Below are 126283 nucleotides of genomic sequence, written 5' to 3'. Positions count from 1 at the left end.
AATTTCAGTGCAGTGGAAAGGAACTATGTAGCCATTTTGGTTATTATCTGTAGAAATATAGCAATGTAAAAAGGCATAAAAATACCACTTAAGAAAATGGATAAGGAAAATAAAAAGAAAAGGTTAGAGTAGAAAGATGTCACCACCCATGGATCCAGTGCTGGGACTTGACTGTTGCAATTTATGTCCATTGGTCAAAGTGATGGTTGTAGTCTTGATCCATTGTGGGTGAGAGAAGCCCCTGCAACACGAAGATCAATGGGTTAATGTATGTTCAGGTTGAGGTGGGAATGCTCAGGTACCTCCCCTCGGGGGAGTGGGAGGAGAGGGAGTTTTACAGTCTGACGTACCACTGTGGATCATGTGCAGTCCTCTAGTGAGAGGCCTCTGAAATTAGTCTGAGGGTGCTTCAGAGGTCTTCTAAGACATGACAGATGCTTCTCACGTGACAGCTGCCTCTCAAGTTAGCCTAGTTGAGTGAATTATCCCTAACAGAAGGGATACCTGTGAATGTCCTAGTACTTTCTCTCCCAAAGGGGAGTTTTTGTGCCTGAGCCAGTTGTGTAAGGGGGGACATTGGCATGGTAAAAAGCACTATCCCACCTCACCACATCTGCTTCTTACTGGCCTTTTCCTTGCTTGTGGGCATAGAGAGAGGAACGGTTCTGCAGGAGGCAGGCTGGGGCAGTGCCTTCAATTGGGACATTGATCAGCCATACCCAGGGTTGGAGAAGCTTCATGGATCTGTGCAAGGCTGCAGCTGTGGGCTCGACAGGGAGGTGATCGTCTCTTTCCACTCTGCTCTTGGGAAACCCCATTTGGAGTACTGCATCCCAGCACAAGAAAGACTTGATCCTCTCAGAGTCGGTCCAGAGGAAGGCCATGAAAACGGTCAGAGGGTTAGAATACCTGTGCTGGGGAAAAAGGCTGAGAGAGCTGGGGCTGTTCAGCCTATAGAAGAGGCTATGAGGAGATCTTTCAATAAATAATGGGGGCTTATAAGAAACACACTTTTTACCAGGGAATGTAATGACAGGACAAGGGGTAACAGTTTTAAAATGAAAGAGGATTTAGATTGGATACAAGAGAAAAAAAATTTGTACTGACACTGGGGAGACACTGGAACAAGTTGCCCAGTAATGCTGCCTGTAATTTTGTAATAGAAGATCCCTGCACCCATCCCTGAAAGTGTTCAAGGCCAGGTTGGATGTGGCTTTGAGCAATCTGATCTACTGGAAGGTGTCCTTGCTTGATGCAGAGAAGTTGAACTGGGTGATATTCAAAAGGGCCCTTCAGACCAAAACCATTCCCTCATGCCTTTTACTTTCATTTTTATTGGGAGGCCTCACATGTTTTTCGGTGCAGAATATGATAAAGGATGCTTCACTGAATTCGTGGGGAAGGCCTTAAGACAGAGGAGTACAGGTACTGGATTTTTTTATGTATTTATCTTAACATCTCCTCAGGCTAGAGAGGCATGTTTATTTTACATGTGTCTTTATGTGCCAAACCTGGGTTTGGAGTTTGCTAATGTTAGAAGTCTGGAAGTGAGACCCACAATGCACTGCTGTATACTGAAACATCCTTAGGATGGTTTTAGAGCATCCTCAGGAACAGTACAGACACAGGGTGATGATCTAAGCTTTATCATTCTGTCTTCCTAGGGTCAAAGAATTTACTTGCTCCATTTCGTCCTCTATTCCAGACAGAAGTTCACAGCTTCAGAGCAGAGGGAGAGGTGACAAAAATAATAACCAGACACACAGTGGTTTATCAAGCTGCTTGAGCAATTACAACAAAGTACAGAATTACAAGATAAAACTTATTGCTAGAGTCATAACTAACCTTGTCTTGCATCAGAGAAAGAGGATCTAGAACTGAAATAAAGAATTGAAACAAAGGCAGCAAGAGAATAGCAAAGAGAGAAGTTAGTATTGCAAGACAGAATGGGTGTTAAGCTACAGTTTCTTCAGAGCTGGGCTAATACTTCCACTAAAATGTTGCGTAAGATAATGAAGCCTACTTAGACATTATTAATCCCAAGATAGATATTAAAAAACAGACAAGTGTAATTTGTTAAAAAGCAGCCTTGAACTGGGAGCAGGGGCACTAGTATTTTATCCATGGGAATTGCCATGACTGGAATAAAGAATATTTGCAGCCCAGACTGAGCTCAAGTGTAAGGGAATCCCTGGCTATTCCTAGAGAAAGACACATCACTATGACCAAAAACACGTAAAATGATTTTTACATGTGTTTTTTATAACAGATGAAGACACAATTCCAGTGACAGTTCTAAGCATTGCTCCTATATGGGATCAGGCCTATGGGGCTAGAAGGAAAGACTGAGAAGAATTAGCACAGCACACAAAATTTTGCCAAAATAAAACCCCACAACAGTAATGCTTTAAGAGAAAACTGATGGACTTCACTTGAAGATCATTAGTTTGTTTACAAGTCGCAGTTTCATAGAATTTACTGAATAAAATAAAATTCAGGGATGGTTTGAAACAGTTTGGCTGGAAGGAAGTAAATACATTTCATCTTCCTTATAGGCTATGAATTCAGTCCACAGCATATTATGTAGAAGTATGGTATGATACTCAAGTATTGTACTTGAGTTGCAGAAGGATTTATTTGATCATTTTGCTATACACAACAAATCACACAAGTATAACTGGAATTCGTTCTAAAAGAAGATTTAATATATAACCAATATTCATATTGTACAAGTGTGTGCTTAAATATGTAACTCATTCACCTACAAAGTTTCTGTAAATAAAGTTTTCCTCCTTACTAATCCTTTTGAAAATTCCAGTGGTCATGGGCTTTATTTTCATGCACCACCAATAAGCAGATTTTATGTCCTTGATTAACAGTCACTGTGAATAGCAACATTAAAATGATATTAAATTAACATTTGTTAACCACCAGCATGTCTTAACAAGTTTGGGCATTTTTAGGGTTCTGGGGCTGAAGACATCTGGATGCCATACATAAATCTAATTAATTGTAAATAAAAATAATCACCAACAAAACTGTCTTCTAAGTACAAAAGTAATCAAAGGTAATTAAGCTGACTTGCTTTCCTTCCCAGTATATTTTTGCACTATATAAGATACACATTCATCAACGATAGTACTTCTGATCAACTTCCAAGTAGAAGCCAACATCACTCTTTTGTACAGCAATTGCCAGGTAACTGAAATGAGGTCATGCACCAACAGAACACTGTGCATAATGGGATGAGCCTATTAAACTCTCCAATTATATCCGAATACCCAGCTAAATAAACTGTAATATAGATGATGGCATACCAACAGCAGCTTCCAAACAAAAGGAAAAGCTTAAAATATTCACACAATCAGTGGTAAGTCCTTTTCAATGTATTTATGGGAATGAAGCAGGGAGGGGATTAATCATGACATCTGAAATGCTCAAAAATACAGAGACAGCAGAAGGCACGGTCTGTAATAGTAGCTCAACTCTTTCTTGACTCTACTCATCAGTGATAATAGAAAGCCTCTTGTCTACAAAGATAATCACTAATTAATGTCACTGGCATGTATTCCTACAGAATATGCAGTAGGCAAATGTGCTATAATAACAGTTATGCAAATTTTTTAATGAATTATCTGAGACTATATATAAGCAGCAGCTGGAGATAAAATGTCATTGGATAAGAATGTAGTACTTTGTCCAGAGCTCACTAAGACAAAGCACTGTAAAACAGTTAGTAGCATACCCTTAATAATGTACTAAAAGGATTTACATGAAAGAAGTCACAAAAAAAGAGTTAGACTGTTTTATACAATAACAATAGAAAATCATCATTATGGGCAATACAGAGGGAAAAGCACAGAGGCTTACAACGCAACTGAGGCAGAATATAAGTGCCTGCATTCAAATGCACAATCCAAAAACATTACTGCTCAGCTGCTGCCCAAATATGGAGCAACTTGAATTCTGAAAGCATCTTGGGTGGAAACTTCCTGTTTGCCTCATGGTACTACAAAGGGTACAGCACCAGATTCTGCCCTCACTCATGGCCTGGCACATTCAGCCTAAATTTGTATTGATCTACAATGCTACCCCATCTAAGTGCACCAAGTGAGGAGATAGTTCTGCTCCTTAGTTTTGCTCCACAAAAGAAGCTTCACTACCCACATGTGCTCACAGAGTGCCTCTTAGAAGCCTGTATATTCAGATTATGTAAAAAGGCAGTGGTGGGGTTTTCTTGGCATTTTTTTTAGAATGTGGTTGGACAAAGAGAAAATGGGTAAACCGGTGTTATTTTTGCATCATGTTTGCAGGATGTGGAAAGCACAGCTTGATTTTCCTCCTCAATCTGAGGAAGTTTGTTTTGTTTTATCCCTACTTAAGTAACAGTTTCATCAGGAAGCAGAGAAGAAATGCTGCCCAATGTAGCCTGAAAACTGATGATTAGGTAACTTTCATTGGAGGCAGGCTAAACATTCTGAAGCTGATTTCTTTCCCAGTATCAAAGAGGAGAAAGAAGAAAGTAGTTCTAATTATGATGCTCTAGCATTGACTTCTGTTGTTCAAGGATTTTCCAAGACACAAAAAACAGTCTTAGATCCTTATCTGTTTCATTGCATTTTTCTGAAAGGCAACAGTGAAGCAGTTAAAAAAGTCTTCCTAAGATCATCGGTTGGGGAATGTGTGATTCTCGGCTGAAGTGCCAGAACTGTCTGTGTGGAAATTGCAGTTCACGTTCTGCTAGAGCATGGTTACCAGAGGCATGTGATGCTCAGTCAGGCTCAAAATGAGAAAAAGAACATACTTGTCTCAGGTACTGATATTGGGTGATAACTGGAGTAAGAGCATTTTCCTTAGCTGTGATGGTTTAAATACTAAGGCACTGTGAGCAAGGAGATGGCATTCCTCTTCCCAAGGACTGCAAAGATGTCACTGTAAAACAGGAGGTACTCATTGCCATGTCTGAAGAAGCAGCAGCAATGATGACCTGAGCACAGACAGCGAACAAGCACTGACTGAACTGTGATCCTATGGAAGTACATACACCCAGATGCCAAAGGCCAGGGAGACACAATGCGCTTTGCATCTACTTGTATATCTACACTTTGAAAGTAGGGGATGTGCGTGGATACCAAAATCTGACTTGTTTTTCATAGTCTGGGGCAACATTATGCTTGCATTTAACAGCTGGACTGTTCCCCTCACAGCAACAGAGCAGATTTCTTTTAGAAAGCTCTGATTCTGCAAATGTGCACAGGCTTAAGAGTAAGTAAAGCAGTGGTCTTACTGCCAAGACTTGAAATTAATTGAGGGCAAAAGTGGTTTGCATGACGGGGATGTAGCCTGCCTTAATCATCTCCACTTACAGAGGAGTATAATTAAGTCTCCAGATCCATTCATGCCTTATCCTCTCTATCAACTGGCAGACCAACTAATACCAACTCTTACAATGATTTTATACATATGCAAGTGTGACTGCTTTCAGGAAGTCGCCAAGGTGACAGAGGTGAGCCCACAGAAGGCTGCCCTGCGGCCAGGGCTGGGCGCACACCGAGTGGGGACTTGGCCGCTTCAGGGCTCGGGAGCCGGGCTGGCTCCAGGTTTGGGAGCGAGCTTCTCTCGCCACTTCAGCTGACCTTGCCGTCCGCCCGGGCTCACCGCCGCAAGGCGACAACGACACAGTTCCCGCGGGAGACTTGAGGCTGTGCCAGACACACGGGGCAGCGCCGGCGAAATGCCCTCCGAGAGGGACTTGACGGGCCAGGGGAGGTGGCTTCAGCTGCCCGCTGTCGCGACACGGGGGCCCGCCTGTCGCCGGCTGCCCGCCGTGTCTGGCGGGCGCCCGTGCCGTCCGTGCCCCGGGCCGGGACCCGCCGCCTGTTGCTATTTTCGTCCGAGCTGGAGGGCTCGGGCAGGCAGGCGGCGAGCGGCCCGGCCGGGTGTGAGTTGCGGGTCCCTCCTCCTCCCGGCCCGCCGGCAGGTAGGGCAGGGTGGGCAGCGGGCTGAGGCGGCAGTGGCGGCGGCGGGCTGAGGCAGCCCCGGCCCGGCCCGGAGCCCGTTAGCGGCCCCGCCCGCCTGCCCGCGCGGGACGTGCCCGGCAGCGCCTGCCAGCCCGCGGCCGCTGCCCGCCGAGGGCACTTCCCTTCGGCGAGCGTATCCTGCGGCGGTAAGCGGCGCCCGGGCAGCCCCGGCCCCGGCTCCAGGCCTGCCAGGGGGCGGCGGTGGGGACCGCCGTGCCCCCGCTGCGGGCCGGCTCGGGGGAGCGGCGCTGGTGGGGCCGAGCAGCGTTTTGGAGGAGTGGGAGGAAGGAGGAAGAGCAGCTCTTGGCGCAGAGGAAGTGGAAGAGTTGTGGCGAGGAGTGCGGCGCCCGGCGCAGGGCGGCCCGTGCCTGCACCCGCTCTGAGGGGCAGGAGTCTCCGGCGCCGGGCGGTCCGGCCGGGCCCGCTCCGTGCCCGGGCCCTGCAGGCAGGGCAGGGTCGCGCCGTCGGTGCTGACGGGGCTCCCGGCGAAGCCGCAGCTCTGGCTGTGGGAGCAGTGTTGCTGCGGGACGGGGCGGCCGGGCGGGAGCGCAGCGGGGAAGGGGCGCCGGTGCCGATGTTCTCGGCTGAGGGGCTTCTGGGAGAGCCGGCTCCTCGCCAGAGTAACCAAAAGACCTTCTTGAATGTAACCTGTCAGTGACCTGAGGTGCCTTTAGTTCTCTCTTGCCTGCCGTTTCCTCGCCCATCAGTGCAAAGTCGGTGGGTATAGCTCCTCCCAGAGCCCGCTCCGTCCCCGAGCAGCACAGGGCTCTTCCCTGGGGTAAAAGCGATCTTTCCTACCGCAGCACAGCCTAGTGTAACTTTCGGTCTCTCCACAGCGGCGCACTGTTCTTATGGCCCTTTAAATTCGCCAGCTAAGTCAACGAGGGAATGATCTCTTGAAACTGCGTTCACGAGAGGTATGTAACGAATGTGGTTATTTATAGCGCAGTTTGAAAAGATTGAGGCCTTTGTGTGCTGTGTTTTATTTGGGAGAGAGGCTAACGCGGCAGATCTGCTGTAGGAACCTTTAGGAGTGCAGATGGTGGGATTTGTGTCTGCGTTAAGCCCAGAGATTGAATGGAACATCGTGGGTCAAAATTAATAAATTTTACATTTTCTGATTTGCGAATACCTCTGAGCTGATGCATATGATTATACTTTTAACACTTCCAAGTACTGAAATAGAAATTTGTCATGAGTTGTTATGTAGGAATGCTGAAAGTCATTGGTAATACACAAAAGTAGGAATGCTTGCAGGTGAGAACAAACGACAGGATGGAAGGAATGTGAAATACATTCAGTGAAGTGTGGATGACTTGACACTTTTTTCACTTTAATTTGGTAAACTGAAAAGTTGAATGCAGGGATTTTGGCTGTAGATATGCAATTTTAAAAAAGGAGAATGGCATTCATAATGTAATTTACCTAGCAGGCTTTCTTTTACAAATATTTGGGGGTTTTTGGTGGGTTTTTTTTGGTTTTTTTCGTTCATTACAGTGGTAAAACAGCTCAGTGTATTGTTAAGGTCTGTATGAGGCTGAATCAGAAGACTTCAATCATCAGCATATTAATTTCCATGGACCTGATTAAGGAAATTGCAACAGGTGTCAAGGGCAGGAACAGTCAGCTATTTTCTTCATTTGATAGTTGATTATAAATGTGTTTGTTAGTAATCAAGAACATACTACCATTTTGTTGCAATGTTTTAATTAATGGTCTATATTTTAACCTATTTGAGGACTGCACATGCTGTTGCTCACAACAAGCCATAGGTTCAGAAGGAAACAGCAGATAATAAGTAGCTATAAGATAAAAAGAACATCCTTGCAACAAGAGGGGTGTGTCATGCTTCCAAGTGCCAGTTTTAGTTAAATTAAAATTATTTGAAAACTGTTCTCAGCAGTGACCGTGTCATGACATACTTTATATATATTCTCATTAGTGTTTTTCTATATATCCTACCGGGTGGATAGAGAAATCTGTCAGCTTGAGCAAAGACAATGTAAATTTCAGTTAGGGATCACGAAGAGAGGGAGACAAGTGGTATTTAGTTCTGGCTAGTGTTCCAGAGTTCTGGCTTCAGGCCAGGGCTCCTCATAATCCTTAAGTAGTATGATATTTCTGCTAAAATAATCAGTGGTGAAGTGCAGTCTGTACCACTGCCTCTGGTTCCATTTGTCATCAGGGTTCACTGCTAATGCCATGCAGAGGAGAGCTGAACAAATTTGTGCTCTTTAAGACCAGCTGTTTTTCACAAGACCTTGCTGTATGGTTGGAATTTTTGCTTAGCTTCTTGAAGGAGTGAAAAACTGACTTACAGGAACTTACATAAACTAAAGCTGCTGTCAGGTCCTGAGCCTGATGTGTAGTAACTGCACAGTCGTCTCTCAGAAGAACTGCAAAGGTTGAGGAAGATGTCATCTTTCTGTTCAACATCTCCCGGGTCAAACTCCTCATTTATTCATTGCTGTGTGAAAGCTCTGTCTGCTTCCTTGCTTGACGCATCTTCTAAACTCATCAGTTCTGCTATGAGTCCCAGCATTCCAACTGCTACCAAAGCAGGGAAGGAGCTGGAGGAGGGTGAAGGGCTGCTTAGGTCTGTCATTACCAATGTTCTGAACAATAGTTTAAAACTTTTGGCTACATGTCTGTATTGAATTTAGTCCAGTTGAGAAGAGAGGACAAAAGAAGGATAACACTTCAGCACTGTCAAAGTTTCTGCCCTTTTTTTTTTTTTTTTTTGGGTGTGTGTGTATGTTCTTTTTGTTTAGAACAGTCTCTCTCCTCTCTTTGCCTTTTTTCTGTGTTAGTGCCTCACCTTCCCAGGTTAATAACATGATAACCCAATAAGATTGTCCTTCTGAACCTCAAAGTTTACCTGACCCCATCTAACCAGCTGGCACTTGGAGCCATTACCTTGTCCTCTTGATATAGTCTTTGCTCTCTTGAGAGAAGGTGAGTTTTGAGGAATGCTGTCCTACGTGATGCAATGCTGCTTAGACATGTTCCTGCACACGGGGAAAACCTGGGGTCCAGAATGGCAGCAGTAATAATTTTTGTAGCTCTCCCTTTCATGCTGTCCTGCCATCAGCCTGGCTTCTCTCTGAAGGTGTCTCTTTTAACTTGGTCACTTAACAATGTGAGAATGCAACTTAATTTTGGAAAGTAAGAGTCTAATATATATATTTTTTTAAATTACATTAGGGTTTTAAAAAACACAGTATCAGATTTTGCTACAACAGGACTGTCAGCATAGTGTTGCATGTTTTCTAAGTCTGCTCCCCAATTGTGAGAAGTGGCTGGGTTGATCAGAGCAAAAGAGAAGCTGAGAACCAAGGGCACACATATCTTCCCATGTGTATCTTCCATATTAATGAGTCAGTCTGGTGTCTTTTGGTATAGAAGGCAGAGTTAGATATATTAATGTGGTTTGTGTAAATATCTGTTACAGTTTGACTGTTTTTATGCTGATGGAGCAAATACAGCTGAATAAAAGTAGGCAAAACAGTAGCTATAATAAGGTTCATATTCTCTAAACCATACCTTTCTCAGCAGCAAAACTGTCAGCTGAGGAGTGCCACTCAAGCTGCTCTCAGTTTGAGTGCGAGGGCAACCAAGATCTTTCAAAAGATACCAGTGGAGAGGAGAAAGAGGAACTATCCCAGTTATGTCTGTGAGCACTGGGAGAGCAACTGCAGACATCCAGTGTGCTAAGCAAAGCCCAGAGTAAGGAAGCTGAATGGCACTTAAAGCTGCCAAAGGAACATCAAAGTTGAGGTGGAAGGAAACAAGTGCAGAATTTTATTTTTATGACTTTTCTATTCTCTCTTGGGTTAGAGATGGAGTAAGCATTTAATAAGCATGAGTTAATCAGACACTTGGGACAAAGAGGAAACTTGTTCAATCCTGCTGTAATAATATGTGTGGTAAACTCCTATGACACCTGCAGAGCCAAATTTCAGAGGGCATGAACTGAATGGTGCGAACCAGAGATGGATAAAGGTGCTAAAATTCCAAGCAGTGGAGTCAGGGCCATCATGGATGGGCTGAGAGCATGGCTGCTCTTTGGCTGTAAAGTGTGCTTAATTTTATGGCAGGGAATAGGCTTATTGACAAGAACAAAACTATTTTTAGGTCTAAATTAAGCATGTACATAAATACTTCATGGTCTTGAAGTAAAACCTAGTCAGTCCTTGGTGTAAACTTGAAGGACATTAACACCAGCAGCATGAAATTGGCATAATTTCTGGTGGGATTTGTTATGATAAGTGACAGGAGGAGGAAACAAAGCAAAAATGGCTGGGAAAGGGAGATGGAACATACAGAATTGTAATATACAGAATGATACAGGTTAGATAAGGAGACTTTATGACACTGCTACATTTGTGCTCTGGGAAACTGCACTTTCAGCATCTCTTAATATTAGGGAAAAAAACTAGCCTTTTGACTTCTATTTAACTGGTTTGATTTAGTAGCAATTTTTTTTTCTTTGGAAATAACAAAAGAAGACATTGGAGTATTTATGCTGTTGACTTTGCAAGGTGTTATTTTTTTTTAAAAAGAGACGAATGCCATGAAGCTTTGCATTTATATTAAATACATTCCAACAGTACAATGTTTGTTTAAGTATGACAGAGTATAAACCTTGGGTTTTTTATATACTGTTCAGTCCTTACAGTTAGCATGCAAAATAATGTATTATATTGTGATATTCATTTCTATTTGAGGCTGCATTGCCTCATAGGTCTGGGATAAAAGAGCGTGGTAGATGGTGGTAATCAAAAAGAAACTTCTCTTTCTTGAAAAGTTGATTGAAATGAGGGTGACTTTGTTGTAATTTTACATGCCTTTAATTACATTTTTTTAAGACAGGTTCTCAGAGAACACAAATAAGAGATGGCTACAAAAAGTGTGTGGCTAATACGTCATCATCTGTGTGGTAGCACAGTTCTGTTTTCAGATAAGAATAAAGCTTTTTAGGCCTTCTTATCCTGAAATTATTATGTATGCCACTAAGTGATCAGAACACTAAAAGCTACAAACTTGATTTTTGTGTAGTTTGGACTACACACCATGGCTGTTCTGAATGAAGCCAATCTTCCCTGCAGTTGCTGAACTATTTTACATTGTTGCATTTAAGGAGAAAAAAATTGTAATAGTTTGACAAAGAGACCATTTTGATTCCTGGCAGATGCAAAATTATAATGATAATTGTGTTTAGCAGTCTGTGTTGATAAGGTGTAAAAATGCTTCCTAAAGCAGCTGTGCCATTTAGAATCACAGAATCATTGATATTGGAAAAGACCTCCAAGATCATCATGTCCAACATTTGATCACCAAGATCATAGATCATAGCACCAAGTACCACATCCAGTTGTTTCTTGAACACTTCCAGGGATGGTGACTCCACCACTTCCCTGGGCAGCCTGTTCCAATCCTTACCACCCCTTTCTGTGAAGAAATTCTTCCTGACGTCCAACCTGAACCTCCCCTGGCACAGCTTGACACCATTTCCTTTATGATGCAATGCATTTATAATAATCTAAAAGATACTTATTTTCTTGCTTGTTTGTAAAATAAACAAGCAAAACCCTCAGTTGTAGTATATTTGAAATCAGGTGTACAAATTCTGGATTTTCATGGTCCTTTTTCCCACACCTCCCATGCACAGATACACACACAGAGGTTTATGGAAAGACTTAAAAAATTGAACTGCACATCTAGAATGCTATTGAATATTAATTCATTGAATAGTATCTTTAAAACTTGCACGCTTGCTAAATTTGTTATCTGTGGAGCTGGTAGTTTTGCCACAGAGTTCATTTGTCAAAAGATGAAAACATTTCACAAATGCAAATGTACTCAGAGATGATTTCTGCAGTTCTCTTGTTTTTACAGTTTGCCAGTTACTGCAGAAACATTTTTCCCCACTGGGACATTTAAAGATTGGTTGCATTTTAAACAGTTCAAAATTAATTTCCATATTAATTTTTTTTTAAGTTTTGGGTCTTTTTTTAATCCTGAAATTTCCTTTCATTTTCAATAAGGTGAAAGACTGTTAGAAGCTCAGTCTGAAAATATTATTGCAAGAGTGAATAAATGACAAAGTTTAATAAAAACTCATGAGAAAAGTAGTGCTAGTTTTCATCCTATTTGTAGGTGAACAAAGACAAGAAATACTGTTGCCACTTGTTCAAATGTAATTAAAATGTTTTGTAAGGATATCTTGGTACTATTTATGTTGTTTTTAATAGGTCTTATAATGGGAAATTCTCGTAAGACTGCTGGTACACTAGTGCCTGGTATTTAAACACAGGCAATTATAGACCTGTCAACTTCTTGTCAGTCTCACACAATATAATGTAACAGCTGAAACTAAGCTCAATTAAAGAGAAGTTAAAACAGAGTAGTACAAGAAATACCAATCTATGTGTTCTCATAGACTGCATTTTGCAAAATGAAACAAATAAATGCATTTATTTGATTTAATTACTGGAAGTACTAATATGTAATAACAGTAGTGGTAGTAGATGTTGGGTATAACAGGGTTACAACAGGGTTGTGTGTAACTTGGTATATTCCCTCTGATATTTTAAGAAATGAAAATGATACAATGTCAGTCTGGCTAACATTTAAGTGTTCCTGTGTGGCTGACCAGCGTTAAAATGCAACCACGAGCTGTGATCGTCATCTGGTTCTTCCCAGAATGCTGTAAGGATGGTTGCTCGTGACTGCTATCTGACAGGTTTTTCAGCGATCACTCAGTTGACTGCTGCCAGCATTTTTAGATGATAGTGATTTCTAGGGTATTATTTATTGAAAACATCTCTTTGCTTACAGCCAGTAATCACTTGGCAAACAATACCCATGGAAGCAGCTCCATGCTAGTAGCCAAATTTGAAGTCATCCACCTATGAACAAGAAAGTTGTCAAGTTGGTATTTTTCTTTTTTTCAAATGTAAAGGTGTCTTAGGAAGCACTTACTCAGCTGTCATGAAGGTCAGAATAGCTCAGCTGAGTTCTTCCTGTGATAATAGGATTGAAATAGGCCAGTGTGATCTACGTGTGATCTGCCCATGAAACAGACACAGGTTAGAAAGAATGTGCATTGTAATTTAGTTACTCATTAGATAGTTGAACTAAGGTCATAAAACAGCTTTTAAATCAGGACTGAGTCTTTTCTGAGCAATGTATTTATTACAATTATGTTTGTTGGACCTGAAATGGTAAGGCCCAATGTAGAGAGGTGGAACTTGGTAGATAGGTCATGGTAGATCTCTTCTGATGTTAAGCTATTAATTACTGTGTAGTTGAGAGTTGGTTTTTAACAGAGTTCCAGCACCTTCATAACTGTTTCTTTTCCTTTCAGAACTCTTCTGTTCCTTAATCAAAGAAGCCATCCAGATAATGTTGTTCCATGGAACTGAAATATTGGTGAATTAGTCCAGGTTCCCTAAAGGACTGTAAAATGGAGCCAATAACATTCAAAGTTAAAAAGTGTCACACACCTAGTGATTTCTCAGCAAGTTTCAGTCTCCAGCTCGTGGGTTCTCTCCCAGTGCATTCCCTGACCACTATGTCAATGCTGCCTTGGATTGTGGCAGAGATCCGGTTGCGCAGTACGAAGTCTTCCAAAGAAGAACCCAGCGTCAGCCAAATACGACTTTGTGTTTCCCCAGCAAGTTTGCGATGTGAACCAGACATAGGGGAAACCCAGCAGTGGGATCCTTTAAATTGTTCAAGTTTGTTTGAATACAAGCCACAGCAGGTCCACAAACTCATTCACAACAGCCATGATCCGAGCTACTTTGCTTGTCTGATAAAGGATGAAGCAGCAAATCAGCAAAGTATCTGCTATGTATTTAAAGCTGATGATCAGACAAAAGTAAGTAAAAAGAAAAGAACCAAAGCAAGCATCCCTGGAGCTGCTTTTGTGCTGTTTGAATCTTCTCACTACATTGTAAGATCTTAAGGTTGTACTTAAACTAGATCTCACTAAAATTTACTTACTTTATTTTATTTTAATGGCTCAATTGAATTTGAATTGCTCAGAAGTGAAAGTTGTGTATATCTCCTACAGGATAAGGGCCTGAACTTCATCAGCTTCAAAAACATTTTAGTTTGGGATATGGGTTGAAATCTTGGCCCTCAAGTCAGTGAGAGTTTTTCTGTTGATGTCACTAGGGCTAGGATTTCACTCTTGAGTCACTGTGAACTTTATCTAATCCTGCACTCAGACCTCTCAAATTTCTGTTTTCATGAGTTGAGACCTGTGTGACTGGGAAACAGAGATACCTTGTTTCTCCGAAAGAGAAGAGAGTAGTGTGGAATCTCCATATATATCATATCTCTAACAGCAGAACACTGTGGAAACATCTTGGTAGGTCTATAATTCACAAAGCCTGGCAGGCAGGGTTGGAGAGTGGGAGAAAGGCATGGTATCTGCACCTCTGTGATATGCAGGCTTGCTGCTCCATGGTGTGAGACAGGAGCTGGGTGTCCGTGTCTGGCAGTGGGTGAGATTTGGCTTAGTCTGCATTTCCTAAGAGCTAGTTGTGTCTTTGCTGAAAAAGTGGAAGTATTAAAATTGTCAGTCTCTTCTGTTTGAGGGTAATGTGAGACACTAAATTCTCATGAATGAGTAAAATTAGTAGGATTTAACAAAAAGCTATTGTGAAATACTGGGAAAAAAATGATGACATATCCTTTACCTCCTGAGTATTGACTCTAGTTATAATGTTGGAAAGCAGCATGATCACTTGACCCATAGGAGATGTCCTGCTGAAGCACCCTGGAGGTATTATGTGAATATACACCATACATGGGATTTATGCCAACCTGCCCAATAGCAAAATGTTGTACAGTTCCAAATCTGTGGTCTCAAGCTTACAGCTCAAAACATATGGAAACAGCTTTAGTTAAATCCCCCAGATAAAACGGCAGTTCCAGTAAATTAAAAGCCAAATGCATTGTAAATCATAAGCATTCAAGTGAGAAATCCTGTCAAGTTAAATGTAGAATACCACGTTTATGTATGTAAGAGCAGAAATAAGAAATAGATGTTTCAATACTTGGCATTGGATAGCAGCTGGTGAATGTGTTTTTCAGTTTGCTTATGCACTTTCTTGTGTTTGTGATTTTCCAGGATTATGGTGTGAACACATCACTGATCACCACCAGCACATTTTCTTAGGCATTTTCTTTTGCAACAAAAAGATTCAAGTACTTTTTCTTCATGTTTGATCAAATTCCTGGACATGTTGGAAATTATCAAGAGCAAAATAAATCAACTGTGTCTACATGTTTTTGCAGAGAACACCCAAAATCTTTAGATGCCTGTTTTAACTACTTAGCTCCAGATTCACACATATATCTATCCTTTCAGAAACTACCTTCCACCTGGTCTCTAACTTGCCTTGAATGCAAGGGTTGTTTCTCTTGACTTCTTTGCAGTCTAGATAGATGTCTAATCAGCATTTGTGGACCTATATTTTAACAAAAGGGTAATGGAAATGTGGAGTGTTCTTACCAGCTAAAGTGAAGCCCTGCCTCTTTTACTTAAATTTTGTGCAATTTCCACATTTTAAGTAAGTTCCTTGTGCTTTATAGGGTGTTGCTACTTTACCCTGAATATTGCCATATAATGCCTCTTAGCTAATTGATGTTTGTGTATTTATCAGGAGGAGTGAACTGATGTTACCTGTTTTGCAGATACCCAACTTGAAATCATAGGGAGTATACATTTACTTTCATTACTAATTGAAGGAGCTGTTTGTGAAAAGCCAGTGAGATGGGATGAAGATTTAGCACTATGTTACTGCAGTTTATGTTCAACTTCAGAAGAAACAAATTTTAGGAATTGGTCTATTGCAGCCTGTGCAACTCAGCAGACTCCTGTGCTGGCACCCTTGTTTGTGAGGAGTCTTTTTTTTCTATTTGCTTCGGGTCTGTAAAAGAATTGCAGCAGTCCAGATACATTTAGTCACAGAATTTGCATGTTCACAACAGTCTTTATTCAGCAATCTTGGACATCCAGACTTTTCTGATACTTACTAACTACAATAATATTGTGAACTTCAAGAGCCACAATTCTTTGTATCTGCGTATATAAATCTGCAGTAGAGTTATATTTGACAAGGAGTTCTTGGATTAAGGTGGGTCTGGCTGAGGATTTGAAGCAGAAGGTACTTTGTGGCTTTGCAAACACGTTCTGAGTATATCTTCATCTTAAGCAGAATAAAAGGGGGCAGAAGTATGTCTGTGGGAGAAGTACAGTAGGTAGATTAGGGTGTTAAGACAAAGGCAGGTGAGTAGAAGACTAAACCATTAAGACCTTTGTAAGAGGGGGACAAGAAACTTGAATGTCATGCAGACAGAGGCATACCACTGGAGGTGGTAGAAAGTAGTTAAATCCGGGAATGGTCAGGCTTTCAGTGTTAGCGTTGCAGATAGACTGCAGTCCATTAACTGTAGTTGTACTCCTTTATATATACAAATTGAGCAAGAACATACATCTGATTAGTGAGGGATTATTTTACTGTTTGAGAGTTTTTTTAATGGGAGACGATTTTCTGCTGGGTAATATTTAGCTCAGCTCTAGAGTTGATGGAGTGTGGGAATGCATACAATGTGTTTCCTGGATATGAATACAAGGCTCTTGGGTTTGTTGTTGCTGTGTCACCAGCATATCCACTTTCGAGAAGAAATCACTAGACAGGTAATTAATACTAAGTAATGTCAGGATTCTTTGCAAGGACTTCTTTGTTCTGCTGCTGTTTAGCAGTGAAAGAAAAGGCATAGCCCCATTGTGGTCTTTGTCTTCCCTCTGTAGGATCTTCTATAATTATTTCCATTGTAGCATCGTGGCAATATGTGGCTCACTTCCCCTGCTGGATAGCAGTAAGTTGGGAAGGATGAGATGACATTACTGGAAAACAAGCATGTGAATATAGAGATCATTTCACTCCATGCTTAAAGGACAGGTTTACACTGCCTAGAGTGAGCTTCACTTATGGATTAGAGTCTCCTTTCTAAGCAGATTTGTCAGATATGGGATCTAGAGTATTCCTTCCTTCATGCATAACCTCAGTAACTTTCCACTATTTACAGATAGTGGACTTTCTTATCCTTATACCCTCATTCTGCAGAGGTTCTCATGTGACCTGATGATAGAGTAATTTCTGCCTGAGAATGGGGCTGAAGCATTAATGCATATTTGGTGTAGGTGCTCAGGAATGGAGCTGGATTCAATTATATTGCCTGCAGGGAGCTTATGAAGGCTACATAGAGCATAGATGGGGCTTGTATATACTGTGGTGAGTAATGGTGGGGGAATCTTGGGGAAAAATTAAATCTCCACTAAATCTGTTTGCAGAATAGTCCCTTCAGCATAAGAATACAGCCTCGCTGAACACCTTCGTGAGAGTGCTTGGGTACTGTAGGAGCATGATGGTGAAAGCATACATGCTCCAGCCTCAGTATCCTCAGTGGCCTCTGGTCTGACATTTGTGTGCTACAGAAGTGTAAGGCTATTGACATCACTGTTGTTGAAAACTGTGTACTTCAAAAATTATTGGCATTTTAGTCGTACGTTTGAGATGTGGTAGTTCTAAACTGTTTGGAACTGCAGGTGAGGTGTGCCATTTCCTTCATGAGCTCATTCTCCCCAAACACAGCACTGCCTTCCTTCTGTGGGATGCTTTGCTTTAGCACATCATACACCTGAAGAAATGAAACAGAAATAATGTGAGGCTAATGGCATACTGTAGCAGGGTATCCCCCTCCAGCAGATGCAAAGTAGCCAAAACATTACAGAGGATGAATAATTTCTGTTCTTATATTCAGTTTGGAAAAGTAATTCCAGATGTCATTATGTTGATCTTTCTTTGGTGTATTGAATTACTTGTTTTGCTTAGGTTTGTTTAATCTTACTTGATGGATGTTTCAGCTGGCAACTGGAACATGGGTCACCAGTTTATCTGACTAATGCCCTGAGCTAGTTTAGATTTAAAGCAAGTTAAGGTTGTACTTTCCTTTACAATCTTTGATATTTATTGTAAATGAAGACTAACAGTTCTAAATTTAATAGTTTCACAGAAGTCTGAGTCAAAGAGAACATGCAGTATCTTAGTCTTTTCCATGTCCTGTGCTCCACTCAGCAGCAGGCCCATATTTTTCCAAGTCTGTCTTTTGTCACCTACGTAGCTAGAAAGACTTTTTTGTTGCCTTTGACAACCATTGCTAGATTCAATTCCTGGTGGACTTTGGCTTTCCTAATCATGTCTCTGTCTTGGGTTGGCTATTGTTCTTATCGAGGCTCTCAGAAAACTTGCTGGATTGACTATGCCATGTTGTGTTTTTCCTACAGCAGATATTTGGGTGGCTGAAGTCTCTCATCAGGACCAGGGTTTGCTAATGTGGGGCTACTCTGATCTGTCTAGAGCATACGTCATCCACCTGTTCTTCCTGATCACAGGGTACAAGAAATTCCTGTATGCACAGTAGAAGTCAGCAGAGAGCATTGTCATTTTTTAATTTTTTTTTTTTTAGTGGAGCAGATGCCTGGGATGCTTGACAGTTTCCCATTTTTTATTCTGTGATATGAATGAGAGGTTTAGAGAATTTGAGGGAAAGCCTAGAAACTTGAGCCTGATGTCTTGTAAGGAAAATATTTCTGTGACATTACCAATGCAGAACTAAAGTACAAAGAAATGTAAAAAGTTCAGTTCAAAGTTAAAGGGTTTAAAGGGTTACATTTTGTTCAGGTATTTTTGTTTGAGTTGGTTTGCTTTTGCTCTTGAGTCTGGACACAAGTTGTCATAACAGCCTGTAATATATGCTTGTGTTTACCACCAGCAGTTAATGCTGTGATGGCAAAACACTGAGTAGAACTGTTTTCTTCTGCTTAATAGAAAAATATTGCCTGTGATTTAAACAAGATCACAGCTGCACAAGACATGCACAAGTCTGTGTGGTGCTTGTGAATCTTCTCTCTGTATTGTCATCTATCAAGGACAGCTTTTGGCCCAGGCATCTCTAGGAGTGTTACCAGGAGAGCTGCAGTGTCCATATGGTTGCAGCAGACTGGGGCAGCTGCTGGAGACCTGAGCCTGCTGATTGACTTTGCCTGTGTCAGTTCTGCCCTGCAGCAGACACAGATATGACCCATCTCCTTACACTGAGGCACTTCCTGAAATGTAGCACTTGCCCTCTTGTTGATCTGTTTGGTTACAACTGTGATGTCTTCTGTTGTCAGATGTCCTCAGGCTTTTTTGTTCACCAATTCCTTTAACTGTTACTATGCTTTTGAACAACCTTCACCTACTTTCATGAGTCAAAATAGCTTATGCACTTAAGTAGATCACGCTGTATTACCTGGAATGCAGCACTCTGTTACATGTTGTTTATGATCTGATTATGTGCTGAAGAAGCTGGTTTCAGATAATCAACACTTAGCTCTCTGTGAGGCTGCACAGAGCTGATCTTGTGAGTGAACTTCACATTATTCATCTATAAAAGGAATGGCAGAGGCCCAGTGAACTCCAAAGCAGTTGTGAGGCTTGGCTTCATGACTGTCGATTCTTACACAACTTGTTTTTACTTCAGAGTCTAAGATATGGCCTCACTAAGTAGCTCATTTTTAATAGCACATTTCCCTTTCCTAAAGAATTTAGGGAAGATAATTTTAAAGATAGAGGTGATCTTTTTCTTCTGTATTTTACTGGCTGATGAGTCTTAAGGAGATTAAAACATGTTTCTTTTTTTACAAAAGTCATTGAACACTGAAACAAAATTAAGTAACTGGACTAATGTCAGTGCAAGTGAGAGCCTAATTTGGCTGTTTTCTGCCTCTTAATGCACCTTTGGTTTTTCTGATTAAATCTGTGTAATTGCAAATTGCTAGCACTACTTTTTGGTTAAGGACAAATACTAAAAGGAAAAATTAATTATGTCTCCCAAATACTAAAAGGAAAAATTAATCTAAAATACAAAAGGAAAAAAAATAAGTAGAACAAATGAAAAATCAAATATGTAGTTGAACTGTGCACATACACAGTCCAGTATATAAAGCAGGTCAAAGTTTAGCTGTGTAAATCCTAACAGAGTATCCTATATAATGCAAACAACCAGCTGTGCTTTGGATACTCTCACAATTAATCAAGCTTTATGGGCTTCTTGAGCCTTGAGTGTGAGTGTGATGACACCAGTTCTATCCCGGGATCTGTTCAAATGATTCATGTATGTGAGCTCTTCTGTCAGGGAACTTTAGTGGCCAGTGACCCTGTCCCCAGCAGCATTATTCCAAGCCTTTATGGGGCTCTTGTCAAACCCTAGACTTTGTGACATCCTGCAGCAGCTAAGTACTTGTGTGTTTGCTCTCATTTTATAAAAAATATTGTGTGATTTCCCTAAACCTTGTGTGATTGCCACATGGAAGAAGTAATTTGTGTAATGCCAGTGCTGTTTTCTGACTTAATAATGTCTGATGAATGACAGGGTTTGTAAAAGTTGCCTATTCCCACTCGTACAGCAGCAACAACATAAAAATTATATATTCTTGTGATTTCTTATCTTACCGTACTAGTGAACTCTGTATGGTATAATAAACTGTATCAGATGACATTGTTTGTGTATTTCTCAATTTAAGTAATACTGAATAGCTGTGTGTTACTTGTGATGTTACATGCACTTTATTTTAGGGTCAGAGTTCATGCCAAGGCTATTTATTGTTCCTTCACTTTTTCTGTTGGGAATTGTTGCAGAAATACAAAACAGTAGAACTAGGCTAAAACATAATTAGTAGATTTGTGATGGCTTCTCAACTGACTACTAACCATTCCTTTTGTCTTACAAGATCTGAAACTTGTGGCCTATGATGTCCATCACAGGTAATTGGAGTCATGAATATCTAAGCATCCTCCAGAACTATAGTAGAATTTTTTAAGAAACAGCTCCTGTTCACAACAGAGAAGAGCTTCCTTGCACACCTTGTAAGAGAAGCTCACTCTTAACATCTTAACCTACTTTGAGTCAGCTTTTGGTGGCCTGGTGTTCCCTTGTTTGCAAATTTGCACATTCCCACCTTTCCCCTGTTCTTTATGCTGTGATATCACTCAGGTGTTTCAGAGCAAATTTGAATATTCAAAAGGAAAAATTATAAAGTTTCAATGAAATCAGCATCCTAACATGATCACCGAATGGTTTCATGTGCACCTGTGTGAGTTAGGGCAACACCACCTAGAGCAGAGAGAAGGCTGGGCCTCAGATCCCCAGTTCATTCAGTCCTAAAATGCTGTGGGGTTTTAGTTCAAGTGTAATCTGTGATGGTAGACTGAGGGGGTTTAATAGCTGTCCTCTGTCAAAAGAGGCAGTTCCGATATTGTTTTCTCTTCTGATCCATCCCTTGATGTACTTTCTTGGTGTTTTCCCTTGTGCTGGCACTGATGTTTGTGCAGCTCTGTGTTGAGCTGCTTTGGGGGCTAAGGTAAAAGAAATTGATTTCTTTCTACTCCAGAACAGACTTGGTGCACCTTACTAGATTACCATAGATGTTTTTTATCAAATTTCAAGTTGATATAGATTTGGAAACTAAAGTGAACATAAAGTAATTTGGGACAAAGTTTTCTTGGTGCTTTCATGAGCAAGTGGTGAAAGTAGAGTGCCACACCAGGAGCATGCCAAAGGGATTGGGCTGAGCAGCAGGAAACCTGTAGTTCTTTTGTTGTATGATGACATAGATCTTAAAAGACTATGAGGAGGGAGGTGCACAGGAAGACTTGCGAGCTTCCTTGTCCTCTGTACACAGAGCCACAGTGGTTGGAGCATGGTGCTCATAAGGCCAAGGTTGTGGATTAAATCCCCTTATGGGCCATTCACTGAAAAGCTCGCCTTGATGATGCTTGTGGGTCCCTCCCAACTCAGAATGTTCTGTGAAAGTGTCACCAACCTTGAAATCTGTCCTTATAGTAATGGGTGAGAAGAAATCACTGCACACCTGCCCCATGAGTCCAAAGTAGCCTTTTTCTAAAAGACATAAACATCATGGAAACAACCTGTGTGCTGGTAAATATCCTCTGACTGTCGTATCTGCTGTTGTCACAGTGATGAGAATAGAAGGCTTTTAGTACGTTTCCATGATTCACACCAATTGTCTTAAAAATACTGGTGAACCTGCTCCTAGGGGTTGAATGTGTTGTGAAATACTGTCATGTGACAATTTCTCAATTTTTGTGGCTTCAACCTCACTCTGGCACTAACTCTCTGGTATTCATCCTGTGCTTTATTTATTTTATTTTTTCAGCTGGAATAACTTCTTTCAGCTCTACAGAGCAATACCCTCAGCAAAAAGTAAATCAACCCTCTGTAGCTAACTTAAACTTTGCAGGAGTTTGGTGGTGCTGTATTCTTCAAATTTGATTAAAAACCTTGAAAATAACATAGCGGGAAAGATGAATGTGGAAATTTGAGAACTTGGTGAATCCACACGGTTCTCAAAGTGCAGTGTGGGTCTTCAGTTGAGAGACTGTTTATCCACATGTTACCTGAGCACTAATCAAATCAAATTCCCCAGTTTCACAGCTTGTAACAATAACAAAATAGGTAACAACAAAGTTACCCTGCTCACCTTACTGTCGTGAAGTCTGATTTCTGTGTTGAATGCAAGGGACACAAACTGAGTGGGTCTCCTCATTGCCTTGCAGCCTTATCAGTTCTACAGCTTCAAACAAGTATGCAGTGCTGAAAGTGCCAGGCAAATAAAAGAACCCAAACCAAACTGAAAGAGTTGTGCCCATGGAAAATTCAGGGTGAGAAACAGAAAGAGTTTGGAAATATAAGTTGCATATACAGAATTAAGAGCTCAGAAAATACTGTTTGATTTATAGCAACATTGAGTCTAAGTTGAATGCACACTACCATAAAGAGAAATACTTAATGATGAAGGAACTCCAATGTATTTTCTGGAGCTACCCACAGCTGTGGCTTGCTGAAGTTGGTTTAAGACTAGAGGAAGTTTGGAAGTTTAAATGCTGCCTTATTGAAATCCAAACTCAAGTCTGAAGGTGTAATCTAGATTCAATATATAGTTTTTATTTTTTGTTTAATTATTTAACACTCGTAAGTAATATGAAGTATGCACAGCTATGAAATTTTAAAATTAATTTTGTGGATACTTGGTGCAATGATAGTTGTATGCAATTTAAAGCCAGAAAGTATATTTGAGAGGGGAAAAAACCTGCTTTGAAAAAGAACAGTTTTTATTAAAAAATTCATCTTACCAAAAACTGTTAGTTTTTGTGGCACACAGTACAATAGCATGATAGTGTGAGATAGTGTGATGGGAGAGTGTGATTTAGTTAGCGAATGTGAGAAGATATTTTTGTCAAATTCATGAATAAACAAAGGCTGTATCTGTCATGTGGGTTAGTGCAATCTCTACAGACACTCAAGAGTGGTTCTGGCACCTATCAGATTGTAGGACTACATCAGTCATCTTTCCTCAAGACTAGTAAAACCAAAACTTTTCTATTTTCTGTGCTTTTCAAGTTTCTGTAGGAAGCTTGGGCTTTAGCTCACTTGGACCTACTTAAACATGGACATTCATGTTCAGGCAGTTGTATATTCTTCTTTTCAGATTTTAAAATGGCCCTAAAGGACAAATGCAAGCCATCCATGTTAAAATACAAAGATGCCAATTCATAAATTATGATACTGAGTAAATCACCTTCCTGAAATAGCTCCTTATGTTTCCATGAAGTTGACTTCTTTTAGAGTTTTGCCCTTCCTGGGCTGGCATTTATGCTGTGCCCCCAAGGTCATCAGATGGAGGCTCTTTGGCTGTAGTGGAGCAGAAAACCAAAGCAGAGGAGGCATATATAACTGCTGTATTTACTTTAGCAGCACAATCTCCCATCCTGTTAATGTCAAAGTGAATAATGGTAGAAAATCATTGTCGTAAAATCAGTGCTTTCCCTTGCCTGGTGTAGACACAGTTGTTCTGTATTTCTGTTTTTTTTACCCTCTCTGTGGACATCAAGTTATGGGAAGGGCTGTGGGAAATATTTTCCTAAAGAATGATTTGTGTGACTGGACAAATACAGGCTTAAATGGATATGTGTGTCTGCCCTAAAGGTTGATCATCGAGGATCTGATACAAGGATTGAGTGGATAATGCCAGTTCATACTTGGTTTGTCCTTTGTATGAAACGACTGGTTGATGTGGACTTCTCCTTTCTTTCCCACCCTCCCCCCACTTTTCCCAGGGTGACAGTAATTGAGATCTATTGCTAGTCGTAAAAACAGCTTCACTGATGATGCTTCCTCTTGCATTGGGTTAAGCTGGGTCCTTCTGCATAACTGACTGAATGCTTTTCATTTGCAAACTTCTTGTTTCAGCCTTTTAAAAAAACCCATAAAACTAGCTTCACACAGGCAGAATGTGCTTCAAAATTGTATTTTTAGTAATTTTGATGTGCTGTGGTGTGCTGAGTTGCTTTGTTACTTACATGCTGTACTACTTATTATAATGTAAAGAACTTGCACAGGTAGAGGAAATAAAAGCTGAATTTTGTAACTCCTTATTTGAGATTCTTAGAGGCCACCTTCAGCACAAAGGTGTAAAATAGAGCTTGCAGGTAGTATCTGGTTATTTGCATCTAAACCTGTGGCTAACTGAATTGGAGGTGTTTTTTTGTAAATCAGAAAGCAAATTACACGTAACTTATTTCTGAGTCTTCGATGCTGAAAATCTGTTGCACTTTAAGTTCAGGCTACTTCCTTTGAAGACAACAGACATAACTTGCAATAATGACTTTAAACATGCTTCCAGGTACTTGCTTGGTTAGCACCTATAATACCTAGTTATTTTTCTGCTTGGTTTTATCCTCAGTTCTTTTCAATGACAGTTACGTTGTTCATGTAGGAAAAAATAGTTTCCCATACCTCTGATGAATTAATTTAGAAAGATTTTTAAAGAAACGGAAGCAGACGACACAAAAAATTACAATTCAAATACATTGATATATTCAGGATGATTAATATAGTTGATTCAACACCACTATTACAAAAATTAAGTTTCTTTCCTTGTTTAAATATGCCATAGAAGTATGCCATATGTCTATGAAGCAATAATGTACTGAAGTCTTAAAAAAAGCAAACCCCCATTCAGCACTTTTAATTTTCTGCATGAAAACCATGTTCTGTTGTGCATCTCCAAGTGCAAATAGTGTTGGTACCTTCAGAGGTCTCTCGTTGAAGCTGAATTCAGAGGCATTTCTGGAAGTTCTGTTATGATGTTAGGACTGTCTTTGTTGGACCAGCTGTCCAGCAGCAATGAGGTACTTAAATTTTCCCGATTTAAGTGCTTATTTCAAAGTGACACAGTAGTGAGTAATGACACGCTGGAACGAGGCACTCTGATTCCCAAATCAGGACTGGGATTTAGGAGAGAAAACAGTTTCTTCTGTAGAGCTCTCTGCAGTATTTCTGCTGCTGTGGAGCACTGTACAGCATTCCTGACAGTAGCATTTGTAGCCAGGCTATTATGAAGTTTTTCTAATTGCAGGAAGAGAGAACTTCGTTGTTCTTAAAAGAGATTACTGCCCAGCGTGCATAACTAACTCCTTTTGTCCCCCCAGTCCCTTCACAAGTTCGCAGGTTCACCAGGCTTTAAGATGAGGTGTTTAAGTGCCACTTAGTGGCTGTCTGGAGCAAATGTAAGATACTGCAATTGCAAAGTGACAGTTTTCACCTCTTCTGCTGCTGCTTTCCACCAGCAGGAGAATTACCTTATCGTGAAGATATTGAAGGTTTAATCTAAAACTGGTTGACATCAATTAAAAGACACTGGCGGGCTTTCAATACGAATTTCACTACTGTCATTCCCATTTCACTTTTTTTCCCGAATTGTCCCACTACAATTCTGTTTGGGTTCTCCTTGTGGTTTTTTGGGTTTGTTTTGTTTTGATTTTTTTTTTTCCAATATTTTTGCAATAAATGCTTCTAAAATATTGGAATGAGCTTATATTTTAATATGCAACAAGAAGTAAGTACTAATTCAGCAGTGAGTGAAATCTGTAGAGCTGAATTACTACTGTTTCTAGAGTTTATTCTTGTGTGTTAAATTTCACGAAACACGACATGCTTAGCACTGGTTAGTGTTTGACATCAGCCACTGTTCTGGGATGTTTCAGTTCTGCTCAACAGTATATCTGAGAGATGTGAAAACATTATCTCAGTAATGTTAGAAGCTTGCTATAATAAGCTTGTATGTATGTGAAGCTGAAAGCTTGTCTTCTAGAAACTTGCAGGACTTCTGAATATTCTTTACATGTATGTTATTAACTCTGTGCTGAACTAGGTAACATCCTTAAGATGCATAAGCATATAGTAGCAACTTAGTCTGTGATTCTAGTGGCGGCAATTCTCAAATGAATAGCTTTTACATCTCAGGGTGCATGCATTGCATCTTCCTCTTTACTGGGAGGAGGTTTTCAGTGGGCTTTCTGCAGGGAGTTCATGTACTGCAGAAGGCATGATTTAAGTTTTTCTTTAGAATGGAGTTGTCTTTCTTTTCCTTCTATTTTAGTTTTTGTGTTTAATAGACTATACAAAAGCCTGCTAGGTTTGGATGAGTCAGAAAAGTTCCCAGGAACCTGAAACGAAACAGATTTATTATTACATTTCTAGTTAATGTTACAGAACACAAACTGTCAAGGTTTCAGGATAAATCCCTTTGCACATGTTGGGACAATGTACTTCCAACAGGCCATATAAAACATAGATGTGTGACAAGTTTTCTTTAGCCAGATAACCCACAGTGACCTGACTTTAAGTGCACATGCTTGCTCAGGCACATCAGCCTGTACTGGAAGTCTTGATGCAAGCTTGAAACATCAGCTGAATTGGACTTCCAGGTCTTTGTCTTAACTGGAGTTGTGAGTGAAGTCAAAGTTTGTATGGGGGATGACATTGTGGATCTACAATGCGAGAATGTAAAAATACTTGCTTCTTATTTTTTCAAGTTCTTGTTTTGTGACTGTATATTACAGCTTTTTGCATGCTAAGAGAAAAAGCTGGGAAAATTGCATGTCCAGGGAAGGGCAGTGGAGCTAGTGAAGGGTCTGGAGCACAAGTCCTTTGAGGAGCAGCTGAGGGAGCTGGGGGTGTTTGGCCTGGAGAAGAGAAGGCTCAGGGGAGATCTTACCGCTCTTTGCAACTACCTGAAAGGAAGTTTGGCATTGGATCAGGCATTGGATTAGGCTGCTCAGGGATGTGGTAAAATCACCATCCCTAGAAGCATTCAGAAAATGTGTGTGACACTTGAAGACATGGTTTAGTGGTGAACATAGCAGTGCTGGGTTGGTAGTTGGACTTGATGATCTTGCAGGCCTTTTCCAACCTAAATTGATTCTATGATTCTAAAAGACCTGCTTAGCTGACTTCTGAGGTTCACTTGTTCATTTTGGTCTTTGCACCTGTGAATGCGTTCAAGTATGTGCGTTAAAACTTGCAAATTATTCAAATAGATGAGCTCAGTCTCTTGCAAGTTGCAGTGATATCTGAACTTACCAGATTGCTTCAGTGAAGAGTTCAACTGTCCAGCCCATCCATCCAGCTTCGTGAAGGTTTCTCCTGGAATGCCAGAGTTCCCATTCTTGGTACTAAGAATACCCAGAAAGAAGGAAATGGCAGAATTGACCCATGATTATTTTGTTGTGGCTTTATTTATGTATTTCAGTAGCATACTGCACATCAAATAATGTTTTAGACTTTATTCCTGAAAATATACACACTTTTCCAGATTTTACCGACTCTATGAGTCTTACACAAAATGATGCAGCAATCTCACATTCTTGGTGATAAGACATGGTTAACAAAACCTGTGTTGAGGGGCTGCATTCAGTCTGCATGGATCCATGTTTGTGGATAGCTGACTCAGCACGCCAAGGCTCCCATTGTTCTGGCAGAGGAGCGGAAGCGCAGTCAGCACATGTGGCTGAAATGTGCAGTGGTGACTTACAGTAGTATATCCTGAGCCCTTTGAAGCGATGCAGCTTTATCAAAACCACAAAAGAGCCATAAGGATAAATCCCATTGCTGTATTTTAAAAGCCTTCTATTGTGTGTTGTATTTCACAAATGTGTTTCACTGTGTTTTTTAGGAGTCAAAACAGAATTGTCTTAAAATAACAAAATGTGGAATGTTGTTTGTAATGAAACCTAAAACTGTAAATTTCTGAGTGGAAAGCCAACTGAATCATGGGGAAGGAGTTTTTTTCAGATTGGTAGGGACAGTGTTCGAATCTTGGTTTTAAAGATGGTTTATTGCCATTTTGTGGCTTTCACTGTAATTGAAAAACAGTATGACTTAGCCAAAAATACAAAAGCAAAAGAGCCCACATCACTGGCAAAGAGACACTCAAAGGGTTAATAAGCACACAGAAGGTAGGAAGGGGAGAGATAAGAAGCAGTTAAGTTAAAAGTCTGTGCAAGGGAACATTGCTGATAAAGTTTTCCACTTTTGATTCAGCTGAGAAGGAATACAATCAACAGCACAACACAGCAAAATAAAAATCACAGATAATTTAATAAAAAGGTAGATTTATATGCACCGTACAAAATTTCTGTACATGCAAATTATGATGTTAGTAGGTTCCAGTGGTATTCTCAATTTCACATTTCACTGGAAATATCTAGCGAAGGACTGTGCTGCAGCTTGTAATCAAATGGAAGGCTGGTAATGAGAAGTGATGCAGAGCAAGGGCTGGGCAGGCAGCTGAATGCACTTCTTAATCGACTGCAAGGGGTTGCTGTAGTTCTCAGCTGGCTGCTGCAGTTCTCCCACCAGGGTTTTGTCCAAGAGCACTGGAGCAGGGAGGCTTATGATATGAGGGCAACGTTACAGAAATTAAAATTTCTTCAGCTTGGTTCTGGAAAAGAGCAGGACAACATGGTATTTCCTCTTTTTGTTATCTATGCTTAAGATGCATAGGGATATAGTAGCAACTTGGTCTGTGTTTTTGGAGGGGGGGTGCAATTTTCAAATGAATAGCTTTTACACTCAGATGCTCATCATATGTGAACTACAATATAGCTCCATTGACTGTAGGTGAGTTCTGGACCCTACATCACTAGAGATAAACCTGAACTGATAGTTTTTATTGTTATGCAATTCTCAGGAACACCAAGAATATTTTGGTTTGCAGGTAGAATAGTTAACACTTAAAGTTTTATTTTAACTGTTGTGTTCTTTTCTGCTTACTGAAATGGGGGTTGCTTTAGAGTATGTGAACTACAGTATAAGCCCGTTAGAATCTCTGTACTGTCTTACGGGGATTGTGGCTGAATTAAATTATGAGAAATCAATGCTGTTAGAAACAGATTTATTAAGTTATTAAGCAAGTTGTGGAGAACTGAGAAGACTGGCTACTTTTCATGGCTCTCCATACTGTGGAACTCAATTTACTTCCCTAGTCTCCTACTGTTGCAACTGAAGTACACAAAATAATATGCTTAGGGCAGTGGGACTATTTTTGTATCTACAGTGAATTATGTGAACAAAGAGCTAGGCTATGACTCTGTAAAATTATGCATACATGATTGCTTATTTTATATTACTCATTACTAGAGTGTTCTAGAGGGCTAAAGTAAATATGGACTAACTAAACTAACATGAAGTCCCATGTAATGGAAATAGGCATTAATGATATACATGTCTCCTATGGTATATGGGGAATTGATAAAATTAGAATTGTATTTTGATTTAACTAGTCAAATGAGAGTTGTCATATTCTGTTCACAGGTTTTCCTCAATACTTTTAAGACTTTTTTACTCTGTAATTTATCTATTATTGGAAGTGCTTAGTAGTTTGGGGCTTTTTTTCCACTGTGAGGTAGCGCTTCATTACAAAGGAAATGAGACCTATCTTCAAATGAATTGGCTTTTTTCCCGCCTGACTTGAGTTAATCATATAAACTTCAAGATCAACAAACACTTTTAAGCATAACTTTTAATTAATTGCACTTTGAAAATGTTTCTTAAGCTTTAAGCGTTTTTTTTTCTCCTGAAACTTGTGAGTGCTTGTCACAAGGAAGAAGCAGGAGACTGATGGAAAAGGGTGCAAAGTCCTTCCAGGGCCATGTATATAGTGCCAGAGGACATTAATGGTCATCTGATTTTGACATCTTTTGTATTGCAGTGCCAGGAGATTTTTAAAACAAGCAATCTTGCATAATTAATATTTTATAGTCTATCCAGTTGTGTCAGGGTGTGTGTACAGGTGTGTGTCATCCCTGTGACATCTGCTGCTCTCTCCCCGAAGCCACCTCAGCATTCTGGGGAGCTCAGCTAAGTTATCCCTCAGCTTGATGCCACTGAGAAGACCAAAAGCCACTGCCCTAAAAGGAGGAAAAACAGGATGTTTCCAGCTGTTTCAGCTACAGTCAAGACTTAGCTGATGACCTCAAGGGCTTGACCTGTGCATTTGTCATTGCATACTGGGAGAACCCCCATTTGTTTTGAGCTCTGTGATTTGCTTCTGCAGTTCCCTAGTTTGCTCTGCCTGTTTTCTGCTCTTCCTGCTTGTTTCACAGCTGCCAGAAAACCCTAATTACTAAACAGAAAAAATGCATGGAACCTCTGATGTCTCTTTGTGGCAATTTCCTACTGTGCTCTGAGTTTCCCCTGTTGCTCATTTGCCACATCGTCCTTGCGGTTTTTTTGCATCCAACTATACAGATCAAAGTGATCTCTTCACAAAAGCTCTTAATAAGTTTTGCTTTGGACTTAGCTGTAAATTCAGGCTGTGTTTTTTCACTCATTTGTAGAGATCTGATAATTTGATCACAATTAGATCACTCAATAGTGCAAATTTCATCTTGGTCAAATGCAGACATATGATTATGCTTGAGTGAAATTAGTCAGAACCCATGGCAAAGTTCCTGACAGCTTTAAGCTTTATTCTGCTGTCTGGGGGAATACAATATTCCATCCAGCATAAAGCTTGCCAATCCAAAGTTTGCTCATCAATGTTTTTGGAAGTGTTTGAAGTGGCACGATATTTTCAATCCAGATGAGCTTTTTGCATCAGATGACCCTAACATTTATGAATGGGCACTAATGGACTCAAAAGCTAGACTGTGTTACTGTTACATTGATTAGGTGTAGCCTTGGTTGCCTTTGCAGGATGATGGGTTCCACATGCTGTGAGTAGTATTTTCTCCAGTCCCTTATTTGATTAAGGATTTCACCAAAACCCTTCTCCTCTGAACTTTCTGGAGGTAATACTAAGAAATTATCTGTTCCATTCAAGATAACTGGCTGATCATCCCAGCATCTGCTATCACCCACAACTGCCTTCCAACAGGGCATAAGAAAACCACAAACTGTTTTCTCTACATAGGACTTTTCAAATGAAGAAAAGAACACCTAAACACTTCTTTGTCCAAAATAGACCCATGGGGAAGAATCTGAAGATAATGGTAGCCAGCTAGGAAAGCTACTTCAACCTTATAAGGTGTTCTATTGTCTAGTACTCTCATGACCTCACTCAGTTAATCTAGCCCTCCCTCTAGAATAGTACTTGCCCTGGGAGGACTTCATTCCACTGTCTGCTGAGCAACATGTCCTGTGTGCTCGTATGCTTCTTTCCTGTAGAAAGGTGTAGAATCACCTTTCCCTTCTCAGATCGTGCTTTTCCTCAGTCCTCTTACTGAGGTGCAGGATCCCAAATGAGCCTCAGCACATGGGAACCCTCTTATGCTCAGACACTTTTGGAGAGAGGAAGGATACTGGTGGTAGGGAAGAGGACAGATAGCCCAACACCAACACCATTTTTCATTGCTGAACAGGAAATTCTAGTATCACTTGAATCAAAGCATTTTAGCAGTTACAAATTTTATGGTGGAAAAGACAAATTATATATAAGCTAAACCAACAGGAGAGGTTGGAAAGGACTCTGCTGCTAAGTCAGTGCCCAGCAGTCTGATGAGGAACTGTTCTTTTCTGTCTGCCACACAGGGAGTGAATTGCATGTTATCTCAGGACGCTGGCCCAGTGTCAGCATTTTTCACACTTGCTACTGGTTAGCAAATAGCTAGAACACTCCCTAACAGTATAAAGAAGATTATCCAAGTCATTGTCATTTCTGTTTCCACTGAGTGTCTAGAAACCACCAAGAAAGTCATCCCAGGTGCTTTTGCGAAAGCTGGATTTCATATTTAGCATGGGCAGTGAGCTCCTATGTACTTTGAATTAAAGGAACAGCCACTGCTGGTGTCTGTGGTTAGGTGTCAGGTCTTACTGTTGACTTTGATCAGGGGGCTGGTGCAGATCCAGTTTGGTGAAGTTATTTGGTTTTGTGTTTATTATTTTATTTTGTATTGAGAAAAAAGTTTGCTTATAATTTAGCCAAAAGCAGTAACAAAGCTGACTCTTCACCACAGTAACTATCCAGAAGTTACACAGTCAGGCTTGATTGTATCTTTGGATAGGATGAAATCCAGAGGATTCATTACTCTGTTCCTTTGCTGGATTCATACTTTTTTGCATCTTGAGTCATACGAAGGTGCCATAAAAGTCTGGTGTTTCCTTAGACACCTTTGTTTTGGTATGTTTTATTACAGCTGTATCTAAGACCCAAAACATTATTATATTTTGAATTCACATCACAAAGAGTACTCTCACAGTAGTTACTTTCTTCTTGCTTTTGTCCTCCAATAAAGTAGAAACCATCATTCCTGGAATGAGAAAAGATGAGACAATACTTAGGGAAATCCTAATGAATGGTGAGAAATAAGTGATAAAGGATAAAATTTCTGGGTGTTTTTAAACAAAGACCAAATATTGGAAAGTGATAATTAATGGCAAGCTTTTTTTTTTCTTACATTTTTTTCACCTGAATTTATCAAGACCTTCTTGTGTACAGGGAGGAAGGAGATAAATGAAACTTGTAACTGAATGTGCACAGAGGGGATAATTCACGAGAGTAACTGCCAAAACATGTTTAAGTACAATTCAGAAGAAAAAGCTTTAAATGGGAATGGGATCAACTTAAAATGGGAATGGGATCTGCTTTTAAACCACCACTAGTGTTAACACAAAAGCAACAGGAGAGCCTAAGGTACCACAGTTGTGGCTTTACCCTTAATGCAAGTTCTTGTGAGACATCATTCAGTGATGACATACTGTGAAGACTCACAAAAATATTTACAGTCATTAAACCTAGAGAAAGCTGAAATCAGAGGAAAGTGAGTCAGAAATACTCCTCTTTTGAGTTAAAAGGTCAACTGCACCCTCCTTTCTTCTTAATATTTCCTTATGTCTCCCTTCTCTTTTAATATCTCTCTCATTCTCCAAATGGCTTCTTTTAATGGAGAAAACTTGGTTGGGAAAAAATAATGTGGGTATTTGTGTGTGTGTAAATTTATGTAGGACGTCCATAAAACAGAAAGATCACCTTTCTGACGATGTAAGCTTTAAATCATGGCTATGAAGTATTTTAATTGTTGCTATTTTTAAAACAGCCACGAATATCTTGTTAATATTTTCCATGATAACATGGAACAGCTCATGGGACTTAGGGGTTTGTTTTGATTTTTAAAAGATCGTACAGTTAGATAAGATGGTGTCAAGTGCTACTTACAGTTTATGCAATACAGATGTTATTCCTTGGCCCTGAATTTTTCCATTTCCCAAAAATGGGTATGTAGTATTTTTGGAGAGACAGGTATCTACACAAGCCAAGCTTAAAATACGAAAACACAGAGGTTTTGCTTTTACAAAATTGAACATCCTGAAAAATGAATGCAGTTATTTTTCCCACTACATTACTAAATACGTATTTTTTGGAAGGTAAGCAACACAGTGACCTTTTCATTTACAGTGAAGGATTTCATGCATTACTAAATGTTTTTATAGCTGAACACTTAAGCCTCACTTCCAGCTGTTTCCCAAATGCCAAAGTGTACCCACTTCTCCTTTCTTCAAGGCTGGCATCTATCATCTTTAAGAGATGAACTAAAGCAGAAAGAGCAGTTACGTAGCACGTCTGAAAGTTGTGTTAACAGTGGAAGCTGGAATTCGTTCATTGTTACTCTATCTCCTAAATCAGTGTCTTCACCACAAGACCACTCTTCTTCCCAATCCTATAGAAGCATGTAGAAGTCTTCAGAGTGCATTTAAAAACATACAAACAGCACTATAACAACTACGTGCAACAGGCTTAGAAGTTAAGTAGTGTGAAGTGACGCACTAGAGATCCCTCTTTGGGCCAGTTGCAGACAGGGCGAGAAGCCAGATATCCTGACTGACATCAGTGTTTAGTGTGGGCTCAGGGGCATATGTGTGTATTGTTAGCTTAAAATTGTGTAAAGATGCCAGTAAGGAAGGGGGAGCTGGAAAAACTCCCAAGCTGGCAGTACCTCCTCAGAGAAAGGGGAAGAAATAATTATTTAGAAGTAATATTGTTCACACTTAGCATTAGAGAAATGAGACTCTTGAGACCCTCATGCTACCATCAAATATAGTGGTTATACTGTACAACTATGAGCAGCACATAATGAGGAGCATTCTGCCTTGCTCTTGCCCTCAGTTGCTTTATGAAATAAGAGCAGACCCAGTTCTGTACTTCAGATGGTAATACTTCTAGTGTTCTTGTCACGTTCTGAGTTTAAGGCCCTGAGAACAGATGTCTTTTTTTCATGTATGTGCTCTGTACATCATGAACAGTAGCAGCAGTGAAAATTTCTCTCTCTAGCATGTCACTAAGCCTTTAAAGACTGCTACCAGAAGGGGTGTCAGTCATATGTAGTCATTTATTTGGTTTATGGTTAAGAACATCTGTACAATCAAAATGTCCATGGCCACTATCATAATGCCAGAGAGAGCCATTGGCCATCCTCGTGAATTATCTATACTTCAATCTGTAGAACTATTAGAAAATGAAACTCTGTTCTCCTTTTATGAAAAACTGAAAGGTATTTGTTCAGGTTTTAATTTCAGAAACTGTAGCTTAGGTACAGCCTGAGAAGTGCTTTTATGTTGCCCCCTCATCCCTCTGCTGCCCATTAAACATAAGAGTAGTGCTAGGGCACTCACCAGCACAGCATTAGGGGTGATAGAGCTCTCAGGCAGCTCACTGCCTTGTTTGCTTTGCATGAACCGCTTGCAGGGCTGCAGGATCATGCAGTCTAGGGCAGGGGCCAAAACTGCCCCTGTTCTGCCTCGGTGAGCTGTGAGATTGGCTCTGCTTCTTCCCAGCCCATGTGTGTGGGTGTCACTCTTTCCCTCCCGTTTTCATTTAATAACTCAAACAAGTGAAGCACTCTCAGCTCTCACCTGGAGATCTTTCCATTTGCGCTAAGTGTGCAAGTGCAAGCAGATGCAGGGCACTCTCCCAGTGGAGTAGCTGTCTCGGTGAGAATGTCTTTGGGAAAAATGAAGAGCTGAATTTGGCACTTCGTCATCTAACTTTGACCAGTTGAATTTTATTGGGAAGAAGTGCAGAACAGACCCCTATGCTTTCCTGTTACAATTGGTGCAGATCTAGTTCTTCATGTTGTTTCTGTGAGGTGGTGGAAAATAAAGGGCTTTTTGTTTTAGGTCCAGTGGATTATTTACTGTGAACTCCAAGCCTTGTTTCCTTTCCTGGTTCTGTGCCCTTTCACGAAACTCAGGAAAATTAGTTGTTTTCACGCAGCCCTACGGCCACTGAGTAGGGGAGGGGGATCTTCACAGCTGGCTCAGCCGGAGCAACGACAGGAATGAGCAGCATTCCTGGCTGATTGGCAAGAAACATCCTCGGACCTGCCGGAAACATGTACACTACTGTCTTCCCTTCTACGACAGTCTGATTTCTGGAAGTTGAGCTGCTAGTGTGTGATGTCGAATGCCATTAGCTAACACGAATGGCAAGCCCGACTGGAAGCGTAGCATTTCACAGTGGTTTCAAACAGATTATTTTTTCGCTCGATCCTTTAATGTTAGGAATGACTTCGATGCCAGGATGTTCCCAGAAAATTTTAGTTACGAATCCTGTCGTCAGCGCTGAATTACGTGGCCGGGCAGCGCGAGGCGGCTGTCTGCGTTCCCGGGCGCGCAGCCGGAGGGCGAGCCCGCTCCCTTCCCGCCCGCCGGCACCGGGCGGCCGCAGCCCGGCGCGGGGAGCCCCGCCGGAGGCGGAGCGCGGCGGGGGCGGGACGCGGCCGCGGCCCTTCCTTTCCCTTCCCGCCCCGCAGCCCCGCGGCCGCAGCCGGCGCCGCCACGGGCAGCGTCCCCGGCGCGGAGAGCTCGCGGTGCCGCCGCTGGTGCTCGGCGGCGGGGACCCTGCGGGAGCCCGCCCGGGCCGCTCCCTTCCCGCCCGGCGCATGAGGCGCGGGCAGCGGCGGGCGGAGAGGCGCGGAGGAGCGGCCGGAGCCGGGGATCGCCGCCGGCCGCCGCGCCGGAGCCCCGAGGATGTCACCATTGTTCAGCTGGGTGGCCAAGGTAGGCGGCGCGGCGCCCGCCGCCCTCCGCGCTCGGGAAGTGAAGTCTTAGGGCTTGCAGAGGTTCGCGTGTAATTTCAAGGCAAGTCAGTTATCTCTGGGAAGGGAGCAGAGCCTTGCTGTATTGTTCAGCCAGGGAAAGGGAGGAGCACTCAAAGTTACCAGTGAAGTCAACCTGCTGTCAGACGTGACTTGGGTTTAGGGGTTAAAAGCGAAGCTGCAGGTCTGGCCGACTTGTTCTGCGTTGCTGAGGGTCTGTAAAACGGGAGAACTGTAATTAAAACTGCTCGGAAGGCCTGATCTTAGTGCCTGTTGAAGTCTAACGCTACTCGTGTACTCTGGGGAATGTGTAACAGCGCTCCCACTGTTTGTTTTGGACTCTTTTTTCCCCTCGTTTTTGTCATGCTCTGAATTTATTAAGAACAAGTTGGATTTTAGCCGGATACTTTCATGTTTAACTATGACAATGCATGTATCGTGCTGACTTTTTCATCTCTGTGTCTAGGGCTTCAGCATGATTTTCTACTGTACCTGTGAAATTACATATGGATGCAAAGCAGTAAAAATGGGTAAAGATGCCTAGAATATAGTTTGAGCTGATGTTTAAAAACAGTTCTGAAGTAACAGTCATTCTGTATTTAAAATGAGCTGCAAATGGTATTCTGTCTCGAGACCCAGTTTAACGTATAGAAGAGGACAAGCGTGTGAAACAGCTGTATGACAGTCAAGAATTGTGGGTTCCTTGAATGAATTAGTTGGGAAAAAAAACTTTATCTTCAAATTTAACAGGCAGTGTAGGCTACTAAGCAGACCGCATAAAACCTGGTTCTCCCTTCTGTGTTGTCAGGTATAAATGTTCAGTTGCTTAATTACTTCTACATCACTGTTCCTGTAGATTTAACAGGTGAAATACCAACCCTGGGAGGATAGTAAGCGGGAAGTGCTTGATATGTGACTGTTTCCTTTGTTCAGATTCTCAGACAGAAGGATTTGCTCTATTCTGGCTTGGAAGGAGCCTTCTGAATTTTAGACATACCCTGAAAAATCAAAATGTATTCTCTCTTTCCACTTGCCTTTTTTTCTCTGAGTGAAGAGCTGTTAAGTGGAGCACATGTGGTTGCCTCTCCTGTCATGCCTCAGGCTCTGTCTCATGCATAACGTAAGGCAAATCCTGAGTTGCCGTGTTATCTGAGGGAATGATACCGGCTGATGTCCGTGCCGACTCTTGTAAATGTGCCGCTCTCCTATCCAGGTGGCTGCTGTCAAAGATGGGTGATGCCATTGAGTACATACTGCAAGGATGCCCCCGAGGGATGGCCCATTTCCTTCTCTCATTGTTCACTTGGACAGGAGTTGGTCTTGGAGGTCAGAACTTGTAGCACACAGAGTTCACTGTGTTTTTGGAGAAGCAAGCTCTTGCAAAAACCCACTTCTAACTGCATTTAGGAGTGCTCTCTGGGTTTTCAAAACTAATTATTTCAATGCTGGTTCCTCACAACTGCTTAGTTTTATTCTTTTGATGCCCATTAATTGTCAGCACTAATTTGGGGGGGAAAGCAAAGTAGTGTACTTGGAAATATAAAATGAGGCTTGTTAATAGAGAAAGGTTTCCTGCCTGCCAAAATCTGATCAGTAAAAATGTAGGACCTATTGCTGTGGGCTTTCAAGACAAATGCAAGCATTTCCAATTATAAGATGATGGCCCGTTATGGAACAGGGAAGGACTGTGGGATTGGGGGAGGAGGAAACTGCCCTCCTCGAAGCAAAATTGTGCCCTGGCATTTATTTCTTAAAAAATAAGTGACCCCCCACTTAAGTAGCCTAAGTGTTTAGTCTCATTATGCAAGTCCCCGGGCCTGCAGATAGTTACACATGAAGTAATTTACTCCCATGTGCTACAAAATTGGTTTCTCTGGTGTTTGTATAAGCATTACCTTTTAATATCTCCTTTACAGGTTTTTACATGCAGTTTTACCCAGCTTGTCTCTTCCCTACACACAGGCTCCTCAGGGCTAAGTTTTGCGGTGCTGCCAGGCTCGGCCAAGGGGCCCATTCTGGGCTGAAGAATAAAGCTCTACTTGAGTTTTATGTGGATTGGTGTTGTCCCCATTAGCCACAAGGATGCTGGCTAAACCCCTGAGTGATGGTTCTGTGGATAATGAATTCTAAAGTACTGACTTGTTTTAGTCTCCTAAAATTATTTAAATAAAAAAGAATAGTTATACCTGTTTTTCCTGCATGGTTTGATACAAAGTTAGACAAGTGACTTAAAGGGAAACCTTTGACTAAGCACCTAAAAGCATAGTCTCTTGAAAGTGTGAACTATGTTTGCTCCGTTGTGAGTAGAAAATACAGTCACTTTTGTAGATACACAAAGACTATTCATATTCAGTTTAGATCACTGAATTAACTGTTACTAAAGTAATCATTGTGGAGTTCAAAAATGTCAAAGCTTTCAATCTCAAAAAGAAAAAAAGACGTGCCGATTTTTGATGGTGAACATCCACATTATTAATTCATTAGTAAGAGGTAATAATACAGTCATAAGTGTTAAGAGTAATTTTATTTCTGTTCCAATAATATTTAATACAGCTTTAGCTTAAAACAAAGATTAGTCTTAGTTCTTTACAAATTACTTAATGTTATAATGCAAGTTTCTATTCAGAAGCAGCTTGTCAGAAACTAGAATTAAAGAACTGATTGATGAAGAAATAGAAACATTCTTAGTGCAATGAATTGTATAAACAGAGAATTTTGAGTAAATGTGTCCTCAGATTCTCAGCTAGTTATGAAATTTATACATAATTTGTCTTTCTAGTCACAAAAAAGGTACTGCATATAATTTAATAGCTGTGTTAACTTCAGCTTACTTTGTCTGAAGGATTATAAACCAACAAGTAATCAAAATAACTAAGATAAAATGCAAAGCAAAGTTACATAATTTAATTGAAGGTTTCTTCTATAATGATTTTGCTGGTAGGGATCAATCCACCCTGTGTAGCTGCCTGCAACCTGCAGGACAGCAGGTGGGAAAGGTATGCTCCCAGTTCCCTTCTGAGGGGAACTGAGAGCAACAGAGTGTGTTGCTGAAGCCCCAGGAACCTCCACTTACATGCCACCAGCACTGGCAGAGCAGGGTGGGTTTACAGCATAGCTGTCCCCAACTGGGTTGGCTAATCTTGGACCTTGAGCTGAGAAGCTGATTGCTTGGATTCCTTCTGCTATGAAAATCAAATTTGAGGGTGTATTCATAATTGATGCTCTGAAATTCCTAATAACAGAACAAGAAGTAAATTCTAGTTTGGTTCAGGTTTTTTCCAAGGATTGCTGAGTCAGAATGGCCTGTGAGCTTTCCTCAGTTTTGGAAGCTCTCAAGCCATCAACACAGAAACTTTCTATCCTATTCAGTGCAGCAAGGCTTGGTTACTTGGCTTGTGGAATGAAACATTACTGAAGAAGTAATCATAATAATATTGGAAATGCCACTTATATTTCTTGTAATCCTAATATAACTTCATATGCTGTATTAGAATTAATCTTGCTGATGTTCTGATGTCATTCCTGCTATTTTCTTTATAATAGTGACTAGTAGACCTCTGGAGGACCATGCATGGGAGTAACAATATACTTCTTAGTTTAGGTCAGAAACCACAAATGAAATTAACTTGTCTTCTGCAAAGGAATGAAGACGAATGAGAGACTGAAAATCAGGATGGCCAAGAAATCCCCTCCTGGTTTTTTTTCCTTTTTAAGAGTGTTCTGAAGGGATGATCTTGTCTTTTTAGCTATTCTGTTCTAGGGTATATCACACTCACTTATGAGGATGTTTTGCTCCAAATTAACTGATGTGCCACTTTCTTTTATGTCTCACAGCTTACAGCAAAGTTGAGCACCTTTGGACATCTTTAATCCCTCAGTGAATGATTTACATTTTAGCCAAACAAATCAAGTTTTGCTCTCTTCAGGAGCCCTCATAACTAGGCATTTTAACACTGTCTTAAGCCAAAAAACTTACAAGTTTGTTAAACCTGTCTTACTTTTAAGCCCATCTTATGACAAATTATTTGGGTAGGTGAGTAAATGATGGTGGTATTCTGTGGGGTGCAGCCCTTGTGTATGCTAGTGCATTTACCCCGATAACCCTTCTTGTAAAGGAATTTGAGTACTTGCATTCTGTATCAAGAATCAAGTAGTTAATAGAGAAGAAGTGCCAGGGAAGAATTGGGAATCACTGAGGAGGGAATGCTCAAAAGCCATAATTTTGCTTGTGGAAGAATCTCGTTGAAGCTATTGATGCTGTGGGTAGGGCTGAAGGGACAGACCCTCGCTTGTCTCCCAGGCTGGATGCCAGCAACCCAGCAAAGTGCAGATTTCTGCCAGAGCTATGTTTTGGTGCCCAAGTTTGCACAATGCCCTTGTCACAGAACACTATATTTCTGCTCAGTGTGATTCTCCAGGTCAGTTTATTTTGGGGTAAAATGTTGTTACCAATTGACAGCTTTCAGATAAATGCAGATTATCACAAAATACCAAGCAGTTCAAATGCACTGTTTTCTGTATGCCAGTCACTCCCCGCCTTCCCCTGCGGGGGCCTGGGTGATGACTGAGGAATATGCACTCAGCATTTGAAATTAAGTCAGTACTGTGGTGAAACCCCTCAGTTACTCAGCAGTTAAGTTCCCTTTGGAGCTGTTTGCTTTTATTCTTCATCCTTCCATTTCTTTTTCTGCATGCCAGGCTCAAATTGCACCTGCTCCCCTTAGATGTCCCCAGTTTGATGGGAGATGGCCGGAATACAGTCACTCACACGGCTTTTATGTGGCTGGGCGGGTGTAGTAGAGCAGTGTCCTCTGCATTTGTAAGGTACATTAGAGGTGCTTAGTAAGGAGTAGAGCTTTCCACAGTGAAATTCCTGGCCATGTAGATTGCAGTTTAGCAAGATTTTTCTCTTGAATGATTTATACCTTTCTGAATTAATTTCTCATGAGTATCTTCTTTCAGGTTCATGTTGACCTTCAGATTTAACAAGCCAAGCCTGACAAGGTAGCTGAGCTTGCTCTTTTATACAGGTTCTGTCCTCTGCAATTCAAAACAGAACTTTTAGCCTCTAGTCAAAAACCTGTCACTGCTGAAAAGCTTTCTGGAAATTGGTGCTAGCTGTCTTCATGTGGTTAGCATGTTCTGAGCCAACCAGTAGCAAAATTAGTAGTTAATCCTGCAGGATCAGGGAAAACCCCAGGTCCTATCAGAGATGGTTCACACAACTAAGGGTTTGCTTGGAATTTTTGCCATATATACATATATCTGCAGCACTGCAGTTCAACTTTATTTGCCTTACATTTCATGATTTAAAATACTGTTTCATATCATAGCCTTTTTTGAAAGGCTACTGTAATGAAGCAGTGTTTTATATGTTCTAGAGGTGTTTCTGAGAACACCAAAGCAGCAGTTTGGCTCTGGGTCCCATAAACAGAAATATCCTAAGGGAAAAGTCAGGTAAAAAACCTCTTTACGGTTTGTAATTTCCCATCATCCTGAATGTAGGAGCTGCAGCATTTCTAAAAAACCTCTGCTTTAAGGGGTTGTTGGAATTTTTTTTACTGTGCCATCTAGTAAAAGCTTTAAATACTTTAAGAAGTCTTTTGAACTGTTTTATTTTAAATATGAAGGAGCTGAGGTTGTGTATGGTGTATAGAGGTTGACTAATAACTTAACAAGTAAATCCTCAATGGAATTATTCAATTATTATTCAATTAATGGAATTACAGCTTGGCTATTTTTTTATTCATTAGACGCCTTTACGGCTCAACTGTTCAAGCTGTGAAATACTTGTAGATGGCACTGACTGAGAGGAAAAAAATTCTCAGCCTCTGTTTTGGTAGTATTTTACATATCGTTAAGATAAGAAAAATATGTCAAGAGATGCATACTAATTTGTATGGAGAGGTGAGGCAGTAGAACTGGGAAGAGCAGCTGGAATTCAAAGAGCAGAAGCTGAGACAAGGGAATGACTTTAGCTACTGTGTATTGGTTTTATCACTGGGTTAACTGTACTGAATTTTATCTGAATTGTTTTCAGCTATTCTTGTGTTTTAACCGAGTCACAATAACAAATCCTGAGATGCATTAATGCATAAATATAAAATGTTAACAGGATAATTTTCACAGAATCACAGAATAAGCTGTGTTGGAAGAGACCCACAAGGATGAAGTCCCAACTTCTGGCCCTGCACAAGATATCCCCAAGAGTCACACCACGTGCCTGAGAGCATCCAAACAGCTTCTTGAACTCTGTCAGGTTTGATGCTGTGACCGCTTCCCTGGGGAGCTGCTCCAGTGCCCAGCCACCTTCTGGGTGAAGAACCTTTATCTAATATCCAACCTAAACCTCCCTTGACAGAACTTCAGGCCATTCCCTCAGGTCCTGCCACAGAAAAGAGATCACTATCTGCCCCTCCGCTTCCCCTCATGAAGAAGTCGAGCTGGCCCAAATTTGGTGCTGTCAACCAAATGCCTGTTTGCAGTGAAATGTGTCACAAAATGAATGTTTAATTCTGTTTAAATGGCTGACAGTTCTGGTGTTTTGAGACACCTCCACAATGTAGTCCGTTACACAAAAAGTGGAATGGGAGAATCCACTCTCAAACACATTCCAGGTCCAAAATAAAACAGTGAAGTAGTCACACCGGATTATGCTAGAGAATCTAGCTAGAGAAGCTGGACAAACAGCGTACGCATGGCTTTGGCTGTGTGGACACACGGGGGCACTGTGGATGGTCCTGATAGAGGAAATAGGGGCCCATCAGAGAATTTTTGTTTTATTGGGATGTTAGCCTTTTGGCTAGCGCTTAATGAGGATTTCAGGCCTGAAGAGGTTATCTGGAATTTCTGTGCCCTAAACTTCTGTCTGTGACTAACTGAAGCAGTGTGAAGAGAGCACAAAAATGTTTATTGTCTTCCATTCTCAGGGCACGGTGTATGTAAGCACACGCGTTGATGGTCACATTTTAAAACCAAACCAAAACTTATTCATGGCTGAAGTATCTAGAAGCTTCTTCCCAATGTAAAAGTTGCTGGCTTTGGCCATGTGAATGTTTCTCTTTACACCTTTCCAGCATTGTCACTATAATCAAAAGCATGGGGTTTTATTCCAGAGGAAACCTTTGATATGTAGCTACCAAACAGGATTTTCAGGTACAGATATTCTGTGAAGTTGTAGGTTTGGGGAAAAGAGGTTGCTAATGCATAGTTGCACAGGCACACTCCCTGCTACTGAAAATGGCAAAGCTGAGGTAAATTGAATAGCTCCTTTCTTTTTCAATTAAACATTTTGGCAGGGGGTTATGTGGTTATTTCAAGGAGCTCTGTTGCCAAATATCTTACTTTTACCAGATCATAATAGTTGCCTCTCTACATTTACTGAACTATTGGTCTGCTGCTGTAGTACCAATGAGGTGAGCTCACTGAAGCTGTTGTCGTGGAAATTTGGATGGTTGGCACTAAATGTTTCATGCTGGTTTCGTTTCTGTGGAATTTTTTATAGCTTCCAATCTCCTCAAATGCAAGTCATGGAAAAGTAAATTTGTAGAAGTGCTTTGGAGTTTCAGACAATTATATACAAGAGGCTTGTCTTTAAAACTAGTGCTACTTACCCAGAACCTGAACCAGTAATATGTGCTGGAATTTTAGATTTGGGTGTATCCCATTGGAATATAACCTACAGAATTCATCATTTTGTGAAAGCAACATTTCTTCCTGACATGCAGTCATTGAAGCCTGACCTTTTTAGATTTAAGTGTATTTTTTATATGCAAATGCAGTTCATAAAGCTGATGCTGTTTTGTTTATGAAGCACGGAATCATATAAAAATTATTTATTGTTGGTTGTTACTATTCAGTCAGCATTTTTTTTTTCTGTTTTACAACAGAGAAGGACAAAAACTGGTGAAGTAACTGCTTTTATAAGGGAAAGAGTAGTTTTCATGGGATGTTTAGTCATTACTTTCCCATCCTGTTCTCCTGTGAGTTGACCTGAGGCAGCTGAAATCTATTACTATATGACAAAGCAGCAAATGTGCTCATCCACAAGAAAACCAGGATTTTATTCCAGTCAGGCAGAATGCTGGAAAAAGCTGATCAGCTTCTTCAGTCTGGTTCCCTTGGGGCCTTTATAAGTTTAATGTTTGAGTAAGATTCTTCCCATTAAAAACATCATCTGTCCCCATGCTTCCCACCAGTAGCTCTAGTAAGAAAGGCCATGGGGCTGTCTGTGTCCTCAGGAAGTCTGTCAACTCAGTTGTCAGAGAGCTAGTGTTTTACTCTACTGCAGCTAAAGCTTACACATCACATCAATTGAAAGCATTCATAGGTTGACTTCTCCCCACTAACTTCCTCAGTGAAAACTTCAAAATAAATTTTGAGGGGAGGGGGATTTTGGCATGCATTTGGGTCAGCTGTCAAGAATGTTATATCAGAAACAACCTTAGTTGTAATGAGGATACACATCACAAATGCAGTTTTCCTCCCTTCTCATTTGAAGTTGGATATTGATAAAAAGGACAGAATAATTTCAGGCATTTTTTAGTCTTCAAAGAAACTGTAGTCATTTCTGTCTGTTTTGCTCACTGCTATTTTGCCAGTTATACCAATTTTGGTAACTGCCAGAAGCCTGAGAGCAAAGGAGACCAGGAAAGAGCCTGTATCCTATTGTACAAATGAAATTTAATCTGATTAATAATTTAAAAAAAAAATGCAAACCGAAAAGAGCTCTTTGTCCTGAAAGCTTTAAAATGCCATTGCTGTCTTTCTCCATTTATAGCTATCTAAGAATAGGCTTTGTTCTCTTCCCCCCGCCATAGCCTCTAGCAGAGTCCCAGGCCTGTCTCAACCCTGTGAAGGGAGGTGCTAGCAATTCCATCTTGCACCTCTCCCAAAAAAAGTATTTATTCTCTGTTGATAATGAACAAGCACAGATATTTCTAGTTATTGTTTTACAACAGGCATTGCCTCCTTGTTCAATAGTCACCATGTAAAATGTGAACCAGGAATCCTGTAGGGGTGACCAGCAACTACTTTTATGTCTTGAAGTGCAGTTTTCATTTGTGAAATTGTGTGAAAAGAAACCTTTGAAAAAAAATATGGAGAAGATAACACTATGAAATTGTTAATGCGTTATTTGAAATATCTTTTGATTTATTCCACTGTTGTACCTTATAAGTTTATGGAACTGAATGGAGGAGCTGATAAAGCAGTACAAAATGAAAAGAAATAGTTTCTATTGTAAGGACAGAAAGGACTGCGCAAATAGGAATTAGTGAACACCATGTAATAGCCCACCAAATATATGGTATACTTACATTCTTCCCAAAAGTAGATTTTGTAGGAATACTCCCCTTCAGAGCCAGTCAGGTGCTGTTGCATTTGGAGGTATTCTGAAAGCCCATGGAGAGTTTGCCAGCTGCAGTTTGCTTTTGGATCATGCATTTTCATTGGGGGGGGTCCAAAAGTAAGAAGCAGTCTGGGATATGGCAGTTTAATTATGGAGAGTAGCCAGGTTTTGTTGTATTTCAGGCTTCAAGTAAGGTTTGTCATGAGACCATGTGTAAGAAACCCTTAAAGTGTACCAGCAGCATGATGCATCTTTCCTGGGGAGGAAGTACCACCACAAAGCAGAGCAGTCCAACTCCACTAGAACACCGAGTACAATTATGTTCTATTTCTGAGCTTGTTTACAATACTCTGTGAACAGATTCTGCAAATACTGGTTTGGGTTATTTTCAAAAGGAAAGAAAACCTTTTTGTGCATCTCTAAATTACATGGAGTGCTCTTGAACTCACATGATTTTGCAAAGAGTGTACTCTTTTCTATCTGGCTGAGGAATCATGAGGAATGTTCTTGAGCTGAGTTTTGTCTGCAATATTAAAGGAATGTGATACTGTGAAAGTGGCATGCTGTACTCATGACATCAGTCTGCAGTACTTAACAGTCTTCTGGAGGTAGCTCTTGATGTGTGTGGGAAGTCTAGTCCCCTTTACAGCTTTATATGGTAATGTGTAAACTGTAAGAGTATGTGTTGGCTACATGGAGCTCCACTCTTGGTGCTTACTGTGTCAGAGTCACCTCAGTCAATGCTAGTGCCACTCATCCAGGTCAAAAAGAGATAGATTTAAACAGATTATTCCCTTCTGCCTCACACAGAATATGCTTTGAATTTACTGTACTCAGGTTCATCAGAGTCTTACATGCATCCCTGCAAAATTTGAGTCTTAGCCTTATCACTCTCATTTATCCTTTTCTCTTTTCTCCATTCAAACCTTACTAAGAAAGCCATGCCCACAAGTAGGCATGTATATGATTGTTCGTCCTTTCCTGGGCCCATGGCGATATTGAACTGTTGAACAGCTGGTGAACTCTCCCTTATTAGGGCTGAAACAACACCTCTGTCTTGCTTTTGCAGGTTTCACAGCCCTTCCTAAGCAGCACACCTGCACTGTGGTTAGTCCTGCTTGGCTGCTGCCCTGGCTACCCCTCACAGCGCTCTAGTTGGGCTCCAACTTGTTCTCCTTTTCAAAAGACATTTCAAAAGACTGGTAAAGTGAGACACCCAGAGCATCTTATGTACTATAGAGAGAAATATGCTAGACCAACAAGTGTGGATGGTGAAGCTGCTGAGAGTGGCACAGCTCAGAGTTGTTTTACGAGCAGTGAGCATACAGCAGCAAAATTTTGAATCATTACGTCTTGAGGAGGGAACTCATGGAGTAAAGGTGAATTGTCTCTCTGTGAAGCAATCAATCTTAAGTACCTAGGGAGCTGTTGGTAAGAATGTCGCTTTGGTTCTACCCCTGGTGCATTTGCTATGCACAGAAAAACTGACAGGAGCTTGCAAAGATGGTCATCAGCCAGGGACTGGAAGAGCTATGAACTTTGTTCTTCTCTGAATTAAAACTGGGTTCGAAAGTAGCTTTGTGAGAGGAATAAAAGCCAACAAATAGCAAATGAAGAAAAGTAATAATTAAAGTAGAACTGTTTATTAAGGGTCAATGGGTAAAAATTTTTAAGACAAGAATTGAAGTTAATGACTGAAAAAATTCAGCGAGGTGTAGGAGACTGTAGACCAGTCTCCAAGCAAGAGAGTAGAAGAAAAAAAGGCCTGTGAAGACACTTGAGATAACATCTGAATATAAAAGGCCTTTTAGTGAAATAGAAATTAACTGCAGAAGTTTATAACTCTTTTCTGTCTTGAATTTCTGTAATGCCAGAGAATAAGGAAGTTCTGTCTTGGAATTCATACGTGGAACTTAGCTGGATATGACTCCCGGCATCTCATCAAAGTTTGAAGTTGTATCTAACTCGGAAGTTTGCCTTGCTTTATGTGGGAGACTGCACCATCAGAGGTCACTTCCAAATTAAATTATTCCGTGATTTTGAAAGGAGAAATTGTGCAACGTCTCAATTTAAAAGAAAAAGAGTACCTGTAAAATGTATTAATTAAAATTATTTAGGTTTAAAAATGCCAAACTTTAAATCCTGAGTGGAGAAAAGTGTTCAAGAAGTCAGTTGACCACTACTGTGCATTAAGGAATGATAAGGACAGGAAATGCTGATCTGTGCTGAATTCTGCATATCTATTTTGCTACCAATTTGCTTAAAACAGACCAACTGCTTTTTATTACATATCAAATTACTGAAATAAAAAATTTTATGTGGCCTGCTAGAAAATGCAAGTAAATACTATGCTGTATTATCTTTTGTATGTGTTGTATACATTTCAAAAATTATTTTAATTTCTTCATTCTACTACTTTTAGAAAATATTCTATGATTGTAAATACCCCATTTACGATATTGCTGTCTGTCCTGATACAACTCGATAGCTTCTCCCAAGATTAAATAGCTGTGTACCTTGTCCTTTCTGTAGCAGTACTGTCTACTAAAACAAAGAAGCAAAGATATTAACAGCAAACAGTATTAGACTTGACATATTTTATTGAGCCTGCTCTCTTGGTTAGAAAAAAAGGCAAGTAAAAGCACTTAAAAATAATTCAGATGTCTTCTCACATTTGAGTAAGCCAGCAAAATGCAATCAAAACATTTACTTTTTTTTCAAGAGCTTTTGAAAGATTTTTAAGTCTTTTTCTAGCTGGGGTATTGTGAGACCTTCTGAGGTTCAGCCTAACAATCTGACCCTAATGTTTTTCTGTCTCCAGCAATTTCTGGAGTCTGTTGCATAAGACCAGTTCCTGTCAGCACAGGTCTGTCTTACAATAAACAAAACCACCTATGTCCTTGAAATATCTAAGCCAATGCTTGAGCCCTTCACTGACCTGAAGCCTTATGCAGAGACTGGTAGGTATGAACTGGTAGATTTATACTGCAGGTATAAACACTGCATTACATCTAGAACAATAAATTATCCCACTTTTTTTTTTTTAAGTCTTCCCAGCTGATGTGTTAGCAGGTTTTTTTCTGTGACATATTTTGCTTTCTTTCCTACTATATATAAAAGAAACTAGGAATCTTTTTTTTAGCTTGGTCTTACTTACCAAAAGTCAGCTGTTGCATTCAGCTGTTACTGGGCTCTTTTCATTAAAACAGTTTCTAACTCTTTCTGAAATCTATTGACAGGATAAAGACCTTGACCTCTTACATGCTTGTATGTAAACTTACAGGGTGGCTGCAAGTTTCAAGGGGTAAAAATGCAGCTGCAATTTATGTGAGGGGAAAGAGCTGTTCTTTGTCCTTCAGATGCAGCAAACCCACTCTTGCTTAAAAATTACTGCTTTCTGTCATGATTTAGTGCATGGCATAGAAGCTGTAGCTATTTGTCTTGTAACTGAGTAACATGCACTAGGAAGTCCTAGGTGTTGGTTTGTATTTTGCTTGAATACCCACGAGTCAAGTCACAAGAATACTCAGCATTTCAGTTCCCTGCTTTGTCTCTGCAAAGTAAACATTCTCATTATACCAGAAATAATGTGGTACGCTTTTAAAAAAACCACAAGTCCAGTGTTAGTTTTAATAAGCAATCTTTTTCTGTATCTAATTCAGACACTCTAAGCATGAAACCTTTTCCTAGTACATTTCAGTTGTGTCCTCTGGTCAGCAGGCTTGTTTGGCCTGAGGTGATAAGAAGGTAGTGCTCTGTGTTTGGTAAAGTTTCCGTGTTGATACACTGATGTTCTATACTTAGTTTTGTGGGTTTAGGGTAGTAATTTTAGGTCAGCAGCGGTGGTTTTTCTGATTACAGAAATAATCTTTATCCACTAATTACATATTTATATTGAAAAACAAGTCAGAAAACACTTAAGAATAGAAGTATGCAAGAAAAGAGAATTTGCATGGCTGGAAGTCATGCCTGTGTGCAACAGTCTCCCCCACTGTCTTAGCAAGTTCCGATTAGTAGGCACAGTTAACAACAGGTGTGTATAAAAGCAATAGGCATCTATATTGCCAAGGTGGCATAGGGTGGCACTTCAGGAAGTCATCTAGTTCAGCCCCCTGCTCAAAGCAGGGTCACCTAGAGCAGGCTGCCCAGCCTATGTCCAGTCAGAGTTTGCATATCTACAAGGATGGAGACTCTGCAACCTCTCTGGGCAACCTTTGCCAGCTTGTGGCCACCCTTGTATTAAAAAAAAAGATTTTTTTCTTATGTTCAGAAAGAGCCCACAGCCTTTAAAAAACTCCAAGCAACATTAAGTTAATTCAGGAGCAGCTTCATCCTTGCTGCATTTCAATACAAATTGAAGAGCCATAAAACCTGATTGTGTTTATGTCTTAATTAATTTTTGGAGGTTTGCAAGAGATATGCTTACTGATCACCCAGTGGCATGCTGCTTAATCTGGAAATGTTCCAGCTGTTGTTAATAAACATTTGTCAGGATAGAGCCTACATCTTTATTCTAATGACCTGAAATAATTACAATATATATTTTTAACTACTGTTTACTTCATGTTTATGTACTCAGCATCCAGGTCTGTTTACTGGGAGAGCTGGTTTTAGAGGATACAGAGGGCAAGTGGATTGTTAATTTTCAATACTTGCATTAAAAGTCTGGAGTGGTACCGGTAGCTAAAAAGGGCACAAATCTTGATCGGGCAAAGAACAGTTCCAGGGAAATAAGTATTTTGGGTTTTTTTTCTCATTCATCATAGATCTTGTCTTTACTAATGAAAATCTATAAATGTTTAACATATGTAAGGGTCACAAGAAAGTGAGGTGGTGATTTTCTGCTGCTGCTGCTGAATCAATTGCCTAATCAGAAGTAGTAAAATTATATTAGCAGGCTGCGAATTTTTTTAGGTCTGTAAGCAGGAACAGAGGAGCCAGTGTTTTTCAGTAAGTGCAGCACAGAAGCCAGCTGTTACTTATCAATGACATGATTCAAGCCTTAGCATGTGTGAAAATAAATAAATAAATACTCCCCTTGATTTTTCATCAACAGGCCTGCTGGGTCTCCTCAGACACAAAGTTTATTAACTACTGCAAAGTCCTTCTGTGTGATGTAGTGTCTTTCCCTAACCACTGTCTGTATAATAAAGTATAGCCACTGTTGAATGGCTATTTTGTCAATGTCCAAGGCATTTGATAACTAAAAACATTGAAGAAGGTAAATTCAGTAACTGCATATATGTACTGGATCCCTAATGCCTTGTCAGGGCTTTAACTCAGCTGTAACCTTTGCAGCACCTGCAGTGCTGGAAACTCTCCTTTATAGTCATTGACATGTGTGTTGCTGGTGGAGCTTAACCATGCTTGAGACAGAGGCCCTCTTTGCCTGGGTGAGAGCTGATGCTCCTGGCTTTACCAAAGTAAGTAGAGTTCAGAAAATGCCTCAGTCCTTTGCTGTTGCCTCTGCAGCCTCAGCAAAAGCAGAGGTGGGATTGCTGGTCTCTGTGTGGATCCTGGGCAACTCAGTAATAAAATTGCCTATGGCTGGTAAGTCCAGACATTCCCACAAGAGTAAAACATGTTTATTAAAAATTGCTAAAGCAGTTGCAGCTTCAAATGTGGGTAGAATGAAGTTTTGTGTTTTATTGTCATCTTGATACGTTATGCCACTAAAAATTGTTTCTTTAAAGGAATATTGGGTAAATAAAACTGAGGTAGACCTTAAGCTCACTGTAAAGCAAATGCATATTGTTTAAGGTTCTAGAGATTTGTTATACTCTTAATGTTCTTGTGTATGATTAAGAAATTGGGCACAAAGCTGCCTGAGCCTAAGACTTTCCAACTGGTTTGTGATATATCAGAGAATGGACTTAAGAATTCCTTACCCTGCTTTTCTTGCCCATTCTTCCCTATTGTCTTTGCTGAATTATTAGCTGATGATTCATGCCTTGCGCTGAAGGGTGAAGTAATGCTTCCTGAGTTCCTCATTTATTTTGTAAAGTGTTACTTACTGTTTTAAATCCACTATCTCTATCTGTGTGCACATCTGTGTCTGTCTGTCTATCTATCTACCTACCTACCCATATATTTATCTTTGTTTCCTTGTCTATAAAAGGAATTCTATTGAGGTCTTTATGAGCACCCAGAATATTTGTTCAGTTTTCACTGTTCAGTTTTTTTCCCCCTCTGAGTCCTTTGTTGTTTCCTTGCTTGGTTTATGTACATTACTGCATTATGATTAATCAATAGATAACCATAAAAATGTCAGAAAAAAGCCAGCGGCCATGTCTCCAAAATATTCTTTAAGTTTAGGGATGCCTTTTCTTGTAGAGGAGATGGTTCTTGGGCTGCTATTTTAGTCTGCTGCTCCTGCACTTCCTTCTGTACTATCTGCAACCAAATACTTGTAAGTAAAGCAAGCTTCAGTTGATGCTTGACAGAGGAAATTTGTTTTGTCGGGAAATTAGCACACTTTGCATGGATTTTTCTCAAAGTAATTTTGGTAAATAAAAAAGCTGGCAGAATTAGCAGTTGTAATCATAGGTGGTGGCTTCACATTTTTCATTACAGCAGGAGCAGCACAGACTGCAGAAGAACCTTAATCTTCTAGGTCAGTCAAAGCAGTGTGATGTAACCAAGCATGGGCCTCGCAGCAGCTTAGCAGAGAGCATATGCATATCAGTACCTTCTAACCATATCAGCAATGAGACTGAGACCGTTTACTGTCACTAAAAGTGTGTCACATGGCAGTTTGGGTTCTAATTACAACATCTGTGACCTGTAGCAGACTGCTGTCTCACACAGATGTCCTGCAAGTCATACTGTATGTGAGGTAATATTATTTAAGAGTGTCATCTAGGATAGTAGAACAAAAATGCACATCTAAAATAATGAATATATTTATTAAAAATACAGCTATTTACATTAAAACAAAACAAAACAAAACAACACCAAACTGCCATAACAATGTAATATGCTATTAGGAAAGGGAAAGCAAATTTGCAGGACACTGATTAACCTACATGACATGAGTATTTGAGTAAGAGAAGGGAGTGAAAAATAACAGAGATTAAATAACTTCACCATTTAATTAGTCCGTGGCTTCTCATATGCTTTCTGGAGTACTTTTGACTTCCATTTTGATTTGGAACTTGTCATGTTAAACAGGTTGCTTCAGAGGCAAAAGTTTTACTGAAGATGAAGAGCATTGCAAGGGACAAAGCTGTTTTGACAAAGTGATGATGATGGTGAACTCCTGGCAAGGAGACAAATGAGAAATTCCTCCTCTCAGTATTTAACTGCTATAAAGTGTCTCTTGAACAAATACAAGATCACTTCAAATGGTTTTTTCTATTTGAAACAAATCAAAGTATCCATTCCAGGAAAATCACGCAGGGAGCCTCTTAATTTTGCAATTTGTTTGTCATAAAGCACTGGATGCTAATGTGTATTTTTCTCCCCTCCTGTAGGTGCCTGAGATTATAAGTTCTATTCGACAAGCTGGAAAAATTGCCCGTCAAGAAGAGTTTCAGAATAATCTCTCAGATGTTGAAGACCCTTTTGCCAAAAAGTTTGAGGTGCTGTTCTGTGGACGGGTAACAGTAGCACATAAAAATGCACCTCCAGCACTCATAGATGAATGCATTGAGAAATTTAATCGTGCAAGTTGTACAAAAAATTCAGATTTCAACTCATCATCCCAACAACATGAAACTGCCAATAACTTCGGAGGCTTCTCTTTCAGCAGCAAATTTCGATCTGTCTTCCAGCCCTTGGTCAGTGAAGAAGAGGCAAAAAGGCCAATTAGGAAGTCTTTTTCTCAGCCTGGACTTCGTTCCTTTGCTTTTAAGAAGGATTTCCAAGAGGGAAGCCTTAGGAGTAACAGCTTTGTCAGGTCTTTCGAAGAAGATGCAATTTCACTGAACCTAAAAAGTCAACACATCTATGGACACAGTGTTGTGCAGCCAACTGACATTGCAGAAAACCGGACTATGTTGTTTACGGTAAAGCAAGATTTGCAGCTTCTGCTGGCCTTTTCACATCTTGGAGTTTGGAGTGGCAAACACCAAAGCAGATGTTGTGACAGATGGCAGTTACTTCTTTGATAACTTAATTGCGATTACCAAAGCTTAATTTAAACTTGCCTATTTCTCTGGAGAGCATTACTCATTAGTGCAAATTGGTTTGCATATTCAAAATAAGTTTATATTAAATAGTTTAAAACAGTACCACCTGAAGCATTGGTCTTCTAAAGAAAGCTTTTAGAAAGCTACTGTACGTTAGTAGGTAGTTATGCAATTTTGAAATAGAATGTACACTTACACTAACTAGTAACAGCAGAAATAAACTTCCGGGTGAATAAATTACCTGTAACTAGAGCAGAAGGACCAAACCATGGCTGAGAGCTAGTAGACTTTGTCCCATGATAAGCAGTGTAATTGGTGAAGGTGCTCCTGCTGCCAAGATGTTTGTGTAATGATGGGGTAGTAGTGTAATAGCTTCCTATGCTACTTCTCATGTGCCTTCACTCCTTCCCTGCTTTGGTGTGGCTAGCAATGCGCTTGCCTTGATAGGTGAGCAGTAAAACTATTTTCCAAGACCTGAGAAGCAAGTAAGGAGTGTGGTATTTGCTCCTCTTACAATCCTCACAATAGATAAGTTATGTATTTTACGTAGCTTGTGTCTTCTGAGGATAATGCAAACCTGGAGCTGATATTGCAAAGACTGGCTCTCCTAAGGCAATCTTGGATCTGTCAGCTACTGTTGGGACTGGGCATTTTTAAGGACTGCAATGGAGTGGAATGTGTGCAATTATAGCAGGGCTTTTGAAGCAGGGAAAGAGAATCCTTAAGAAGGATTGCCATCCTGTTATGTCTGTAAAAAATAGCATGCAGAAAACGTTGTAGTTGGCTATACCTGAATTTAAGTTTCTTTGTGGTTGTGGCAGGCTGGCATCAGACAGGGAAGTGGAAGAAGATGGAGAAATGTTTCTTCCCTAGTAAAAAAAAAAAAGTCATGTTTACCTTCTTCCCCTGAGCATGTATTTAATATAGAAAATATAGGTACCCTTTGTAATAATAATGCCTCATTCTAAATAAATCATGACTCCATTATTAATTCATGGCACATATTTTAGAAATAGAGAGATTATAGGTGGGCTGGGTAGGTTCAGATCCTCTTACTCCAGTGAGTGCATTTTTAATTTATATTAAATAGGTGCAACAGCTCTCAAAGACACCTGCAGCCTCAGCCTGAATAAAATGTCAGTCACCTGCTGGCAGGCACATTGCCAGATTGTGTGGCTTTGCTGATCTGGCTTTCTGTCTTGGGTTGCTTTTTTCCTGGGAAAATACTGTTTAGTATGCACAGCTTTTCCTATTCAGCCAGTCTAAATTCAGCTGAATATAAGGAAGTGAAGTAACTCTAGTTTGTGCTTTCAGTATCCACAAGTAGCAGCTCATAGCAGAGCTGAATTTGTTGGTTACCTGTCCCCGACGTTCAGCAGGTTCTGAGTAAGGGAATGCAGGCAGCATGCAGAGATCTCATCAGTTTGTGTGTGGCTACATAAGAAATGCTTACAAGTAACTGAGTATCCAGAGGGAAGAAAGATGGTTGGTATGTTCTCAGTTAGTTACTTGGATTTTCTCTAGGACTGAAGCAAAGGTTGGTGGATGCATGAGGTGTGAAAAATATGCAGATTAGTTATCTGCTGGCTCTCCTCACCTGATTCAAACAGTCCTGATTTTCATATATCTTCCTGAAGAACTGCTTTCTTAGCCAGTTTCTTAGGAGTGGGGGGAGAGAGGGCATATTTTTAGGTTTCTCTCCTGACTCTATGTTGGGGGGGTGAGGGGCGGGGGTAAGAGATTCATTGGTTTGGGTTTTTTCCCCTTGTTCAGTTGATTTCAAATGATCATTACTACCCAGAGACCAGGTGTGAAAGAGCTATGTGGGACTGAGCTATAAGAAGGAGCCTCTTGCTGCAGGGAGGGGAAGACAGCAGCAAGCAGGTGGCTGCTGGGTAGGTGTTGGAAGGAAAAGCCCCATGAAGACATACGAGGTCAGCCCCAGGGACAATACAAGGAAACCGTCAGGCATCTGGGGAAAACCATTATGTATGGTTGAAGTGAAGGAAAAGGTGGAAGTTGAATGCACAGGACCAGTTTTAGACATACAGAGGTGGTAACTCTGACTTGTTCTATTCAGACACAAGATTCATCCCTTCCCCTTTCTTAAGAAAGTACAGTTATATTCATCTGCTGATGTTCTTGTATGCATCTTTTGGGATTTGATAGTGATTGAAGCAAGTTTATCTAAGTCATGCTCATGAGTGGATCCAAATTCCCCATGCCTTCCTAAAATCTGATATGAGACTTGTTTGTAGTCTCTCTGATGTGCTAGAAAATATAAAGAATTAAAATTTTTCTGTTGCTGTCTTACAAAGATGTTGCCAGAAGTTGAAAAAATGATAATAGGTTCCGCTTAAAAATGCCCTTTGTCCATCAAAACTTAGCATCATCTTTCGGGTTACTGCTGTACAAATGGCCTACAGATTAAATTACATTAGAGAATATACTCCAGTAAACTCATTTATATAGTTTTTGAGTTAAAGGCTTTAAATTATATGTTATATGTGCCTTAAAGAAATAAATTAGTAAATAAAACTCAAAAAATAATTAGGTGGCATACAGGAAGAGGCACACACTTGGAGTTAAATTTTAGGACAATCTCTTAAGTAGCTTCTGTGAATGTGGTACATTCCATGGCTGCAGAAAATAAGAAAAGGGAGTGTGAGTATATTTCTCTCAGTGCAGAGTAGGTTACTCGTAATGCAGCAGTGCTCTCATCTGTTTAAACATTCTTTTTGGTCTCCCGTCTCACTAAACCTCAGTGCAGAGTTCACAGTGCCAAATCAGTGTTGCTTCAGTATTCTGTCTGGTAGTAATACACTAATTGGTATAAATATACTGGTAGAAGAAAAATTTGAGATCTACATTCAGGAAACATTTTTATAGTGGGACAAAATGAAGTGTAATGTTACTTGTTAGCACCTTGCAATTTATTTTGCTCTTTTTAGATTGGCCAGTCTGAAGTTTACCTAATCAGTCCTGACACAAAAAAAGTTGCAATCGAGAAAAGCTTTAAAGAAATATCCTTTTGTTCTCAGGTAAGACAGTAGTGTATTCTTTCTCTCTTTTTTAATTGTTTAATTATGTTCGATTTGTGAATGCTCATGTACTTCTCTCTTCTAGCACTCGAAATGGATTCTCTCAACAGCAGTTTCAGTGATTGCTGTTGAAAAATGGATAAATAATCAGTAATTTTATAAAACCATTGTTCTTCTTTCATGCTTTGCATTGTGATTTCTGAGATAAAGACTCACTTCTGTGTGCAATTGATGAATAACATGATCTAGAAGAACACTCTGGCTTGGGACACACTCTTGTTTGAGATTGCAGTGAGCATGATGTAGCTGTAACAGAGATAATTGACCTATATGTAATGCTATTGGGCCTTTTGTTCTTTTCTTCCTAAAAAGAAAAACAGGTACAAAACATTAAAAGTAGATATGACTGCTTCATTGCTGTTGTTTCTTTGCTAAGGAATTTAGGTATGGCTGCTTCATTGGTGTTTTTCCTTTGTTAGGGAATTAGACATGTGGATCACTTTGGGTTCATCTGCAGAGAGTCTTCAGAAAATGGAGGCTTCCACTTTGTTTGCTACGTGTTTCAGTGTACAGATGAAGCACTGGTAAGTGAAAGAAAGAAATGGAATATTAGGCCCTAAAAGTCTTCTATGGCTCCATGCTCTGTATTTTGCTGAATGTCTTCAAATCCTGTTCCACTCAGAAATACAAGTATTTCATATATATAACTAACAAAGCAGTCTGCAAAAGGCCTTTTCATTTGTTTTGAGGGCAGAAGTTAAAATCCCCTTTAAAATCCAAAAAATCTTCCTTTCATTGCACGAAATAAGTTGGACCTTGCACCTCTTTTTGGGGGAGAGTTTTCTCATAGGGCACCTGTTCTGAAAATCAGGACTACACTCCTGTGCTCTAAGTAAGACCAGTGTGTCACAACTTCAGTAAGCTTTTTTACCATAGACAAGAAAGGGCTTTGAGATAGAGGGCAGTATCTTTTATTAGACCACAGTAATAAAATTGGGTATCCTGGAAGAGACATGGTCTCATGATGAGTTTTATCTTACTTGTCTGTGCACAGAAACGACATTGAAACAGCATCTTTTTAATCATGAACACATTCCCAAGCAAGGGCAGTATCAGTCTAAAAGACTGTTGTGTTTGTGTTAAGGAAAGCAGAAGCTCAGTGGAAGACTGAAATTCTGTTCTTTTGCATGCCATTCTTTTCAGGTTGATGAAATCATGATGACATTGAAACAGGCTTTTACTGTGGCTGCTGTGCAACAGACTTCCAAGGCACAACCCCAGCTCTGTGAAGGGTGCCCTATGCAAAGTTTGCATAAACTCTGTGAAAAGATAGAAGGTGAGGTTTAAAAAACTTTCTGGTTGAATTTTTTTTTTCCTGACAATTTCACTGGGGGACAGTCTTATATGTAAAAACCCAAAGAAATTAATGCTTCAAAGGAGCTTGGGACTCGGGGTGGAAAGTTGAAAGCCAGTACTTTTATTTAGAGGACTGTAATGTCAGGTTTTCTCTAAAGTAACAAGAATTTTCTAACAAAAGTTAAGCTCCTTTATTGTGTTTTAGTTGAATTCTTGAAAACTATTTACAAGTGTAAATATTAGCGAGTCTCAGCCTGTTTGGCTCTATTAGCCCTTTAAATGCAGAAGTTTGTAGATAAGGAACCTCTGAAGGATAGATGCTACAATAGCTGTGACATGTTGTCCTATTGAATCCACTTAGAAACTGGCATTATGCTATCAGTAAGCATGAACTGAACAGCATGCTTTTAATATGTGTGTTTGTAGTGTTGATCTGTGCTCCTTCATGAAAATGCAGAAATTAGAGTTGTAGTTGTCACTCAGAACAGAAGTTCAAGACATAAAAAACTCTTTAAATTTCAGCAAATTTCACAGATTTTGTTCATGTAAGTGATGTTTGGGGTAATTAAAGGGCAAAGCAGCTTGTCAGATCACGTGACAGTGGCCTAAAACCTGTTTAGTATTAATTTGATGAAACTGGAGAACTTCCAAAACTACTTTCACTCTATTTTGGTTTTCAGCTAGCTGTGATTTTTGGAAAGTTTCTTGAAGGCAAATGATCCTTAATGCCTTCAATCATGCCATGTGGTTAATCGTATTGTCTGCTTCTGAAGGAGATACTCCATGATCAGAAACTGAAGTGCACAATACTGTTGACTGTTTTTCCACAGAAAATAGAGGAAAGGAAATAATCCAGGATGAGAACAGAAAAAGTAATCTGAATGAAAGGGTAGTCTGCTTTAGACTGTCAATAAATGTTTTCATCAAGAGGCAAAGTAAGAACTTCACTAACATGCAATAAATGTACTCTTTTTCAGAAGAGACCATGGCATAGAAATTGGAGAAAATGAGAGGGAATTATATTTTTACCATAAACAATATCCAAGCAGCACTGCATAAAATACCAACAAAACAGTCTGCTAAAATACAGTAGATTGTGGGTTTATTTATCTTGTGTGATAATGGAATCTTCAGCTAAGAGTATAATCCTTGTCTGTGGTCAGTAAATCTCTTCATTGCAGAGTTCATGTCCCTCATTTTAAAGACATGAGTTTAGTAGTAGCTTTAAATTAACCTAAAGTTCTTTCTAATGCCCTGTTATGAAATCATAGAATGGGTCAACTCAAATAATTGACAAGCTTTGTCTTAAATTGTGAGCATATTTATGTAATTGATTAGTTCTGAAAAACTTGACCCTTTCATTTGTTCTTTTTTGTTCCTCTTGGTAGGGTTGCATCCTTCTAAGACTAAACTAGAACTGCAAAAGCATCTAACCACACTGAATAACCAGGAACAGGCCTCTGTTTTTGAGGAAGTTCAGGTAAGCTTTGTTTCCTACAAGGCTTTAAAGCAATTCTGTGTGAAGCACAGAAGTTATTTTCATTTTTTTGTGAATCATTCATTATTTTTATTTAACAGACTGTTACCCAGCTTGTGCTTTAATTTCAATAGCATTATTTTTCTAGAGCTGTTAAAAACGTCTTTTGATGAAAATGACCGTTGTACACATTTTTCTTCCCCTAATACTCCTTGCTTTCCATGAAGGTGTTGTCTTCTCAGTGAATAAAACTGGACACAGTTTTTGTGGGTGAAGGCAGTAACTTGCCCTGTGAGGGCATTCAAACTGTTGACCAAAACAAATTACTGCAACATTCACAGATCAGAAAATTTCTTGCCTAAAATTTATCCTCGATCTTCATTCTTGTCAAACTAACTAAAGAAGTTAAACTTTCTATCTGCCTAATTAAATCTATTTTAGGATAGAGGAAAGCATAGCTGGATTGAAAACATGATGTGCATTGTAGGAAATGTCACTTGGGATTGACACATTGTTGAAGATTAGGAAATTTCAGACTTTTTAAAAAATAACATTTCCTTCCTCTCTTGAGTAATTTCAGTCTCTTTGTGTGTTTCCATGTGGCAATTTATCACTCAATACCAAATTTGGAAGTTACTATGTGGGACCAATCGCATGAGCTAAGTAATTTCTTAGCATACATCAGCTAGCAGCACTGGTGCCTTTTAGTATTCTGCACACAGTTTAAAGCTTCTAGTAGTCACAGGAAACTTATTTGCTTCTGGTGAGGGTCTGCAAACTATTAACTTGGTAAAACTGAGGGTAAAGTACAAATCACCTGCCCATCTTTCTCAGCTAACTTTTTCAGTCGGACAGCCTGGAACATTGCATTCTTGCAAATCCATGTATTGTTACCATGCTTTGCATTTTTAGGTAACTGTCTTCCTGTGGTATTTTTATTAATCTAATGTGCTACCTTGGCATTAACAGATACATACTGTATCCTCTCTGTTATATCAATAGGCTTAAAACAGCACATGTTTTTCAAAAGTTAGGTTTCTGAGATGAAATTCTTGAATAAATTGTTTTAAAATATTCACTCACAATAATTCAGATCTAAGTAAAATGCAGCCCAGGTAAATATGTTCACCTTGTGCAATAATTTTTAAAATATCTATGTCATTTCCCAAAAGCTAAATGTCCAGTGTGAAGGATTTCTAGAAGAGTTGTGAATCCTCTCTCCAGGACAGCACTCCATGTGTGCTACAAACGCAGAACTACAGGAGTTCAGTTTTCTTTATATCGAAAGAAAGTGGCAGAAATATTTTTAAAGCCTTTATTTCCTTGTGGCAGTTTGGTATCTCTACAGTTGTCCTTTGTCTTTCGTGTAGATTCAGTCATGTATGAAGTGAGGTCAAGTGTTTCTCTGGCTCTGTTGGTGCTTTGCCTGGGACACTGGTGTCCTCTGGTGGACTGGAGTAGTAGCATTAGCAAACTAGTTCCTACATTGAGGATTTATTACAGTGACAAATGAAAAGAGTAAATACTTGCTAACTGTTATACAAATGCCTAATTACTGGGCTGGTGGTGTTTTTAATTACAGAAATTAAGACCACGAAATGAACAAAAGGAGAATGAGCTGATTATCTCTGTTTTGAGAAACATGTATGAAGAAAAACAGAGGGACCATGTTCATGTTGGAGAAGGAAAACAGGTAAGTAATCATTCCATTTTAGTTAATGTAAGGAGGAGCCAGGAAAAAAATTTCCATTCCATTTTTGTATCCTTCCAAGGGCAAATCTCTGTCACTGGCAATTTGAAACTTTCATGTGTAAGCAGTGCTGAATACTGGGTTTGCTTATCATTTGTAGACTGTTGTCATGTGCCAAAACAGCTATCTGAGATTTTGAGGTCCCTGGTACAGTCTGATTTCAGGCTTAGGAGACAGAGATGCAAACAAAGTATACTACTAATTTGTTTATTTGTTCTTACTGCAATGAAAATTCAATATATGTGAGAGAATGCATAATGAATTTATGATTGCTCTCAGCTGCTCTGTGGCATTTGCCATATCGCTGTCAGTGTTGAGTCAATGTAATGACAATACATTGGATGTGATCATTGATAAAGCCCATTACATTTGCTCAAGACTGGAAGTTATTTCTTGTGTGCAGACGACCATCTGAAGTGGCCTTAAGATGAGGAGGATTGCTGCAGAAACAGCAGCAGAGATTCTCATCCATGTCCAAAGAGATGAGCTCTCACAAAAGAACCTTTTATTCTCTGTCAGGTTCCATCAATGCTGTTTAACTGGCTATTTATACACACACACACACACACACACACACACACACAGAGTTGAGATTTTTCCAAAGGGATTAGTGATTTTGGATGCCTTGGTTTGTGACTAGCTACCTTGAGACAACTCAGGGAGGTTAATATTTTTAAAAGGGTTCCACCCATTCTCTGGAAACTTTCAGTTCCAATTATTTAGACTGTTTCAAAAGTCTTGACTATCCCTCTACTGCTGGTTGGTAGTTCCATTGTAATGACTGCTGTCAGCCATTTGTGAAATAAACCAGCAAATGAATACATGGAGAGTATTTAGACCTGTGAAGGAATTGGAAAAGTAGCCGCAAATCTTCATTTAGTGTATTTTTCCTTTGTTAATCTCTTCTCCTTTTATGGCTTACTAGCCATATTCATCTCTGTGAGTAAACAGAAAGAAAATTGCATATTTCATTCTCTGATTTATTGGCTTAGGCATGTCACCAGACATAAGCTTCTAAGGAAAAAGCATTTCCGTTGTGGCATAAAAGGAAGAAACATTGCCTGAGGTCCTCTATCATCATACCTGAAATATTTTTATTTGGTCTAATGCTGGCTGATGATTAAATAGTTGGCAGTTAAAAACAGCTTGGAAATAGGGATATACAAAGCAAGATAAGATCTTAGTATGTCTTCAGCGTGATTTGAAAATTTATAAGGTCTGCTGCAGTGTTTGCTCAGTTCCTGAAACCAAATTGGTTAATCTGACACTTGCAAAGATGCCAGCACTCTAAGAACAGAGTTGACTTGCCCTCAGTCTATCATTTTTCTCTGTGTAACATTTTATATTTGTTCTGAAATTTATCTCCAGACCTGTGTAATAGCAGATACCTTTGAACACTTACTTGTCTCAGCAATCATTAACCCATGACTCCCTGATGTCCCTGTTCTTTTCTGTTCTGCATATTCACTTTCATGCTTTTCATTGTCTTTTTTTTTAATATATTTAAATCAGTGGAGAAAAAATTATGAAATGTGATATTAGTACATGGATCTTTTTTAGCAAAAACACTTAAAAATAAGTGTCTTTTCATAAGAATGTAATAGCAAGCAGCATCTGATTTACACTTGGCGAATAAGATGAGGGAAGGTGTTGTGGTTTAGGAATGGTACTCCCCCATTTAGTGTCCCTCCCAAGACTCTCCAAGCCAGGCAGCTGCTGCAGTGGGATGGAGAGGACAATTGGAAGCACAAAAGGCAAAGATCACAGGTTAAGATCAGAACAGCTTACTGGAAACAGCAGTGAGGTAAGAAAATGACCAGTAATAGCAACAATACTAGTCACAGAGGGTACAAGAAAAGAAACTACTCACACAGAACACACACCACCACCCCTACCCCAATAATAGACAGTACTGGAAGGCTCCTTCCTGCCACATTTTTTTGACTGGAAGGAGCCCCTTCTCTCTGGAAGAGAGACCCTTTCCCCTACCTCCAGCAATAAAATACCCTCCAGGTCCTGGCCGTGTCCCCTCTCAGCTACTGCAAAAATTAACCTTGTCCTGGTGCAACTGGGACAAAAGGTAAAAAGAAAATACTGGAGCCTGTGACTTTGTCATACTGGAAATAGGATGCTTTAAAATTATATCTCGGCAGGACTATTTGGTGATGGTGATAATATGCCATTCAGCTGCCCATGTACTAGTAATTGCACAGATCAAACATTCAGATTTCTGAAATTAGGAACAAGTAGAAAAGGCTATTTTGCCTGTCATTTTCAAGATGAGCCCCCCAAAACAGCATTGAAAACTGAGTTCTGGTTTCTACTGCAGATGTTGGGTTTGGATGGTAATATGTGCATCAAAATATCATTTTTCTGTTAGCTACATTTGTCTTCACCAGCACTAAAAGCAGATTTAAATATTTAAGAAGTAAAACTCTCCATTGACTGTTAGCTTTAAGGTGGAAATGTTTCTACTGGTGAAATAGCTAGAAGAGTTAGGTTGTTACACATCTTCCTGTCCCCTAGAAAGACCCATTTTAATATAATGGAGAAACTTGGGAATTCCTGTTAATTATGAGATTTTGATTAATTTTCTGGTTGAAGAAAAAGAAATTCATCAGAAATCTCTAATCTGTTATGCTTAAACATTTAGAATTGGTACAATTATACATTCTAAAGAAAATTTGTCAACAGAGCCATAAATCCCTATCAAAATGGCAATTCTTCTGAAGTATGCTAGTTCACTCAACACATTTCCTTTGAGAAATTTCTTGTTCTTATGTTAGGATAGATTGTTAAACCAGTACAATTATCAGTAGAGAAAAAGGCGTGACAAGCTGAGGACACCAGGAAAAAGTATTGGTTCAGGTTACAGAAGTCTTCTGAAGGTTCACTGAGATTTTCTCCATGCTGTTGAGTATTTTGAATTTCTGTTTTTAAACACTTGCAGGCTTCACAACCTCTTGCTGAGAATGCTGTAAATGAAGCGTCCAGCAGTGCTCCAAGATTCAGATTAGACATGTTAAAGAACAAAGCAAAAAGATCTCTTACAGAATCTTTTGAAAGTATTTTATCTCGTGTAAGTATCTTCATGTTTATTGTCTTTGAACATAATGTCATTGCTTTGTTTATTTAAGTGATAGGGAAATCTTATTTGTTATTGTTCTAGGCTGTTGCCCAAAGGTTATTAAAGTCACAGTGACAAAAATATTTGAGTGTACATTTTAGAAGACAAATAAAGCAGGGCTTTGGTAGAGAGAATGCCAAGTCCTGAATGAAGTGAACTAATTCCTAGATAAGAAAGTGTGTATATAGGCATTTCAAAAAATTAATATGAAGTTGAACATGGACTTATGAAAAGCAACTATTGTTTTATTTCTCTTTTCGATTTAGAAAATTAAATCAGTAATTATAATTGTTCACTTCTCTTTATATACAAGGAAACTATTAAGGAACTGACTAAGCATTTTTAATGAGATGTGTTTCTTAGTGACACAGAACTGATGAATAGTGGGATATCAGAACTTTTAAATGCTGTAGATTATTTGAAGGTGAGGAATGTAAAGAATGGCACTAAGAACATGGAGGCATTTATGCAATATTATACCAAGTAAAATTCCTTGTCAGTGTCTGGAAATACTGATTAGTGGAAAAAACTTGAGCTTCCTGTGATGTGATAGTGATTCTTTTCCAACCTAGTTAATTCTGTGATTCTGTGAAAACATTTATTGTGAACAGATCACTGAAATTACCTGCTTGAAAGTGAACAGCAGCAGTTTGAAATTGAGTCAGATGTCAAGTTTAAGCACTATTTAAACCTACAGAGTGTCTTCTCATTCAAATATACTTCATTTTGCACCTCATGAGAAAAGTTTGAGAAAATTAGTAGGAGACTTGGAAAGACAAAGGATTAAAAAAAATCATACCTTCTCCCTTAAAACAAGAGAGTTGTGGCATGCCAAACAAGAAATATTTAGGAACAGAAATTGGACATTCTCATTTGCAGTCAGCAAAAAGTTACATTGAAGCAATATCTACTACAATTTATTGGTTTGTAGACAAGCAATTTGTAGTGGCAAAACTAGGTTTTCTAAGCTTGTTTCAGGCACCATATCTAACCCATTCTCCTAAGACAAATAATAGCAAAAGCATGGTCTTCCTGTTATATTATACATCTAGAGATGATTTTTAGTTTAGTATCTCCCCTAATTACTTCCCAGACAGCATTCCTAGAATTCACCCCTATAAAATCCTCCTTCAGGATATGAAACATAATGTTAGTGTTGTTACATTAATTATAGTACTGTTCTAATTTTTTCCGTTTTGTGCTGACTGGTATAAGCTACCTTCACATAAGTACAGCTGTATATTGGTTGCATTTTTACTGTTACTGCTTTTTTGATGGAAATTCTTGATTTTGATCATATCTGAAGCCAGAAGTTTTGGCTGAACTTCGAAGAGAGATAGTCACTGTTGTGAATAAGGATAACATTTTATATTTTACCTGGAATAAAACTTCAAAGAGAGCATGAGCTTTAACTTCAGAACATTAAAAAATTATACCATTTAAGGTTAGGAAGATACAAGTTCCAGAATTGTGTTAGCACATAAGAATCCATCAGTAGGTTTCTTGAATAACTTTTTTTTTTGTTGTTTCATAAAAACATCACTCAAACAAATGATACAAAAATATTATTGACAGATTATACAGAAATATTTATGCTTTCGGATTTGTAGGCACTGAAATGATAATACCAGAAATTATGTTTTGCTGTGTACTAAATTTATATGGATTCAGTTCTTTATTACAGACATCCTTTTCATATTTCTGTATCTTCGTAAGTACCTTATACAGAAGGTATTCTAACAGTAGTTATTGTATGTGTGAAATATGTATTCATGTACATATTCATGTACATGTAAATATTCATGTACATGGGATGCACATCATTGCCCAGGAGCATTCCATAATTCTACAGGGTCCTTTAAATTGTCAGAGACTGTCCTGAATGAATCTTCTTTTCCATAAGGAAAAAGGGTATTTTTAGTCATTTCAGGAAATTTAATTTAATGCTCTCTTTGAAAATTACAGACCCCAACTGTGCTACCCAAATCTCTTTGGAATGTCACATATATCATAGTCTTAACTGCTGATGTGCTTTATCTCTACAGGGCAGTAAAGCCAGAGGTCCACTGGACAGTTCTGGTTCTGTGGATTTGGACAGCTCTGTGTCCAGTACCTTAAGCAGCACAAGTAAAGTAAGTAAAGCCTGGGCTAATAGTACATATTTAGACACTTCAAAAAGTACTCCCTGAAACAACTAATCTAGTGTGAAATATGGTCAGATGTAAAATGTTTCAAGTTGCTTTCAGACCTTTCATTCTGTTCCCTGTGTTAAAAATCAGTGAAGTGCTACTGAATTAGAAGTGCCTTGTACTGTATATAACGTATATTTTGTATGAATGTGTGAGTCTGTATATGTGCAATAAAATATTATATTACATCATCTGCATTATACAACAGTTTGCAGCGTAACAAATGCTATAATGACCATGCTGCCTCTCCTAATCAGGTTGGTTTTAGCCCTGAAAGTTCCTATCACGAATGCAGGATTGTATTCATAAGAAACATAAAACAAGAAGTAGAGTCACTTCCCAGTTTGTGTGATTGGAAAGCTTTTCATCTGTATAAAACAATACAAACAAACAGCATAGAAGAAGCTAGTCTTCTTCCCTGGAGGCAGCATAGCACTCTGCAGGCTTGGATATATAGCTATTGATTCTGCTGTAATGCCTGCTCACCTGCAGACTCCTGACTTCATGTAATCAAGGGTCTGTTCTTTCTGCTTATGTTTCTGAAAGAATGGCTGATTCTGTAGGAAACATACAAGGTTAGGAATAAAAAAAATGCACGGATTGGGATTGAAACAGGCATCTAGTCATAGGCTTAAATTCTTGGCACGAATCTGCAGGTAGACAAGAGGAATATCATATAGTAAGATGAGGTTCTAAATATACAGTACTCTTCAATGCCACCCTTTTCACTGTTAGCCAAATCTGACCCTTTTGTTCTGACCCTATTTCTTCTGAGTTGTATTCAACATACTAAAAAAATACAGTTACTCTCAAAATTACTCAAAATTTTCTCTGCAAAATAAAGACTCTACTTTGTTGGCCTAAGTGATGAATAACAAAGACATAAAACATCAAATATGTTTCTTTGAGCTAGCTTGGTGAAAATGTGCATGTTTGAAGCAGGTCTCTGTGGGATGTGAATAATGACATGGTACTGCAATCTCTAAGATGTATTCCAAAGCCACATATTGATAACCTTATTTCTTGCACTGCTAGGAACCACCATTGTGTGAAAAGGAGAAAGACAGACTTCCTACACTTCCTGCAGAAAACACTGTCAAGAGCAGTGGATCAGTGGGTGATCTCTGCAGTGGCGTGGAGGATTCATCCTCTCTTGAGCAGTCTGCTCCATTGCCTCAGCAGAGCTTTCGGAGGCGAGCGAACACACTCAGTCATTTACCAACAGAGAGCCAGGAATCTCTGGGACCTGTCGAAACATCGCCATCTGTTCCTCAGAGGAAACTTATGAGGTATCACTCAGTGAGCACAGAGACTCCTCACAAAAGAAAGTAAGACTTATTGAAAGCAGGCTATGATTTTGTTTGTTGAGGGCATATTTGGGGATGATAATTGCATACCAGGTATGTCCTCTTAATGGATAAGAGATGTGTCGCAGCAGTGTCACTCACTCCTTGGAGGTTTGTAGGTATTCTCTCTAAAAACACCTTTAGCCCTGTGTGCTCCCCAGGGAAGAGGAGACATAAGATGTGTAGTTCCACAGTATATGTCACAAAACTACTTGTAAGAACGACATAGGATTCCTCCTAAGGGATTCAGTTATATTTGCCCAAGCAATAATTTTGGTTGTTTTGATCTGTAAGCAGTATAAATAAATGCTACTTCTTGTTTTCTGTTTACAGAGAAAAATCCAATAGCCTCTGTGATCCTGAAAACCTTACTACTTGGTGAATTCATATGTGACTTTGAAATAGCACACAAAAGTGACATAAAGTGCCTAACTATTGGTAGAGATGGGGCTCCTGTCTAGCTTTTCAATGAGCCTGTCTAGATTTTACTCACAAAAACAAACTGCTACTTGCCTTAATAAGAATATTCTTCAAGCTGTCCTCCTTCGAAGGTCTGCATATCTAGTCCCCTCTTAACTTTATGGCAGTCTTCTCTCATCCCTCTCTCTGGCTTTTTCCAATTACTATGGAAACACTTCTGTCCATAGGCTTCTGTTTTACTGCCCAAACTGCTCATTTACACAGAATGGTAGGAAACCTCATTGTGTTCCAGCTCATTTTGTCCTGCAGGAGGCAGAGCAGTAAACAAACATGCCTGAAATGGATGATGATAGTGAAAAAATAGATAATTATAATATTTGAAAGGAAACATAACCTGGGTTGACTTTTTGTCCCTTTTCTTGAACCTTTTTAATTCTAAAGTCCTACAATGTTTTTGTAGTGCAGTTTTGGACTTGTTGATGGTCTGTTATCTTCACAAGAGCTTGTAACTTCTTGCTCAATCAGTTATTATCTTACTATAGGAATGCAGATAGAAATTAAGTGTATTTTTTATTTCCTTAGTATTTTCTATTTGGATTCGGTCATGTAATTTTTAGTAAGACCCAAGTGTGCCTGCTGCCTCACATAACTCAAACCTAAAAGGAATTCCTGTTGCTTCCATTTCATAGTAAACATACAGAAACAGAGGAAATGGAAAACTTCTGAGACAAGTATACTTAAAGTTCTCAAAAATCACAGGAATTACAGACTGTTTAACAAGTCCTGTTTTATGAGTGGTTTTGAGCAGCTTACCTCAAGTCAAAAATCGTTTTCAAAGCAGAGCTAAATTCAGTTCATCCTGTTGCATTTCACTTCTCATTCATTAGAACTCTTGATCATATGCCTGACTTTATCATAGAAATCAAGGGGAACCACGTGCAAGGAAAAAGAAGTGGGGGTATTAGTGCCATTTTTTGGTGAGTTTTAATTTAGTCATATTCTGAAATGCCTTGCTGAAGCCTGTGAATGTGTATTTGGGACTTTGCTGATTGTGTTTAAAACAAGTTCATGTTCTTAGAGTTACTGCTTTAACTGTGAAAAACATAGGAAATGTCTCATTTGCAAATTCCAGCTCCGATTCAAAGATTAGAGAAGGGATTTCATTTTTTTTCCTTCCTTTTCTTTCTTTCTGTTTCGTGCTCTGTGCTACTTGAACTCCATCGTTCTGGTTGGAATCCCCACTATATGGTTTGAATGAATCTGTCGGCGTATCTAAAAGTTCTTCTGGTCAACTTGCACGTTCTCCTACTCTAGCTCGTCTTAATCCCTCGGCCTCTTCACCCAACTTTTTAAAATATCTAAGGCATAATTCAAGTGGAGAACAAAGTGGGCATTTTGCACAAAAAAGGTGAGCTAGCACCTGCAAATAGTTTGGGGTAGGGTTTTTTTTCCTATGTCATAAATATAAAGTTCTATTGTGTAAATAATTAAAATAATTTAATATAGACCAGTGGGAGAGGGAACTCGTTAACTGCTCCACTACTGAACGTAGAGCTGCTACTTAGATAATTTATTTATTTAATCAATAAAATTCTTTCAGACACTGGCTCTTTCTTTAGAGCCAGTTATTCCAAAGTAATTTGTTGTTATGCAGCAGACAGCAGCACTCCTTAAATTGTGTGAGGGATAAGTTGGCAAGAACCTGTGAGCTCACTCTGTCCTTCCTGAAGCATTTGGTTCTGTCCTTTGTTCATGGTAACACAAGAACGTACTACTTTTCTTCTGTGCTTGATATTAAAGGCAAATTTACCAAGTTAACTAAATGGGGCAAGAACTAGCAGGACTATGGAGAGCCAATAGATAAAAACCACCACATACAACTCCACCACCATCACCACTCCTCACAAAACAAAAACCCAAGAACAAGCAAAAACCCCAATGCATCAACCCATCATTTGTCATGGTTACTTGCAGCAGTATCAAATTATACTTTTCAATGCCTCCTTTCTTAGAATTAAAATACATGTAGAGAGCACTGAGAAAAGTACATGAACACTTTGTTTCCCTGAGAACCTGAAACTAAGTAGCTCCCTAAAAATCTAAAACTGTGAAACCCTTTCTTAACCCACTGAGCTAAAACTGCTTATTTTAGCTCAAAAGGCTAATGAGACCAAATGTCCTTGGAAGCACTGTCAACAGTCACTGGCCATTGGCAAGCAATTTTTGTTGCTGTTGCTGCTTATTGTTTGTTTTTGTTCTCTCATGGGAAAGTTTCCTGTTTCCCCAAGGTGCTGATTTTTCTACACCTGAGAAAATACTCAACTGAGGATGCTGTTTCACCAGTTTCTTCAGTTGTATTTGCTGAGTACTAAATAGTATCTCTTAATTCAGCTTTACCTCAGAAATATGACATAGCTCAGGGCAGGAACTTGAGTGTATAGTATCCTCTTCACTCTTCAATTTTTTAGGACTTGTGGAATCCTGAAGGTCAAGTTCTCAAAAGCAAATTTTTCCAAGTGGATTTGGTAATGATTTTATACACACAGTTGCAACTTCTCTTTCCCTTTCCCTATCATTAAGAATATACCATGTTGAACATCTAAGCAACAAGACTGAAAATGGAAATTGATAGGGATGTCAGATGGGTTAATGAGTTTAAATCAATACAGTCAAGCTTCCCAATTCTCTAAGTGGAATTACCATGTAATTGTGATGGATTTACAAAGTGATTGTAAGTGAACCCTGTTTACAGGGCACACCATGCTTAAAGCCTTATCTTCTTTATCTCAATACCAGCTACTAAAGAACCTGCTTCGCTTCATGCTACTGATTATCCCAGAGTGTTCTGCCCCCCCATCCCATTCACATCTTCAGGAAACAGCACTAAGTGCCATCCAGATATATCATTACAGTTTATCAGAAATAGTTATTTCTTAGAGTTACTTTTTGAGGAGTACGTTCTCCTACTCGTGGTTTGGTGTACTCTTCTGAGAAACGTCTTCTAGTATCATCAGACAAGTAGTTTTCTATATTTACACTCGGTGAAAAACTTTCTATTGTCTGAGTTGTTTTCACTTCCTTCTATTAACCTTCTTCTGAGTATGTTTCAGACTTGTTATTTCAAAAGACAAGCAGAATTATATTGGCCAGAAGGCTGTTGATGAAATTTGATTAGCGCTCCTGTCTGTTGCATAAATAGAGCTACAATCCTGAATGATCAGTCAGAAGGCTCAGCTTTTAAATTAAATGTTCCAAGTTTCCCTGTTAATGCTTTACAAAATGGTTTTTGCCAAAGTCTTACTTTTCATTTTCCAGCACAATGATTATCAGTGTGCTGATTATCATTTTCCTAACCTTTTCCCCCAAACTTAGTCAGTCATTGAAACTGATACTTAAGAAAATGTGATAAAGTTGGCATTGGTTCTTATTGGATTAAAAGAATTTATTTGAAACATGCACTAAAAATCTTGGAATATAGCAAAGAATAATAACTTCACTGGAAATACATTTATATACATTGGAACATTTTAGTTTACCCAAACAAATACGTATTTCAAAGTAGGACTTTGTTAGCAGTTTTAGTTTTGACTTTGGTTTCCTTGATATTCAGACCTTCAGGATTTAGCTGCTTTTTGTTTGAAACTTAGGAATGTGTATTATTTTTATTCTGTGGGTTTATACTTCTTTGTTCTAAACTATACTTTTCCCAACTGCACTCTCAGCATCTCCTACCGTACTGCCTTAAGGAAAAAGCTTCATTCTTCCTCTTCTGTGCCAAATTTCTTAAAATTTCTGGCTCCTGTAGATGAAAATAACACCTCTGACTTTAGGAGCACAACAAGGTAGGGCTCTCTCTTAAAGCCTGGAGGTAAAACTGTATTTTCATAGATTTCTTTGTCTGAAATATTTCAAATGCTTCTTGCACTTGCAAAACCTGATTTGTGCAACAGTTCACTTGCGTGTATTCTGCATGTAATTGCTGTCAAAATGATGAAGGTATCCCAGACTACTCTCCCATAAGATTGCAGACCTTAGCCGTTTTTGATGTTGCAAAGGTCATGCAACTTCCATCCGTGTTCTTCTGTGATTATTCCTGACAAAGGAGAATTTTCAGTTAAGAGAATATATGATTCATCCTAAGCAATGTCAGTGTCCTCAAATTGGAAGGAGTGGATGATGTGTAAAATGCTCCTCCCTGTTGCTGCCAGAGCTATATGAATTTCATTTATCCCTTGCAGCTTCTACAAATATTCATGTAACCATTTAGCCAATGGCTGGAATAAAGCAATGAATTGTTGAGAGTTCTAAGAGGGGAAAGTTATTAGTGGGATTTTTAATAGAAAAACAGCATTGTTCTTCACTCATTTTGTATTCTGAATAAAAACCTCTGTATGGTGTGTAGATAACATCAAAGGAATAATATCCAAGGTTTCTGGATACTGTTCCCAAGTTTATTGCATATTTCAGAGGTAGACTTGCTAACACAAAGGTTAAAAGTTTTTCTCCCAGTCTGTGTTGGTGGGAATATATTGCATACCCAGTGCACAGAAGGTTGGAAGTTTAGTTGGTGTTTATAAAGCTCCTTGGTGTGTACTGATAAAAGGCATCAGCAAGTCTTGTGTCTCCTGTGAATAATTGCTAGGTTTTGTGGGTGGCATGTCAATAGTGTAATGGTAACACTACATTATTGTGTATGTGTCTTTAATATGTTATGATTAATGCACTGCTGAAAAGAAAACTGAAAATTAATAAAACTAGAGAGAGTAGACTGCACAGAGCTGCCAGCTCCTGTTTGTGAACCTCAGTGCTATTTGCAGCCATGTATAAGCAAAGCAAGTTTCACCTTCTAACACTGAGAGCTTGGCCCAGCATGTGCACAGCACACTGCACTCCCCGTGTGATGGCTCATGTATTCACTGAAGACTGTGTCACTGTTTCTGGCAGGTCCAGGTAACTTCCTCACAAACTGTTTTGTGTTCTGCAATTTTAGTGACTACGAGTCCAAGCACAGCCAGCAGGCCCTTGATGCGGAGAGCCCTGTAAGGACTCGAAGGCATTCGTGGAGGCAACAGATATTCCTGCGAGTGGCAACCCCTCAGAAAGCATGTGACTCTCCCAGCAGATACGATGGTAACGTCTGGGTTTGTTGACTTCCATGAGCTTATTAGTGTATATAGTGTGTGAAGTGTGAATCATTGTGTCAACCAAGGGGACATATTTGCCTGCTGTTCTGTTTGTACTGTCACTGCAGTGTACCACCTACTTTTTGGTCATACCAAGCTCATTAGCTGCTGAGTTTTTACTCTTCAGCTTTGTATGTAACATTGTTCCTATTGTGTCACGTTAACTAGCCACAGAAAAGATTATTTTTTTGCATGCTATTTTAATGTGTTTTGGGGAAAAAATGCATCCTAAGTTATTGTGCTGAAGATGATGCTTCTATTTCACCGTTCTATGTTGGAGTATAGAACTACAGACTAGAAAAATCCAGGTGTAGCAGTAGGAATTATATTTCTTTTATGATCTCAGTTGACTTCTGTAGTGCATACTTGGTCCTCATGTATGCTGCTCCAGTCTGTGACATTTGCCACTTGAGTCATAATTATCCACTGTTCCCATAATTATTTTGTGAAAATTTGTAGAGCTAAAGAACCACAGACTAGAAGAAAATCACTGCGCATAAGCATGCAGGTGCATCATTTTGTGCGTGCACTTTATGTAAGCTGTAAGATAGTACAGCACATGCTGGGGCCAAGAGTGCCTGGGAAAGTCCTCTAGGTAAGGGTCTCTGGCTCACGAGAGTTTGAATTTCACAGCATGAGCTTTGTAAGCTCTGACTTACGACTTATCTCTAAGGCCAATGCATAAGAAGTAAGAAAAAGGGCAAGGAAACAAAGGAACAGTACGTTGTAGTAAATGTAGTAAAAAGTAACCATCCTAATGTCACTGAGATGTTTTTCTTGCATCTTAAAAGTTAGACCTTGATTAACTGGAGTGGGCACATAACAGAAGGGTTTCTGTCATTAATGCACTGCTTGCAACGTAATTTGACTGACAGTGAAGTAAGCTGCATATGGGCACAGATATCTCTCAAATTTAGTATACTTCAAAGTGAAATTATCTCAGGAGCATGTTGTGTAAACATACATGTGGAATACAATGTTGTACTTAAAGGCATGTGAAGGGCTGTTTTGAGAAACTACTGTTTTTACAGGTTTGATGCATCTCTTTGTGACTGGAAATAGTCTTACTTGTTTTTGAAAGCCACAAAACCTTCCCATATTAAATAGGAAAATAAAATCAACCTAAATTGCCTACCCAAGCATTTCCTCTGAGACATAATAGCTGCAAGATACAATCTTAACAACCTACAGCTGGGTAAGCAGAATAGTTGGAGAAACAAGTGTGGCCAACATGGAAAACAGGATGTGCTATTAATAGGAGTAGCAATTCAAAATATTTGGCCTTTTTTCTTCATTCATTTTCTGGTTTTTGTTTCAGTGTATATGCTCAGTTTATGAACAGAGGAAAACTCAGAGTCAGGGGGTTTTTTTTATTATTTAGGACAAATACTGGGCTTTTCTGTCTGGACTTTTATGCATCTCCTGGAACACTTCTGGCAGTGAAGGATACTCACTTGTTATCCAGTCCCTGTAGCCTTAAAGAAAGCTGCTGTACAGCTGGTCTTACATTGGACTCACCACCACAGTTAACTAAGTAACCTCTCTAATTCCAAAGTAAATGTAACTACCTATCATTCATCATCTTGTTTTTCTTTCATGTTCTTTCTGTCCCTTTTTTGTTGTTGTTTGTTGTCTTTCTTACTCTTATTAGACTGATTTCCTTTAATTTGTACAAACAGCTGATGTATCACCAAAAGATCAATTTCAGCCAAATTGGACAGAGGGCAAGGAAAGTTCTAAAGATAACATGGTTTGTCATGTTCTGCAAAAGTAAACATGAAGTGAGGGAAATAAGGGAACATCTGTGATTTATGTTTCCCTTCACAGACTCTGACTCTGCTGACCAATTTTTCCCTTCAGGTGCCATGGCCAACGCTCTACTCCAGGGTACTCTACAGGCGGGGAATAAGGAAAAAAGCTGGGGAAGGGGTGTGTTTAAAAGCCAGAAAACTGGTAGATAGCTTTTGCAGAAATTTTGATCTCACTTTTTCAAGGTACTGGACTTGGTAAAAGTCTAATATGCTGAGTTGCCACATAAAGCTTGAACAGCTTAAGCAGCACTGGGTCCCACTGTCTTGCACTTCTGGATCCTTTAATTCTTTTGGAAGTGCTCATAAATAGAGCTAAAACCTTTTTTTCTGCAGCTCAAGTGGAGCAAAATGTTTACTGGCTATACTTTGGGGGTTGCATCATGAATTACCAGGCAGGGAGCACATTGTTTTGCAGATACCATTGTTTAAAAGGAAGAATTTACTGTACACGAAGGAGGGTGTTCAGTCCTGCATCTTTCTACAGAAGAAAAATACTGCAAACAGATATGCTGGGAAACCATTTCTTCTTGTCAGTTGAGATTCCTGCCTTCCCTGATGATTGGACTGATGTAGCCATGTTCAGCAAGGCAAGCATGCCTGAGACAACACAAAGCTTGTACAGAGACCATTACTTCTGGTTGGTGTGGGAGCAATGTCCCATGTCCAGGCCCTTTTCCAGCCACCTCCTTCTTGCCGCGTCCCCCTTACCCTGCTATTTTCCCCTGCTTCTATACATAACTTCACAATGAAGCACATCAGAGAGCTATTATGCAATTTGCTGCCTGGCAGGAGAGCCAGGTGATCCCCGGTAAGCGTGAAGATGAAGCTGATCTCCAGTTTGAGTGTCTAGAAAGAATTTTCTGCATGGGTAAAATAATCTGCAGAGACTTTTAATACTTTAGAGCTGGTAGCTGGAGGATGGAGTGTTGAATTATGTTAGTTCTCTTGTAGCAAGCTACAGTTCAAATTATCCAGCCTCAACTCCTGCTGTTAGCTGCTTCCCCTGGAATGGTTGTGATGCTGCAAGCGGTGGGGAGCACCAGGGGGCAGCGTTTCTCTCACTGCCACCTCCAGACACGCGGTGACGTCTTCAGATATTTTTTTTTAATTTATTTCTGGGAGTGTAATGAGTGTTGAATCCTGCAAAGTGGAGAGATGAAAAAAGGGAATCAGAGGCTGCTTGCAAAATGGATCACTCTTTGATCTGTTATAATACTATATTTATTTTGAAAGAAGGTTTTCATTATTCTCTTTTTCTAAAGCTCTGTCTCTTCTACTTGCTGTCTTAAGCATTCTAAGTAATAAATGTGTTTTTTCAGTTATTTGATTTTGACCTTTGTACCTACCCACCCTACTTGCAGCCAGATGTTCCTACTTCTGTAGCATCACTCAAGAGCCACATTTTTTAAATTATGCAAATGGTCTCTTTAGTTCTCTGTTCACTGGTAAAAAGGTGAAGCTAACAACAACACAGTGACCATTTTAAACCAGATGAAGTATGGACACACCCAAAGGCCCTAATTTTCAGTTGGATCAGTTTTCTAGTCCCACTCACAGTATTACACAAGCAATAGAGCAGGCAGGGACAGGTGTCTGGAAGGTAGGGTGGGTGCCTTTACCCTGCTCAGGAGCAGGATGTACTTAAATCAGGGTACACTGATCATGAAACTTCATCGTGCACATACATTTATTCAGCATCTACAAATCTCTGTGTGACAATTTTAGCTACACTTTTCACGTATGGACGGTTCAGTATTGGTCGTAGTAGGAGAACTGTTTTGCAGACTGACAGAAACTCCAAGCACAGTCAAGCCAGTTGCTAGATTTAAGGGGGATGTGAATAGTTTTTGAAGGAAATGGTGGGAAAGTAGTGGTGCTTGTTGGAGCTTTCTTACTGAGGGAGGTGTGTTGGAAGTAGTCAACAAGATTTTAGTAACAACTGTATCAGTTTTAGGTTGGAGAATAGGTGTTTTAAGGTGGGCATGTGATGTTTTAAGGTGGGCATGTGATGAAGTTACCTATTCAACAGTGAAAGAAATTGAAATTCAAAGGAATGAGATGCTTCATGTCACTTAGCAATACTCAGCAAATAAATGCAGATTAAAAAATCAACTACATTTTATTTTAGAGCTTGACTTGCAGAAAATAATTGGTTTAGAAAGTACAAGTATCTCTGTACAGAAAAATGAACTTGATTCATTGATCAAAATTAATTTGGTTTCAGTCTCTGTCAGATACAAGTGGCAAACTGTTAAATCCTAAGTGCTGAAGAAAAGTTTGAATTTGCAGAACTGTTATTCTTGAAACCAGCTGTAGTTAACACCTACCTATCTGTTTATGTGCTTTGTGGGTGTGGGCTATATTGATTATTTAAGCAAATTTTTAAAAATAATTTTGTAGTAGCATTGCAAATACTATAAATTGCTGCTTTAGCATTTTGTGCTTCGAATGTTTATAGGGTGTAAATTATTTGTAATGTGTTTACCAATGCTATTTTAGCAACACAATTATTATTAATTAAAGCCAGTTGGTTATAATTGATTACTCAGTTCTGCCCCTTTCAGAGCAAATATGTGCTCTCAATCTTGATTTGTGGCAGAGGAGTTTGGCTATAACCAGTAAGTGCACAACTAATGTTTGATGGCTTCTGTGCCCATTGAAATATCAGGGCATTCCTTTCTCAGGGATTGATAATATTAGTAAATGAGATTAATCTGGAGCTAGTGAGTACTTCTTAAGAAGTTCTTGGCTTTAAAAGAAAAAGTCCAAAGCATCTTTCAGAGATGATTTTAACTGACAGTGTTGAAATACACGATTTTTCAAGAATTCCTCATTCAGCCATTGCTTTAAGTTGTGTGTCAGGTTAGAAGAACTTGTTGCTTCTTGTGATTCTGTATCTGAAGGTTTCTGGTTACAGAAGGTTCCTGGTCACATTACCACATCTGATTATGAAATTAAATATTCTGGGCATCTTTATAAAGTAATAGGAATATTATATCCTTGGTTACAGAAGTTTGCATTCCTCTTTATTTCTGTACCATGTATGAAGGAAGGTGTTGCACTACCTGAATGGAAAACCTGAAGAGAACTAAGGATGTTGTTAATGTCTTTTCTTTTGGCGACTGAATCTTAAGTGACTGGGAAATTATCTTGTTTGTTTGCCAAGCTGAATTTTGTAAAGTTTAAAATGCAACAAAGAAAAAGAACGTAATACAGTAAATAAAAGGCTCAATGGATTCTTCTGTCCACATTCTTACCATATCTTGTCTGAGTCTTTAACCCCGGAGAGCGGATGTGACTGGTAAACACTGCATGTAGAGAGCCATGTGTAAACAATTCCACAGTGAGGATGGTGGTGATGCATTATTATTGAGCCTCCTCCCTATCAGCCCTTCCTTTCTACTTGAAGTGTTGCAGTTTCTAGTCAAAGATGAATCTTGTTTTCTTGGTTTTCATAGTTGAGGTTGGTTAGACTAAGTGTGTCTAAAAGAATGTTGTTTAAATTTAGGCTTTTAGGTGGATTTGTCATTTCTGTTGGTGTTTTACTCTGTGTGTGTCATTTCTCTTAGTGAGTTCCCTTTTTTTCTTCTTGTTTTTGGAAAACCTTGTTTAATACTAAGGTGGATTGATTAAGAAAATATTTGATAAACTGATATTTTCTTAGTCATTTACAAATGAAATATCCTTGTTCATATCACTACTGGTCAGATATTGTCTGCTTGAATTACTATGGCAGTCATCCACTAGCTTTACATGTACAGACTTTCTTTAGTGTGGTCCCTGGTAGTGATATATCATGATATTTCCTTCTTTATACTTTGGTTTTTGTGTCATCTTTCCACATAAGAGTTTTAAACAAAACTCTTAAATTTGGAGTGAGGGAATACTCTGCACCTCTAGTGTTGAAGCACTGCCATGTGAGGCCAACAGCTGAGTGTAAGTGAGTGGATCAGCTGTACAAATTCCATCTCAGTCCATTGTTCCTACTGGCCTTGTCCTTTGGTGGTGGAAGCATAAGAGGAGTGTTTTTGAGGTACATATGGATACACAAGAACATTTGTGCAACATTTCCAGCTGGTTCATGAGCCGTGTCATCTGCAATTCCATACTTGTAGAAGTTCTCACAAGCCCCAGAGAGATGATGTTTTCCCAAATGAAGTGCACTGTTTCTCAGGGAATGCTTGGTTTTGACCCACATTGTAAAATTGCATTATGCAGAAAAGTAGTTCTGAAGTGTAGTCCAAGTATGAACCTCAAATGGAAAATTACCATAAAATTACCATTGATAAAGTATACTAATACTTATTGAGTCAATTCACCAAATCCTGAACCTTAGAGAGCAGAAGGGTGGTAGGCTTGTAGGAGTAATGGGTATGGAGGTAGAATTTTATATGGAAGCTGCAGGAAAGGAAGAAAGGTATTTGAAAGGAGTTTAGGGTCATGTCAAACATGGAATAGGAGTCAACAAAAGCTGACTAGGTTGGCAGATGAACAGGGAAACAGTCTTTCAGTGTGTGCTGAAGCGTTCAGATCCTGTTTGGTAAGTGCACTTACTAATCTCATAAAAGTTCTGAAGGCTGCACATTGCTTGGGTTTTAGCACATGGCAGTTTGCTTCAGTGGAATGTCAGCTCCCAGTTGCAGTTACATGCAGTTGAACTGCTCTACTCTTTATCTTTGCTTTCTCTGCTGTCCTCCAGATCACTTGTGCATAACAATGCAATACTCAGTTCCTTGTTACAGTATTTCTGCTCTTGTCTGTTCTGGATCTGGAAGCTGGGTGGCATGTCTATCCATCACCGTGTATGTTCACGGACATGGGTTAGTGCTGACTTACCAAATGTCTGAGTTTTCTACTTTGCTTTGAGGAATTACCTTCACTTTCCACCTTCCTCCCTCCTTTACCAGCTGAACAGCTGATGCAACTCTGCAGACTCCCGACAGGCCACCTGAGCAGTTAGACAGGTTCATTTTGCTTTCTGTAACTCCTGCCTCATGCCAGTGTGCAGACAGGAAGGAAGGCAGCTTTTGAATGTGTTGCACTTTATCAGAGTAGACTTTAGACTTTCTGTTAAATGTCCACAAGTGATAAGAAGCGGAAGAAAAGATAGAAAAGGAGCTGCTGTTTGGAAGGCAGAATCAATCCTAGGACTCTTCACAGAAGCATTAGAGGTAGGGTTGATTATCATAAATGGTCAGCTTATAGAATTTTGTAGCATTTTGGCTTTCTTTTATAGCCTTAGGCATTATTTCTTTTAATGAATACTAGTTTTATGAGATCAGTCAGCAACAAATGGGAAATTTTCAGCCTAAATGGAAGCAGGACCATGGTCTTCAGTACTTAATGCTTTGCAATGCTTTTCAGGTGTTGCCACAGTTTGATCACTGAAGGACAAGTGAGTAATGTCTCTGATAAATTTGTGAATTTGGTACTTGAAGACCAATCCATAAAATTTGACTTGAGGACGTGAGATGTGTACATTAAAGACAGGAAGATTTCAGGAGTTGAATGTGTTCATTCTTGCTTTAGAAATGCAATGTGTTTAGTCCATTTCCTTGCATGTGTTTTGCCAGCCTAGTTTTTGGGGGGGTTAGGGGTTTTTTTGCAAGTAGGTAGCCATAAACTGGATCTGGACATAGACTATTATTTTCTAACACATTAGTGCATATATACACACGTAAAACCAAAATACACATCCTACTCTGCAAGAGATACGTAAACTCTTAGGAGGATGTGTAGAAGAGACTTGTTTTCCCCAAGAACTACATGCATTCTATATTGGATGCCATGAGAGTGAAATGTGAACGTAAGATGTGAATAGACACAGACAGTGTACAGTAGATAAGGGTTATTCTATATAGATCACTTTTACTTTTTTGCAGTGGTGTATGATAACCACTTCTGTTGATTCCTCTTTCTTATGGTATTATTCTTGTGTGCAGCCTTAGATAAAATGAACAACTTTCCTTGAAGATTGTCTTTTTATTTCTTTCTTATTTTATTCAACAATTTAAGTTAATTCCACCAGCATTATCCTGAAGAGCATTTCCCTTTAAATATTTTTTAATATGCACTAAGGAAAATTGGGATCAAAGCTCCTATATTTTGAAATTCTACATAAAAGTGTACAGAACATTGTTGATAGTATAGCAATTGCATCAAAACCAGCTATCAAATAATTTTCCTTTCATGGTCAATACAAGTTGAGAATTATCGAGTGTGTGTACCTTCTCTACCTGCTGACATTTGCCTGTATCTCTTTTATAACTGCAGATCTTAGTCCACAGAAGTCTTTCCATTTACTTGTAAAGAAAAAAATTAATATTTCCCAGTTTCTTTTAATGGATATAATACAGTCTCTTCATTGTATTAATATTTTTCATAATTAGCTGTATTTCTGTGCACCTGTCAGTTTTCCTACTTTCTTTGCAACACGTGGTGATTGCCATTAAAGTGTCAAATATTTGACCGTTGCCTAATTCTCATTCCAGTGTTGTTCGTTGTTCTTTGAAATGCTGTAGATACCAGAAGTATAGGTACCAGAAGTATAGGTATCCACACCGGTATCCAGATTAAAAGGTTGTAAAGGTTTAAATTGTTCTGCTAGCTAAAAATGTTACACTTATTTTTTGTACGTATAATTTTGCCCTAGACTTCAACTGTGGTGGTAAGCAAATAAATGTTGTGTAAGGAAATAGGTGCTATTTGGACCCACTCTACTTCTCTCTAAAAATATTATCTCCCTTCCCCTAAAAATAAATTATTTTTCAATTTGCCTGAGATTTATTTAATGTTCACTTTCTTTCGTAATGTTTTCAGTCTTAGAATTACTTTGCATGCTTGACAAAACGATATATTTTGTGGTAGCCAGCTGAAGCCAAAAGAAAAAGTACAAAAGGTTATGGTATGGTTAAAAATGAGAAGTGAAAACAAACATGTCTTAAATGCCTGTCTCTCTTTCCGCCTATTTACTTTAAGACCTGGTAATCATCCCATTGTATGGCCTTAGGTGGTGGTGTGTTTGTGCAGCTAAGGGCGTGTGTTTTCTTTGTTAAACACGCTTTAGAGATTATTCTTCCAATTATGTGGGTGCTATATTTGATTTTATCTGCTCTTTGAGTCATGCCACATTTCAGCTGTAGGTTATGTTTTTGTAAATTCTCAAACTTGCCTTTTCCTTTCAGTTCTTTGTGTGTAAAGTTGTAATTAGCAAGACATGGTCTTGGTGTGTGGTACAATGTTTTTACCAGGCTATAGAAAAAGTTATTCTAGGCTTTAGCCCATATGATTCTTGTTCTGAAGCAGCTTGTAGGTTTGCTTGTAACTGTCATTTGGGAAACCTTGCTTACCTCTTATCTATCTATATAAAAATAAGTATATGAGTTGGTGTATATATGTAGATGAGTGTGTGTGTATATATATGTGTGTGCAATCTTTCAAATTGTGTCCCTTCATTCGCCTGTACATGACATCCAAGTAGTTAACAACAGCTTCTCTTTTTTAAAGATTACTGTGAATTGGGGGATCTTCCACCCAGATCCCCATTGGAACCAGTGTGTGAAGATGGCCCCTTTGGACCAGTGAAAGAAGAAAGGAAACGGACACCCCATGAGCTTCGTGAACTGTGGAAGAAAGCCATTATTCAGCAGATACTGCTCCTCAGAATGGAGAAAGAAAACCAGAAATTACAAGGTTGGTGAAGTTCGTGGGTACTGCACCTTACAGCAATACAAGTTCACCTTTTGGTTTTCTCTGTGGCCTTGGCAGTGGCCTGCACCAAGCCTTACTGAAGTATTTTAGGAACATCCAGATAAATCAGATTGGCAACATCTCCCTCAGTACTTACTAGTGTAGGTGACAATGGACCCTTATTTTTTTAATACTTCACCTTATTATTTGTTAACTTGATCTTAAGTGACACTCTCTTAGGTTTACCATGGCTGGGGCTTTTTAGACTGGTATCTAGAAGATCTCAAAAGGAATTCAGCCCAAGCACTATCATGAACTGAATTCTTCCCTACATGCACACCCACAGGTCCTTGTCTAAGTACTGGTCATTGCAGCTTTGTGTTTAGCCAGTCTTGAGGCTCAGTGGAAGTTCTTAAAGAAGTGGTTGTGGACTTGAAACTGTGGGTTCCTTCAGTAGTACCCACACTGTGCAGGCAAGGTTTCTGTGGAGCACTAATGACTTAGATCAGTCAAAAGGTGATGAGAAGGAACTTGAGAAACTGTAATTTGCAGTTGTTCTTAACCACAATTTTTCTGTGAATGACTTAGCTGCAACAAATCCATTTTGGTGGCAATTTTTACACATAAAGAACAGCTATATGCAGAATCACAAGTGATTGCATTTGAGAGCTGTTCCTTTGAAGATATGAATGATGAGGACAGAAGTGTTTATCTGGGTGGTTTTAGATGTTCAGGAAGGGCGTAGGCACCTGAAACCTCTAAAGGGGAGGTACCTGGCATGAAAAGGGCAATTCTTCTTTGCCTTGTAAACTTGAGGAAGGATTGACTTCTGAGAAGCATGTAGAGAGAAGGCCCAGCTGTGTGAAAAGGTCAGTACACCAAACATGAAATCCTTCTTTAAACTCAGGCTAAGACACGTGGCTGGAAAGACAAAACACCTCTCAGACATTGGATATGGCCTCCCAAAGCACTTGGCCCACCTGTAGCCTCTTTGCTCCCAGCAGTATAGCTCTCCTGTTTCAACCCTGCTATCTGAAGAACACCTGATACCCAAGTTTCCTAACAGCCCCACAGGTGACAGGCATGTTACCAGCAATGTACTAGCTAATCCTCTAAAATAAAATATGGCAATGGATACCAAATATACAGTGTCCTTGGCCAGAGGCTGAGACCTTCTGGAGAAGAGGTACTGAGAAAAATGATTTGTACAATCTCTTCAGCTTAGAACAGTGCTGTTGTAAGTGAGCTTCTTAAATTTTTTTATGGCTCTGTTTTGTGTATTTATACTCCTGATTGTTTTTAAATTTCTCTTGTATTTATGTTATCTGAATCTACAGCCTGCAGTCAAATTTTTGGCAATTGCAGGTCATTAATATCCATACACATTTTATCAAGTTTAACTAGATGCTCAAATTTTGTCTGCCTAAAAAAAAAATTTCAAAACCATCACGATGAATTAAGATGAGTACGTCTGAAAAGCTAGTTAGTGAATAAACAAAGTGGCTGTGGCAGAACTGAAGGCACAGGCTGTTCTGTATGCCCTGTGGAGTGAGGAAGTTGTCCTAGGAAGCTGTTGCATGAAGACCTGAGATGGTGAGACAGTACTTGAAAACAGCAGATGACTGCTGCAGCAAGCACAGCATCTTTCCTGGTAGTGTTTATGTGTGCTACTGGGAATTGGGTAGTGTCAGTATCTGAATAAGCTTGTTGATAAAGGTTTATTCTCACCTCAGTCCTCATGTCACATTTTTGCACACAGCATAAGAAGACTGAATAAAGCAGTAAAGTCTGAAGAGTTGCCAAGCACCAGAAAACAGTTGTTTGCAAAAAATGAAACATTAGAAGATTTCTCCGAGTTCGTTTTCATATGAGCTTAAATTTAAATGCCATTTTTTAAAGTTATATTCATACAATACCATCTGTGTTTTATGGTTTTTTTAATATTCTGATTTATAAATATGTTGGTTTTGACCCAACAAAAATGTGAAGAAGTTGACAAATAGTTTAGATAGATTGAATCACTTCCAGTGTGGACACACAGCTATAATAAAACTATGAGTGCTTGTATTTTGTGGATCTGTATTTAATCACTGAATTAAAAATTAAATACTCTGAGGTCTGAGTTTTGCAAACACTTAGGTAACCTCATAACTCACATGAATAACCTCATTGAATGAAGTCATTCAGATGTGAAACCAGCTACAGGAATAGGAGGTACACTTCCTTGATATAAAGTCTTTTCTTTCTCAGGTTTTAAAATCTAGAAGCTTGTGTTGTCAGTGGGAAGACAGGACAAGATAACCCTTTGTGACTCTCAGAATTCAGTAATCTAAAAAACCTTAATTGCAGATACAGATCACAGAACAAGCTGAGTGTGTTGATAGTGTCATTATGTAATGTAAATTTCAGGCAATTTTAAACTGTAAATTTATATAAAGGAGTTGAATATACAAATAATAGAGAGTTAAATTAGCAAAAGATAACATAATAACATTTTAAAATATATTGTCTCATGACTGAAATAGATAGGAGTGATTCTGTGAGTTCATACTGTGAAATCATCAAAAGTAACAGCAGGCTTATGATATGTGGCAGAATGTCTTCAAAATAAGAGTGTCGTATTACCATTACAGAAATGCACCCTCACAGCAAAGAAGTATTGTAAATACATCATGGCAAATTAATTGAAAAACATGGTCACTTCATGATACACTATTTCATAAACATAGTTTCAAATTGTGTTATTTGTAGGAGAATTACTTTTTAATTTTTGGTTAATGCTGTAGAGCCTTTTCAGACTTTTATGTATCTTGAACTTTTGCTCTGCTTGTTTTTGAAAGTAGAGAGCTGTTCTTGTCCTGGAACTAGATGCATCGAGTACTCAGCAAGATTGCAGCCTACTTAAAAAACTGAAACCTATTTTGTTAATTTCTCCATAAATTTCCCACTGTTTATGTCACTCCTTAGTGCTCTCTTTATAGCTTCGTCTTGGTTTCCTTATATAGCATTTTCTTTCAGCATTTCATCCTTTCAGAAATAGATGATTGACATATTTGTGTCTCATCTGAACTACACCTCTTTTTCTCCTCTTCTGTTTTTTATTACCTAAACAAATTCATCCATTGTCACAAAACATGTTTTATTATTTAGTTTAGATTATTACCATTAATAAAGTCTTTCTTCCAGGCACATTAGAGTATCAAAATGCCCCTGCAGGAACAAAACTTAAAAGCTTTACCAAGATTCCCTTTGAAATTCTCACTACACTTCTAAACTTTGGAATTACACTCAGCTACAGAATAATTTTCATTTCTGCCATGTTTTGTTTATGCTTTCCCAGCTATTGTTTAATTTTTTTAAATCCCTTATAGATAACACATGAAGATACAGTGCAATATTATTATAAATTTTAATGTAGGAAAATCACCTGTAGTACAGTGGATCTCTGCTTCAGGAGCTCTGATGATCTAAACTGTCATACTTAAGATTGAGTTATCCATTGTCCTTTTCTCTGATTAGTTGTTTGGAGACTTCAGGAGAGTCTCATGGATATATAGTGCTTATAGTTCTATTTGTGTTCAGGGCTCTGTAATTTTCTATACTTGAACTTTCCTTTTTATGTAATCTGTAAATCTGTGAATTATCACCTTTAAAGTTTTTTACTTTCTCATTACTCTTATGGAGCTGTATGCATAAAAAATAGAGGACTAAATTGGGTTTGTATTTTTATTTGCTGATGGTTTTCTACACTGATTGTTTTTTTCAAGAGCTGGGAAAATGAAAATTCCTGTTATGAAAAATCTTGTTTATTTCATTAGTAATCATCTCTCATGTTTCTTCATATTTAGAAGTTGACTAGCGGTAGGGAATTTAATTTAACTGGCCAAACACTATTAATATTGCGTATAATATTTTCAAAAAAACCAAACAAACCGACCCCACTCCATAATCATGAAAATTTAGATATGTAATGTTTCAGGTGGATTGCACGATGAAGTGGTAAGTTAAATTAATCCATTTTACAAACAGTAAACAATATTAATTGCTACATTCATTATATCACTTTTTAGCATCTGAAAACAATTTGCAGAATAGACGTCTGAAACTTGACTACGAAGAAATCACACCATGCTTAAAAGATGTAACTTTGATTTGGGAAAAAATGCTCAGTACACCGGGAAGGTCAAAGATTAAATTTGATGTGGAAAAAATACACTCTGCTGTTGGACAAGGTAAACACAGCTTGGTTTTTTTTAAATTGTTGAAATGCATGTATGTTATATCAGGAGTAGTTTACCACTCTTTATAACCAGATTCTCTCTAGTGCTGTTCCTCAGGCTGCTGACTAAAAAAGGAGCAGCTTTTGGTACCATCATGATTATGCAAATGCAAGTACCAGTCCCTTTCAGTGGTGGCTGCAGTTGTATCACTGGAGCTATAGCATAATGTTTGGAATTACATCTGCCCTTGCAGGAGAGTTGTACACTACCTCAGTGTATCACAATCACTGCAATCTGATTTTGTAAATTAAAAGTTGCAATTAAAGAAAAAAATAGCTGGATAATGCTAGATAAATGACTGTGTAAATAACTGAAGAAGCCCTCTGCACTCTTTTCTGGAAATTCTCTGTTCCAGCCTGGCTACTGTGTCTGTACAAAAACAGTAGACATGGGTATCTCTGCGGAACTGCCTTTTCTGAGTTCAAGAATGGATTGTCCTTGCAAACACCACTTACAGCCTTCCTCACAACTGCAGGGCTGAGCAACCACCCCTATCTCCAGTGCATCAAAAGTAATACAACCTAAGGATGTTTTTTAAATGTTCTAAGAAATTGGGCTGTTACTCAGTGTTACATTTGCTATGGTTGGACCCAAAGGCTTTAGTCTGAGTGCTGTATGTAGCCAACAGTGAAGACAGCTACTCCAAGGAGCTTTTTATAATTCTATACAAAGCTTTCCAGGAGGCATAAAGGATTTAATGGATTTAAAGGATTTAATGTAAAGGAGGCGTCAAGATTTAACCACTGTCAGAAGTGTAATATTTTGGTGTTACACCTGACTGTGTGCAATTATACAAGCAAGCTAATACAAATTGCCCATTTAAAATTACTTGGTAAGTCGAGATTTCTAACAATAGCAAATTGTAATATGTTTTGTTGTCTTTCTATGTAAGTTGTATGCTTGAGTAAGTTTTGATTTCTCCTACAGTGATTGTCCTCCCTACGTTACATTTATACAGAAAAAAAGAGTCAGTCATATAAACTTCAAGCCATAAGTTACTTTAAAGTATAATATCTGGTACCATTGCATCATGGATTAGACAGAATACTTTCCCAAGAGAAAGTGCATTGATTTCTTGTGTAGATGATTCAATAGTGAATGCCAGTCTAGTGCTGAATTAATTATACTCTGAGGTTTACATACAGTTTAAAAATGAAGGCTATCATTACTTATGTGAAATAGTTAAGTAGCATCATCCCTTTTAAAAGAGAAATAAATTCAAGATTTAAAACATTTTTATGTGCACCAGTCATTGAGCAAGCCAATAGGAAAACTAGAAATACAATAATTGCTATCTGATTATCTGCCTTGTGCTGTAGTCTCTAGATCACATCTCATTTGTTCCTGTTTATATTTTTGGTATGTGTGCATCCCACCTTCCTAAAACATTCTCCTAACAGCAGGGTCAGTGCTGTGCTAGTGAAAAGTGTGAATTAGTTCTATTGCAGTGCTTTATTGTGTACTTTACATGGAAAAATGGGAGATAAGCATATAACTTTTCTTGATGCTACTTCTAGTGTTTCTCAGACTGGATGTGTTAACCGTAGGCAGCTCATAGGGTTTCTTTCTGCCTTAAATCTCTCCTGTAATGGTGCTGGTGTCTTGGAACCACTGGTTGAGGAAGTACAAGCACTGTAGTTTCATCTACTTCTATGGTCCACTGGATGTAATAAATAGAGATCTGCCTGCCTATCTAGCAGATATGGATCTTCAGTTCCTCAATCCTGTTAGTTCAACTATAGCAGAACCTTCAGTAGGAGTACAAATTACTGATTTAATTGCTTTCCCCTCAGTAGGAGTACAAATTACTGGTTTAGTTGCTTTCTCTGCTCAGGAGTACCACGTCACCACCGTGGGGAGATATGGAAGTTTCTAGCAGAGCAATACCACCTTAAACATCAGTTTCCAAGTAAACAACAACCAAAGGACACACCTTATAAAGAACTGCTAAAACAACTAACTTCTCAACAGCATGCAATTCTTATTGACCTGGGTAAGTACAGTAGTGGTCTGAAACTAAAACAAGGGGATGATCTCTGGAAGATAATTAGAGAGGGTAACACACAAAAAGCCTTTCACCATTTAAAAATAGGTTGTTGGTAAGAACTGCTTTTAATCTGGTGTCAGAAACCAGGAGCTGATGTTTTTTCAAGAGGATCACAGCTCTTGTGTGTGGGATTACCCCACATTGAACTCAGTATTCATTGTGCTCTTCCCTAATAAAGGCAAAAAATCAATAATGTCTTCCAGAGCATATAATTGTTTGCAGTTTGGTTCTGAGGAGCTGTGTGAGGCAATTTAAGAAGTCCATTATCACCACGTTTGATTAAATTAATTTGCAATTAAAAACTCCATCAAAGGAAGTTATGCACTGCAAGTAACCAAATACCATGTGAAAGAATGATAAAAAGTTATGGGAAAAGCTGTACTTGGACTGATCTGAATGATTAATACCCATTGCATTATTTTGTCTTACATCTTTTCTGTAAAGCAGTAGTACAGAATTGTCCCATCATAATTCTGCTCAGTATAACTACTCAAACAGTATTTAAGCATTTTTTGCTGCAAATTACTCTACCCCTTTTCTTGCCTGATGAGGAGGGATCACCTATACCCAGAGCTGTCTGGGAGCACCCTTTTATAATTTTATTAAAAACTCAGTGTGCAGGCTGTCCTCAGTGGGTACTAAACTGTGAGATTTATCAAGTTTAGATGGTGACTTAAGCTTTAGATGATATTTTCTCCTTTTTTTGCAACACTTGGTAAAGTGAGTCAAAACACCAAGGCAGTGCATAGAAAACAGTCAGGAATGTGAAGGCGTGTTTCTGCAGAAAGTGGCATGACTGGAGGTGGGAAAGGGTGGTGGTGAATGTCACCTTCACTTTCCCCTACTTGGCAGACCTCCCTGGTTTCCACTTAGCACGGGGAAAGTAACAGTCCGAGGAGCCTTAATGCCAGCTGGGAATACGCAGTGGCAATGTTTGTAAATTGTTTCCATTCAGACTTTTCACTCAAAATCTAGGAATTCTCCTGGACTGAGCAGTGCTAGACAACTATCTTTTGTGTTCGAGAAACATTTTCATGCAGCCAGAGATCATTTGCTGGCAAATACCTTTTTTTACCTGGTAGCCCTGGCAGTGGCTTTCATTTTTTACCTTGATAGCCCTGGCAGTGAAGGGTGGGACACTGATATGGTTCAGTAAGAGGTGAACAGCTTTGTGCTCAGTTAATTAATTGAACACCTTCAGCAGAGGGATGGTGCTGGGATGACTCCTGGACAGTAGGGAGCACAATCAGTCTGAGATTGGTTGTCTCACAAAGTAGACTGGGGCTGACTGGCTCGGCAAGCTGTTCAGATTTTCTGCCTGGTTCTGCACACAAATACTTTCTCATCTTAGCCATGTGGTCTTCTTGTAGAAACAAATGACTGCATGTGTTGGCAAATTGGTAACTTCATGGTGGTTTTCATGCAAGGTGTTGTTTTTGCCAGGGTGCTGTTTGCCAGCCCACTAGCTGAGGGAGGGATTGAGCCCTGTCATAACCGTAAAATGAAATTAGGAAGCTGAAGGCTTCCTAGTGATTCACATTGAAATAGAGCTGTGCTGCATGGTACAAGACAGCATATCTGGATAGGCAGCTAGGAGGAATTTGCAAGTTCTGACTTGTGTTCCTTCAGGCTATCAGAAGCGTTTTCTCTCAAATCTTTAAGAATCCGTCTGAAAGCATGCGCTTATACCTTGAAAGAAAAACTTGAAAGAAAAAATTATGTTCTCGCAACATGTGGTTGTAATACTTAAAAAACTTTCCCAAATTAGGCTAAATAGATCTTGTTAACACAGTATGAGCCAAAGCTGTAATAGTATTGCTCACACTTAGTGGAATTGATGCATCCTCAGATGTAAACAGTGCTTCCTGAAAATGAGGCCAGCAGTGTGCATGTGGATGCAGAGCTAAGGAATAGCAGCTGCTTTGCTGGCCCAGCATCACAGTGCAATCAGTGTAGAAAACCATCCATCACTGGGCACTTGCTGAACACGGGAGAAAATTATATTTTGTTTTATTACATTTTACTAAATAAAGTAGTGGGTACTTACTTCCCCATTCTGGGCCTCTAGAGGTGTCACAGTTCATGTAGAGTCTCTTTTCAGCAAGTCCAGAGGTCTTTGCTCCAAAATAAAGGCTAAAATTCTTAGTTAAGTCAACCTGAGAGCACTCAGAAACACATCAGCTTGTAAGTTTAGCAGGTCTCCTCCATTTACTGGTTTTTAGAACTTCTTTGTGTTTTTATTCTTGCTGAACTTGTGACTCTTTTTCATTACTTATATGAAAGAGCTTTTGCTGCCTGAGTGAGGCAGTGTGGGTCTGCCTTTAGACTGTGCTGTAGTAACTTGTTCTTCAAGCAAAGGAATGCAAGCTCCTTCTCCTTTGAAAGCTAGAAATCCTTCTTCTGTAACATTCAACTCTGACACCCTGGTCAGGGAGACTTACTCAGAACTGAATGCCATGTCCCCTGCGACAGGCTAGGGCAGCTACCAGATGGCAGAAGGACTCTGCCCTGGGCTTTGTCTTGAAACAGGAGTTCTGATGTTATCTGGCAGCAACAGCAGCATTCCAGGAGCTAAAGGGTGGGGTGGTATTTAACAAGTGGGCAACCAGAAAACAAGCTTCACTTAATACTAGAACAAAAGAGGTATTCAAATTCCTTCTGTGTTGAGGTATTTCACAGAGGATGTTTGATAGGTGGAGGGGTTTTTTCATAAAAATGAAAAATTCGTCTTCAGAATTTATTTTTTAAAATCTGTAAAGGTTGACTTTAATGTCTTTGTTCACAGAATCACAGAGTGGTTGAAATTGGAAGGGAGCTCTTGAGATCGTCTAGTCCAAATCTCCCTTGCTCAAAGCAAGGTCTGCCTAGGCTGCCTATGATTATGTTTTCTCAGACTTTGAATATGTCCACAGATGGAGATTTCACAACCTCTTTGCACAGCTTTGTGCCAGTGTCTATCCACCCTTACAATTGAAAAAAAAAAGGGTTTTCTTAATGATAGATGGAATTTCCTGTATTTCAATTTGTGCCCATTGCCTCTTGTTCTGTCAGTGAGCACTACTGGGAAGAGCCTGGTTCCTTCTTCTTCATTCCCTTCCACTGGGTGTTTGTGCACATCCATCCCCCAATGGTTTCTAAATTAACTTTGCAATGAAAGTAATAAAACAGTGGTGCGGTGTAAGAGTCAATTGTTTTGTGTTAACTTTCTTACAGTCTTCCTGTGAGTAGGCTCAAAATCCACTTCTCAAAAGAGTCTGCATTTTTGAAAGACTGTTTTATTTGACAGCATGACAAGGTTTTGGGGGGTTTGTTGTTTATTTTTTAGTTTAAGTTGCTAACTTCAGCTATTTTCACAGGGCGCACATTTCCAACACATCCATACTTCTCAGCACAGCTGGGAGCTGGGCAGCTATCACTCTACAATATTTTGAAGGCCTATTCACTTCTGGACCAGGAAGTAGGATATTGTCAGGGCCTTAGTTTTGTAGCAGGAGTTTTGCTGCTTCATATGAGTGAAGAAGATGCTTTTAAAATGCTGAAGTTTCTCATGTTTGACATGGGCCTGAGAAAACAATATCGTCCCGACATGACAATTTTACAGGTATGATTTCAGTTTTTTTAAGTAAAGGATCCTAATGTTAAATTAGTAATAGTGCAATACAGATAACATTGTCAAAACCTGAACTTGAATTTAAACTGAGTTCTCAAAAATAGGGAAGGATACATCAATAGGAAAAGAATACATCATCTTCAATGCACCATTTTCAAATAAAAATATTTCTGGGGAAACAGTGGAAACCATAAGTAGAAAGACTTCTGTTGTGTTGCATGAGGTTCAAATGACCCTGCAAATGAGCCTGCTGTAGACTCGCAGGTGACCCATCCTGTGTCTTTTAGGTGGCTTCTGAGTATTTCTTGTTTACACACAATTTTATCCAAACATCAATTGACAAATATCTTTCTCCAATTCTGATAAGTATGAAGCAAGGACTTTGCTACTGTGAGTGTTAAAACATGTTGGTCTTTAGTCTCTTGTTCTTATTCCATGCAGATCCAGATGTACCAGTTGTCTCGACTTCTTCATGACTACCATCGAGATCTCTATAACCACCTAGAGGAACATGAGATTGGCCCCAGCCTCTATGCTGCTCCCTGGTTTCTCACCATGTTTGCCTCCCAGTTTCCCCTCGGATTTGTATCCAGAGTGTTTGGTAATTCTTCATAAAACTTCTCTCTGTTCTTTCTGAAGTCTTATATTGGGCATCTTGTTATTAGGAACAGCATTTTATCCAACCTGTTTCAGACACCCAGGAGAAATATTTTGCTTACTGTGAACAGAAGAAAAACAACAGAGGTCATCCTATGAAGTGTGCAGTATTTCATTAAAACTGGAAGAGAGAGGAGGAAAGTAAACAACAGTCCCTAATGTCTTTCCATCCCTAGTGTTATCTTTTCCCACCCGGTAACCACTTGTGGAGAGGATGTAAAATTTGATGCCATGAAGGCAGGCATTGTTATGACAATGACACTTCAATACCAACAATTAGTTATTTTCAAGCTAAAAAGAGATATAACAGAGGCACCATCTGAGAAATATATCCATGTAGTCCATTATCATCGTGTCCAGCAGTGTCAGCACAAAATTAGCTGAGGGTTATGTCTTAAAAGACACACAGAGATGGCCCTTGCAGTGTAATCATGGATTTACTCTGCAGAAATACAAAACGCTTAATCTAGCGTTTAATAAAATGCTTCTTACCCTGACCATTTTAGTTACAAAAATGTTTGGAATCATCTGGGGTTAGTTTCTGAAGTCACTTCTGTTGCCTGTTTTAGAATCTACAGAAGCTCTCTTTTTTAATTAAATGCCACTTAAGAATTTACCTTGATGCTGTATTCTGCATATATATTTCATAGATTATTTGCTGTTTGAGAAGATCCTTTGTTTCCTTTTCAGCTGTTTGTTCTTCAGTTTCATTATGTGGTACTGGATTGCCCATGATGAGCAGGGTGTTTTTCCCCAGTTCTTCTGTTCTAAGGAGAAGCTAGTTTCATTTTCCTTAGTCTCATTTAAGAGATGCAATGAAGAAATTATTTATTTGTATATTATTGACACTTTTCTGACTTGAAAACAATGTGCTCCTATCTACCACAAATATTAATATAGAGCTCAAGAAGAACCAACAAGAATCCTGTCTGGTTTGTTTAAGGGCATACTAAAAGTAGTGCTAGAAAATTCACAGTGAAAAGGATAGTGTGTGGCTAAGTAGAACTATATGTCCTATGATTAGCATACAAACTCCAGGTAAAACAGCTTTTTTTTTCCCCTGGCTGAGTTAAAAGAAGGTTAATGTACATCAAAAAATATGTAGCTGACAGTAATAATCTGCAGGAATCAAATGAAGTTCTGTATGTGAATGTCATATACTGGGTTTATAATCAGTTCATCTTTCAGTTAATCTTTTGTAGTATTGTACATGGTAAGAAGCATCTTTGAATGGGACAATTGACTGCAGTGAGGTTGAAAAAAGTGCCTTTTGTATCCAGTGTGTTTGGATTTCTGCCTTAATACACAGATTAGTATTTTATCTGTCATTGGAGGATTGTAGGGCTTTAGAAAACAAAGACTTTGCATTAGAATAGAAAGGCACAGATGCATGATCTTCACACATCTGATTTTAGGTGGAGAAAAGCATGTGTGACAGAAACTGTTGCTTTTTAAAAATCTCTGATATTTTTTAAAGAGAAAGTTCAACGTGACTAACACTTGCAGTTTTTAATATTTCAAAGTATTTAGTAGTTTGCTTAAAACAGTGTTTACTGGAGCTATGTAGGTTGAGAACATTGGACTTTCTCTTACATTGGAAAGTAAAATCTCATCCTCACCCATACGAAAGACTCTGAAACACAACTGTGGACATAAAAAGCCTAGAGCTGTCACTCTGCTAACAGCTGTCCTTAGCAGCATGGCAAGTTAGGATCCGTTCATTTTTGACCTATGTCTTCACACACTTTTTCAGAGCATACATATATAGATTTTCATTGCTCACTTATTAGAACCCTTGGGAGGAAAGAATGCTGATGCTGAAGTAACTGATTTATAGGTTACTAAGACTGTGAGATTGCACTGCCATTTTCTAACGTTATCTCTGAACCCTTGGTATTTGAAGCTAGCCCACTCCTATTTATATAATTGTTACAACACCATTCCTTTGGACTTCCATAGAGTGTGCTTTTTGCAGGCATATTACAGGCAATATGTAAAAGAAGTGGGTTAGACTGTTTTATGAATCAAACAGCAATACTGCTTTTAAGTTTTTTTTATCTGTCCAAACTTTCAACACTCCTACTGAGAAGGAACTGATGAAAGTACAGTGTTAAGAAATGTGTATTCTTTTGTATCCCTGCTTACTTATTAATAGAGGAAATTTGATAATATAGTGATTATTTTGTTTTAAGATTGTAGATAAAACTTAATTTTTTTTAATCCTGTAGGCTGCCAGTCATGCTGACATTAATTTAGGTACCTTCACTGTATTGTTGTTGGCTGGGAGCCCACTTAATGTGAAGCCTGGGGAGTGGGTAACAAACAGGTCTTTGTGAAGTAGTTTCTGTTTTAAATGAGAGAAGGATTTCTGCTGTATATTACCAGCTCAGTCATACAGACATTCATTAACAACTTTTAGGTCACCTTGAGTTAATCTGCATGTCATTATGGGGCAGGTGCTGAATCATAAAAACACATAATTTTCTGTTCTACTTTTTTCATTTTGTGTTTCCTAGCTGTTCTTCAGTATTTCCTGTCCTAATACAGAGCTTTCCCTAGGAATCATTTTCCCATAGTTTTGAGTTGCAATAGAGAATGGAGGCAGATGCCTGCTCTCTTACCACTTTTTAATGATTTCTGCCATTGGAGTTCACATTAACTTCAACACAGGGCTGAAAAATGTTACACCCCTTTTGGGACAAACAGTGACACAGTGCAAGATTTATGGTTAGTTTTCACTTGTGCTTTTCTTTCTTGGAGTGAGTGAAATGAATTATGGCTTCAACATTGCAAACTAAAGAGTGCAAGAGGGGAATTCCATTATGATACAAATTTGGAAAGAGTTTGGTTTTACTAAGAAAGGCAGTTAGACAATGTTTTCATAGGTTTGTCACTACATCACAGATACCTGTAGTTTTGCCAGTAGTTGTTTCCCTTGCAGCATGATGGCTTTTTTTCTCTCTTCTTTACTCTTTTTTTTTAAGTATCAATTTTTTTCTTGTGTCACTGTGCCACTTTGTATGTGATTGGTTGTGGCTGCATTCAGAGGTTCAAATACCAATCAGGAAAAGAACAAGAGAGAAGCTCTTTCAAAATAAATTTATGTTTAAGAAATGTGATAAAACCCCACAGTATCTTTTGTTCCTTTTTCACCTCCGTCAGTATTGTTTCATAGGTTAGATGCTTCTGTCTGTAGCAAGGCGAGTCACTCAGTGAAACCAGGAGCAGATTCTGAGTTACAGTAGCAGGAAAGGCAAATGCAGGGCAATGCTGTTTATACAGATGGAGTTTCTTGTCTGATGCCTTTATTGGAGACTTATACGTCTTTACTCTCTACATACTTAAGTGGGAAAAGGAAGGGAAGGGAAGGGAAGGGAAGGGAAGGGAAGGGAAGGGAAGGGAAGGGAAGGGAAGGGAAGGGAAGGGAAGGGAAGGGAAGGGAAGGGAAGGGAAGGACATTGCATTGGAAGGTCACTATATACTGTGGTTTCAGTGTGCTTGGTATGCCAGGTGCTGTCATTGCAGGGCCACCTGCAATATTTACACTTAAGCTGTATTACTAAGATTTCAGGGTACTTATTAATGTAGTTATTAGCATATTAAGAGAAGTGGTTGAGACACATACTAAAAATAAGCACATGCACTTGAAACTTGAGGCTACTGGAAAGCGTGCTTTTAGCCTCATGTGCTCCATGTTATATTGTGGTTTTGTGGCTTTCTCCACCAGATGAGAGAAGAGCAGAATTTCAGATCTTCAGTTGTGTCTTCAGATGTAGGTTTTGTCTGTTGTATTAGGGTTTTTAAAGGGCAATGGGATTAGATTTCTATTCAAATTCATATTCCTATGAACATGAAAACAGCCCACTAAGCAATTAAACGATTACATGCACAAAAAGCAGCAACGCTGATAAACGTGACTACCTGGTTTATTGTAGACTTATCTTAAACTTGAATTGCTTTTTTTTTTTTTGTGAAAATTCACTAAACAAATTAATAAGGGATTGTGTTAGTCGAGTATGCTATTTACAGTAATAATCTTGATCTTATAAAACTTCTAAAGCCATAGCCAAAAGCACATGCCTGGCCCAATGTATCTAACCCCCAGGTCACTCCTATGAGAAGTTGTTGTCCTTGGACAATTTATTGTTTTAATATTCTTGTCAAAAGATGTGCTTGCTTGATATAATCTGTTCTTCCCTTGTTTTCACAGATATGCTCTTCCTTCAAGGATCAGAGGCTATATTTAAAGTGGCTTTAAGCCTCTTGGGAAGCCACAAGCCCTTGATTCTGCAGCATGAGAATCTAGAAACTATTGTTGATTTTATTAAAAGCACTCTCCCCAACTTGGGTTTGGTACAGATGGAAAAGACCATTAGTCAGGTATGAAATAAACTGAGTACATCAGAGGTATGCAAAGGAATGCTTACCTTCTTCTTAGCAAGTTCTTGAGAGAAAAACTGAACAACCACTTCAAGCTGAGAATTCTCTTGTAGTTATAAAGATGTTGAAAACTTTAGGAAGCAGATGACTTGTGAGCTAAAATGACTTAGTAGCTTTGTGTGGTATTGTAACTTGTTTATGGTCACTTTATGAAGCCTTTAGTGAAAATTAGTTGGTTGGTTTTTTTTTTCACCAAATAATTTTACTGTCCAAGTCTCATTTCAGAAGCAAAGATTTACTTACAAGAGCCTCACAAATGTTGACCTTACTTACTGAAATTAGAAACCTCCCTACATTGACTCTGTCTCTGCTGGCTTTTATGGTACTGGCCTAGTCATGTAACAACAGCACCTCTGTAATTCTGTCAGGAGTACATGAGGCAGTGCAGACTCTTGCAGTGAGTAGTGACTGTAGACAGCAAAACTGGGAATCCTTGATACAATTTTTTAAAACAGCAGACAAGGAAAATGATGCAATATTGCTAAGCTAGCAGAATACTCCAGATGATAACAATGGAATCTGAAAAAATAATTAATTACCTAATTAATTACTTCAGTTAAGGCTTTCCTGTTTAAAAACCCTAAATGTTGTTATCTAAACTGCAGCAGTAGAAGGAGGGAGGGATGCTCTGTTTAGGCAGCTCTGACTGCTCTAAATTTAAAGTGGGTAGGTAGAAGTGAGTTGAAGAAAGAGCAGTTCCCCCACTTTGATCCGGGCTGACTTTGAAGGGAGCAGCTGTTTGACCAGCCCCACTGTCCATACACAGCTCGTGGGTTAATCCTTGTGCTCCTCACCCTTCTGCAGCATGGCCTTTGGTTTACATGCCTCAACGTGCATTCAGTTGGCTAAGTTTCAAGTCAAACTTTTTATTTGCCTCATGTTTCCCTCCTTTCAGATTTGATACTCTGGTTATGACAGCAGGGATTTCCCTCCCTCTTTAGGAGCACAGAGGCTAGAAGTAGCAGAGGTCATGAGAGGAACTAACATTCTGCCCTGCCAAATTGCACTGCTTGTTTTACTGAAATTTCAACAGCCTGTCCTCTTCAGAGATGCTCAGATTCACAGAAAATTCCATATGTGTAATCAAACTTGAATTAAAATTGTATTTCAGCCTTCTGTGCTTAGATGCTCAGTATATGTTTCTACTGCTATATAACTTTGAGATAATTTCATAAACTGATGTTTTCTTTTACCAGCATTTAAAGTTCTGTAGGCAGAGCAGATACATAAAATGGGCAATCATTCCTGTTACTTTAACAGGTATTTAGGATGGTGTTTGACATTTGACTCATTTTCAGAATGAATAAAGTACAAGAGGTTTAAAAATAAAAAAAAAGCCCAGAACTTCTCTTCTTGGGCAATTTTTTTAATACATTTCAAAATCAACTTTTATTTCTTCTATGTTCTGTGATTGGCACACTTGTCCTTTTATTTTACTACCTTCTTCACTGCTTTTAGAGGAGATTGGAGTCATAATTATAAATAATTTAAAGGCAGGTGCTTGCCAAAACCTAGAAAAGAGAATAGGAGGTTTTTTCCTTTGGGTCACTCTGTGCACCTCAATTTATTTATCTGCTTTTAAAATAAAAGGTTTTCTTAATGTTTATGTAGAATAGACTGAGCATTCATTTCAGTGATTTGTAGTTAACAATAATAGAAATCTATTTTGATATTACATCATGTTTTTGTTAAGTGTGTTGGTGTAAGCATAGGTTATTTCATTTTCTTTCAGTCTATAAAAATACTGTAGAATCATAAATAAAGATAGCAAAGTTTGCTGTTTTTCATTTAAAGCTTTTATTTTATTTAGCTTTACACTTGTACGTGTGGCAGGTGGGTTTGGACCACACTTTTTCTCAAGTGACAAGAAATTCTGGGTATGTCTAGAAGAGTTTATGCCAAACTGAGATGTACTAAGTTTGAAAAGGGTAATAGCCTACAAAGTCCACACCCTAGAAAACTTTAGTGTAAGTGCTTTGCTGAAGTCAGGCAGCGAATCAGTAGCAAAGTTTTTGAGTAGATCCAGTGCCAGTGTATTGCACTCTACTGTGCCTCAGTCTTGCCATTTCCACAGTAGGAAATGTGAATGCCAAAAAGTAAGTCCTGTTTTTCGTATGTTTTGATTAAATATCTAAGTCTAGATCTAGATCAATAGATTTTAAAGCATTGAAAGAACGTTTCTGATCTGCACAGCACCTAATAATATTTTTATATACAACAGGTGTTTGAAATGGATATTGCCAAACAGTTGCAAGCTTATGAAGTTGAATATCACGTGCTTCAGGATGAGCTTATAGATTCATCTTTAAATGACAATCAGAGACTGGATAAATTAGAAAAGGCAAACAGTAGCTTGCGCAAACAAAATTTTGATCTCCTGGAAGAACTGCAGGTACAATTTATATTTAATATTTGATTAACATTCTAATTTGTTTCATATGGTGGAAGGTGACCTATTGCTAATAGGAGAAAAATGCATCACCAGAAAATGTGGGTCAATATTGTTTGTCAATATTTTGCCCCCAAAGGCTGAACTTTTTAACCCATCATAATTACATGATGGGCAGAGATCTCACCAGAAAGGCAAATACTTCCCTGAAAGCCAAGACCACTCAGTGCTTATGTCTCTAAATGTTATCCAGTGCTGAAAAGTCCAAACAGAAATTGGATGTTGTCAAAGTACCTCACTTACAGGTCTGGCATGCTAAGTTTGAACAATCTAATGCTTTGTTTCACCGTGAAGTAGAATGCCAATATGTGCAACCTTTTGAGGGAGAACTTCTGGAATTTTTTACAATGTGTTTTCCATTTGCATATTGCTCTAAATCCCCTTCTTCTTCTTTGCCTTCTGGCATTCATTGGACTTAATGCTGAGATGAAATGAGGATGCAGGTAACATGTTGAGTTGTCTTTGCTTTGCAAAGCAGCAAGTGTGGCCAGCCAAAAATATCTCCCAGCTGACCCATATAGAAGCTTAACTTGACCTCCAGTTCTTTGATATAAATTTGCAGACTTGGTAACTTTCTAATTTCATTCCTTTGCATTATATTCTGAATTTAATCTTTCATGATTTCCAAAGTATTTTATATGTATACATGTATCTCAAAAAATAGTTTAAAGATGGTTTCAGTCATTAATGAATTTACCTTTTTTTTGCTTCCCATCCTTTCTCCCCTCATATCTTTTTACTTTGAAAGGTGGCGAATGGAAAAATCCAAAACCTTGAAGCTACAGTAGAGCTTTTATTGACCAACGAAGGCAAACTGAAGCAGTCCATTCTCACTCTTGAGCAGGAGCGAGCAGCTCTGCTGAAAGCTGTGGAAGAGATGCAAAAAAAGTTAGGTGATACAGATGGGAAGCCTCTGCTTAATAGGCAAGAACACATGGATGCTGACTGACATACACAGCTGTAACAGGGCAGAGAAGCTGAGCAAGAAACAAAGGGAAGAACTGAATCATTTTGTCATGACCCACGGGGGTTTGACATTGTCATGTTCATTGTACATGCCTTACTGCAGCAAAACAAGATACAGGCATAGTGGCTGCCCATATCAGAGAAGCTGGTTCCTTGGAGAAAAGACTCTTCTCTTCTTAGTATGTAGAAATACTATGGAGAGTAAGATGCCACATAAGAAATAGTAAACGAAAAACTTACTAGTGTGTGTGCAGTCATACACAATACACTGTAAATATGGTTTGGATTCCTCAATAAGTGCTTCTAAACCTAAGTGCTTTGGGTTTGTCACATTTTTTGTTTGTGTCTGCATCCCCACCATGTTAAATAGCACATCCTTTAGAAGGTCTTTTGAAGAAATATGTCAGTGTAAAACCTTTGAATGGATGACTGCCCCATTGCAGCTATGCAGTGGTAACATTTACAGGGCATTTTGTGATTGGACTTGAGATTTTTAACAGTGTAATTGCCCTGCAGCTTGGCTGGGTTCTGTTAATTATTGTTTATGCTTCAGAAAAGTGCTTCCTGGTGCTTGAAGGTGTCAATCTGTTGGACTCCAGGGAGCTGGACGTTGTCATATGTAACTATGCATAACTGGGGGCTTGTCTTCCTTTTTTTTAAGTATGTTGGTTTAGTATATTTCTTGTTTAATGACCATTAATTTAGTGTATTGTTAGTTGGCATTATCTGATAAACATACTGTATATAGTAACTGCATTATTCTTAACAAAATATACTGACATTAATTTGGTGAAGCCTGTGACTCTTGCAGCATCATTCAAGGATTTATATTCAGACTCCTCAAGTTTCATCTTATTTATTTCTGATCTGCTGTGTGATGTAAGACATCTTTTTGCTGGGAAACTAATGTCCACTGTCATATTTTTTCCTTTATTTGGTACTCTATGCTCTCCCATCCTCTGAAAATGTTCAGACTTTTTCTGAAGAAGTGGAGTCCTTTCAAGAGCTTCATGGTGTGCCAGATATGCTGAAACTGTATTATAAAGGGTATAGCAGTTCTAAGTAGGACACCATTCTTTTTGCAGTGCATCTTTCAAATAAGATTACGTATATAAAAAGGTAATTCTCACTCTTTTTAACACAAAAGTAGTTTGCAAGCCAGTTAAAGCAACACTGTACAATAATACCCATGGATGCACAGTTGTTGGGGTTTGCTTCAGAATTAGGAATAGGGTCATAGTTTTGTTCAGTCCCCAAGCACAGAGTTAGTAGGCACTGGTGTTTTGTTATAGTGGAGATTGACCCAGGATGTGATTTTTATATGTTTGGTTCTTGCAAGTCCACTTTGTATTCACTTGGTATTGAAATTCCACGTGCATCAGTTATTATTAATCTATTTGCCTCTTAAGCTTGTATTTTTTATTTGGAAATACATAGTGAAGCTTATGCTTCATGTTTAAAATTTTGTCATAATGGACCTCATACTGTTAGAACACTCAGTAATGTTGCATTTTTACAGCATAATACCATAGTTCATACACTGACTTTTTAAAAAGAGCAATAAAAATCATAATAATCCATGCCTACATCTATGTTGTTACATTTTTTGACATTGAAAAACAAAAACACGGTTGGTGGGGTGCTGGTTCAGAACCGTGTAAGATGAAACTTTCAGGGTACCATCTCCAGTGGTTGTTAATTTCCATTCAGTTCCCTGCTACAATGAAACAGTTGCTTCTACGTAGGTAGAAAAGCCTAAAGTTACTTGTTACACAATTTACCAGTCATGCTTTCTGTGAACAGTGACTCCAGTTCTCATCTAAGTGCACTTAGTGATGGAATTACACAAATTCTCAGTAAAAGGCTTTGGACTAGAAGTTGGAGGGAAGTAAAAGCACTTCCCAAGTTCCCAACTTTGTAAAACCCCAGGGCTTTTCCCTCCAGAAGTATGAGAAAGAAGTAATAGAGCCCAGAGCTAGTTCCAGATACCTGGTACTCCAACTGTGCTGTTGCTGAGCATCCTTAAGAATGTATAAAATTAGATCTCCTATTTTCTGAGTACCAGAAATTGTCATCACATACTGTCTTCCGTATGAACAGTAATTTCTGATTCAGAGAATAATTTTTTTAAAACCCAGCTGCAAACCCATACATTGAATCCTTCAGCAGAAATAGCAAATGAACCACTCCTGAAAAACCAAAGTTGAAATCATCAACATTTTCTCTGTGTCACTTCTACAGATAAAAATCCCCAGTGATGATGCTTAATCTTTGAAGAAAAGTGAAGAAGGGAGGAGTTCATTGGTATGTGCAAGCTAGACTTCCAAAGGTGCATGACAAAGGCAGCAAAGGGTGCAGTGTGAGTGTGCTAGGGAATTACATGGATGCAGTAGTCCACAGAGAAGTGAGGCTGAAATGTGGAAAGAACTAATGGTGGCATGTGCAACTAGAAAAAGGCAGAATCTCTGAAAACTTTGCAGTGAACAGCACTGCATGGATGGAGGACAAACTGTGGGGTGTTGTGGTCACCCAGTTCTGGTTTGGTTTTCTTCCAACCAGTGTGAATGATAGTTTGTGGTAAGTACCTGGGACTCCCCGTGTTTCTGGCTGTTTGATATACTTCTATATTTTGCCCTGTTCTCTATTTCCAGAGTTCGTTACTTAATACAGAATCTGAGAAATTATACAGTGCCTATTGTGGGAAGATCAAAGCCTTTTCATAAAGGCACAAATTCCCTTGTTGAGGGTGAGAATTGAGTCACAAAAAAGTGCAATGACTTGCAGCAAACATTTCAGTTTCTGACTGGTTGCTATCATCCAGTGCAATTCAGATCTTCTAAGTCATGTCAGACTGTCTTACTGGTTTTCTGAAAGATTATTCCAGAAGGTCTGTAATGTGTACTTGGTACAATGCTCTGCTGAAACAGTGTAAAATGGGAAATGCAGCCACAATGGAACCTTGTCCTTTACTGGCAGCTATTCCTCCCTCCCAACAGTAACTCTCTCAGTCCCACGAAAACATATGGTGTCCTTACCAGGTGCCTCCTCTGCAGGTACCCAGCACCCTCCAGCTCTTCACTGACATGCTGGACTGGAGGTACTGCCTGCAATCCTGGGCAGCAAGGACTGTAGTATAGCAGTCAATCAATATTCTTGGGATTTTTTTTCAAACATAATAATCTGATAAGAATTGCATTATTTAGGACTAAGTCACAAAACTGCAGCTAGTAGGAGTCTGAATGAAGAACAGTAGTCTGTACACAGCAAAGAAGACAATACGGCTGGTGCTTTTTTCTCCTTTGGGATCTTACTCCACCATACAGTGGAGCAAGGAGCTGAATCCAATTTTTTTTAGTTCAAGCCCACCACATTAGGTGCTGCAATTCTACTGTAATAAAACAGCCTGGTATGTCAAAATGGCAGAGCACACCATTTCTTGGCCAAGTCAGGTGGGACACTGTCAGTGCCCTCAATGCGTTCCCCTCTCTCCTGGAGATTTGGCTGCTTAATTAGGTAACACTGACATCTGGCTTAGAGGCACTTCAGGCCTCCAGCAGCTTTGGGCCTGAATGCCTGCTGGCCTTGCAACCATTCTACAGAAAGCTGGAAGAAGCCAGGTACTTCCCACCCCACCACCATCTTTTAGGTGATGCATTTAAGCTGAGTCTCTTGTGCTTGGTCCTTGCCTGAGCTATATTGCAGCCACACCTGCATTTGGCCATGTACCCTTGTTGATCTGACCTGTGGGCATGGCTTTCCTGCTTGAGCTCAGCCCTGTCTGGTGACCTAAACTGTTGACCTGTCTTGCTTGTGTGTTTTTGGGTTTTGTGGGACATGCACCTTGTCAGTAAGCTGTCCCCTTTGCCTGCCTGTCACCCTCAGCTCCTGGCTCACTGTCCCCTTCAGAGCAGCCCTGCCCTTGCTGCTCCCCAACACAGAGCTCAGGTTTCATGTGTGCACTGCTGCTGCTGTTTCCAGGGCTGGGCTGGTCAGGGCTTGTTTAGGTGTCTGTGCATGCCACTGCTCTCCCCTGAACAAGCCAGCCTGTTCTCTTAGAGCCTGCTTAGGCACCTCCAGCACAATGGTTGTTCTGTGTAGTATGGCCCTTACTAGTCTCCTATCTATTTTAAAATTCTATGTTCACATTCTTTTCCCCATCAAACAGTGCACCAAATTTGCAAACACAATTTTGATGCTGATGACACCAAAAAGTGCCTGAAATGAAAAGAATATATTTTGACTACAGCTGGATGAATGCCATGGTTGCTTGAGGCACCTTAGATCATTGCACAGCATTTATATGGTATCACAGCATTTATATGGTGTCATGCCTTGTGATGTGAAGTAATTTTTCTTCAACAGAACTTTACTAGAACAGGTGCGTGGGTGGGAGAAGAGCTCTGGCAGCCAGGCCAATCATCAGGAGTGCAATCCAGGCATTGCCTTCGGAAGGCACTTGTGTGGCTTACACCCACTAGGTTTTACATACCTAAATTAGGGTGGATCACTAGGTGCTCATTTGCTCATGCAGCTGCCCGAAAATATTCCTTTCATCTAGACAAACCTGAGGCTGCAAGAATTCTGTGCCTCAAAGTAGGCCTTTTCAGCATAACCCAAAGCAAATCAATAAGGACTTCATTATGTACAAGATTCTAGTTATTCTTTTGTATAAATGCATTTTTCCTTCTGTCTAATTGTATCGTATATTTTCATGGTGCTAAAAAAGCATTGGGGCTATAGATGCTAAGAGATGATGAAACACCTCTTGCAGAGAGAACAGAGATGATTAAAACAGGTTCTGGAGAAGCTTGTACTAGCTCCCCATCCCTGCCTTTTCTCATGCATAATTTCAGAACCAAAGAGATTTCAGGAAAATTTCATTACATTTCTTTTGATTAGGAATAAAACAACTGACAAAAATGTTCTGACAACAACCACTGATCCTAGGTTCAACCAGATGCCTACTTCTGTCACTCCCTAGCACTCTTCTGATATACCTTTCCTTTTGTTAACGTTGCATACTAGACTGCTTGTCTGCAAAGCAGATAGAAAAACATTGTTCCTTTTCTAGCTAAAAGGAGAATATGATAATTCCCCTTTGTACCTGTCTGTTCCTCTGTTACTAGTGAGGCAGTGAGTTTCCATTTCTGAGTAGTTATGTGGAAGTCATTCTAATCAACATGGTCCTCAGGAAAAAATGTCTTGCTACAGTTTGGTTCATTCTGTTGTCCTATTTCTTTTGGAAGCTGGGTAGGGAGAAGGAGGGGCAGGGGTTGACTATTTAACTAGCATTCTGAAGTTTCAAGTTCAGTTTTCTCAGATTTTTTTTCATAAGCTGTTACAGAATGAGTGAATACTAATAACACTTGTACATACAGTCTCTTTTTTCCATGTTCCCAGCATTTGATGCTTAGGACATTGTTGGCTCTGTAGATAGTGACATTTCTTGTAATGTCAAAGATTTGAAATTTCCAAGGCAATGGTTGACTTAAAGAGCATTTCTTCGTTGTACTAGTTAAGATGAGCTGAGTAGCTTCAAGAGTCAGCTGCTGGCTGGGACTTAGAGCTCATGAAGCCATGGATTCTTGGTGGGATTAGTGGTATATGTATGTCTTCCCAGATCATTATTTGCAGTTTTCTCTTAGGGCATATTGCAAAAAAATATGACTGCAAAACGAACAAAACCTGAAATGCAGTTGCTGTTTAGTATTTAGTGGTCTGATAAACCAATTGTCTCTGGTATTTTTTGGTAAGGAATCTTAAGTGGTGGTTTCAGTGGTTAGAGACTGAGGTAACAGGCAGATGCAGAGAGGCAGTGAACCTTGCAAATGGCAAAATAGCAATGTAATTAGTATGTAAGTATGGAATAATTCTAAAGCCTTTGAAGTACATTCTATACAGTAAACATGTCCAGAAAGTTGTTAATAGACATTATGTTCGTTTTGGGAGAAGGAAAAATCATGATGCTTATTAAAAATGGAAAGAGATGGACTGTTAAGAAGACACATAGGGCCAGACAGGATAAAGCCATGATATTTTCAAGACCTACAGTAGGATGTCTGACATACCATAAAGAGTTGTGAGTAAAAATATCCGTTGAACTGAGAAGCAATACAAATCTGAGCATAGTGAAATAATTGGGATAAGCCTCAGAAAACCTTCAAGCTTTTTGCAGTTCCTGATGGGAGTTCATAAATGCAGGCTTCAGTGTAAGCAGGGTTTCACTGATGAAGAAAATGTGTCGTTCTTTTTAAACAGTGGAGAAAGTCAAGACCTGATTACATAACATACACCAGCCATCTGGTCAGAAAAGTTCGCTTCCCGCGAGAATGGAAAATAAAGGAAGACTTGTTCATACAAAAATACCATCTGCATCTTCCAAGAGATTCTGGCATATCTCTGGGATGCACTGACATCTTCATCATGCTGAGAACAAGGTTCCATAGTACCTAGAAACATCAATCAAATAACAGTTTAAGTAGCAAGTTCAGCCTCTGATAGAATATATAACTTTGCTGGAGCTTACATGAGGGCAGTCCATGATGCTGGTCCATTATTTACAGCTGCTGCTGGAACTGTTTTTGGGTGACACCTGTCCCCTTACCTTAGGTTTAACAGTGAAGTTATTTTCTCAGAAACTTGGAGTTTATCGTTTGACTGTCATGTTTCTCACCTCAACTTCATTGTTTCGCATTAAACTCCTAAACTACATCAATGGAGTAGGAAGATTGCTTTAATGCACTGACTTTGCAGGAAAACAAGAAAAAGGATGATGAGACAGAACATGTGTAGGTATTTTACCCTGCCTGAACAGAAATTGTAGCTGCCGAATCTCCAGGTGGCTCAGTTGGCTCCTGCAGCATTTAATGGGATAGAGTGATGTAGTCATATATAACTGCTGACTTCAGTCTTGCTGCATGCTGGTTCAGATATGCTGGCTGGTGTGAAAGATGCCAGAGCAAACCATTACCCATACTCTGGTAACTGCCAAGTTCCATATGGGGTAGGAAAAATAAGTCTGTTTTAGCCTAAATCAAGCAGGCATAAAAAGCATCTCCTATCCTCAGAACATCTTTATGCATCCAAAATTACTAGCATTTATTTAAAAGAAAAAAAGGCAGCAATTCAGATTCTCTCATAATTTGTTCCAGCACCTCAATTCCAGAAAGCAATACCATTTAAACTGGGCCCAATGTTTAAAATCATGACTAAATAGGTACAAATTAAGGCAATAGTTGCTTAAAACTGTGGACAAATCAGGGAATATATATTTGCCATTTGAGTGGATCTGTGCTAATTATTATTTGCTGAGTTTGTGTTGCAAGTACAGTAAATACTTGTTTCCCCTTTTAAAAATCTTAACGCCTCAACAAAAGATAAAAACTTCCATTGTCAGCTTTTGCTTAAAAAAGAAGTAGGAAGTTCTATGATTAAAGGAACATAAGTGTGTGTGAGAGAGAAGGAGGAAATGAGAGTTTCAGAAGCAAAGAGCTGACAGCAGGGATTTACCTAAACCCTTTGTATGACCTCCAGAGAGATCCCAGCAAAAGACATGCAACAGCTCACTGCTGTGGGCTACAAATTTCAGGAATTTTTAGTTACTGCAGTGACTAAAAATTCTCTCAGAGAGAATGTTATAGTATACTTTCCCTCTTCTGTATTCCACTCCCACCAGCTACTCTGTCTTGCAACATAAAGGTGGGACATGCACACAAACACAGACACAAGCCAAACATCTGCAGGCTTTGTTGTCTGTCACTTCACTGCCCTGTCGTGATGAGCCAAACAACCAAGAGGAAAAACTTACCTTACTGGGGACCAAGGTACTGTCTTCAGCTGTGAGGTCCATGAGAGTCTCCTGCACTGTACTGACTCCAATCCTGTGCATTTTGGATTCTCTTCTGGATCTCTTCTGGAAAACCAGCAGCATATGAGCCAGCAAGTGTCAAGAGATGATGGCTTCCACTTTCCATGACCATTTGGTCTAGAAGAGAACAAACAAGAACAAAACACTGAAGACCCTGCAGAGCAAACAGATTTTTTGGTTTGGTTTGGTTTGGTTTGGTTTGGTTTGGTTTGGCTTGGCTTATTTGTTTGTTTGTTTGTTTGTTTGTTTTTGTGGGGGGAGTTGGTTTGTTTTTTGGTTTTGGTTTTTGGGGGTTTTTGTTTGTTGCTGTTGTGGTTGGTTGGTTGTTTTTGTCTTTGTGGGTTTTTTTTGTACCGGCAGATCAACATTGGAATGGAGTTCTCTAAAGATTTTATGTTTTCTCCCAGATTTCCTTCATTACTAAGCATGGTTTCTGCCCAGAAGTTGTTGGCACTGCCAGCCCTCTTCAGTAAGGAAACTAAGGGCATGGGCAGTCTGGAAGCTTTTATGCATATCACTATCTTGCTTTTTCAGTCAGGAAAGAAGGATGTTAAGTTAGGCCATGTACCATTCCTGATGAATGGTTTCAAATTTAGCTCCTCCCTTCCGTTCCTGATCTTTGGCTATTTCTCAGGGCATGTCTCCACAATTCCCAAGAGGCAGATTTACAAAAAGCTGTCTGCCATCTGAGATATACTGAGCCTTCCAAAAGAGGTAGTTAATTTTACCCAGAACCCACACCTTATTGCTCTGCTTTGTAGCTAAGTTTGTTCATTTGAGTTCAGTGCAGTCCAAACTCAGGCAGTTACATGATTCCCAGTTTGGAGTTACCCTGTGCCCAGAAAACTTGGGAGTATAGAAAGAGCTCACTCATGTAAGCCTACACCATTCCATGTTGACATACCTTGACTGTCTTCAGGTCAACTTCAAAACTGCTCTTCACTGAAGTATAGTGAGTATGAAGGCAATGTGAAGCATTTTGTCAGGCCCTTACCATTCATGTTGTGGGCTTCTGTAGCACCTTCCATTTTTCATAATTATTGGAAGACAGACACAGAAACTATATGTGATGGTCCATTAGTGGTCTTCTGCATGCCCCTGGTTAGTCCTTCCTTTCCATGTTTGTAGATTATGTTCTTGTTCCAGCACTCACTGGGGACTCATGTTAAATTTCCTGGCAATGGCCATGGCTTCTAAGGCCTTTTCAGTAATTTCCTATCATCCCAAGATTTATTCTGTAGCTATGGCATAGATTATTCATTCCCAATTATGTAACTTCTACTGTACTAAAGCATTTTGTTTCCATAGGGCACCATACCGTTATAAGAATCAAGACCACTCAGAAACCTTCCTAAGCTTTTATCTTCTGAAATATCATCTGTGCAAAAAATCTTCTACACCTGCATTTCTTTTTCCCCTATGGAGGTTTGCAAGATTCACGGAAGTTTCCAGTCTGGAATTATGTTCATCGTGACAACCCAGCTTCCTCTGTTTCCAGTCCCCATGCTACATAAATGGGCAAGGCACTGGTCTGAGACCACATTGTGGTTGCAATTTTTAAAGGTAGGAGCAACCTTTAAAAGTGAGCAACACACAAATTGTCAGCTGTGTTAGTTTACCAAGCCCCTGGACATTCAGTGTAATGTTCTCACGGGATACCAAACTGGCCTAATTTGGAAGCGAAAAAAGCAGTTAGGAGTCTCACTGGAGGTTAGATGGAATTGTGAAAATATGTACTGCATATTCCACAAGGAAAAGGCCAAGCTCATTCCCTTGCCTTAATTCATTTGGCCATTTTTCCTATTTTCTGACTGTAATGAAAGAGTTTTCCAGCTCTCTTCAACAGTCTTTTGCAAAAGGATTGTAAAGCTTCAAGCAAGTAGCCTGGCTATATAGCCATTGCTGTTACTGAAGGAGGACTAAAAATGAAACAGCTCTCATATCCGTGCTCATCACAAAAATCAGGCTGATTACAATATAGGTTTACCATGGGTAGATTGGAACGATCTTCTTAATTACAAGTTTTAAGGACTTTCTGTCTCTCAGATCCAGCATGTTCTGTCTATGTAAGTGAAGAAACACCAACATTGTGAAGTATTACCCTGCTGCATCTTATCAGGAAGGAAAGAAATTTGCCTTTAAAAGGAAAACTCACAAAACTTTTGGCAGGTATTTTATTGTCTCATTTTACTTTCCTTGTAATGCCTGATATTAAGGTACCCAAATTTATCCCCAGGGAGGAATTTGATCATCAATTCTAACAGGAACAGGATGACACCCTTATCATTCCTACTTGAGATAACAAACTGCCTCTGGGGGAGGGGCCCTGCTGTTGCTGGGTTATTTTTTAATGTGTTTATTACCCTAGGAGTTTGAAACATAAGCCTGTAATCTCCAAAGCAAAGCAGCTACTGTGACCCCAAGCGAAGGATGTGCTGTAACACTGTTATTCAGTATTGTGCAACCACTGTGGCTGTGCTGCACAGAGCACTTCCGTCTCCTCCAGACAGCAACTCCCACGAGGTGCAGCTTTTCTAAGTGATGCCAGGGCTTGTACAGAGCAGCAGGGAGATGAGAGAAGCTGAACCAAGTTCTTAGGATGGCTTTTCACACGTGTGCATGTTGCTCTAGGCAACCTTCTACCAGTGAAATGTGGCACACATCATGGGTGGATTTAAAAGCACTCATTGACCTTCATTTTTCTGTCCAGCTCCCTACTGGGGCATTTGAGCACCATGTAATGTTAGTGGCCCCAGACTGTGGTGTGTTTTCCTAACAGTTAACTTTTTCCCAAATCAGAGGGGTTTAGGCAAAACTCTAAAGGACTGACAAGCTAGCCAAGTCTACAACTGCAAACTGGTTTCAGCTACAATGCTGAAGTAAATGTGGCAATGAGGAAAGAAGCATGGTAGGACAGTGATGACACAGATGAGACCAGACAGATTTAAGAGTGTTGTTATGTGTCCTGCATGCTCCTAGAGCTGTGCTTCACAGTGGAGGCCCCTCTGAATGCTGGCTGTTTTACCAAAGCCTGTGCAGGGGAGGCAACTGGTGGGACACAGCAGAGAAACCCAAGAAACACATGGAGCATCAGAGAGAAACTGTAGGAAGGCCTCAGTATTTCCATTTACACCAACATGAAAGGTTTGATTTGTATTGATTTAATTCAGGCTCTAATTTTTACATCATTTATATAGAGAGAGTAATTGCATTTTGTTATCTCTTTTCCAGGTAAAGATTTAGCTGCTTTGTCAGAATGAATATCAAAGTTTTCTTCTAAAAATCTTGGGGAATTAAAACTAGTATAGAGATTCTTATACTAATTTCCTGCATTTTTAATATTAGTTATCTACAGTAGGAGTCAAAGACTCTTTTACTCCTCTGTTAAACCAGTCAGCTAACTTCAAGCATTGATTTTCAAAATGAATATTTCATTGGCTTCCTAATTCTGCATTTGTGCACCAGTCACACAGTGTATATTTTACATTAAGGAGTTCACATCAGTACTGGATCATGTTCTCCACTAGATGGTAATGTTGTTTCAAATAGGTTGTGTTTAAAGGCGCTTCCTTGCCAACAACTCCAAAAGAAAGCAGAAGCTGTGAGATTTGTCCGATAAATTCTCTTTGGATGATTTGGAGAAGAAAAAGGTCTCCATTTATTATAAATAATTTTTTGTTTGAAAAGGTTTTGATGAAAACTTTGTATGTACTGTAATTACTAGGATCGTGGAAGTCTAAGTCCATTAAACAAGTTTGAAAAAGTCTGAAAGCAATGAATCAATTGACAGAGAATGCAGAAGACAAGCGGAGTGATCTCTGCTTTATGCTATCTGATACCCATCGTTGTTACTGAGTGACTCAAAATCCTTCGTTTGTTTTTAGCCACAGTTTTTCTGGGAAGTAGAAAAGTGCTCTTCTCCTCCTTTTATGGCAATGGAGACAGAGGAGCACAAAACCACTTCTGCAATGGCAGTACAAAACCTCCCTGGCTCCATCGGTATGTGGGGCAATACAGCAGCTGTGCTGCTCCTCACCTGTGCCCTGGGGCTGGGTTTGGCCAGGCTGGCATATCCAGCTGAAGCAGCACGCTGTGGCTGCAGTGGAGGCTGCTGGAAGGCCCTGCAGCTCTCCCAGCCCTGCTCTCTGCAGCAATGCTGGTGCTGGTGCTGGTGCTGGGACAGGAGAGCTCAGGGCAGCACTGCCAGCAGCTTCCAGCAGCACTGGTGCACTGCAGGGAACAACAGCTCAGCAGACAGGTTCCTCACTGCTCCCCGAGAACGTGGGCTGTGCTCGGCACCAAAGGGCAGCCCTTGTCACACCAACGTGATTTATTTATTTGCATTCAGCAAAACACAACCACTATGAAACAAAAAGGCGCCGACTTGCCCCGCAAGACGACACAGAGTTCCTGTGCGCTGCGAGCAAACAGCTGCAGGCTCGCTCCCAGGCAGCATCTCAGGCCACTGCAGCTCTGGAAAATGTTTTAATGAGTCTTTAAATAGCATGTAGTGTTAAAGCTAAACACAGTTTCCACCTTAGGAACTCAAGGTTTCCAGCTTCTGTATTAGGATTTGTCATGAAATTCAGTGGAATCTGTAACATTAAATTTTACTGTAATGTGCTGACAGATCTAAACTGATGTATTACAAATACTAACCTAAAATTAGCTCAGTCTGTTTTTTAGAGGTGATCCACCAATGTTGCAAATCAAAAGCAGATTTATGCTGTTTGCAAACAATAACATGCTCTCCACTAGCACTGGCTGAGAACATCTCTTAACTTATGTAAAATAAGAGAGTCCCTGTCAACACTGGTTCCTCTGATCACATGAGACTCAATTACATATATTTCAAAGTTCATCTGTGCTAGTTTTATTTTTAGTAATAAAGTGAAGTTTAAAAAAAGACTTTTCACCTTTCACTTGGAACAGGAGATTAAGAAAGGTACCACCCAGGAAAATTCAACAGCGGTTCAATTTAAAGTAGCAATTCCTGATTTTGGTAGTTCTGCAGTGTGATTCCATTAATTGTTGCTAACAAATTAATCCAACCTAAGCTACAGAGATTGTTATGGTTGTTGATACAGTTATGGAAAGGCACCATTTGGTTTGGAAGAGACGATGCCATTAGCCTCTGCTTCAAGATTAGATTAGTATTCCTTACTCTTTGCTAGATGGAATAATGGTAACTGTCAGTTTTGCTTTAAATCAGAGAAACAGGTTTATCCCACTCTCAAGGGACATGAGATGAATCTCACTCTCAGGGAAGACTTTGCAGGCACTTCTAAGGGCACTATCCCATTGCCAGTTACTTGCCCCTTCCCTACCTAGAGAGGCAAAATTTACAATGAGAGGTAATAGTTTTAATCAGAGCTAACACATCTGATACCCTTCTGGGCTCAGATTGTATTCATTTGTCCAGACAGGAAGCTGCAACATCAGAACTGAAGGAGGGTTAGGCATCCCATGCATTCCACACTGGTTACCCTGGTTGCTTTTGCTGACCTACCCACCAAAGACACCTTCTTGTGGCTGTGCCTATTTCAGTCTCCAGCTGAGTAGCAATCACACAAGTCAGAAAGACCTTCATTTAAAAAGGCAAAGGTGGTGTTATTTCTGAAGATGCTAAATGGTGCTGTCTCTGCCAAAATTGCCACTGAAGGCTAGAGACCAGCTTTGTCCAAGAAGGTTGAATACCTCCTGCTTACCCAGTCTGCACCACACTACAGCATATGTGCTGATTTTATCACAATCTTCTGTCACAAACAGCTACTCTGAAACTTAACCAGATAATTTAAGATTAACATTATATTGCTCTGACCTTTATAACCCTCTTGAGCCTCTAGCTATGCAGAGCAGGAGTTTCTTCATGTTGCAGATCATCTGGACACAGAAAGAGAGCAGCCTTTCTGGCACACTTTGCAGAACATGCCCTTAGGAAAATGTCATCTTCTTTACACAATACAAATTTCTGTCCATACTTGGTGACAGCTCTGTAACCCACGAGGCCCACTCAACCTTACACAATGCACGTGCCTGACTGTTGACAGAGCAACATAAATGTGCTTTTTCCAGAGAAAACACAAAAGAGAGCTGGAAAACCATTTTTTCCTCACTTTTCTCCTAATTTATACCTGCTTTCCTGTCTAATTCTGGGGCATCAGAACATCTTGGATGTCAGACTCCCAGAGGTGAAGCAATACTTGACCTCACAATTTTCTTCTGAGTCAGGTGTGAGGGGCAGGATCTGTTCCACATTGCTGACACATGGCACAGCTGCTGGGTCACTGCTCAGTTTGTAGATACATGCAGAGAAAAAGATCTGAAAATGCAGATTTTTAATTTAAGTTGACACAAGTAAGATGTTTGTGTCATATTGCACCTTATTATGCTCATAATCTTTCAATATTATGGAATTTAATTCTGGGTGTTGTAATTTGACAGTCTAAAAAAATCTTGCCTAGAAAAAAATTCAAGTTTTCAATTTATCATTTCAAATTAGAATCCAGCAATTTTACATCTCTCTGTTAGCAAAGAGCTAGTTAGAGAGCATTATTCCATTTCTCTGCTCTTCTATAGAACTTTCCATCTGCAGATTTTTCAAGTGCTTTGAAGAGGATGTCCCATTTTTTCTCTCTTTATAAGCAGAGCAGTGGAAACATAATGAGTTTACATGTTTCTGTTTGGGCTCACCATGCTCTGCAAAAGCAGAGGCAGAAGGAAGACAGGTGTTGGAGAGTTCTTAGTCCCACTCAGACACTCTAACCCTGAAATAGCCCAGCCTTTCCTGGGTTATAAACTCCTAGTCCAAGTGCAGAGTGGGGTGGCACCAAGACAGGACAAAGAAGATGAACTGCAGTAGCAGAAAATGTTGAGAGTTATTGCTGGGCTAGGGGCTGTGGGTAGTGCTAGGACATAGGGATAGCCAGCAGTCTGCTTGCCACCCAAGACTTTCAGAAGTACTTTTCACTTTTGGCTATGCATTAGATGTCTGAACTACATGCTCTAAATGGATCACAACTAGACATGTATCTCAACCTTTAGAAAGCTGGAATATTTAGCTGTTCTTCCAAGAGTGGGCCCTAGAATTAAATAGCTACAGATCTATATTGCTGCTAAATCTGCGCTGCAGTCATCCCTATTTTTAGCAAAAGGTGATTAACTTCCTTTGTCCAAATTAATGTATTTCTATAAAGAAACACCCAAGGACACTGAGACTAATGCTTTTTCCCATGAAACGTGAAATCTATGCAGCTCCAGCGAGCAGTGAGAGGCTGGGCAGGGCACCCCTGGACAGCAAACACCCCTTGCCTGGTGTGGGGCCACTGTGACTGCCCAGGGATGTGTGAACAGGGCAGGGCTGGAGCAGGGCATGTCAGGAGCCCAGCTTTGTTGAGCAGTGCCCTCCAAAATTCCCTAGCTTTGTCTTTGGTGTGAGCAGGGCTGGCAGATCTGGAGGAGAGTAACTCTTAAGACCAGAGGGGGCCTTGAGAAAAGCATCAGCATGTGAGAGCTGCTGGCCACCACTGGGACATGACTGAGACTGATTCAAGCACGTTGGTCTGCTTGATTATTCTCCTGTGTCACTGCCTGTTCATCCTGGAGGGACACCACGTGGAGCACAGCACACACAGACTGGATGGGTGACAGGGTACACCCTGTCAGTCTGTGCAGAGCAAAACACATGGTGAGGTGAAGCAGGAAACACCACTGGGAAAGGCAAATGGATGGAGCTGAGATCACTTTGCCTGAGAACAAGTGTGGTGAGATCCTGTGCTGCCTCTCTACAAGCAACCATGCTGAGTCCAGGGACAGGGTGACATGAACAAAATTTTCTGGGCCATTCATGGCATTGGAAAAGGAACCATGGCCTAACATAATATCCTCTCTTGGCTTCCCACAGGCTAAGCAGCTGTTTCTGGAGGACTTTGCAGCTGGAGCAGAGCTCTCTGCTCCTGCTCTGCATTGCTGCCCATCCATAAACCAGCACAGGAGAGTCTGATTGCACTCCCATCACCAGTGTGTGACATAGATAGGTACATTCCAAGCCTCCCTGGGTCCCTGAAGCAGCATGGCTGGCCAGCTGCAAGCTGCACCTCCATGCAACACGTCTACAAAAGATGCTGAGAAACTGCTCCTTCAGTTCCTATCCCCAGTGCATCCTTGCTCCACCTGTTTTGAGCCTCTTCAGCAAGGTGAACCTCCTGCAGCAGGTAAAACAGATGAAGCTGAGCTGAATACCTCACCTGTAGCATATGTGTGCTTTGAACTCTGAGCAGGGCTGAGGGAAGAAAGCTTGTACAGGAAAAAGGGGGACTAATAAAGCAGGACAGCCCTGCTGAAATTGGTATAGGCCATTGGAGCAAACCTCCTGCAGAAGAACTGGAAGGGGCTAAACCATGTATGTGATGTGCTATAAGTGACTCTTTGATGTCATTAAATGCCAGTCAGTAAGACTATGCATAAATACCAATGCTAATTAGGAAAATAAATGCATACCTTTGATGTCCAGAGATTTTTAGGGAAAATATACTGATGGTGGAACAGGTACTCTCTCTCTGGTCTTTTTGAGCCTAATATCCAGAACAGACAGGAAGCATTAGAGCAAAACCAGGATTTCCTCCTAGTAAATTCAATTTCCCTCGTTTAGTCTAATTACATTGTACTAAGTGATGTCATCCTTTTTTTAAGTTACAGACTGAGAGTTTAGGGAAAGGGAAGAAGAGACAGTAAACTAAACCAGAGAGGAGGCAAAACAAGAGCACATGTAATTGCATTGCCTTTGTGGTGTGAAGAAGTGCAGCCAGAAGTGCCTCAGGGATAGACTGTGCCCCAGGGCTGTGTACAACTTGTCCCAGAGCCTGGGCTGTCCTTACTGCGCTGCTCAGAGCAGCTGCTGCACAATGAGCTGGGATTACTTGCCGTGCATACTTGCTTGTATCTACTAATGAAAATCAAGCCTAAAATATTTTGTTTCTTCAGCTATGTCTTCTTAGTTTAGCCACTGCCAACCACTTAACCCCACTGTGGATTTCACCTCACTCTAATTTTGTCTTTTCTTTTTCTGCAGAGCTTCCTGGTCATCCAAAGAAATCTTATTTATTGATGGTCTTTCCCTAATATTTCAGTTGTAGACTCAACAAAGTTTTTGTTATCAGGAATCTGAAAATTAAGTAGAATACTTTTTCCTTTGCTGTTCCCTTTACATTTAGAACAGCAACTAAGAGAGACTTTAAAATTACTCTTCCAGAGGGTTTTCTGTAGACATGCTGGCTTGAGCCATGTGCCATGGAGAGAGGGGTGAAGGGGACAGGGGCTTATCAGGGGAAGATGAAGCACACAGGACGCCTCAAGGCAGATGCAAAAGGTGCGGAGGGGAGGCTGAAGCGTCGGGAGGTTCGTGCTGAATTGGGCCACTGTGACCCCCAGCAGGTGTGGCTGGCGGCGGCGGGAGCAGCGCCTTTTCCATCGGGAGCACCAGCAGAATGCAAATGCGGAGAAATTGGCAGGAAGGGTGCGCTGGGGGCAAAGCCAAGAAATCATATCCGCCCCGAGCTGCGTGCTGCGGGCCAAGTGACAGAAAGTGTCCCGGAGGGTCAGGCAGCCCCAGCGGCTCCGCATTGCTTCATGAGATTGCCAAGGCAGTCCCTTGGCAACATCCCGCAATCCGCTCCGCCCGGCGCTGCGGGGAGAGGCGCTCCGGGGCAGGGGAGCTGCAATCCCACTGCAAAGGTCACCCTGGAGCTTCCTGCACACGTCACACAGACCGGGCTGGCAAAGGCTGCGGGCACGGCGGCAGACCTTGAACCCTTGTGCAAATTTACCAGGGGATATGGAAAAGCAAACACGGAGGGGCCCAGAGAGAGCGCTGGTGGTGGCTAAAGCTGCCTCTGAATAGCAGTTTTCAAATAGAGTTCGTCGTCATGAATTTTGCAGCCAAATGCTTTTCATCACATGTTGCCTGCTCTCGTCAGGCTTGAGAATCTTTCACTAGGATGTGCATGTATTGCACAAATCTTCTCCCGTCCCGTCCCCTCCCCTCCCGTCCCCTCGTCTCCCCTCCCGTCCCCTCGTCTCCCCTCCCGTCCTCTCCTCTCCCCTCCCCTCCCGTCCTCTCCTCTCCCCTCCCGTCCTCCCCTCCCCTCCCCTCCCGTCCTCCCCTCCCCTCCCCCTCCTCCCTCCTCCCCCTCCTCCTCCTCCTCCTCCCCCTCCCTCCCCCTCCCCTCCTCCCTCCCCTCCCCTCCTCTTTTCTTTTTCTTCATTCTTCTTTTAAGGGACAGAAAGAGGAGTGTTTGTAAGGACAAAACAGCTTATTTGGTAATAACATCCCGTTTGGTTGGGATCAGAGCTCTCCTCTGGGATGAGAAAAAAGCCCAAGTCTGGATACATACCCTGCCAACACCAGGCCAAGGGAACAGCACTCACTGCTTTCCTTCCCAAGTGTTTTCTCTGTTGTGGAGTGATAAGGAATGTGTTTTGGGTGGTTTCTGTGAAAGCTCCTATGCTTGTTACAGAAAACGGCTCATTTTGCAGACGTAATCGTTTCTTTTCTTTATTAATGGTTCCTCTCACCTTGAGGCAGGTGAAACAAATGGCTTGGTAGCTCAGGGAGAAGGATAATCAGTGCTGAACACCTCAGACCAGGCTCTTAGCTGGTGGGGCATCTCTTGGTTTCTGCAAAGAGCTTCAAAAAGTCTTGGGCTTCGTCCAACTCAGGATAGGAAAGATTTCGAAGTTTTGTTGTTTTGCAGTTTTGTGCAAGGAGGAAACTATTTTCCGCCAGATACTATTCCTCAGAAAGTATGTTAGGAAGCAGCCAAGGAAACTGACAGAACAGCTGAGTCTTCATGTGTCAAGCTTACTTTTAGTGGGGTCAAGGAATCGTTGGGTTCTCTTCAGGGCTTTTAATGTTTTGCCTTCATTAGCATGTGAGTTTGTCATAGAATGAGAGCTCCCTAAAGCATTTTCTGCCAAAAGCCATGATTCCAAAAATTGAGCTGAAGGATATTTCTCTTTCAGACTGGGTTGGGAATCATTTGGACTATAAGTTTAGTAGAAAACGAGATAGAGAGAGCTTAACTCTCTGTAGGCAACTCTGAGGTAAGAAAATGATACACCTTATAGAAACTTGTTTTAATAATGGTGTGTTTAAAGGAAAAAAGGTTTGTATGAAGCTTTTTTGTTCCACTAAATTTGTGCCACTACTACTCTTTGGCAATTTACTGGCAAAGCTTCTAGAGACAGGAGCTGTTAATAAGTCATGAGTGAAGTCACTGGCAATTAAAGACAAGTGAATATTTGGATACCAAGGTTGAAATGACATTGAGGAATTTGTGTTCTTAACAATATGTGTTAAGAACTTTGTGAAGTATTTTGATAAATCACTACTCTGGAGATACCATCTTTTCCATTGGTATCTTGGTATTTCCAGTCTCTGTGAACCCAAAGGTAGGAAGTTTAGCAAAAATGTTCTTTAGGATTTTTTACTTCACTGCTTTCAATATCCAGAATAACTTTCCCTTCCTTTTAGCTTGAGTTGGCTTTTACTTAGATGAGTTTACACTTTTTGAAAGACTAGGCAGTAAAAGTTTGTTTATGACACCATTAATTAATTAATAAATAATTCAGTGTGTGCATTATTTATTTTGCACATTACAATAGTCTCTTTGGCTTAAGTATAACCCATTTGTTGGCTGATGCCTGTCTCTGAAAATGAGTTTCTAAATGTCAATTATTCCAAATCTGTCTAGTTGCAGTAGCCTGCCTGATGAAAGATTGTATTTTGGTTAGATGGATAGTTTCCTGGACTCATAAGCACTAGGCATGGTGCAATCACTCTGCAAGGTTCTTGACATGAAAGCTGTGTGTGTGCTCCATATAGTGTCTCTTGGTGTTTTGGTTAGCTCACCCCAACATTGCTAGCTAAATTTGTGCCAGTGTGGAATACAAACCATTTCTCTCTCTTCTCCTCTGAGAGCAATTTCTGCTCCCCCTAGGAGGGAAGCTTGGTCCCTCCATGAAGGAAAATTATTTGTATTTTCCACAAAACATTTGGGAAGATACAGATCCTTGTGTCTGGTCCTCACTTGTGTCTGTTCCTCCTCTCCATATAACTTGAAGTCCACTTTGTTGATCCTGCTTTTTTGTCACAACAAAATTTATGTAAAAGCAGTGGGGAAAACCAGTGGCTAAGGTAAAGGGGAAACAATTGGCTGAGAAAAAAATTTTGGCTGGTGTGGAACAAAGTGAGAAACAGGAGAGTCATTGAGAGGAGTGGAGGGAAGAGAGCTGAGTGAGGTCACTGCTGTGACAGGGTAAGAAAACATTGAAATGTAGCTGTGTTGCAACAATTGCTTTGGACATCAGCAGCCATCAGCAGTGTAGTCGTACAGAGCAAAACATAAAAATTGTCTTTTTTAATGGCCTGCATTACAGTTGCCATATATTTCAACCAGATATTGATTAAGCAGCCAGCGTATCATCAACGCACAGTCAAGTGTTACCCTCATGAGAACACATGGAAACCACCTGTTTAACAGAGCTCCATCTTCCAATGCAATTCACAGAGAGTTGTCTAAATGTGTACTGGACAAGTCTCCTGCTAATATCACTTATCTAGGAGACATGGCCTCTGAGATGATCCATAACTCACCTTTTTCTTAGAGTGCTGTCTGATGTCTTTCCAAGCCAGACAAATCTTCTGCACAAATCTTTATGGTCTTCCTTTTTTCTCCGTTCCCTGTAGACTCTACTCCGTGATTTGTCTGCTAGTCCTGGTATCTGATTTCCTCAGACAGTGGCCAATCCATTTCCACTTTCTTTAATAGTGGCTTTGATATGTCTCCCTTGTACTACATTGTGCTCTCATTTGTCATCCATCCAACCATCCATTACTGTCTAAAATGTGGAGAGATAGCAATGTTTAGAAGTATTCTCATCAGCTCCTTTGTGGTCCCCAGTGTCTCTGACCCGTTCAATAAAATTTCCTTTACATTTCTGTTTAGAATTGAAGTTTATTTCTCCATTAATCTTAAGTTCCACATCACTTTGAAACAGTAAATGCTACTGGTTTCCCTCCTGTCTGAGTGCTATTATCTCCTTTTAAGTCATAGGACAAAACTCACAAAGTTTTCAGCCTGAATGACTCTACTTCTGCAGACTGTGTATTTTGCTACACTATTCAATATCCTTTTTATCTTCTCTGCTTTATCAGCTTCCTGCTTTTTGAGTTTGTGTGTTTCAGTTTCCTCCTGTTGTCAATCTCTGCAGTCACATGCCATCGTGTCTGGTCAATGATTCACATGTCACCTGTGAAATCTAGGCCTTCCAGGATTTTGACTGATGCTCACCATATTCCTGCCAATGATATTTCTCAGTCAATGAATGGAAGAAGTAGCAAGAATGATCAAAAACCCACTTATCTCAAAACAGTCTCTGCTATGAATTAAAACCTGCTTTCTCAATTGCAGCATAAAAATATTCTGAGCTATTAACAAAACTTTAAACTGTCCAACTCTCCACAGATCAAATGTGTTCTCAGGGATTATAAAATATATATGTTTATTTGAATGCCACAGGATTCTCTATACAGTAGATGACCATAACACAATCTTACCATCCTATTACTGTTTCTGTAATCTGAGTTTGACATAATTTCAAAATCAGGAATCCACTGGTCGTCTCAGATTCTCCAGAATGTTCTTGACAAGAACATGTATAATATAAACTTTCTCCTTCAGGTATTTCATCAAGATATCTCCTTCTACTCATGTGTAACATTTTCTTTTTACTTCAGGTCAGATGTCCTGTATTTAAGCTGCAATTCTTCATTTCCACAGACAGCATTTTCATTATGCAGGGCTGGAATGGCTTCCTGCAATTTAGCATGTTTTTAAAACCCAGATCAGGAGAAAGGCAAGAAAATGAGGAGTTTTATGCATTGGTAGACAGAGTTGTTGATTTTTTATTTTAGTTCCAGATTTTTTTTTTTTAACATGTAAATGTTTAATATGATCCTATGAGGAAATTTTGGCCCTCAGAGCCTATTCTCCTGCCAAAGCTTCTTGTCATGCAGATATGCCTGTCCTTGCCTTCAGCCGAAAGGGACAGAAGATGGGCATGCTCAGCAGCTGGCAGGAGCCAGCTCTTAATTATTAGAGAAACTGAATGTCTCTCAGCACTCCTTGCCAGGCAGCCTGTACCAGCTGCTGCAATGACAGCTTCTGGGGCAATGCTGGCTGGCATGCATCACATACCTGGTAGAAATTTCTTTGTAAGAGTGTGAAAAGGTGCCTTCTCATGCTCCAGTGTCGTACAGTCATGCTAACTTCCTTACATCCCATCCATCTCCCAGTGCACCTCCCCAGTCCTCACTTTTGCTCTTCAGTCTTAGGGTGATTCAGGTGAAACAGTTTTAAGTATTTTCCACTGGCAAGATGGACATGCAGGCATTTCCAGGGACCATCAGCAGAGTTAATCTGTGCCAGTAACTTAAGTGACTGCTCTTACTTTTGTGAAGCCTGAAAGGTTTTAAAGCATATGGTTTTTCTCATTAAGTGCCCCTCCCAGGACAGGGCTTCACACCTTGTCACAGTCTGAAGTTTCATGAGAAAGCCTGGCTGGGAGAGCCATGACTTCCCTGAGCTCTCTCTCAGTGTGGGTAAGACCAGCCAGATCTTCTTTACACAAATTCCTGGGTGGGTGTTCCTCAGAAACACTGGGGTACTTTTCCAGAGGTGACCACAAGGAACCATCACATGTGAAGAGCAGATTTCACCTGAGATATTGCTACAGCATTCATCTCAGACTGAGCTTGATTTGCAGAGAGACCTCCAGCCTGGGATGTCTGCAGCCAGACCACACTCCTCCCTCCCAGCTGTGTAAGGGGAAGGAAGGACATGTGCACTGGGCAGGGGATATGGCAGCACATCAAGGAAGGAGGGTGAGGATTTGGGTCAGGTGTGGGAGCAGAGGAGGCAACCAGAGAGGCTTCCCCAGGACATGAAAAAGGTGAGGGGAGGAGGGACAGGAGAGCATGGCCTGCCCGGAGACTAATGCAAGGTCGAGCTGCAATATGTACTCATCCCAACAACTTCCATCCTAAACAGCCTGAGCTAGCTCTAGCATAGAGGTAATACTGGGGCTTTATCTGTGCACTGTGAGAAAACACATGCAAAGGCACTGCTGGTTGGAAGTGCACTATCAACGTTTTTATTTAAAGAAGGTGGATTGACCAAGTGCAGAGGAAATGTAAAGGGATGCTCACAGGAAAATGGCTCTACTCGCTCTGTGTGTGTATGTGATATGAAAAAGATACGAAAAAGATATTAAAAAGGATTTCAATTATTGGTAAAAATGCACTTCCATCCTATGAAGTAAGACAAATGAACCTTCACCTGATTTTTCTAAGTGGCCAGGTCCTGAGCTTCTGCTGAGGCATTTCTCTCTCAGAAATCTCTCAGGAAGAGTCTCCTCCCATCGGGGCAGTGTGGTCAGCATGTCAGCACCTTGTAGGAGGTCACCTGCCCTCAATATCAAGCACAGCACATTCATGACTGGTTTGTTCCACACCTGTGTTTTGGGGGTGAACTGAGACCTGCTAAAGCTGAGGGCTGGCACTGATCTCTGTCACATCTCTCAGCAGAGCCAGCCCAATGAATGTGTACGTGCTGGGATGTCCTGCTTTGCCACCTACAAGGACTGGTGAATGATTGTAAAAGTGCTGAGCAGCGACCCACGCCTGCATCTGCTGACGTCAGCGGGGATTTTTGTGTTGACTTAGGGAGCAGATTTTCTGAAAATGCCACATGTGTGTGTACTTTGCTGCCTTGAGTGAAATGGAGCGTGTGCCTGTGGGAGAGCTGCCCTGCAGCCTTCTGCAAGCCTAACTCAGCCCCATGCCACCGGGAGCCTGCAGGAATGGTGAGCCATGCTTGTGGATGAGCCAGGTGGGACACGGGGTGGGGTGGGAAGCTGGGAGCATTTTGACCTGGTGAACCAGATCATCTGGATGCATCTCAGTAGGGCATATCTGTGCAGGTTGCTGCTCAATCCCAAGGCAAGTGCCTGGAGCCATGCTCCAGTTTATCATGCAGGCTCTGACCTGGGTCAGATGTCTGCAGTGAACTAATGCCTCTCTAGCACACCCCTGCCTGATTTATGTGAACGTTGGACTGGGTGAGACCAGTGAAGGAGGGTAGTGTTACAGCATCATCATGTTTTCATTTGGTGGATCCAGTTTGCTTTATTCACCTGCCTCCTTCTGCCATTGTAATTACATTGTTTGTTTTGGAGGGGGTTGCTTTCTCAATCTTTGTCATATCCCAGAAGGTGGTACAGCTTTTATTCTGTTATGATTGTTTCAGAACTGAACCTAAAGCACAGGACCAGATTCTTACTTTTTTTATCCAGGAAACCTTTCTACTGAACCTAAAGTCTTACTCTTAAAGGAGTGGCAAAGAGAACAGGATCAAGCTCAGGTTTCCATTTCTATACATACTTGAAGAATCAAACTCCATTTCTGCAGAAACAAAAGGCCAAACTTCCCATGGTAATTCAAATAG

The 126283-nt window shown here is 39.8% G+C and overlaps 1 protein-coding gene across 9 annotated transcripts; it reads left to right on the top strand.

Annotated features, from left to right (window-relative positions):
• Nucleotides 1–5670: 5670 nt before the first annotated feature.
• TBC1D1 (TBC1 domain family member 1) lies at nucleotides 5671–103440 on the top strand. Of its 9 annotated transcripts, none has more exons than XM_085059168.1 (23): nucleotides 5671–5980; nucleotides 6857–6937; nucleotides 13390–13905; nucleotides 53360–53893; nucleotides 56968–57057; nucleotides 57537–57641; nucleotides 58261–58393; nucleotides 59802–59893; nucleotides 61473–61583; nucleotides 64591–64719; nucleotides 66813–66899; nucleotides 67992–68284; nucleotides 70002–70130; nucleotides 72445–72564; nucleotides 73713–73852; nucleotides 83223–83408; nucleotides 87476–87637; nucleotides 89520–89678; nucleotides 93089–93333; nucleotides 93784–93943; nucleotides 98210–98379; nucleotides 100661–100831; nucleotides 101637–103440. In XM_085059168.1, the coding sequence occupies exons 3-23, from the start codon at nucleotides 13489–13491 to the stop codon at nucleotides 101835–101837; spliced, it is 3834 nt and encodes a 1277-aa protein (XP_084915294.1). In that variant the 5' UTR covers nucleotides 5671–5980; nucleotides 6857–6937; nucleotides 13390–13488; the 3' UTR covers nucleotides 101838–103440. The 9 variants fall into 9 exon arrangements, with proteins under 9 accessions (XP_084915294.1, XP_084915295.1, XP_084915292.1 ...); XM_085059169.1 differs by lacking the exon at nucleotides 5671–5980 and adding an exon at nucleotides 6027–6166 and having other exon boundaries at nucleotides 67992–68245; XM_085059166.1 differs by lacking the exon at nucleotides 5671–5980 and adding an exon at nucleotides 6027–6166.
• The last annotated feature ends 22843 nt before the right edge of the window (nucleotides 103441–126283 follow it).

Source organism: Lichenostomus cassidix, chromosome 4, assembly GCF_008360975.1.
Source record: "Lichenostomus cassidix isolate B80296 chromosome 4, HeHo_3.0, whole genome shotgun sequence".
In the NCBI taxonomy this organism is placed as follows: Eukaryota; Metazoa; Chordata; class Aves; order Passeriformes; family Meliphagidae; genus Lichenostomus; species Lichenostomus cassidix.
The sequence above is the reverse complement of the archived record's forward strand: the minus strand, read 5'-3'. Positions and strand labels throughout refer to the sequence as shown.

What these genes read in the sequence shown, in the direction of transcription:
- TBC1D1 (XM_085059168.1), top strand. Translation starts at nt 13,489, where the DNA reads ATGGAGCCAATAACATTCAAAGTTAAAAAGTGTCACACACCTAGTGAT. An exon ending in TGCAATTCTTATTGACCTGG is followed by an intron (nt 89,679 to 93,088) that starts GTAAGTACAGTA and finishes CTATTTTCACAG; the next exon opens with GGCGCACATTTCCAACACAT. An exon ending in TGGAAAAGACCATTAGTCAG is followed by an intron (nt 98,380 to 100,660) that starts GTATGAAATAAA and finishes TATATACAACAG; the next exon opens with GTGTTTGAAATGGATATTGC.